Source organism: Lagopus muta, chromosome 6, assembly GCF_023343835.1.
Source record: "Lagopus muta isolate bLagMut1 chromosome 6, bLagMut1 primary, whole genome shotgun sequence".
Lineage (NCBI taxonomy): Eukaryota > Metazoa > Chordata > Aves > Galliformes > Phasianidae > Lagopus > Lagopus muta.
Window position 1 is genome coordinate 32,206,540 of NC_064438.1, and position 115,992 is coordinate 32,322,531.

A 115,992-nucleotide genomic window follows, 5' to 3' on the forward strand; every position below is an offset into this window, starting at 1 on the left:
CATATTTAATGTAACTTCCAAAAAGCAACTAAGTACAGTCTTCCGCTTCGTACTTTTACTCAGTTTCAGCTAAAGCTGGGTCAGCTGTCCTGGCTGTGTCCCCTTCCATACTTCTTGTGAAGCCCGCTTGTTGAAAACACTGCTCAGCCATAGCTGAAACATGGGTTTTATCAGCACTGTTTTGGTCATACATCTAAAACAGCACCATATACAAGCTGCTCTAAAGAAAATTAACTTCATCCCGGTTCAGTTACACAGAAATCTGTATACTGATTTTTCTCACTGGCAAGTCTAAAGTTCTATTAGCAGTGAAGAAAAATGAATGACAATAAAATAAAAAAAATATGTGCTTGGACTCTGATCCAGTGCAGCTTGATGCTCTGAGAGAAGAGCAGTGAAAGGGAGAGCTCCTTGCAGGAATGTTTATTTTCAGCCAGATTGCCTTTGTCTTCCAGGAGGAGGAAGGGAGAGAACCAAAGCCAGGAGGACAGGGAACAAGATATGTTTTATCACTATTAAGATTGGGAAGGCACTAAAATCTCAGCACACCAGATGGTGCTTGGGGAAGCTGTTCTGCTGCCATTGTGATTTTGCTCTCTCTGCTGCTGCCTCAGGCAACTTTCTGTTTGGACTGGACCTACAGCTGCCTCTGCCTTAGCACATGTGTTCCTTACAGGTTTTATGCCAGGTTTAGAAATTTCACTTGGGAACTGTCTCATTGTTAATAATATTTTCAAGTTGTAAAAAAAAAAAAAATTGAAAAATCATTATTTTAAATCAAAATGCTTCTCTATTTATAGAAAATGTCACTAATGCAACATTTAATTCAGCCATTCATTAAACAGTAATAAAAGTATGATCAACTATATATAAGTCCATAAAGAAGTGCCTGCGTTAAAAGGTATTTGCTGATTCTCATGTTGAATTTAAGATGGGAAATCCTCTGCTCTGAAGTTTTCTTTATTAGTTTTTAACCAAAAGTGATTTAAAATCTACACTGAAAAGAAGAAATATAACATCTTTATTGAATAAAGAATATGTCAGTTGACATAGAATCATATAGAAAAAGATTAATTGAGGATGTGTCAACCATCTACAAATATTGCAAAACTTTTAGCAAAAAAACTCTACGTGTGCAAGAGAGCACAGGTATGAAAGAAATGAAAGAAATGAATATAATTTACTCATATATATCAAATAGAAATAGTATTACAGAATGATTCTTTCAAAAGAAAAAAGCATGCTGACTAACAAAGAAAGAGAGAAACTTCTGAAAACAGTGATTAATAGATTTTAGACCTAACTTTCAAGGAAAGCTAAGTATACCATACCAGTCATGGCTAATAATAGTTAAGTCTTGATAATTTATTTCTAGTGGAGCAACAGCTCAGAAAAAATCCTCACGGCACATAAATTATGACCACAATAACTGACTCAGTAACAGAGTTTCTGATCATAGGGTTTAATGCATTTGGAGAAACTGGGAAAGTACGTGTAGCAGAAATGTTAATCACAGCCTGAAACAGTGATTGAGCATGTGGTGGAAATGCTGGGCCAAACCAGGGATGCTCAGGAGCATTGCACGTGCCTGCGTAACCAGAAGGGGTGGATCCTGGCTCCAGCCTCATCTAATTGTTGGTAGTGGAGGTGAGGGTATATCTTGTTGAAGACCCCCGCCTGAGGCCTTCCACAGATAAGAAGCTCTTTTCCTTCATTTCTGATTTTGTGGAGCTGCAATTGGGCTTGTTCTCATTTGCTGCAGTTAAAGACTTTTCCACCCTGCTATTATCACGTTACTTTCCATCTCACTGTACTACATTACACTACTGCACCTCTGTCTACAATTTTCTTTCTGAAACACAGTGAAATGAGTACTTGGCAAAAGTCTTTACTTCCTTTACACAGAATCTTTTGCTTTTCCACTAATTTATTACACCTTCATCACCTTTCTCTAATGTGATTCTGCAGTCCATCAGATGTAGTGAAAATAGCAACAAAATCCTAATTACAGCTAACATCTTATTCTGCTGGCTCAGAAACTTGACATAAATAAGGTGAAACTTCAGGAAAAGGAAATTATGGAAGAAGCAGACCTACATGAGCAATCCACTGCATATGCAATTCTTTTATTTGCACTTATAATTCAATGAAACATACCCCATGCTCTTGGGAATGTTTTTCAGGTTCTTATACTCACAGCATTGGTATCCGACTTGAATGAACTTCTCAGATGATCTCCATAACTAAGTTACTGATGCACAAGAGGGCAGTATGTCACAGGAAAATCTAGCTTTGAATTTATGAAGTTACTGCTCCTAGCATTGAAATGCTTTGGGACTGGTGTGGTTACTTATTTATTTCAAACCTAATCATTTAACCAATTTAATGAGCCCAAAATATGAGCAAATTAAACCCCTTCTCTTTTTTTTTTTTTTTTGTCCAGCTTTTACATCTTCCAGATTATATAGGTTTTGTATATGTTATTTCATAGTGTAGGGAATTCTGCCAATGGTGACAGCATTTTTACATTGTTGCAAGTGTTTCAAGGAGTGCTTGAGAAGGGCAACAATCAACTCAGCAGCATAGGTTGGATTCAATACTTCACCTTTTAGCAGCAATAGAAAAAATTCCAAAGGTAGATTTTTGACTCCTGTGGAGTTTCAGGAAACATAAGAAAGGCTTGCAAAGAATGTTCTGACAGAATATTTCAACTTACCTGACCATTAAATAACTCTTCATTGTCCCTGGACAATAGGGGGAATGGATGTGTCGTTCAATATGACACATTAATTTATGCCTTACTAAGTCTTTAAGCATCCTAAGATACTATAGCATGTAATTATCACCATGTAGTCTATGCATCTTTCTGTTTAAGACATTGTGAACACCTCTGTGGTACAGTAATGTTTTCTTCATACACCCACTTTCTTAGTATAAAATCAGTTGGTTTTACAATGAATGTATCTTTGCTCATCTGGAGAGCATTACTCTAATGCTATTATGATTCTTTACTTTAAAGAAGCTTGGCAAACATTTTGCAACAGCATAATACAGCAAAATACATCAACATTTCTAGTGAAGTATGAAAGTATCTTCTACTGAAGCCAGGACATGTCAACATAGACTCAATAGAATCATCAAACATAGACAGGTTTGTGTTAGAAGAGACCGTAAAATCCATCCATTTCCAACCCCCTGTTGTGGTCAGGGCTGCTGCCTGCTAGATCAGGTTCCACAGAGCCCCGTCCAGCCCAGCTTTGAATGCCTCCAGGGATGGGGTATTTCTGGAGTAATCTCTGCCAATGCCTCATCACCCTCTGAGCTTCCTCACAATATCTAATCAAGTCTTCCCTCTTTTAGTTCATCCCTCTTTATCCTATTGGAGAGACACTCATACAATCCAAGGAAACTGGATAAAAATGCACACCTTTGTGCAGTCATAGTCTAGTACAGTTATTTTGTCTATGCACAAACACATAACTAGCACAAACACATACCTTATGAGTGGAATCTAGCACAGAGAATTACTATACTATAGTAATACTATAATTTAGTATAAATAACAGAAAAAATACCACGCAAATGGAAACTTAGGAAATAAATATAAATTTCATATATAATATGATTTCAGTTGGAAATGCATTGAATGAAGGAATAGAATCCTAGAATCACTCAGGTTGGAAAACACCCTAAAGATCACTGAGTCCAACAAGATCTCCAACTGACAGGATCAAATGGTTGTCAGAGGTGGCTGCGAGTGAGATGACCCCTAGAACAAATGATAAGTTATACCCTCTCAGCACTTCTGCAAAACTGAAGAAGAAGAACTCATGGACCAAAATGGTTGGTTCACTGCTTTCACTCCAGCAGACAGCATCAAACACTGATTTGCTCAACCTCAGTTGGAGAGAGTCATGCATTGCACTGGACAGTTAGAGGTATTTAATAGCAATGTTGATGCACCTTCAAATGCACCTCTGTCTTTTGCTTTTGAAGTTTTTAGATATAATACAAAAGAGTAATTTATCAAAACTTCTAGCAATAATAGTCACTTTCTGGATTTTTTTTTTTTTTTTTTTTTTTTTTTTTTTGTATTTCAATTTTCTACATTCTTATGCTTTATGAAATAAGAACAAAACAAGAAAATAAACCAGTAATAAATAGTATAATAATCATGTTAGGCACAAAGTTAGATATATGGAATTTTTTATTTCTGCACAGCTATTCAATGCTGTTGGTCTCTTACTTCTACAACATATCCATTCAGTAACACTTGCCAAGATCTTCATGTGTCAGGTTTGATTAAAGGTGACTATGAATTTTGAATCCTGCTTATGCTGTTTAGTGACACAGACCAAAACTGTTTAGAAGAGTGACAAGGCAGTCAACTTTAATTTCTGTCTCTTTCATTATCTTAATTCTTCTAATTTCTCCTTATTTTTAAGGCTATTCAGAATTGCTCTGCAGAGACGTGCCCTAATATCAAAAGATTTTTCTACTATGCCATGTACTGAAATGGCACTTAAAAGCAGTCCTCAAGTAAATGTCACTTACAAACTAATTTAATTTGTGATATAATGAGTACGTCTAGAGAACCAGTACAAGATAATTATTATGTGAAACACAGTTTGAGTCAGTCTTTTTAAGTGAACAGCTAATAGAATGGCAATCAGAAATCACAGAACCATTGATGATGTGGATGAAAAGGATGTTGAAGTCACTTGCCTTAGGAGAAGATAAATCATACCTCCAGCATTTCCAGTTTCAGAAATAGCACCATTTATTTTATAGTCTTCAACATTGACAGCAATGATAACTGATGTAAAAACAGCAGCATCTAGTAATTGCCACTTAAATGGGCTCAAGCCACTGTGATTAGGTTCATATCTAATAAGAAGAGCCAAAATAACCTCAGGACACAGTGAGCCAATATTCAGGTCTTGCTTTGAAATCGGGTATGCTCAGAAAAATGGGACTTTGTCAGACTGTCTTCTGCTCACAACTAGATCTCAGCGATCAGAGAACTGCATCTTAACCTTATGTTTCCTCTTGCTTGTTATGCTAGTACTTGATGCAAGTTGAAAACTGTTTCCATATTTATCTCTTCATCTAAACATTAAAAAGAACTTAGGATCTCAGAGTATTAGAAATATCACATTAGGAATGGATATAAGACCACTTCCAATGCCAAAATGGAAATTCTGAACACATCAGACCAGAAGTTTTGAAATTTTTAGAGGTCTGAGACAGTCACACCATTCCGTAAGCAGGAAAATAGGGACAATAGGGAGCTTAATGACAGATGGTTAAATTATTTCCTTTGTCCCTCTTTGCAGAACTTGAAGTATTTCAATAGAGTAAAAGAAAAGAAATGGTGCTAAATTTATCTTGGTCTAGTTTTGACAAGGGCAGATGATTTTTTTTTTTCTTTTCCTGTTCTCTTATTTTGACATTAGGTGGAGTGCTATCATCACCTGAGAACTTTCATATGAGAAGAAATCATCGAGAGCACTGCTTTGTGGGTTTTGGTTGGTTTTGGTTGTTTTTTTTTTTGTTTGTTTGTTTTGTTTTTTTTTTTCTGTTTTAAACAGGAAGCCTCAGGTGCCCAACAGCCATCGATTCATCTTACAAAGCATGAAATTTACACTGTGATGATTTTTAAAGAACAGTACAGACATTACTCTTCAATCTTTTTTCTTTCTTGATCCGAATCAGTTCAAACACACTTCTAAGATACTTTCAGGACAAAAGTAACCAAAAAACTTCCAATTATTTCTTACTTCTCTTTCTTAATGTCCACATTTTTAGTGTATGTAAGGCTGGATGACAAGTTGAAGATCCCCTATGTACATTCTCATATTCTTTTGTACGATACTCACAGACCACAGAGTTCAATAAATAATGCATTTGCCTTGAATGCTCTTTCTGCTACAATATTGATGTTCCATCTCTTATTTAAATTGTTTGGAATGTGTCATTAATATCCTTTGTTGTTGAGATTTTAGTAATCTGTTTAGCTTTAAAATTCAATCTTAATATCTAAGTTTTTGAACCCAAAATCTTTTTGAGACTTGCCATACTGAACTCTTTATCAATAGAAAATACCAACTCTATCTTCCTTTAATACTTTCAGTAAGCCAGGTGCCTTGTGTGCTAGGTGTGCAATACTGAAAGCAAGCTATTTATAACTTTGATATTCCTTGAATTGCATTCCTGTAGTATTTCCATCAACAGCATTTTTTCAAAAGAAGTTAAAAGTAATGTCTCAAATTCAGGTTGTTTGCTTTTTTTAATTGGCAGGAATGATTAACTGCCCTTTGTGAATCTTTGCTTAGTATTTATGTACAGCATATTACATACATGCCACAGTTACCTCAGAAAATACAGAAAATATCTAAATCATGGTTCAGGTTCTTATAGAACATATTTCACACGGCAACTTGGTTTGACTTTTCTGTATAAGGTCATTACTATTATTTCCTTAAACTGCATCCTGCACATGCTGATCAATCTGTTAGAATTCCTGCATGTGCCCTTCAGTGCTGAACAGGACTAGAATTAAACAGAAAGGAAGTAATCAATAGTAGTTATGTACTGTAGCAAGGTGAGAAGTCACATTATATATGAAGGATGTTTAGGGAAAAATAGCAAAATACCTCCTTTATAACCTGGCTATAAATCTCACTTTAAAGGACAGTTAATACAATGGTGTACTTCAGAAATAAATAGAACAAGTTGAATTCTGATGGAGAATATGGGAGAAATTCTTTTTTCTTTTTTTTTTTTTTTAGTAAATAATACAGTAAATACAATATATGAAAAATTAGTTAAAGAGTGATAATTTAGTCTTAAAAAACAACACTCTAGAATTTCTAAGTTAAGTTAATCTTCATATCATGACATTAAGGAAAAAAAAAAGAAAAAAAAATTAACAGATGATTACACTGATAGCATAGCCCAAGGCTTTACAGTAGATTATCTAGCAAGAAAAAAACCCAAATTTCTCACTTCTTAGCAAAAGTTCTCTCTATTTTGTAACAGAGAAAAAAGTGAAGTGAGTCATAACTGTTATAAAATGTCATGAAGAAAATATTCCTTTTATATGGAGATGTCATTTTATAAGCTAAAGCAAAATACGTACTGAAACAGAAGTGATAAACTAAAGAAATGCATCTGAAACAGCATGACCATGAGATAAGAGTTGAAATTAAAAAAAGAAAAAAAGGAAATTTTGAAGACCTGTATTGTATCATTACTTTTTTTTTTTTTCTTTTTAACTACAGATGACTTTCCAGTAGTTTATACATTAAGTATTGGACTCTGAAAAGATACACCTTTTTCAAAAACAGATAAAAGACACTAGAATTGTCTAGTAAATCTTTGGCAATTTTCAAAATATCACTAATAAAGAGTACAGTGCAGCTGTTCATCAGTTTTAAATGCTTGAAGAGACAATTGTAATACTCTAATAAATCCACATACAAATTCACGCTTTTTTTCCCCCAAGTTCAACAAGGATACAGCAAAAATTTTTCATTTTGTTTTTCAGAAAGAACAGTCATGCTTGAATGCCTGACTGAAGTGTGCCATGATCCAGATATTATAACTACCTTGCAATAATACAAAGTAAGTTACAAAAAATCTTTGCTCTTCCTGGAGTCACCATTTTTCAAAGCAATTGTCAACTATGCAGTTACCAATATTTACTAAAATTGACTTCCAGAAATTCCTTTTCCTGATAACTTGAGGAAAACAAAACAAAACAAAAAACAACTGGATTAGTATAGTATAGTTGGAGAAGTATAGGAGGAAAAAAATTCTATTTGACCTCACCAATTAGTTCTGTGTAGGGGTAAAATGCATTTTCTAACCCTGGTTACTGCTGCATGGTTTTTGAGTCTTGCTTCAGGAAATAGTGGTATCAAAAGTAACAGTTTGACTCATACAAATTATGAAATTTTTATCACATTACTAGACATGTATGCTACTGTTTGTTTTCCAAACAAATATTCTCAGTTATAATATTCTAAGAAAATGTTCTCATTCTTTGACAGCTGGCTAGATCAAGTAACTTCATCTTTCATTTGCTGAGATAAAAATAAGAAACTAGGGTACAAAAATTCTCAGAAAAATGAATATTTTCATGTGAAAAATTAAATCAACTTTAGAACCATATTTCATTTTACAAATCTGTTGTACTGACAATATGTTTTATGTGCTTGTGTGCATAAGTGTAACAAAATCTGTACGTTTTCATTTTGTGCACCTGTGAATTGTTTTCCTTTCCATACAAAGACATGAACAGGTGATAGGTGGGTGTGAATGAGTCTTGTAGAAGTTCACAGTCAATTTTAAGCTCTGTGGACAGTATACGAGTGAGAGTTATTTATATATATTATATATAAGTTGTTATTTTCATAGAAAACTGTGAATATACAACTACGGAGATTGGAATAAAAAGCTGTCTAAAACAGATCAAAACAAATCCCGCACACAGAGGCTCCCTCATGCTGGTGTCATTCCAGCATTGTTTTGTTTGTAAATTCATTGAGATGTTAAGTTAACCCAAATTTGTCTGAAACTGACTGCAGTGATTAATTATAACTACAAATTGATCCACTAAGACACACTAATTATCGTGCCTTGACTGTCATTTAAAAAAATTATTTGTTGCTCATCATAACTTTAATTACCCATACAATTCCATGGTCTACCCATCAGCAGGATTTAAGAAAAGACTATGTTTATCTTGCCTTTTGTGTTTTTGTGTAGTTGAATGTGGATGTTCAGTGTAGCTCCAATGTTAGAAGGAGGATTTTCAGTGTTCTGTCTGAATTTCACTTTTTCTATGAGTCTAAGGATAATGAGAATGAAACAGTAGAAGCAATTAAGTTGTAGATTTGGCAGGAACCTGTAACTCTACACAGCATCTTTTGACAAAGCATAAAAATTGTCTAGGGACTCTAAGATTATGCAAACAAGGCTACATCTGAGCTGATACAAAGCAACCTTTACATATTATCCCTGCCTAGAACATTCTGCTCAGCGCTCTTTGGAGATTCCAACCAATCATTCTCTTCATTCCTTTCAATTTGAAAAAATAAAACACTTTATTACTACCATTCCCCAAACTTCTCCATCATTGTTTTACATTGACTCGCTTGGAATGAAAAATCCTGAAGCAACTTTGACAGTTATTCCCCAAGTCAAATCGCAAGTGCAATTATTTGCATCAGGGATATCTAGAAATCTGTCTTGCATAATATCAGTCTGCTTCTTTACAGTCTTTAGAATAGAAAAAGACACAGATTTAAATTCTATATAACAATAAATATTAATTCCTGTCTTGTTTAACATAGTGTCTGATAGAAACTTGCTAACACTACTCTAGATTGGTAAGTCATTTCAGGCATATAGTTAGTAGTATGAGTCGCGAATCTTACAATGTTAACATACAGAAACTGCAGTTAAAGAAATAATAAGAATAATAAATAATAAAATAGAAAATAAGAGACTCATCTCATTCAAGTAGTAAAAGTTTTACAAAACTCAGAATCAAAGAATTCCAGATTTGGTGAAAGGAATAGCTGAAACGTAATCCCCCTGCAGGGCAAGGAAACTTGGCAGAGTGAAATACTAAAATACTAACATTGCAAAGACGTGTTTTGTATGGAAAAGATGGCCAAAGAATAGTGTTTTGTGTTTTTAATGGGTGAGAACATGAGTAACCCAAATGAAAGGAAAAATAAACCCTCTGAAACTAGATTAGCATTTGATTAAGAAGGAAAAAGTTGCTTGCAGTTTAGTATATGCAACCTGAAAATGGTCCAGTTCTTGTAATTATGAGTGCATCAGAGAATAGAGTTCAACGCTGTTTGTTAGAGAATGATGAATTATTCAGTGTTATACAATGAGCTTTCTCCACTTCCATATTTGTAAATTTTCTGCATTATCTTAGGAAATCTAACATTACATAACTGCCTTATTCCTCTCTTGGCAGTCATGAATCACACTGTTTTCAGGCTGTCACATCATCCCTCAAATAGGGTTTTGCAGTCCTTTGAGGGCCATATTTTACAGTAAATCCTCATTTCTTCAAAATAACTACATCACTGTCTGTGATATGAATTGTTCAGCTAATCCCATTACAGTACTTCAGAATATGAATATTTTTAAATTTTTATTATCTTTTCTTGAATTATATCTTCCATGCTTATAGAAGGGAGGGTTCATGTGCCTTTGAAGGGCATTTTTAAATGAAAGTTGACAATAACAATGCATTCTGTGTTGGTCTGACACACAGATGCTTTTGTTCTTTACACTAACCTAGCATCTGTAAGAGTTGCTTGAACACAAGAGAGCCAGTTTTTCCTCACAGCTGCTGAGGCCTGTGAACAACAAAAAGAGATGTACAGAGCACTCCTCTATAAGACTTTAAACTGGGTTCCTTCACTGCAGTCATACAAATGCTTTTAGCCTGAGAGCTGAGAGCTTCTTCCAGTGCTGGTAAAACTCAAGCAGAGAAGTGATGCTTTCTCAGCCCAGCTTTTCTCTAGTGTTTCTTCCTCTTGGACTCTCGCTCTACAGAAAGATGTTGCCACAAGTTGCATTTCACAGACAGTGTATACTGTGCACTATCAAAGAGATGATATTGCTGGAGCAGGATGAAAAAAAAGCGTGCTTGCAAGAAGTCTACTTTTTTTTCTGATTCTTTCACCACAAAGATAAATACAATGTTTTCAATTACAGCATATTGAACTAGGAATAAGGAGATGTGGGTTTTACAGTACCAGATCTCTAATTTATAGTAAAACAATGGACAGGAATAGAACACTTACCTCCATAATGTTAATGTGTATGTGAAATAAGTTGATGTTTCTCTTTGAATTCTTGATACAGAAGGGTGGAAAAATGCTATGAAGGCTGCTCTGAAAGTATCATCTCCTGTTAATGGTGGTGACAACGTTAAAAAACAATGTTTTGTAGCTGAGAATTCACTTTACCAAAAAGTGCTCTCGTGATCTTTGTATCTGTTGTAGTTTCCATGGAAATAAATAGGAGGCATTACTTTCTGAGCAACCTACATACATTCAAGATAGATGATTCTTCCTTAAATTTGTTAAAGGCTTTTTTTTCAAAGTGAAGCTGTAATAACAAGGTTATTTATTGCTGGGTAGCCCAGCACTATGATCTTCTGACTTTTAATAAATCTTGTCCTCCCAAATCCTTTCAGACCTTCTGAAACACTTTAACTTTGGCCTCGTTGAGTGTTTTCATTTTATGTGCAGTACATATCTACACCTTATTCATCTACAGACAGTAACAGGCTACATCCAACAATGGAACATGAGGTTTTAAACACCAAAAGGATAAGGGAGTGCAAAAGATCTTACTATGCGATGGTCTTAAAGGATGAGAGGTAACTGTGGAGCTACCTCTCTGGATGAGGGAGTTGCAAGCGAGATAACAGGACAGAAAATTGTTATTGAGTATGGGAAGACTGTACAAAAGCAGGAAAAAGGAAAGACAGCCAGAGTTGTAGAGGAAACCACAAATAACCTCGTACATTTACTGTGTCACACAAAAACTGAGGGGAGGATCCTATGAAGCATCACCAGTCAGGGAATGTGAAAACATATCCTTCCTCTTTCCACCTCCTTTTCCTCTATCAGTGCCATTGCTATATAAAATACTGTTAGATTAAAATCACTTCTACTGAGCTCTCTAATATGAGTTAATCAGCAACAACTAACAGTTAACAATGCTTTCCCTATGAGTGCATGCTAAGACGAATGAAACCTTGTGTGGCAGATAAATGTTATACAACTGTTTAACTATCTCAACCATTTGTCTTACAATCCTGTATGTACAGCTATTATTTCAGTTATGGCAGCTCTGCAGTTTTTTATAGTCTCAGTGAAGAATAGTACCTGACAAGCTGTTTGAGTGCTCTGCTTTTTAGCAGACCTGTTTCCAGCTTGACTGAAATGAAAAAAAAAAAAGAAAAAAAAGTGAAAAACAGCACATGGGAAAGCAACAAAAATGAACAGATATCCAGATAACCTAGGGTACTCATTTCCCCGTACATACTTTTAAAAACTACTCAGAAACACTCTGAAGAAATCTTGCAACAAAAAGCTGGTTAAATCACGCATGGTACTCCAGTGACTTGTGCAAAAACACTAATCACAAGATCTCTACCACTGCTGTTCTCTTCCCTGGGCACTGTTTGGCTCACTTGAGCTTAGTGAGATACCTTAGTGAATACCGAATAGTTTTCACTCATCCACTCACCAGTATAAGTGATTTTTATGAAAAATACTAAGATTCAGAAAAGAGTCAGTGTGGTAAAACTGATTTTAAAAATGTTCAAACAATGAACCAAATACATTGAATACATTTACAATAATGAGCTGCATTACACTAGCTGAATTACAATAGGAATTATTAAAAAAATGCTCTTCTGATTAATATCTGTTCTGATCCACCAGAGAACTATTTCTTTTACTGCAACTTTCGTTCAGCTTGGGTATCATGCATGTATATGATATTGAATAGCAGATAGACGACAAGCATTCTAGCAATATTTTTTTCCTAAAAATGTACTTCAATCATTTGATTATATTTGTCTACAATGCATTTCGAGATTAGGATCTTAGCGCCCCTAAGGTATTAAAAAAAAGTGATAGTGGCAGTCAGTTCATACTTGATATAATTCTACAAGCAGTCCTCATTTTAATATATGGAATTGCTTCTATGTTTATAGAACATCACCCTCATAATTTTGTATTCCCATAGCTCAAGGTGAATTTCTTTTGTAGACTGATGAAAGAAAGAATAACAATTTGTGAGTAAGCATTTTACAGCAAACAGACAAAATTAACAATTATTTTTATCCTATATCTTTTAGGTAGAATAATTACCTGAGTTAAGCAGGGTCTGGAATGTCCTTCTACCTAGCTCCCATTACTTTTTAAAAAAAATTTATTACAGTATTCTTTATAAAAACAGATTTCATCATTCCAGTGAACACTAAAAGAACTATATTTCCAGCAGAACTGAACAAAAAGTGAGAGTAAGATGAAAGAAAGCATTATTTACAAATCATTTGTTTTTCAAGTAGACAACAAAAATAATCCAAGGACAGTTTTGTTTTGACCACATTTGAAGTATTTAATGACAAAAAATAAAAATAAAAAATAGGATTTCCAGTAATTACACAAGAGAGCAGGTCCCACTTTTTGTTTTCCCAGAATGGCACAAAATTTCTACATCTCTGAGAACTTTTGAGGAATTGGTTACATAGATACCAGCAACTATTACAATTTTGGTAAATCATAGCAAAACCTACCAACAATTTAGGAGCACTTTTTTGTTAATATTTCACATAATGCACAACTACTCTTGACTCAAAAATAGCCTTTTAAGACAGAATTTGCAGCACAGTAGTTTCAAGTCTAACAATGCATTAATTTTTTCCTTGCAGAACTTTAAAAAGATAAACTATTGATGTTGTTACAATTTACAAATACATTCTTTCATGTGAAACACTAACCTGAATTATAGTATACGTTATGTACATCACTATCTAATAATACTATGTTGTATATGCTACAAACTGATTTCCAGGAGGAAATTGCAATGCTATAAGATTTATCTCTGTATGGACATTTATACACCTCTTTTTTTTTTTTTTCTTTTTTTTCTTTTTCTTTTTCTACAAACTACCAAATCTAGTAGTTAAATGAACAGCAAGAAGAAGGTGAATACATAAATAACCCCCTTTTCCTTCATTTAGTAACACTAAGTTACTCAGAATTTTGATAGTAAATGGCTTTTTATGGCTGAATAAAAGTCCTGAGTTATGATACATAACACAATACTATTAACTGGAGAATATACAAAAAAATCCTGAAGAACTGCCATTGGGATTAAAGCAGTGTTTTAGAGCAGTTGAACTCACAAAAGATCTGGAACTTAGCAGTGCAACTGTGACCTTCACCTCTTCAGCAGAAATTCATGTAAAAGTCTGAAAATCTATTATATTTCTATCTGAATTTAGAAAATTCTTATCAATTTAATGATGCTAAATCTGTATAAATGATTGTATGGTACTACATAGATGACAAAAAATACACCTTCTGTCAGTTTTCAGTGTTGGGTTAAATAATAAGCATCATTAAAACAGCTTAATTATTTAAAAAATAGATGCACATTTTGAATGTAGCCATAAGAATGTAATGTCTTAAAGTTTTTCTAAAGACAAACGTCTTTTTACAACATGAGTATTTCCAAGCCAGAACTTCAGTTACATCAGCTTGTGGAAATTGAAGTATCTTAATTGTGACAGAAGATTTTATCTTTTGTCTAGCACTGCTTGGAGGGCTTCAGATTGTTTAAAGTGTCATTAACAATGGAAATATCTTATTCTACATTGAAAGTGAAAACCAAAGTGCATTCATTTAATGCCAGTTCTCTGGCTCTCCAGTAAGATGAGGACAAATGTTTCTGAAGTGCATTGCTTTTAAAGTGCATGCATCTCCAGAAGATGAAGACTGAAGCTTCTGCTAAAAAATAATATGAGATGTTACTTTACACCAGATTGCTAGACACTAGTTTATTTCTGAGGCACAGCTACATATATAGATTTATCATTCTCTTTTTCCTCAGTTTTGAAACATCACACATACATTCACTGTATGTTTCTTTCATTTTTCTCTTCAAACAATCCATCTGGAAGTTAAAATAGAAATATTCAAAATGCAGCACTGGAAACAGATTCCCCTGTGAAATTCAGATATGCCCTTCAGAATGCTGGTGTTGGCACATGCAAAACTTTCTACGCTGGGTAGGCTAAACAAGTTTTCTGTTTCCCAAGGCAGTATCCTCCACCACAGTTAAATCCTCATGTGTTTAATTCCAACACTCATATTCTGCTGATGCTACATAAATTCAAGAAACATGTATCCCTTCCTTGGATTTTATTTCTGCATGCATGTCTGCACTTAATTAAAATACTCTTCTATGCAATACCAGGGAGGAGTACTGGCAAAGAATATTACTATTTTAATTTGGATCAACTTTGTCATTTGGTCCAGCTCCCTTGTTCACTTTAGCTCCTGTAATAAACAGAAATAGAGGTACAAAGTACTGCAAGATTGTGTTGCAGTATTACAAAAGAGGAACAAAATGTAAGTCAAAAAGGTAGAAAAGCAACATCTTTTCCTGCACGGAAGCTGAAAGAATGCATCTCCACTGAACTGGAATGAAAAAAAACACACACAAGTCTTCATCTCCTGTAAAAACTGCTCAACCTAGGCTTTTCAGTTTCTTTCGAGAATATTTCAGCTTCGGGCAGTATCTCAGCATTTGTGCTTCATTGCAAGCTGAAAAGAAAAAAAAAGAAAAATGAAATAAAGGATCTATTTGATTTCAGAGCTGTGTTTCCCAGTGTTCTATTCTTTTGCTATATATTATGATGGCTGTATGTATTAGCAAGAGCCCAGAAATAGAGGCACACATGTAATAAAAGTAATACTAAATTATTTAAGTCCAATGTGTAATTCTATACAGGTAATTTTAAGAGTTGTCCAGCAGCTCTGCCATTACATGATGAAAAAAGATTTTCTTTCTGCCTCTGCAATTACTGAATATTTCAATTCCAAGTAATAAAAAATGGACTGAAAGCTGGTAAAAGAGGAATAAAGCAAAGCTAACACGAGATGAAAGCCATATAAAAACTGCAGAAAAACTGATTTTGCCAAAGCAAGTAAAGAACTTTGCTTTAAATTTCATATAATATAAAAATGATATCTGTACATAACAGCATGGTACAGAAAGATGAGATGATTGAACCCTCTACCAAGTTATTTCGAAAGCAAAATCAGTAAGTGCAGTTAAAATTTCCTAATTTCCTGACAGTGATCAATAAATGACTCAAACTGAAGTGATAGAAAACTTTTATACTCAAGCACTATTTTTAAAAACTCTGATTTGTAGAGACATACTGGATAAAAATTTCAACATATAAAAAGTCCTACCAATGTGTTCTTCTCAACACTCTAAAATCAGAGATTTTTCAGGAAAATTGTACTTTAGTAAGCAAATCTGACAGCAAATATTTTTATACACAATCTCACCTTCTATGCATTCACCATCATGGGCAATTTTTCAGAGAGAAAGAAAGTTAAAAAACACCATCATGAGGAGAACTTGATAGTTACCCTGAACTAAGTTCAAGACTTTACGTAAGTAAGCCCACTCTGTATGGTATACTGTTTCTAGTGCAAACTAATTTTTTTTTTCTGCCATCAGATGACTAAGATATATTTTAAACAAGCTAGAAAGATCATTCCCATGCCTTGAATCTTCTACCATGTGCATGAGGTTGCATATATATTAAAACAGCCTGAGACATAACCAAAATAACATCCAGACATGCACAAATTAAGCGGTAAGAGAAATTCTTATTCAGTCATAATACTATAGTAATGAAATTAATTATGGGCTGACAATTTTAATTCTTATTCTTCACTGAAGGCAACCTTTAGCTATTATAAGGCAATCAAAACAAAAACTCTGATTTGCTTAAAAGTGTTCACCATTTCTGGTAAAAATCAAGTCTTCCTAATAAAATACACTGCTGGGTAGCTGTCTTATGCATTTTTGTGAGATAACAGATGCAGAATTGCAGAACTACTGCATACTGCAATATGCAATTCAAGGTTTAGGGAAACAATACAGAAAATATTTTAAGAAAAAATATTACAAAAAACCATATTACATTTAATGAGACTTATCCTTGCATTCAAAAAAGATGACAACTATTTTTTTGATGGAGTTGTTCTGTGTTCATGAGTGTATAAGAGAGAGATCTGTATAGATCTGAAAGGGAAAAATCCAAGATTTCTAGCACTAATATACTAGAAATGTAATACTAATTACTAGAAATGTAATAAAGAATTATACAATTACTGAAGCTAGAAAAGACCACTAAGATAATCTAGTCTGTCAACCCATCACCACTATTGTCCACTGTTCCTCACTGCCACATCCACTTTCCTTCAAAACCTCCAGGGATGGTTGCTTACTCCACCACTTTGCTGAGCAGCCTATTCCAGTGGACTACCACTCTTTGTGAGCAGAAACACTTCCTAATATCCAACTTGTACATCCCTTGGTGCAACTCATCCTAAAGGATTGTTTGGCACATATACAATAAAGCCAAAAGCCTTTTATCCACCAAGATGTAGGCCAGTTTCTTTCTTTTACCATGAAAACCAGACTCATGCAACAAGTAGATAGGTTTTGGAAGCCCAAGGAAGATGTGCTAAAAGCCAAAAATTGTATATTCTTAGTACTAACTAGAATTACACAAGTGCTTTAAAGTGGAGTTAGTGAAATTAATCTGACCAAAAATTCCATGTCTTAATTTAGCATTAGCTATCTGTATGTCAAACAGGTTACTTTTTTCTAAGTTATAAGTACCTTTTTTTTTTAATTAGTGGGATGGAAATAATTGGATAATACAGCTGTAACTCTTTATATTAAGGTTCGATCTCTTTTCTAAGGAGTTTGGCTACAGATCTATGCACAGAAGTAGTTACAAAGCAGAAATCACTCAAGGAACAATTACAAAGAATCCCAGAATCCTTAGAGTTGGAAGGAACCTCATGTGGTTCACCTGGGCCTACTGCTCAAGCATCTAGATCCCCCTGGATGGCATCCTGTCCTTCTTGTGTGTTGACTGCACCCCACAGCCTGGTATCATCTTGAGAACATGGCGAGGGTGCACTCAACCCTACATGCAATGTCACTGATGAAGATATTGCAGAGTATTCCTCCCAGCACTGACCCTTGAGGGACAGAATTTATCTCCAGTGAGTGAGTCAGTGAGAAAGCAAAGATATCATAAACAATGACTGTCTGCAATTCTTTCAAGACATTCCTCCCTTCTCAATAAAGGAATGTATGACTTTAACTACTGAGAACCTTATTCTACCAAAATCTTACCTTGTGTGCAGTTTCTGCAAACTGCTGAGCACTGTTTTTCAGTTCCTCCGTCTTTTCTTCTGCTCGACCTAGCCTTTCACCACGCTCATTCAAAGCCTGACTTGCCTTCTGTACTGCACTTGTCACACTGTCCGCAGCTGAATGGAGTATGCTGTTTCCTGCAATATCAAAATAAACAGAACACACACACATATATATATACACATATGTTTTGCATTAAATTCAAATACTTTCATTTATAATGTCGTAGAATGAATGCATCACTTGCCACTTCATCATCTAGTCACATTTTGGATAGTGAGATTAGTTACGGTATTCAATGAAACCATATTACTTGTAAGCTATAAAAAAATACCATAATACCATACTACAGTGTACTTGGAGAGTAAAAGGAAGCAGTGGACACAGGTTAACTATGAGTTGTTGGTTTTTTTAGCCTCATACTAAATATTATTTGGTATATACTACATATATTTTAAATAATATACTACATATTATTTCAGAAACTTACTCTAATAAATCCGTTACAGACTACAAAGGTACAGCTTCTTTCAAACAGTCTCATCTTAACATAGAGTAACTTTTTTTGAAACAGTCACACTGTTCCACAGAATAATAAAATGGTTTGGGTTGGAAGGGACCTTTAAGATCACCTAGTTCTGCTATTGTCAGGGATATCTCCCTCTAGACCAGCTTGCTCAAAGCCCTGTCCAGCCTGGTCTTGAACGGGAGGGAGCATCCACAACCTCATTGGGCAACATGTTTCAGTGTTTCATCACCTTCATAGTAAATAATTTCTTCCTAATATATAGTCTGAATCTACCCATTTCTAGTTTAAAACCTTTTCTCCTCGTCCTGTTGCTACCTGCCCTTGCAGAAAGATTTTCCACAGCTTTTCTGTAGGCCCCCTTCAGGAATTAGAAGGCTACTATAAGGTCTCCTCAGATCCTTCTCTTCTCCAGGTTGAAAAGCCCCAGCTCTCTCACAGCCTGTCCTTCCAAGGAGGTGCTCCAGCCCTCTGTCCACCTTCAAAGCCCTCCTTTGGACCCGTTCTAACAGCTCCATGTCCGTCTTGTGTTGGAGGCTCCAGAATTGGACACAATACTCCAGATGGGGTCTCACGAGAGCAAAGGGGCAGAATCACCTTCCTTGCCATGCTGGTCACACTTCTTATGATGCAAGCCAGGATACTGTTCTCCTTCTGGGCTGCAAGCACACATTGCTAGCTCATATTGAATAACTGATAAATTAACACTCCCAAATCCTTCTCTTCAGGGCTGTTCTCAAGCCATTCTCCATCCAACACATATCTATGCTTGAGATCTATTTACCACTGAATGATGCTTCTTATAAATTCAACCACTTTCTTCAAGATTAACTAATCATCCTAATCAACTTCCATGTACAAGTCCATCCTAACACTATTGCTACAGTCATTTAATGTCACACTAATCTAACTTCATACTTTGTCCATGTGAAATACTAGTCATGATTTCGTGAGACAACATACTGAATTTAACTGATCATATTTAAAGTTACAGCAAGCCCTTAAGATTTAATTATTAAATAATTAATTATTATTAATTAAAGCCTTTAGCTGTTAATTAATTTATCTTTTTCTTCTCTAGAATACTGTGTAGCTGTTTCTTCAAGTTTCTGACAGAAAAACTCCTGTGAATTTCTCCTCTTTGTTTACCATTTCTAAAAATTCACTCCAGTTGCTGTGTTTTATATACTGCTTCTAAACAGAAGAGCTTATTCTTTTTTGTGGAGGAATTGCTGAAGAATGTTTATGATATGTACTACATTACAAACTGAAAACTGCTCACACAGTGTTGTACCTTTTAAGTATGAACTAGTATGTATTAAAATACACATGACAAAAATGTGCATTCTATTCTTTTACTTTTTCAGCAAAAGAACTAGTAAAATATCAGCCTTCCCCAAATTGTTGGTATGAAAATCCTGTAATGTCTTCCAATAGAACTGCAAAAGCTTTAAAATTTAATCTACGTTACAATAATTACTCATCTAGACATCTACAAAGTCACTGTGAGAGACAGAAAATCAATACAGGTAGTGTAGGTAGAGTATTAACAACTGGGCACATCTGAACTGCCTCTGAATATTGTATTCACACAGTTTCTTCACAGCATTAAACATAAATATATAACATTTAAATTCTTTATGCTGGTAAAGGTATAAAATTAGTTCAACAGCAATTTGAACATTCAAATCGAAAATTGAGCAGCATAGTAAATTTTTGTTATAACAGAGTTTGCTGTTCTTAGACATACAAAGACAACTTTAAATCAACACAAACCAACTGCCTTTACTATTAAACTGAGGGATATGACTACTTAAGAATAATAACAGAATAACAAATAAAACCCAAACACTACATTGAATGATTATTTTGCTACTAGTTTCACTAGGAAAATCAAGAACAAAAGATTCATTGAGTCTAACCATGAAGATAATACCTTTTTCCTTAGAAACAGCAAACAAACACTCAGTAGCGAAACCAGAGTTTGTTTCAGATAGCCTATGAAACAACAGTGCAAACTACACACATATAAACTCTTGAGAAAAATAGCAACCTTGCAATCTTAATTAACTAAACCAGAACTATTATCACAAAATGAAGATATGGAAGAGACCCAACAATCTACCATATGCTGACTTGTGGAAGATGAATCATAATAGAAATACCAATCTGAGACCTCCTGATAACACGTCTATCAATATTGCTAATGCTACACACTTTAGTAATTAAAAATTAAATATGTATAAGATAGAGAACATCGGCAGAATTCTTCGTTTTTGCACAGAACAAAGGAGCAGCATTTATAAAAGAAAATTGGTACTATAACTAAAGACATGAATATCTAAGAATATTGTGAGCTGCCATTTGTTAAGACATAAGTGGAACTTCATCTTTTCCAGCAGTCTCTGTTTAGCCTCTGAGAAGTCTGGTTATAAAATCAATCAAATCACTTTGTATGTTTTCTTACTTCAGTGTTTCTCAGTCAGTTGTTACTTTGTTCATAGCTTGCTTGTTTAAAGCCAGTTCCACTAATTTTTCTTGGAAGCTTATTTTGGCTTTTGTTCAGGTCATATTTCCTGTAAACAGGCATACTAGGCAATACTGCATTGGAAATAATTTCCTTTTTTTTTTTTTTTTTTTTGGTGGTGGTGGTGGAGTGATTTAAGGCCTCTTGTACCTCTTGTACAAATCAGTGCTGGTTTTCTGGGATAAGACTTTTTAAAAGCTCTCAACTCTGCCTGTTTGTGCAGACAGAAAACTTCTGCTGAATTCAAGTGAAGCAAACTATATGGAGAATTTCATAAAACTCATAATCATCTAAAGCCTTAAAACTTGTTGGAGAATAGAAGTTAACAGATTGCTGACCTGAAATGTAGGCAAACAAAGGAACAAACAATCCTATACTGTATATGAGCAACACAGAAACTCATATCTCAGTAGTCTACTGAATTCCATCAGTTTATTTCTAGAGCATGTGTAGGTGGTTCCTGATATGATTGACTATGCTTTGTTCTTACATTAGTATCTCTAAATAGTAACATTTGTACTACATTGACCAGACAAGCATTCCTATGAACTGAATTCCTATCACATAAAATTCTTCCTATAAGCTGCAAAACTTTCAAGCTGCTGTACAGGAATTAATTACCAACATTCCAAATTTTTGGACAAGTTAGTTCTGTGACTGAACACCAAAACTCCTGAACTGCACCTACTAAGAAGAAAATAATTAAGTTCATTTCAACCAACTGATGTGCACAGAACCACTTAATAAATAAATAAATAAATAAATAAATAAATAAATAAAAAAGTAGACATGCAAAAATTGTCATTAACTTTTTTGCCCTTCCTCGTTATAAAGATTTCAGGACTTCTGATGATCTTCAGGTCAGATGCAGAATCTGCTCAAAATAAAGCTTTCAACAACTTCTCACATAAAGTCTTTTTGGGAAAGATTTTCTAACACTTGCAAGAGGAGAAAAACATCACCAAAAAACTGGTATGGATGAACTGATGTTCTCAACTAAACATAAACATAGAGCAGAAAAATTTCCATATTTTACAATTTTGTGAAACTGCACTTTTATTAAGTGCAAACACACAGCTTTTTATTTTTATTTTTTTTAACCTAGTAGTATTTGCTGACTTACAAAGTGGAGCAAATAAATACTGCCAGATAACATAGGAAAAATATGCATTCAGATTGAGTCTGATTTAAAGTAGCAGGTTAATGTTACTTTCTAATATTAGCAAAATGTGTACACTTATGTCAATTTCCATATGAAACTATCAAGAAGGATACTGGGTTTAATTCAGTATTTTTCAACAGAAAATTTACTATTATATACACAGAAACATACTACAAATTTATTTTTAGTTGCTCAAATGATTGGCTTAAAGTGGTATTTATTAATACAGCTTTTTCTATAACATTTTGTCTTATCTGAAATTGTCTTCTCATCTGAAAAGGAATTGAACATTCAGATTTTCAAATCAATTAATAGCTACGCAGTTCAGTAATCCTTTTTTAAAATTTTACTTCATTTTATTTTATTAAGCAAATCAGACATTTTGTTTTGATTTTTTGCTGCAGAACTTAAACTTCTAGAATTAAACTCCTCTTTTTCCTTAGAAAATTCAGTTAGTGACTTGTGTAATTATATATAATGTGTCAGATCCAAAGGTGCAGAAGCAGTGGAAGGGCAGCAGCCTTTGTATTGAGTGCATTAGACCAGTTATCCTGGAGGATTTACTTCCTAATGAAGAGACAATGAAGAAACAACATCTTCCAGGAAGGACTAAAGCTCCTGCCAACTTCATATTTAGGTTTTGGTCATTATGATCACAAACTATTTCAGAGAATGCATTAAAAAGTTCATTCTTAATCCAGTACTGTGTTCTTAATACACAGTACCTGAAAGATATACAGAGTCTATCATCAATCACCATGGAAATCGATCAATTTGAAGAACTAATTTTTGTCCTGAGATACCATTAGTGTTTCCATGACCTGTTTTAACATACATTCATAAAAATTTCATCACATTCTCTATTAACCATGCAAAAAATATTTCATTTCAACCCAGATTTTTATATGTACATCAGTGGTAAGACTTTACAGTCATTGATTTGTAAACACAGGCATTCAATTTTTAATTGTGCTTGTATTTAGCCATTATCTTCTGTTCTGAGAAGGAAATAACTGTGAATACTTATAGCAATTAAGAAGGTCTTTCTATTACATCAAAACAACTTATTTCTTTTTAAGAAAATAAGCTATATATGCTTCCTATTGATCTGCAATAAAACTGGACTTGCATTACTAAATAAAGTAAGGTTAAAAGAGTAACAGCAATTAGTTTAAATTCACGAACAAGACCAACTGTAACAGGACATATCTACTCTTTCTGCCCATGCATACTATTTTCACTACTATATATTGAAGTCACTAAAAGTTCAACATAAATTTGGAAACAGCAATTATAATTGAAAAGAATGACTTTATCTTCACTACTTCATGTTTTGTTAACTGTCTGTGAACTCATCATCCAGGGACAAAGGCCATTGCACCATTAAAATATCCAATAAAAAATGAAGGTCTTGAGAGAGATAAATATGCTGTAAAATTAAAATTTCAGTTAAGAAATAATTCCCCTTTCCCAAAGAAGCTGTATCTAAATTCTTCACTGTGGCTTGCAAAATCTTAGGCATAAAAACACTGGACTGTCTTATACTACTCTTGACGATTTTCTTGGTAGAAGGCTCTTAATTTCCATGAAAACTGTTTCCAAGATTAGCTGCACCTTTGCAGGTTCCCTATACTACAACTGGACTTTTCCATTGTCTTCCTTGAATCTGCAGTAGTAAGTTCTAAGTTCACTGCCAGAAAATTCATATTAAACAAAAGGCCAAAGCCTGAACAGAAAACAATTTTCAGGCAGATCAGTATCTAAGCAAACACACGGATGTTCAGCTGCAGGTGGCAGTGCCAGCACAAAGGTGTCAGATTTCACATCTTTTATCTTGCACCAATCATACAACATCAAAAGCTCTGTGCTCTCAAGTCACATATTGATGTTTTCACCATTGTAAAAATCCGACTCTGCATGGGAAAGTAGCGTAAGTATCAGAATAAGAGTTAATCTCAAATTAAGAATTATTACATTAGTTTCCACAGTTTTGATGTGGGGTAGGTAACTTCTTTTACTTACTTTTTAAAAAAATCTTTTACTACTCTTTAATGCCAGCGATGGTTCAAAGTAGCTTTGAATAGAAAAACACAGATAAATATTGCGTGCTATTTTGAAGTGCAGAGATTTTTAGATACAACCAATCGCATTTCATACATGCATCTAATTCAGTATTATGTCCAAAGTATATAATTTAAAAAAAAATAAAATAAAATGAGTTGAAGTTCACAGTGTATTAAGAGGAATCTGTATGATTCCTGCAGGGTGGCACGGGAAATCTGAAGGGTATTATTGATACCCTTCGAGTCAGAATGGCAATGACTTCCCTAAGTGCAAATTTAAGTCAACACTTGAGAGGACTCCAAATTCCTGTTGAAATCCATAGTTAGCTATAAAGCATTATTTTAACATTAGTTCTTTAGAGGGAGGGAAGGGGAGGAGATGGAGATAAAAGACACTGTTTATATAGGTGCACGCACATGTTTAAACTGAGGCCTTCCCAAAAATCAAAGAAGTCTTTTGATGTTACATCTTGTCAGTGGTCTGGCAGTGGAGAGGATATGGAAAATGCTGTGTAAATTCATCAATTACATATCTTTTCAATGAAGAAACATTTCAAAAGGAATACAGAGATTAGACCAATGACTGTACTAGATTAGTTCATAGTCTGATAGCAGTACAAGATTTACCAGGATTAATAGTTATAAATGGTCTTACAGTATTTTGGACCAACTGCTAATTCACACCTTCAAAAATAGGAAAGCTAAGTATTTTTAGGAATTGTTATTTCAGATTTCATCAGTCTCTGCCCCTGGAAATCAAAGCAGTGATGCCTCCCTATCAAACCTCCTCTCTCTCAAGATGTCAGGTTCCATCAGCTGCACAGAAGAAATACAATGCATTAAGTCTACACTGAGTGAGGGTTATGCAAAGGCAATCTGTTTTGAATTTTATGAGTTTATATACTTTGAAGACAAAGATGTAAAATCAACAAATTGTATCCTAGGAGAATTACCGTCATAGCAAACTGAGCACTCTGAAATGGCCATCAAATTAATTTCTCTTCAGCAATTTTCCTTAGGCATATACAGCAAATATCAACTCCCAGGAATACTGCAATAATGTTACAAAGTTCTTATCAATAACACCATTAGTTCGTCAGTCTGTGCAGTTATACTTCATTTGAAATATAGCAACATTTTACAGCTGGAGTATACGATATCTCGTGTTCACTGAATTGCAGCAGTGGAACCACACAAGATTATCGTTGTAGATTTCTATTGTGATTGACATTCAGAAACTGATTTCTCTGTCAATTCTACTTTTATAAGCTGCTCATTTTCTTCCACAGAAGTATTTTTCAGGTGGAACTTTAATTAAAAAAACAAACAAACAAACTCCAACCAACAGTATAGAAACTTGCAAGCAACAACAGAAAATAATTTAAATTTAAATGCAGTTTCTTAGGAAAAAAACACAAAAGCAAAACAAAAGCAGAGACATAGACACGCAAAATACAAATAAGCATAGGGCTCAGAAGTGATGGAATGCACTACTAGCGCTATATAGCAGTTCAGTAGGCCAACTGTATTTTATTTACCAAGGAAAGAAAAAGTGCAAGTAAGAAAACAGAACTGTCACAGTGGATCAGGCTAGTGCTTTGACTACTGCTTTATCTACCAGTATGCATTACTGCCTTCTCAAGGAGCCTTACTACAACAGTAGGTAAACTGGAATGAATACACATAATGAAGCCTTCTCCTAAGGTTCAATACTTATTACTTTTCTTGACCAGCAGAACAAGTGCTTTCAGACGTTGTACATTATTACTTACAGATGAAATTAATCATTATTTTATTAATCCTTTCAGTATTTTTACATGAGCACCACATTAAATGATTTGCCAAAGCTATTTTTTCTTTTCTAACCTCAGTCTCTGTCTTAATCTTACTTATTAAAAATAAATGTTAAATTTAAAAGGATCAGATACTGTTTATAATTTTTCAACAGTTACATTCAGAAACTTTGTTATCTTCTAAGGTTCAATATCATCATATAGTTCAGATGCCCCACCTTTCTCTGCTGAAATGAAAAGTTTAGCAAAAGTTGCAGAAATTAGAAAAATACAGAAATCAGAAATCATCAGTTAAAAACTAGAAAATACATTGCATAAATATGAAAAGTAAAATTGACAAATCATTGATGCATTTCTTAAAAAAATTACCTTCTATGTTTCCAGTGTACTTCTGTTGATGTTTTTAAACACTGGCATCGATGCTGGGACAGGATGTTACCACATTGAGGATCAGATACAAAGAAAGGAATTCTTAACTTGAATCAATTCCTTATTACTCTTTTTCTTACTCTTTTCCAAACTGAGAAATTTAAACTTAGTTTTATACTCGAATATATTTATATAAATCAGGACAAATCCAAGTTAGTATTTTCAATCTAAACTAATACAAATAAAAGTCTACTGACCAGAAAATTTACTATTATTAATTAGATGAAAAACACAGAATTACATTCTGGCTCAGTTATTTCAAAATAACAAAATACTATCAAAAACAAGTGATAGATTTTTTTTAATACATACAATTTTATCACAGTAGTTTCACTTTAATTCAGAGTAATAGAATTAATTTACATGTGCAAGTCTGTAAGGGTCACATGCTCAAGAACACAGCTTTTAAGTGACTATCAGTTAAGAAATGAAAGCAGTAACTATCAGATATTTGAAAGAAAAGTGGCCTTCCCATGCTAATTCTTAATTTCATGTGTCTTCTAAAGTCATTCATTCAGCTTGAACAGTAAGAAAGAAACCAATACACATTTACTCGGTTTCAAATGACTTATTCCACCGTATACCACTCATGAGCATCTCTTCTAATGCATAAAGGTATCCAGATAACACCAACAAAGTATTTTGCATTAAAGCTGACAGTTACTAACAAACTGCAAAACTTCTGTGAAATCTACATTCTGAAACTTCCAGTCTCCAACTGGCTTTCTAAAATAGGACAGAAAAACTGAATTCAAATTGTCTTTTTTCATGTAGAAATTTCATCCTCATAATTAAACCCAAAGAATTAATGAAAACGTCATGAAGTCCTATTCCTTGATATCTGAAGCTGAGTCAATAGCTTACAAAAAAAGAAACTCATTACCATTTCACACTGGCAATATATTCTTAGAGAAGAGTGATCCACTAATAATTCTTGTCAGTTGTCCTAGAGAAAAGGTTACACAGGCAAAGATATAATTTATTTGGGTTCTAAGGATATTTTAATTAATTTGACAGAATAACTACAGATTATAGGACAAAGCTTTAAAAAAGCGAACAAAAAAAAAAAAAAATTGCAAGATCATCACCTTACTTCCACTTGTCTTCCTTCCTTCTGCAGTTCTAGTATGTGCCTGAAGGTGGCAGCAATTGTTTATCATTACAGGCTCAGAATTCAGGTTTGTTTCTGTTTAGTTTTGTTACTTACTAACAATTTGTGTAACACAACAATACCTCAGATTAGATGCATTCCCGTGTCACTACCAGCACATTAGAAACATACAGAATTGAAAAGCATTTCCTACTATAAGAAGTAATAATAATAAAAAAAGACAACTCTCTCCTCCTGCCTTTCTTTTCTTCTACAAAGCATTATCTAGAAACCTCATGTAAGGCACAGATAGGTCTCTTCCCTCAAGAGAGGAACTTGAAATATTTAATACAAGATAACACTGGGAGGAATCTTATACTTACAGTCTTTCCAAATTTGAATATGCTCTTTGTTCTAGGAATTAGCACCCAAAACTTTCACTTGATCACATTATCACTATACTTAATATCACAGTCATTGGTTTATTTTTACTCAGTGCGGGAAGAATGTTTCCACTAGATACATACATTTTGAAGTTTTAAATATAATGTAAACCAAAAGCTTTTGAAAATGATGGGAAGATTAGTGAAATAGGAAGAAAGAAAGGAAGCTTTTTTTTTTTTTTTTTTTAACCTGATGTCCCCTCTAGGATACAAATGAATTGTGAAATGTAACAAAAACCTTCACGGATTTCTGCCAAAATCAAATTAAAGGAGTTGACCTCAGTGATGCTTATGGGTCCTTTCCAACTCAGGATATTCTATGAAATTTCAAAATCCATATAGGAAATTTAGTAATAAACACTTTTGGGCACACTTGTATAAATTTATATTGTAGAGAAGTCCTCTGCTGCTGTGGGTAGAAAGAAGGTACTCTCAGAAGATGAGTAGTGAATACTACCTCTTAAACTAAATATTTGAGAAACAAAGACACTGGAAGAATTTGAAGAGATGTTTGATGGTGAAACCTACAATTTCATTACTGTTAGATTAGCATATTCAGACTCATGATATCAAAGTATAAATAAGCACATTTAAGCACAGAATAAGTCACATGCAAACCATTGTTTCATGTCCACATGCTCAGAATACTCCAGTTGCAATTGACTTACCTCCAATAATTTTAGACTGGCAGTTGATAAATTCTGGCTTCTTGTCTGTAAGATATCGCTGACATGTGTGATGAAGAATCTGAAAGAATGTGCATTTTTCTGAAGCAGTGCTTGCTACCCATTGGTCAAAAGCATTTTCAAATACTAAATCAAATTCTGGCGAATCCTAGAAGAAAGAATACGCAACTGTTATTCCAGTTTCATGAATGATTTGAAAAAAAGATTTCCAAAATGATTTTGGAAAAAAAAATTAAAAAGCAATTATGTTGGAAAAAACAAACAAACAAACAAAAAAACCCCATGAAGATCATGTAACTTCATATCATCCCAGCATTATTTTTTCACCTGTATATTTCTGATAAAAACACATGTGGGAATTATTTTCTTTTGTATTTTTAATGAGGAATATTCAGCTAAGAAAAGAAATACCTGAAGATAAGAATATTTTAGATCAAATTATTAGAAGTTGGAATCTGTTAAGAAATTCTTCTTAACTACAGGTACGCAGCTACTTTTACCTTCTATATTAACACAAGGATTTTTGTTTAAATATGTTTGGCCGTTCAGTCTAAAATACATCCTCATGCTGCATTACAGTAAATATGGTTCTGGTCTCTATATTTACCCAAAGAAAGAAACAGAAAGCACTAGTCATTGTATTTTATTTATTATCATAGTGTTGTATAGATCTCAGGATAACAAGAACAAAAAATCACTTTCAGAACCAAGTAACCTCCAGCTCTGTACCTTGCAACAGCTGCCAAAATAGATGGATTCTATGAAAGCTGTGATGCTATACGCTTAGCAATATTTGCTAAAAATCATTTTGTAAACTAATCCAGTAAATATTATTTTGAATCAATGACACTGAACTATAGAAAAATAAGTCTGAAAGGAATGTCTAAGCTGAAGAACTTGATAGGACTTTGACATTGAATGTATCTCCAGATGCTATTTACAGAGTTCTTTTGCAGATTATGTGAAATATCTATATCTATATCCGTATCTATGTCGTTATTCTCATTTTCACCATCCCTCTTATCCAAATAAAATTCTGCTTCCTGCTTTTCACTTAGCAGTGGCCCAAGAACCTAATATTTGTTAGCAGGACTGTACTAAATTTGGTGCACCACTAAGATGCTTATTTGTTTGATCAGAGCACAACCCTGAAGAAACCAAGTGCGGTTAACCATGAACATTCTGCTGTACAATGAACGCAGTAAATAATTTTGTTATCACACAATATTAGTCACATTGCTACCTTCTAATTTTGCTGTTTGACTATTGAAGGTTTGCATTTATAAACACGTTAGTACAATTTTTCCCCAAGAATTCAAGTCAGACTGCACATTCCACATTAAAAAAACATGTAGGCAAAAATTCTGGAAACAATTCCAAAACTACTGAGTGGGTTTTTTGTTTGTTTGATTGATTTTTGTTTTAAATCAGTGGTCATGTGACACTGGCAGCAAAGGTACACTACAGCCCTTTGTGGATAATCAGGGTGTAGGAATCTGAGGAGTGGACTGTCCTGGGAAAAGGTTCACAGTATTTCCAGAAACTTGAACCTCAGTAACCCCTCCTTTCTTTGTTTCTACTTACCGCCCTTACAACACAGCTGCATGCCAAAATGGAACCCAAGAGGCTTATAGTTGAAGACAAGACAAACACAGCTCTTATTTTTCTCTTTAAAAGAAAGGACAGAGCAGGGAAAAGGGTACGGGAGACAAGAGGGAAAAAAGAAGATATCTGCTTACAAGCTTTGGCCTCCTCTTGTCTTTCCCATTAAAATCTATTTTATGTACTCCACCAAATAATTTCTTGTTTGAGAATTTGCACTTAAACCTGTCTCTTATCTTTCCATTTGCCTTTTGAATAATGAAAGACGCTTGTTCCAAAAATCAGTTGTAAGACCTCAGTTTCCATTTTCTAGAACTGTTCAAACTTACCTGATTAGGATCAATACCGTTGACCTGGCGAAGCTGCTCAAGCATCCACTGTGTTCTCCTAACAAACGATGTAGACCCTTCAAATTGCTTGACCTTTGTAATAGTTGCTTGAGCTGGTTTTTTGTTTGTCACTAAACACATAAAAGAAAAAACATGCAACAGTAATGGGCTGAATTTTTCAGAAACGTTCTGTTTAGTTCAATGTATCAGTTAGGTTAATGGTTCTGTAATAACATATATATATATATATATATATATATATATATATATATATATATATATATATAAAAATTCTATAAGGTCCCCCAAAATTAAAAACATATTGCTAATTCTGACAGTAGAAAGCATTCTCTTTCACAGATAACTTAGTGAAAAGTATATTCCTTATGAGAGATGACACAATGCCAAACAGCTGTTATATAACTCAAAATTAGGTACATTTCAGCTCATGACAGGTTAAGTTGCCAACAGCTTATGAAAACCAGAATGAAAAGTAAGCTCTTTCCGTCTGAATTTTTACAGACAATTTAGCATTTTCATTTTCCCATCCTAAGTAGCCATGGTTTCTCAAATACAGCTTGTTATTCATTTATCTCATCATTCACTTTTTTCTTTTAGATAAGAGAACTAACGCAGCAATGGCATGAAAGCATAATTTCATATATTACTTTAATTTTATTTAACTGTTACTTTGAACTGATTTCCATGCTGACAGTTGACTGAAAAAAAAACCTATACAGGTTTCTTTAGTCTTTTCAAAACATGCCAACACCTATGACATTCAGTTCCCAGTTTACATTCAACAGACTCAAAAGTATACGCGCTAAGTGCACCAAGAAAATAAAACCACAAAACCACAGAGGATCTGTGGAAAACATAAAATCAAGAAATTAAAATCATTCCATCTTTTCTCCTCAAATACTAGGTACCATAAATAAGAACAATCTTACATATTCCAAATAAAACATATGTTAAAAATCCCAATATCACAGAATATAGTTCTGCTTTTGGAAATAAAGAGAAAGTTACTATTAAATTGTAAAGATAGCACATCCTTAACTCATCATTAAGTATTCAAAAAGTTAACGCTAATTTCTCAACAGCAGGCAAAATATGTTCTTACAGTGGACTTTTTCTGTAAACAAATAGATTTTTGTAAATATAACTACACTTTTAAATTCTTACAAGAAATTCAATTTTAGGCACTTAATACAATAATATTCACTGTTATATTCATATTATTTATCTGTTGCTGTTTTATGTTATTTCCAAAACATATTTCTATTTCCAGTGAAAAGATGATTTCTAGAAGCACTGTACTGCACAATCTACTAAAATTGGTCTGTCACTCATTTTTTGAGAATAAAACATATTTCTGTTCATTTTATATGATCCTCCATAAAGAGTAGCATTGGGAATGGCCACTTTTCTCTTGGCTTTCAAATGTTGGCAGTTAACAAAGACTTTTTAAGTAATCAAGTCTTAAATAGTCAGATTAACTCTTTTTGTATACTCCTGTTACCCACATTCTCAGGAAAACTAACAAGACAAATCTGAAGGTATATACTGCATAAACTTTTGTACTCAGAGGACATATATACTGTAAATGTTGATGTAGTAATCAACATTCCACAGAATTAAAAAAGCTAACATTGTTTTTCAGGATGAAAATTTACTATTGCACAGGTCAGTGACTTGATGTTAAAGGTACTTTAGAATGGAATAGCAAATTCATATTAATATGAAAAAATCTTTTTAATATCTCAGAAGTATTCTTTTAAATTGAGACTGTGGATGTAAAAGCCCAAGAATCTTCATGAGAACTTGTTTTTAGAAAGAAATTCACTTTCATGAAAAATTCAGTAGGTTAAAAAATAATTAGATATTAACATTTCACATAACAGATAACTGTTTATATGGAATTACTTCAGACTAGAAAACACAGCTGGATTCAGTATATTGACTGGACTATTCATGAGAATATAATTAACATTTTTAATATATATATATTATATGTATATTTATATATATTATATATAGAACAGAAGTCTCTTAGTCAACAGCTGAAAACATTGTCAGATCTTAAAGGAGGAAATCAGTGTAGTATACCAGAAAGGTAGTAGCAAAATTAGATAAGAGCTATTGAAATGCAAAAACTAGAAGTGAGATAAGTATTAAATATCAGTTGATTTCTCAATGGTCTGTATGTTCAATTGGACCACTATGACTTAAAGAAAAAGTTACCATGAGGGGATCAGTGACTTCAGGCTGTACTGGAATATTTTTCTGGAAAAAAAACAGCTCAATTGAGCTGCAAAAAGCAAAGCCTAACAATTAAACAAAACAGATATGACAGGCACCATACCTGTACTTACACTGTACAGACAGATTCTGCTTTTACTGCAAGTTTTCAAGACCATGAAGTAGAAAACAAACAGTATTACATGAACACAACACAAACTGTGGTCACTAGCTTTCTAAATTAATCCTTTTTGATATTTACTCACACCTTTTTGTCAACACCTGTGTTAATTTTGGCAAATTGAATTCACTGGGCTCAGTTCCACTTATCTTCTACACAAGGCTGACAGAAGAAAGCTATCTAAGAGTGGCCTTAATTTTAGCATCCCTGCGGTATTATCTTTCTAAAGAGATCAGGCAATATTCTACTGCTGAATTACCCACTTGTTAAAAGAAAAAACTGTGCATACAATATGTAAGGCACATATAGGATTAATGCTAGCAGTACTGCAAAACAAAGCATTCAAAAATTGGAAGAACTAGACAAAACAATTACTTATGTGTGATGAAATGGTATTTTTTTTCCTTCAGAATCTCATGGATAATTGATTATGAGGCTTACTTTGAGCCTAAACTTGATTTCAACCAACTGCTCTGAAGGATTCTACATGATATACTTTCTAGTGCTTTTGAAAATGGAGGTCATTTACTATATCAAGTAGAAATATCAGATTTTACAGACTTGATGGTGAGACGCAGGATGTAAAAACTCCATAGATTGCTCAGTTAATACATATTTACTATTTGAATAATCTAATTATTTACATTTCTCTACATAGCCCTTTTAACAATGAACAGATTTTCCTTCAACTTTTCAGTGAAAGCCTATTCTTCAGCTACTCTCAACAATTCCTCTTAGAAATAAACAGTTTAAAAAAAAAAACAAAAAAAAAAACAACCCTTGATTAGATGACTGGTTCTATATCATCCATACAGTCACCCTTGAAGAGGCTTTGTCGTACGGAAGAATTTACAGCACTCTTGAGCATCTCAGTCATTGCTTTAAATAGAAACACAGCCTGAAGTCAGGAGCTGTGACACTCCTGGAATACTGGCAGTTCTCCCTTTAGGTTTCTCACTTGTAGTTACTGTGTGCAATGAAACAGACCTAGTTGCATTATACCTTCTTTATCTAGGTATTTAAGGAAAAGAATGGAATTTCTAGAACATTCTAAAAGCAGGTACCCAAAAGAATACCAAATATGCTTTAAAAATCTTCATTTATCCCATAACAGGTTGACAGTAGTGTGGCAGTCATCAAAGACAGTCATTAAAGACGCTCCAGATTCTAAGACTCCCTGGCATCTGGAAGAGCAATGCTCACCAGCTGCCTTGCAGAGAAGCCACAGAGTATGCCTTAAATTGCAAATATAAGAAGGAAAAAATTGGAAGCAATTACATTCTTCCTGACAAGACATGCAGATATATTTACTGAATTTGTCACAATCTTTATCTACCTTAATAAAAGACTGTACTAAAATCATGTTTTGATTTTAGTGATTTTTCATTCTGTGCTTGATTTTTTTTCTAACAGAACATTAATCCTTCAAAATATCAAGTTGTAACGTGCACAAAGAACTCTTATTAGATATTATTAGATTCAGTAAAATAGATTTAGAATTAGATTAGTAAATTAAGAAAATGTCTGAGAAGTCAACTTACAGCAATTAATGATGGAACAAATTAAGGGCTATTTTACTTAAAACAAACAAACAAACAAAAAACACAACAAAACAAATAGAAAAAAACCCAAACATGCAGATGAAAACACAGCACTAGATTAACAAATAATCAAAAAGCAAAGAGCCAGAAAGAGCATTACTTCCGAAACTAAAGACACTACTATTTTGCATCACAAATAAAAATACATCACAGCGTTGTTTCAAAGACAGGTGAAATTTAAGAGGGATGCCTTTAAGTGAAATAATTTTTCAAAAGCAAATTAGAAAATAAGAGGCAGAAAGAATTAACTTTAAATCCCTCTGTGAGAAAGCCAAGAAAGTCACTGCTTTAAAGATTTGAAGAACTTTGAAACACTTATTTGAAATCCAGACATAAGTTAGAATTCTGCACAACATGTGGCTGGAATCTTAAGCAACTAATCAATATAGCTTTTCACACTGAAAGCTAAGGGAGATGAAACTAATGGTCTAAATTCATTTCATCTGCAGTCCAGAATTCTTTTTTTTTTTTTTTTTGGTCAACTTTCTAAAATATCTTTTCACGTCTATCCTGTATGGAAACAGCAAAATAACATGAAGTGATAAGTGTTTAAATATTCACGTTGAAATATTTGGCCTTGAGATAAAGTCTTAAGCAACATCTGTGCTTGAAGTCTTGATTCTGGATATCTGAGTTCAGCTTTGAATTGTCTTTAAATTTGGATTACTACGTATGCTAAATGACTTTTAAACTCTTTAAGTAATTAGTACTCATAGGACGAATGGTTTTTTTGCCTCACAAAATTTCCAATCATATTGTAGCATGTATCTAAAATCCTTAGTGACTAAAATAACTACTGAAGGGATCACAGAATCACAGAATTGTAGGGGTTGGAAGGGACCTCCAGAGATCATCGAGTCCAACCCCCCTGCCAAAGCAGGTTCCCTACACCAGGTCACACAGGTAGGCATCCAGGCGGGTCTTGAACATCTCCAGAGAAGGAGACTCCACCACCTCCCTGGGCAGCCTGTTCCAGTGCTCCGTCACCTCACTGTAAAGAAGTTCATGCGCATGTTTGTGCGGAACTTCCTATGCTGCAGTTTCTGGCTGTTTCCCCTTGTCCTGTCTCCACTCACCAGTGAAAAGAGTCCGTCCTCGCCACTCTGCCCCCCACACCTCAGATATTTATAGACCTGGATCAGGTCCTCTCTCAGTCTTCTTTTCTCAAGGCTGAACAGCCCCAGTTCACTCAGCCTTTCCTCATAGGGGAGATGCTCCAGGCCCTTCACCATCTTTGTGGCCCTCTGCTGGACTCTTTCCAAGATATCCCTGTCTTTTTTGTACTGGGGAGCCCAGAACTGGACACAGTACTCCAGATGAAGCCAGATAAATGGGGAATAAATGAGGATAAATTAATGTACAAAGTCTTGAAGCAGTTAGTGATTGTTGCAACTATTCACATTACAACAAGGTTATATTTATTTAATAGCTGGACACTACACAAGTGCACAATTGTTCTTAGAGATTTTTTAAGTAGTTCAACTTTTTATTGCTTCTGTGTCTCTTGGTCTTGAGAAAAAGAAAGCAGTGCAAATGAAGATCACTTTCATTTGTAAGACTGACAGACAGAGGAATCTACTGAAGTTACTGGCTATATGTGTAGTTCAATCCAAGACCACCCAGCAATATAATGTTCTGTCTCATCCTGTAGAGTTGCAGTATATAATAATATATAAACATAATAATATATATTTTATATATAATATTTATTTATATATGTATATATATATATATATATATATAATATTATAATAATATAATAACCAGTAATGAAATTTGTGTAAAAATAGCTGCCAATAATTAATGACAGGAAAAAAATAAGTCCTTTAAAATGCACTCGGGAGAGTCTAAGGTGACTCCAGATTTTATCAGGAAATAGATAAAATGAGTTGTTAATATTATTGGCACAATTAATTTTTTTTTTTTTTTACAAGCCCATTCCCAAAAATAGAAAGTAGGTTACAAATAGACCGTGAAAGAAATCATTATTCCTCCATACTTTGCAGTTCTCCAGAGTTACATATAAGTTGCCTTTTCCCTCCAGAGTTCCGTGTGTGCAATTCACTCTAATTCAGCAAATCCCACTCTCAGCCTCCCAGGAAGCAACCGCTTCATGAACTTGCAAAAGCTCCTTGACTAAAACTCTGACAGACAGAATTCTGGTAAACTATGTCTAGCAGTTAGTTTAATGATCTGGAGTTTCTGATCTTCAAAAGAACATTGACTTTTCTATGCCTCTAATTGCTTCCCCATCCCACAGTCTGAGTTTTCATATTCAGAGAATAAAGCAAGAGTAACTTCAGGGAAAGCCTCAAATGCTTAAGGAAACCCACAACATATCACTTTCTTCTAAATGTATAAAGTCTCAAAGAAAAGAACACATCCCAAATTTTCCAAAGTAGCTTTGCAACATTGAGACAGAAGCTGAGGACTAAGTAAGTTGGTGCATTCCAACATATTTATGTGTTAAATAATGAACCAGATATATGATATCACCTTATGACATGGATTTCAGGAAAGTTATTAATAGTTTGCTTCACATGCTAGTTGTGAGCTTTATTATCAATTTCAGCTTTGAGTTTGAATACAAAAATTTATAGTATTTTATATTTTCAAACAGTAATTTCAATAACATACTGATTTAATATGGAGATTAAATTCCTCCTCACAGGACTTTGAGCCTTACCACTGTGGTCGTACAACTTCCTGCAAACTTGAGACCTGCCATGGTTCTCATACCTCAGCTATCTAAGGCAAGGAGGTGCTCTGAGGAGACAGTGATACTAAATACACACACTGCTTCCTCCAGAATGAATTTCAGGTAAAAAAAAAAAAGATTTGCTCACAGCAGAAAATACCTAGTCTAAGATTTTTGTAGTATTGCATATAGTTTTGATAAGCTGATTTCTTCATTTTGATTCTTAAAAAATTGAGGCTTTTTTTTTTTTTTTCCTGGGGAAGAAGTTTTGGTCAAAAGAGAATGTGGGAAAGAGGAAGAGATTCCATATCAGTTATCTGAACAATACGGGATATTAAAAGAATAGAGGGAAACTCTCCCTCTCCTCCTACCTTGCCTATCTCTTCTAAAATAAACAGCTACTTAGCTGTTTATCTTTCACACTATAATTTAAGTAATATTTTTTCCTTCTACGTGCAAGTTCCCTCTATCTGCTGAATAAAAAAACATAAATTTGAAGAATAGCATTAAAAATGAGTTAATCTCAAAATAGACTATTATGTAAACGTATGTGATACTTCTCCAAGAAGAAAGACTAGACATAACAGTTTAGTTGTGTCTTCGAAGAAAAAAAAAAAAAACACAAAAAAATTGCTTTGGTTTTTAATATCTATATGATAACAAATATTTTATGTTGTGTAAGACAAGAAGACATATTCTAAGTGAATGCCTACACATTTTTCAAACTTACGAAAAAGGGCATTAATAACAAACTCCTCTAAGTAATGCCCCTTCTTTTAGTTTTATACCTGGTTATCCATTCTTTACTTTTCACAGAACAATGTAAATCCACGTCCTTATAAATTGTTTTTGTGCCTATTCAATCATTTTAACCCCCCTCCTCAGAACATCTCAAAAGTCAGCCTCTCATTTTTCATTCCTATCAAATTTTTCAAAGCTAGGGAAGTAGAAGCACGATAGTAATAAATTAATGGCTTTTTTAATGTATTCTTCATATATGACAGCAATATAGCTTAAGGTATTAACACCAAAGGAATTGCTCTCCATTTTGGCACAGTTCTGCAAACGGTTGCAGTTGACAGTGGGAAGAATGGCAGACTGCTTGTAGCCAGGAAGAACCCTTCTGTATTCTTCTGGAATTCCTACATTTCCAATATTCTCTCTCTTTTCCTTAAAATGAAGGTAGTGTCATAATCAACCATTGCTGAAGAAGATACTTTAAGCAGCTTGTAAGCACTCATGCTCACTTCAGAAATCAAGGCTGAAGTTACTCACTATGGTGTATATTTACATAGGAGGCTTGAGATATTTATCACATTCTAGTCATTTCAACAAAAAACTGTCACAGATAACTATTTGAAGATTGTATCACAAATGTATTTCTCTTAATAAATGGCATTTGGCACAATTCCTACACAATCTAATGCATCTAATGCAGATGTGCATCTGCATGCAGTGAGTACAGTAGAAATTACCTCACCATCCTGAAAACAATGTTTAAGTGTCCTGAGGGGCAAACTAAAGTTCTAGTTCATTCTCAGTATCTCATAAAGTGTACTGTATTAGGAAATAGTTTTCCAATTATGTTTGCTTAGATAACTTGACAACCTTCATGTTTTGGAATAAACTGTCCAGTGACTTTTGAGATCCTACATAGTTACTTCCATAAAAGAGACTGTGGCAACAGAAGTGTTTGTTCTTAGAGACTACCCAGCAGATACATCAGACACAGCAAGTGCAAGAAAGGATTCTATTTAAACTTTTCCATAAAAAAATCCTTATCTCTTGCTATATAACAGCTTAAGACAGAGCTGCAATGGAAAAATATTTTCATACTCACAATTTGAACTTTCTGATAGATCGTTCTATATACATTCACATTGGTATAATATTCAGTTCTTGATACAAGCAACTAAAAAAAGGTGTGCTAACCATTTTAGATTACAAAGAAATTAATTTTAACAAACAAACCCAGAAACCAACCCAAAATTCACAAACATCTGTGAAGGAGTAAAAGAGGTGACTGAAGGAGAGGTCAAACAGGAAGGAAAACAAGTGAGCCAAAAACTGCAATGCCAAGTTATCAAATATTATTTTAATTGAAGTCAGTTATTTAAATGAAGTCCATTAAATGACCCCAAAAAAACCCCAAACCCAAAAACAACAACAAAAAACAACAAAAACAAACAAACAAACAAACAAAAACAGAAATCTCACAGAATATGTATGTGTTTACTCCACTAAAACAAAATGTTAATCCTTTCTTAGATCTTATGCTTGGAAGTCTTAAAAGGACATTTAAACTGCAAGAGAAGAAGAGATCTTACTTGAAGATGTTATGAGCAGATAGCGTTGAGTTGCTCTGCGTAGTATTTTAAATTATTTGAGATATAAATATTGCATACACTTCTATTAACAGGATTTCACTGTAAGCGTGAGAGCAGAAACAAAAAAATTAAATATTTAGCATCCAAACTGTTACTCCAATTCTTGTTCAACAGACTCAAAGTCATCTGCAATATTAGTCTTTGAGTAATCTTTTGTAATCTGTGTGTATCGGTAATACACTGATAGTCAAATCAAAATCAGATGGAACGAAAATAAAATAGTATTCCTCAGATCATGATTTCATTAACATTCAAAGGTTAAAACTAAAGATATTTTGAAGCAGATTAAAGATTTCAAAAGAAAAAAGAAGAAAAATAACAGGTATGAAATATGAAGAATTCGGCATAGCTTTACTATTCTACAATCTGTACGGCAAAAATTATACAGCTAGGACATTCAGTAATTCCAATTTTTATCAGATATGCTCTTATAGCTCAGAGCCATGCTGTGACCATTGATCTGACAGATAGAGAACACTAGAATTACCTGCTGTCCTGGTAGGTGGTTTTGACAGGGGACACTAGTAATGCTGCAATTAAATTTAATAAGATTTATCTCTAGAAATAGTCATGCACTAGGAGAGAAAAAAATCTAGTTGTACAGTAACACAAAAAAAAACCCTAATCTATGGGAGTATCTGGTGATCTGGTGGATAAGCACCTCAACCCAGGAGAATTAAAGTGGAAAAAAAGGAGAAAGGGAGAGAAAAGTTAAGAAAAGTAAGAATCTGGGTATGCAGAAATACTGCCAAAAATAAGCAGCCTTTATTCCATTACATGACTAATCATGTGTTAGAACATAAAGAAAATAAGCAATAAGCACAGTTGGCATTGCAATACCTTGTTCCTACTATTGTTGCTATATAATCATTGCTCATTGCAATTAGAAAGATTTATTTTAAAATGGATGAACTGCTCATTATTGCCCCATACTTAATCCTTCTGACTAAATTATAGCTTCTCTGTGGTAAGAAATGAGGTGCTGGCCAGCACATACTCAGGAAAATTTGATAATGGGAATGATTGCTAAGAGGTGAAAAAAATGCAACAAATTCCCAAGGGTTTTCTAAAAGCATACATTTGAAATTATGATCTATAAATACAGTCACCCCTGAAGAAATGCACACCCTTCAAAGTTAAATCTGACAGTACAGCTTTCTTGTCTCATGACATTTGCTCATCTCATGGAGTTTTGTTTTTCCAGTCCATACTAGTGCTGTACATGTCTTACAGGAAACTTTCTGGAAGCATGCTTCAAATTGAAAATGGTTTTTGTTTCTTCCAAACATGCACTAGAAGAATCAGACAAGGCCAAATCAAAATAACATTCAAGTTACTTGAAAATTGGATTTCTGAAATGAAACTACTTATATTATGTATCCACAGAAAACTAGGATCAGTAGTACACTTGCTGCAGAAATCAAGTTCAGTTTCTTATGCCTGTTTCAACACTTAATCTAAAGAAAACTACCTTCAACTCACTCATTCTACACTGAGGTACAGAAACATGCAAGAGAAAACTATCTACAACTAATAGTTGCAGAATACATAGAAAAAAATTGTAACAAAATAAGTTTAAAGTATCAAATTTAATAAATCAGACTTTACTCTGGAATTTCCTTATATGGAAAATTAATTGATCTGGAAAGGTTAAAAGAAAGTCTAACTTCCCTAACAGCATGATGCTGTTAGAATCTTGCCACACTTATAACTAAGAAGATTTGAAAAAGATAATCAAGAAGCTTATGACCAAGCTTACTACATTGGGCAATATTTACAGAAACAAGGATAAAGAAATTTTAGTTTTATCTTGATAGAAACTTCCCTTTCTAACTGACTGTTTTGCAGGTGCCATCATCCCAGTTCTTCCATAATGCACTTAACACTAAAAGCAGAGTTGACTAAATAGATATCTCCAAATCTAATATTGAATAGAAGATATCTGTTGGCATCTGCAACAGTCTTATGCACTCTGGCCTGTCTTTGCTTAGCTTTATGATGTTGCTGTTGAACTAGAGGAAGCTGGTGAACAGTCGTATTCCCTCTGGAACTGTTCCCCTCCAGCATAGTATGACCTTCAAACCTAAGGGAAGCACAGAATATTTCATTGTTCCAGTCATAGAACAGAACGCTAACTAGGATCAGCTTCAATATCATCAGCTTCTGCATGCAGCCGCTTGCACCTGGCTTACTAAACTTTGAACTACTGAGAAGACAGAATCCCATTCGCCTTGCAGTCCCTGCCCCACTACCATTCTATGTAGCTATGATCCCATGTGGTTACTAAGATTTATATCAGATCTATAAATTCCATTACAAAAATCAATACTTCAATTTACTATTATAATGAGAAACAGTGAACAAGTCATCTGTCTTTTCATATGAGCTTTATATTATATTAAATTTTTACCCTAACCAATAGTCTATATTTTAACACTACGTAAGTATGGAAGACTCAGAGTCTAACACTTAAGAAATGACCAATTATACAATCTCATACAATGCATCATACACTGAACAGAGAATTTACAAATTTCAACTTAAGTAATGGCTATATAAGCTTATAGTAAAAACTCAAATTACCTCTAAATAAATATAATTTATGTACCTATACTTGGAAATGATGCAATTAAACTAACTGCCATCTTTCTGTCAGTCAGCATTTTCTTCTGATCAAATACATTATATATCTTAACATTTCAGTCACAATTACTTTTGGTGTACTGACTACTCTAAAAACTGCAAGCACTCTAAAGAGAGAGGATTAAATAAAGGAAAAGCAAAATCCACCCAAATCTCTACCAAACTACTCATTCTCCTATTTCTCTCCATTCACACTCAAATTCACTTGAATTAACTGAAAAATTTCCAAACACCAGGACTAACAACTGGAATTTCAGCATCTATCAAATCAAATTATTTTTAGCTGGTATGAACTTTATTATTACAAGTATTACTATACTTTTTTTTTGTTTGTTTTTTGTTTTTTGTTTTTTGTATTTATACTTACCTTTTTAAACATTTTAGTTTGGTTATTACCTTCTCATTTTTCGTTTTTGTTCCCAGCTTCTACATACTACAGATTCAGATTCCATTCCGAAGAGAAAGATCCTGTTCTCTATCTAAACTTATATTGTATGTGTAGTGCAGCATTTTCTTGATTTTTGTTCTCTCATACACAGTATTAATATATTCTATTATTCTAAACCTCTTTGTTTGTTAATGTGCTTCTCCCAGCTGCAGAGTTTCTAGGCAAAAATCAATGTGAGTTGTGTCTCATCTGCTATCCATTCTACGAAGGCTATCTTGTAATTATACTGTTATAGACATCCATAAATACTCAGGGAAAAAGCCAATTAAATGGTGCAGGAAGCAATAAAATATGTCTGCAGTCCTTAGTGCACATCACTTGCTTTAAATGTGTTACTGCTTTTCTCAATGCCTTAGAACTACTTTGAAATTTATTTTTTTTATTATATGAATTCAACAGAATGATCTTGAGCTTTAAGTAGTAATAGTACTAATAGCTTGATATCTTTTTTTGTTTGTTTGTTTGTTTCTTTTTTTCTGGAGGAAAACTCTAGGTCATCATTTTATACACTTGATCTAACAATATTTTTTTCTTAAATTGAGAAAGATTTCAAGCACACAGTGTCAAACCATGTTCTGCTTCAGTAAGAAGTAACTGCGCGATTTGTTCACACTCCTTCAGACCAAGATTTAAGAGAGAATAAAATAAATCTTCTCAAGATAGAAGCTTAAAAAATTTACCAGCATTAATTAGCTTAAAGTGCTGAAGTATGCCTTAATAGTAGGAAGAAGACAACACCTGAAAAGGAAGAAACAAAACATCAAAACCAACCCATTCTTCAGGTTTATCCTCTTCATGAGTAACATTTTGTTGTTTCACAGATATACATTTCTGCAACAGCTTCCATCTAGTAATTATTCCTAGCTTGTATCCGGTTGTAAACGTTACAGTTTCACTGAAGAAACTCAGAACAGCATTTTGCTGCTGAGTAAAACACTTTAATAACACCAAACTACTTTGTTTCCCCTTGAAAATAAGTAAATAAAAGGTGAAGAAATCAGAGAGGTAAACTGAGCGCATTCTTCTCTTTTATGTCTTCATATAAAAATTTCAAAAATAAAAGAGCAAATAATAAAAAAAAATAGTCCTGCACTGTTTTTTAATACTTTTTAAAGAGTTCTTTCTTTCCTGGCACATTTTCTGTCATTACATTTTTATAAAGCAACAACTTTCTCTTTAGAATTCAGACTTGGTACATAAAATGATAAATGAGACAACAGAATGTTTGGGACAATCTAGGTTAAAGTAGTTAGTATGGGCAATTTGACTTGTTTAACTACTGCAACAGTTGCTTACAATATTTGCTGACAAAGAGCTACTGTGACACAAGTGAACCCCACTGTCCTCCTCCCACGTCTGAGGATACTGAAATGTTTTGCTCTTATCTGAATAAGAAACTTATATCCCAAACTATCTACAAACCAAAAAGCATTTTAGTTTGCCACTTGAAAAGAACTACAAACATGTGGTACGTTACTGTATCAGTTGGTCAGTTATCACACAGTTACATCTGCATCCCAGCTACAAGGTTACTGCTTCTATCACAGCTGTAAAGATTATGCTATCTGAACCAAAAAGATACAGACATTATCCCAGAAAATTTATACTGTAAAAGGACAGGTAATCAAGTACTTAATTATTTGGCAGTGCTAGAAATTCAGGAATATGTGACTATTATAGCATCTCAGGACAGAAATGGATGGTAATGAGGCCTTCAAATGCTCTTTAGAAGTCAATTTAGCCTCATCAGAGATTTACTGAATGCAGCATAATTGCAAAGACTGCCAACACAAGAAATTTAATGTGATCCAGAGTAAACTGAATAGCTATAGAATCTACAAATAACATCAGGAAAAAAAGGCTAAGGCACTTGGATTGAAAAGATGCAAGGAATAAAATTACAGGAGAAAAGCATTGAGCAGCCCCACACACTTTGAAAGGGCTTTATCTTAAACTCTCAGTCTCCTTAATCAAACTCAACAGAATGAAACATACAAGCAGCTATGGTACTGATGAGCAGACTGGTTGAAGAAACATTCAAATAAATCACAAGTTCTCAAAGATTACTGTACAGTACCAACTCTTGTTTTAAGTTCTATCTTAAAGGTGTATTTCAAAGGTATTTCTCATAGCGTTGCATTTTGCAAAAAATTGGGATGGCTTATCCCCAGAATACTAGGTATAGTACATGGCTGACACGAGTAGAAGAAAAAACAACAGGGGTCAGATTACCTTCAAGAAAATATTTGAGCCACATCAATTTCTTCTGAACAAACATGAAACACAATCACCTCCCTACACTAGACATTTAAAAAGGCACCTGAAAGTCTGGACAGAAACTCTTTCACCCTTTCGTGTTTTCCAAACTGCCCACAGAGAAAAGCTATCAATTTAATTTTAAATAGCCTTCTGTCTTGCAGAAAGTCTCTGTACAGTAACAAAGATCTCCAAAATGCATGGGCTTTTTCTTAAGTAATGCCTCCTATTTTGCCAAGTTAGCCCTTAATATCAGTGGTGGATGTTTGTAGTAGGCAGTAGAGGTTGAACCTTCCCATAAATATTATGTTACATTTTCTTGCCATGCTACAGATAATACTAGAGGGGTAGTCTGACAAAATAGCATCTAACAAGGAAGTACACACTAAGATATGTAATTGAATTCCTTCATATAGAAAAAAAAAATAAAAATGGTGCCTATTGACATTTGCTGAACATGGAGACCAAACAGTGGAAGAAAGCACAGTGTGGCAGTGGGTGGTGTATTTGAGCAGTGACAGCGACATGAAAGATAAGCCATGTTCTGGACAGCCATGCAGATTTTTATGTGCACTGCATGCAGTCTCCTGTTAAGTGCTGGAGAAAACGCATTGCTAATGGTGACTATGCTGAAAAACACTGTTTAGTAACTGAGAATTTTCTCTATCAATTATCCTCTACAATGTGCTCATTGTATCCATTGTAGTTTCCATGGAAGTAAATAAGAGGCATTACTTTCAGTGTGAGCTATGTATATAGATTTCTTTAATAACCGCAGAGCACACACATTAGCATCGCACTCACGTATAAACACAAGATGAGAGACATTATTTTGAAGCAATGCTTTTGCTTAAGACAGAAGCAGTTCTGTACTTGCATGCTACCGCAAGATATTCACAAGGATTAGAATGTGACAGCAAAACTAATATTGCCATATGTTCTCCTCTAATTTGTTAATATTGCCAATTAGAACAACTTTTCTCCTGAGGAAGATGAAAATGGAGATATTACAGTCACTTTTGAAATAAATACTAAATTAAGTTAGTTATTACAATAAATATAAAAATGAAGACTTGAAATCATCTACAATCAATGTCAATAGATACTAAATCTTGTATCATTTGCGAATGAAGAACAACTGACTAAGGAAATAAATCATATTTCACACAAATCTGATAAGGTTAAATATCTGTATGACAGATATCATCTTCACAGTGTGACACACAATCATCTTTGAGAGGCTGAAGTGACCAGCATGGAATATTTATTTGGACTGTGATCTACACTTCTGAGGCTGAGAATGCTAAGCAGCTTCCCAACAATCTTTATTTAATGGGCAGCTGCATCCCCTAGCTTCCTCCAAAAACATATTAGTGTATATGACAAATTCCTTAGGGTGACTCAACACAAACTGCTTTCCTTTTCTTTTATAAAAACATATTTGAAGGAAATATTGAAATAATAGTAATGGCTACTGGTTGCTACTTGCAAAATATCTTGGTCACATAAATTTTGCTTTGTTCTTATTACGATTTACATACACTGTTTTTTCTTATTTTACTTTTAATTAATACATAACTTACTTATCAAGGACATCACTTGACCATACTGATCTCAAATATAGCTCTAAACAAATAATTGGAATCAGCTTGTTCATAATATGTAGCAACACCAAGTAAGAACTCCAGAGTGGAGACAGCAGAGTATGGTTAGAAGCTTGATAAGCATGGCTCATATCAGACTCTGCTATCAAGTGAGTTCTCACCTTGCCTCATAATGCACTATGTCGCATACTCTGGGTTTCATAGACAAAGTAAGAATCGGACTGAAATGAGTAAGCTGAAAATATGCAGGAAAATAGAAATATATTTCATCTGAATGAGTACACGACTGCACAAAATGCAGAACTATCAGAGAGGAAGAGATGTTTTTCCTAACATTCAACCTGTATCTCCCCATGTGGATCTTGAGGTCATGACTGCTGAGACTGGCCCTGAAGACTCTTCTCAGACCTAAGTTCCTTGCATTCAGACACATCCCCCATTACATTAATGGGCAAACTCCCTGTCTTACATGACCAAGACTGTTCCAAATCACCTCATCTGAATTAAATTGGATAATAGAAGACTAAAAACCAATTCAAATCCAAATTACTGCACAGTATTTAGTGATCTATGCAACAGAAGAGGAGTAAGTAGATTAAAAATCAGGCTTATTGATGCTGTCTTTTCTAAGTTCTAGTTTAAGCTACAACCGTCCTACTGATTTAATGTTTGATTGAATCTATTTCAGTAAGGAAAAGTAAAAGCAAGTATTTATAAATAAACAATTTATTTCTGCAAACAGTCAAGTTTAGAGCTATTATTTGGCATACTTTTTGTTTAGGAGGAGCATCTAATTTAACTTTTACTACTGAATTTGACAGAAGCTTCTTTCTATTGCAAAATTTTGACTATAGAGTATTAAAGTACCTTTAACAGACCAGTATTGGCAGTTAAGACTTGGAAATAACTGCAGTAAACAGTACCAAAATGAAATAGATAACTGAAATTTAATAAGCTTGAAAAAAATAAGCGCTACTGGATATATTATCAAATTCACCCAAACAGTTAACAATAGTATAAGTACTCATACCAGTATTGTGGCAAGTACTATGTGCCACTGTTAGGGATGAATAGCCTGAATAGTAGCTTTATGATGTTGATTAAAATACTGTGTTTGATATATGAAGAATAAGTATCCCCTAGATACAATGATTTTAAAATAGGAGCAGTAAAAAGGCAAGTAAAAAGTTCTAGTCTAGCAGAATAAATAAAAATTATAATCCAGCCTGATTTGTACTGTGTCCCCAAGTTCTACACCACACTAAGTACAATAGGGTTTTAAGAATTTCTACATAAATATTTGACATTTATTGCAGGTCAGTTCTTTAAAAGTTATCAAACAAGGCTATTACTGCAACATTATCAATTTCCAGAAAACTAAAAATAGAGCAGAACTAATCAACAGGTCTTCCCTATATTTTGATTTCCTCAGATATATTCTTCTCTCTTTCCACATGGAAGCTTTTCTTGAACATAAGCCAAAGGTCCTGAGAACATCTGCACAATGTGTGCACTGATTGTGAGCACATAGTCCATTTACTACACTTCAAGAATTAGAATGTTTACTGGTCTGTGAATCCCATGCAGAAATACAAGAATACTACTTGAAGTTTCTGAGATTCCAATTCACTACCACAAAATCCCTTTTAATACTCCTTCTCTGAAAAAGGTAAAGAACTGTATGAGTTGTACATAAATCTCTAAAATGAAGCAAATAAACACAGATTCAAAAGACCATATGTTTGGCATGACACCAGCTTGTTCAAGTACCTACAGTAGAAACAAACTGATCCTTGACTGATCATTATTTACATTTTTTCCAGTTCGTAGTTGTTAGTGCAAAGTCAAAAATCTTAATATATATTTAAAATTTCTAGAATTTCTTAGCCTTCCACATATGAAATTGAGAGCAATTTTCACATTGAACACTTGTTTGATATAGTTGTTTCTCATGTGATTAGAAAATGCTTGGTATTATAGATAGGGTTTTGCTTGTCACTGAACAACTCTTTTGTTCAGTAGATTTTCTGTGAACAAGTAATAAATCCTAACACCTAGTACTACTGTTTGTTTTGGTTTTCTTTTTTTACTGGTTGACAATTAAACCAGAATGCCACATTATAACTTTGTAATTTTATAAGTAATACAGCAAATTCACAGTGTATCTGTATTATATTAATCATTTTGAAATTTAATATTGGAGGTAACATACTATGCTACACAAATTGCAGTTGTTCAGCCCAGGTATATAGCCAAGTTCTTTTGCTATTTTTATTTAACCTATTACAATGAAAATATAATAACCAGGATTTAACAGTATAAGCAGCAGCTGCATCTTGAAAGTTTACACAAAAATCACAAGCAGAGATCTTTTAGAATACATAATACAGATAACAATAAAGCCCAAAATGCTTATCACATGGATGGCCCTACAGATTTAAAAAAATACAGCAATGAAAGAGCAGGAAATTATTTAATTTAATTACTGAAATATGACAGAGGTTTCTCTTTAGACTTCGGTTACAGATTGTGTGAGAGATCTTACATACAAACAGTTTAATATTACAAGACCTCGGATACCATGCAGTTATCACAGAGGGAGGCTCCAGATAACAGGATGTAGGCATGTCATTGTTGTTTGTGATTGGTTGTATGTTTGTTGGTTTTTTTTTTTGTTTGTTTGTTTGTTATTTGTTTTTAGTATTTATATACAATTTATAATTGAATGTAAATGTTTCTTAACTTACTGTGAAATAGAAACCAGAATAGCAGGACCCTACAAGATACTTAGTAAAAGCTTTCTAATCTTCAAAGAAAGAAATCCCAGGCAGTATGTCGGAGTACAGTGTATATCCCAAGAGCTGGATGAAGTAGTGGTTCAGTACTCTTCAGACTAGAAATTTCTGATGGGAAAAATAATAACTTCTGGTCTCTTGCACTGTATCAAAGTGGTTACATCAAGAAGAGGTTAAAGGTTCATAGCAAAATAAATATAAATGTCTTAACTTAAAACTAATAGCTTACTTTTCAGATATGGTGTGTTTTTAACCCTCTTACAGCTTGTGCGGAATGGCAATAACCAAGTTTGAACACAATGCAATGGAACACCAGACAACTATCCAGCTGTGTAATAAATTTAATGACATTCTGTGCCAATACAGATACTGCATATAGTAAATAAAATAAGACTTAGTGGAACTGGGTATAGTAGTATTCATCTAATTATGCACGTCGGCTTACTATCACCAGGATACAGCTGCTGTAGATATGAACCGTAGCTCTTTTCCCTTTCTCTACTCCTCTTTGCATGGGTTATGCTTTCTGGCACCTCACCAATTTCCACTGACACTGCATCTCAAACAATAAACATGCTGAAGATGGAAAAAAACTTATGAAATCTTTAGAAGTCGTTAATACTGTCATCAGCACTATGTCAAACACTATGAGCAGAAGACAAAAGATTAAGGGATAACAACCAAGTTGTTTTAGAAAAATCCCTTGCACTTTAGAGAAATGTAAGCGTTCTAAAGATGCTCTTCCTTCTGTAAAGGAAAAACATACATATATAACTTAATATTTGCCTTCAAAATGCACCAAATTTCTTAGAGATGTACATAAACATCTTTTGCTGTTCAAATATTATGACTCATTCCAGACTCTAGATGCTATTGAAGGGTGAGAAGGGCCCCGTAGTAAAAGAGTACAAGTGAGAAAAAGGCTTCACAGGGACTAAGGATAGGGGGGATAGTTAGACATAGTTTATAGAAGCAAGAATGTAGAAGCTGTTAGAAAAATAAGTGATGGCAGACACGGGGTCTGGAATAAAGAGGGGGATGAAGGCCATGAAGATAAGGGTTTGAGAAGCCTGAGGACATCTGGCAGTGAGATGATTAGATGTCCACAGTGCAAGCTGAAACTGGGTTGGGCGAGACTGCCCATCCCGTAGGGTCAAAAGTTAACAGGGAGAAAGACTACAAATCTTCACGACAAAGATGAGGATTCTTCATCCAACAGCCATCAGGAGGAGACCCTCACGACTCACTATGCAGATGTGGGGGGGGGGGGGGGGGGGGAGGGGGGGCACACGCTAATGGGTTCTCAGGAATGTGTTGAATATGTATCTGAATTCTTGGAAACTACTGATTATTTATTAGTTCAGCCTATATCTGTAGCATGCTTTTTCCTGACATGCAAGTTAGGAGGAGCTATCCCCCTTGCACCTGGCATATGTGCAGCACTGACTAAACATACCTGCTTCTATAACTACTTGGCTGTTACAGAGTCTGATTCCGTACATCACTACAACCAACACAGAGTTTGGAAGTTTTTATATCAGCTCTGTAAATCAATATCTTTTTGCCTGCTTTCATCTCGTTGTTCAATTCATTGTAGTCAACACCAAACGTAGTGCAAGATAAGTTATTACTTCTATCATCCATATCACATCCATACCCATACTACAGATGTGAAGAAAATTATACAGACCCTCAAAATGTTTGAAATATCCAGAAATAGTATCTTGATGATTTGCTTAATCTGATATTGCATATTCTGTAGCCACCACCACTCCCAGTGTCTTTTTCTCTGTTGTAAGTTAGGTTATGTCTGCTATTCCCTTAATACAGATTCTGTTTCAATAAAATCACTACGAGTATCATTAGCTAAAACATATTACACAGAGATACTACATACTGGTACTACACAAAGATATGCCAAAAAGTGGAAGTGAGAAGACCTGTGGCACAGGTCTATCCCCCTCAGGATTTATAAGCTCTAAGCTTTTCAGAAGGCATGAGTAGTCCGAAGACTTCTAATAAATACAGTGCTTTACAGTGCTAAAAAAAGATCAACCAACCATCACAGAACATTTGCATAGCAATACAATTATTACAACACTAAGAAGGCCTTTCTGTTTCAGAGTGGAAAGCAACTTCTTTGAGTAACAAGGAAATAGAGCTCCTTGTGCAAGGTAACCCTGCAGTGGGCCACATTACGATTCAAATGTATCTCTTCATACCTAGAATCCAAGAGGACAAAACTGTTCTTTGCACCAGTTGCTGCCACATTAGTGTCAAAAAACTGAACTTGAGAAGTGAAAAATTCTGTTTTAAACTAGAAACATTTCAAGTGGGTTGTCTAGCCCTTATCTGTATAGTAATACTTTCCCCATATGCAAATTTACAGTCACTTAGCAACTTAGTGGTAACTGTCTTTGTTTCAAGAATATTGTTAACTAGATCAAGAAGCTACTGGCTCAATAAAAATAGCATCCTAAAATAAAAGGCATCTCACTCAACTTATTCCTATTCTAGGAAATTCTGTGTACTCTGAGTCACTTTGCTTTGACAGATAAAGCGGTCAGAACATAGCTTGACAATGTTGCATGTGTATCTATTATGCTAAAAATCTAGAATTTATTGAATATCACCCAATTCTTCGGGTGAGCATATAATGCTCAAAATGAAAAAAAATCCCTTAAAGTTATTTTACCTAACTATGTAAACTATTTAATTTTAAATCAGCCCTCAAATTGATTTATTTCTGGTATAGTGTGGGAGGAATTATCTGATTTTGCAGCATTTTAAGGCTCAAATAATTTGCGTTTTTAAAAATTCAATTTTCTGTATAGACTGATTTTTGACAAACTGTGTTATCAAGATGTTACACCATCAAGGATAAAAATTTTATAGAACAAATAAAATCACCATAATATTCAATTTTTATCTGCAAGTTTTCAAAAGAATTGCTGTGAGATTACTTACAACAAATAGAGGAGCTAGGTCTGAAGTTAGTTTTAAAACACATTAACTTGAATACGTCAAGAGGGAAATGAATTTATATTCTTTCCTGTGTTGTTCACGGAAGCCTCAAAACATGGGTGATGTAATGTTCTATTTTTTCTAATGTGTACACGTCAGTATATGGAGAGCGCTGTGCGAAAAGCAAGAGAAGCAGTGAATTATTTGCACTAATATTCATATGAAAAAAAAAGAAAGCATGAACAACTGTAAAGCCAATAGAAGACCTATTTGCACTGCAAAAGTAACAAGTGAAAAGCAAGACAAAGCTGAACTAGCTACAGTAAAAGTTAATAGCTGAATCTCAAAGATTTAAGAGAATCTAACACATCTGTTTCCAATATTTCATTCACGCAAATGTGACCTAATGACAACTTGTTCAGAGTTATGCATATAAATCTAACATATTCCTAACTTTTTCCTTCTTGATTTTCCAGACTTCTTAAAAATCAATCTTTATGGTCAAAACATTTCAGGAAAAATTTCTCTGCCTTTCTACTATGTGATTCCCTGTACAGAACTCATGAGAAAATGCTTGGATTGAGATAATTGACTATTATACAAGTCAACTGAACAATCCTTTCTAGCCTTATATTAGAGGCTCATGATCACTGAATGGAGTTCAGAAAACCCAAGAAATGTTATCTAGGCTGAACACAGAGTGCAGAAAGAACAAAACTGGAATTCTAAACTCCATATGATTCCTTCTGAGCAGGGAATAATGTCAAATGTCAGGATATCAAATTTTCACGGAAGTGGTAAAAAACAAATCTGGGTTTGCAGCTGTAGCAGGATAAAGAAGGAAAGAGAAGCAAAATCAAAATATGCCCCAATGGAGCAGATAAAGTATTGAGAAATAATGAGCATGGTTGACTGTAAGAGAAGGAAGAATTTCTTTAAAAATAAAACAAAGCAAAAAAAAAAAAAAAAAAAAAAAAAGGCAAAAAGAGGTGGAATAATCACATGAAGTTAAAAGACAATCAGAGAATGGCTTGTGTTGAAAGAGACTTCAAGGATCATCAAGCTCCAACCCCCTGCTACAGATATGGCTGCCAACATCCACATTTAATACTAGGCCATGCTACCCAGGGCCACATCCAACTTGGCCTTGAACATCCTCAGGTACTGGGCACCTACAACCTCTCTGGGCAACTTGTTCCAGCACCTCATCACTCTCTTGGTAAAGAACTTCCCCCGATATCCAACCTAAACCTTTCCTCCTTCAATTTAAAACCATTTCCCCCTGTTCTGCCTTTATTTACCCTTTCAAAGAGCTGGCCTCCTGCTTTTAGGCTCCCTTTTGGAAGGATGCAATGAGGTCACCTCACAGCCTTCTCTTCTCCTGGCTGAACAAGCCCATATCATTCAGCATGTCTTCATAGGGCTGGTGCTCCAGCCCTCTAATAATCTTCATAGCCCTCCACTTGAGCCTCTCCAACAGCTCTCTGTCTTTCTCGTATTGGCCACTGGCCTAAATGCAGTACTCCAGATGGGGCCTCACGAAGGCAGAGTAGAGAGGGACAATCAACTCCCTGTCCCTGCTGGCCACCCAATCCTCTATATCTCTATATCTAGTCTGGGTTAGGAATTTAAAGAGGTTGATACAAGCATGATACTTTATATCTGTTTTGGTTTTTTTTTTTTGTTTTCTTTTTAAAGGCAGTTTCTTCTATAATGCTCAACATTTGAAAGTTAAACAGAAATAGAGGCAAGTTGACAATGGCTTGTTACTATTCAATAGCCACATTTAGATAGCAAGTACAGAAAATTAAAATGAGAATTAACTTGTAGAGAAGAAACTATGTTTAGTGACATAAATTTCTCAAAGATGTTGCAGTCTAAGATAATCAAAGACAAGCAGCTGACAGAACACAGTTAGAAAGAGGTAATACACATACTAGCAGAAAGAATCCAATTAACTAGCCATAAAAAAACTATTAAATAAAATGGAAGTAATAATCAACTTTATGCTTGCTAAAGTTATTCATGAATAAGAATACTAAAAGAAATTTCCCATAACAGTTTTTGTAGGAAATACAGAAACAAGATTTTCAAATACTTTCCAGCATTTGAAGTCATTTTAGATATGCAGAAAGGGGAAAGACAGCATGAAATCAAATTAATTCCCCTAATTCAGTGATCAGGGATGTCTAAAGTCACATAGGTTTTAAAAAGAAGGCAAATGGAGTGAAAAAAAAAGGTTTGAACAGGTACACAAGCAAAGAGGAAAAATGGTCTATGAAATTCATTAAGCATATGACAAAGACTGAGCTTAAACATTTGTTAGCTGGAAAGTTACGAGCAAACTATTTACAATAGGTAAAAAAAAGCTGTAGGCAGTCACAAAAAGAAACAACTCTTCCTTTTGAAGTATAACAACTTAGATTCACATCATATTTTAACACTACAGTTAAAGAGATTCAAATTTTACATATGTTATTTTCATGAAAATAGCCTTTATTGATCATCTGGCTTTTTGCCTGCTGAATTAGTAGTCCTCCAATTGACTTTTTGAATTAATGGGCTTATGCAATCATGATAAGAAATTAGACAGCTATTTTTATTCTCAGAAATGTCAGTGCCACTTTCATTTATCTTCAAATTTTTTCTGGAAAAAAACCTGTGTCTTCAGATATTTTTCTGCTCAAGAACAGTGCAATAGTTAAGCATATTAATGGAGAGAGCTGCTTTCATACATTCCAAACTAACACTAAGGAAACTAGAAATAAGACATACTTGGAAGGAGGGTGATTTTTTTGTTTTGTTCTCACTTTTTGTCTTCAGCTGATGTAATCTTGCCCCACTCTCTCTTTCTGAAGATAATAGCTATGCTTAATTACTAAATATTAGGGGAAAAAAATTAGGTTTTGTTTTCAAAGAATTGCTTTTGAAATTTACCATAATATTTGATTTATGCTATAACATTCAGAGTTCAGTGGGAATTTGAAGTAAGCTGTACAGTAAGCAGCTGAAGTCTACCTTGAAAGTGAGAGGATTTCAAAACAGCTTTTGAAACTTGGTTTTATGGAAAACAAAGGAGTTTTCTCTTTCTCTAGAAGAGAAGATGCAAAGTCCATTTCCTTGCTGTTATTCTTTTTTTTCCTGCAGCTTATCTCAGAAATAAACAAACCACTTTACTGAAGCGTGCTGATAGAATTTCATTGCAGAACTACGCATTTTCCTTTCTCTCCATCAAGTTGTCTTTTTTATCGCGATAAAAATCTTTCTGTAAAGTTGCAGTACACCTGTCTAACTTCTAAGGCTACTCCTTAAGCCTCTTATCTCCAAACTAGGAGATAAACTTCAGTTAGAGATCCAAAGGGCTGAAATTTAAACTCACAGAAATATTCCCTAGACTGATCTTTCTTTTAAAACATTCACAGATTCTTATCCTGAGTTCAGAAAAGTTTGTGGAAGAAGAATAAAAAAGATAATGTGGTCTGTTGAAATTCCTTTAAAATATTATCCTCCTACTTCACATAGTTCTCAAGGTTTATATAACCACATTTTTTTCCCGCTTTTCAAGAGAACTTACCTCCTGAGTTTTATAGCGTAGGCTATTGCTAATTGCTTGCACAACAAAGCTGACTGATAACAAAAATATATCCTTAAGTTACATTGCCTAACAACGGACAGACAAGATTGGAAAAGGGAAAATAGAAATTGAACTGAAGGATGCAAGAAGAAAACCTATGAAACCTGGCCACCTTGCAATCTTTCTTCCTTCCTGCTTTAAAACATATTTACACACTTCATGTCTTTTGAGAGGATGTCATTGCAAGATTTTTGTCAAAAACATGTATAATTCCTAAGGCAAACTTCAGTCTCTCGACTTGCTGATAGCTGTTAAAGTACTTACTTTCTAAAAGAAAATGTATTTAAGAGTAAGTTCATTGTAAATAAGATTGTTATTGTACAAACTACACGCCTGAATGCTAATATTTTGATTCAGTTCCTAAAGAATGGATTTCACAGTAATCTGTTGTGCTACAACTAATAACTTGATTATAAAAAATGTCCTTGGGGAACAGAAGTAATTTCCTTAGAAGAGTCCATTCTCTTGCAGACTGAGGCATTCTGTTAGGATTTCAAGTGGTAATGCATTTATAAAAAACTAGCGGAGTCATATGTGAATACACCTGTAACACAAACATGGTATTGACTATCTAAAGCATAACTAGAGAAGTATCTGAAGGACCATTCCTTATCCCCTCCTTTTCTCAGATTAAAGAGCAATGCTGTACCTATTGTTGGAAACATTTTGAGGAACATGTCTTGCTTGATGCATTACTGTTTCAATTTCTCATGAATCTTTTAGTCAAATGGGCATACAATAACCAGATCAGGTGCAAAATGACGGGGGAAATAAACCCTTGTCTTGAACTTGACATGGAATTCTCACTCAACATCATCAGTGAATATAGGAGCTCAAAGTCTGTATTTAGGAAAAAAAAAAGAAGGACAATTTTCATATTGTTCCTAAGAGTTCAATGTTCAGACAAGTTCTCACTGCCCATACTAACTCAGAAAAGCAAATAATCATCAAATTAAACTGTTTACAATACTTCCAGGATTCACTGCTTTTAAACATTGAATGGTCTTTATCTGGTAGACATCAGAAGTCATGCAAAAATTCAACAAAATAGAAGAATATCCAACACAGAGAACGTCTCTAGATTGGTACAGCTTTTGTTCAGCAACACACACGTTTCTCCAGCTGTCAGTCTCCAGCTGTGGAATTTCTGTAAAGATCTCTAATTACTAGATTTCCTCTATTCAGTTTTGAGTTCAAAGAGGTACTAAGAAATAACACAACTGATGACTCAAGATTTGGAGGCTGTATTATCTAAATGAATGGCAAATATAACTCTTGGCAAATAATTCTACTTGCTTACACGGCTGTTCTGAGTAATTTTAGCAGACAGACATAATTGCCCCACTACACATTAATTTTTTGAGATGCTATTTAATTAGCATAACATAAGTAGTGAAACATGACTAAAAAGGTAGTTTTTACTCCATTTAAAAGACAATAAGAGCATTAATGAAATCTGTGTTATTTCTCATGAACAAAACCACTACCACTGGATCTTAATGTTAAAATGCTTTAGTCTCACAGGATTGCAGTACAGGTTTAAACATCTGTCTTTCAAAATGGCATCATCATACTGTACACATCATTCACCTCCCAAGCCCTCCTCCTTGCTAAGAAAATAAGCTAGTTAATGTTAAAACAAAAAATACTTTAGAAAGCTACATCAGTGTCTAGCTAGAAAACCAAAAGCTCACCTCTGTAAAAAGCAATAAATACCAGTGTTTGAGAGTCTAACTGAACAAATTAATACTCAACAAATACATTGGTCTATAATTTTAGAGTCCTTCAAAAGCTGTAAGTAGGACATTTTCTTTTCCTCTCCAGTTTCACAGCATCTCTTCAAGCCTTTTCAAATTTTACATTCTCCATAGTTGAAGATCATTTCTCTTCTTTAGCTTCCAAACTAGTTTGCATTACATGGTGAATGGGTAAATAACCAAAATTCCCTCATGCATATGATGCAGCTAAAGAATCATTTGTGCATATTTGTATGCTACATTCACTTAAGAAATTAGAATTTCTTATTTAAAACTTAAGAAAATTTAAGAAAACTATTATTAAAAAGAGGTTGTAATATCTAAATACAAAAAAAAAAAAAGATAACTTTTTTGTAAGTTCTTTACCTAGCTCTTGTTTTCAAGTAGGTTTAAAAAAAAAAAAAAACAAATCTTAGGTGCCAAAATCAAACAAGGCCAGCAAAATTTATCAGACTTTATTTCAGACAATTTGAGATAGCCTAGTGCGAGAGCTATCAAGATTTCTTTAGTAATCTGCTATGATTACAGAGGAACAAACATAATAACTGGAGGTTATAAATATTTATTTAAAGTTTCATTTTTTCCTCTCATTTAGGAAAAGTATATATTGTATGTGTGCCTTGAAACCAAAGTTACTGCTAAGAGAATAGTGCTTTGATATAAAAATTCTGTTATCTTCCAAGTCAATGATCCAGGCACAGAAAATAGCTCTTACTACAGAGAGAAAAGAGGCAGAGATTTAAGAAAACTAACACAGCAGGGGCTAATATCATATTATCCATGAACAGCATTTAGTAGTTATTTCATCCAGCAAGAAGCTTATGTTGCAGCTTCCCTTCCAGCTGAGTGACTCCTCTGAAGACACATCTGAGGAGGCAATACAGACAAACAACCCGATTCTGCATTTAGAGCATAAAATTGCCTGAGGAATTTTACATACATGATGACTGTGTTTCAGATTAAAATTATAACTCAGATTAATCCCCTGAAAATGAATTTACCTTAAGTCTTATTAATGTCCTTCATTAGCTTAAACATCCCAACAGGAATGAGAAAATCCTGTGTCAAACAACTTTCAAGGAGACTAAATAATCAAGATTCAGACTTCCATTTAAAATTGCTCAAGTTGGTTTTTTGTTTTTTGTTTTTTTTGTTTGTTTGTTTGTTTTGTTTTGAGACGCTGCCCTCTGACATACTAAATGAAATATCTGTAAAGCATTAAAAAATGTTAATGGAGGTTTTATTATATTTACATATGCTGTAACTTAACAGTAGTCATCTCAAAAAAGCTGCTTGTAGAAAACGGATCTGTGTTTCAGAAGGATCATTCAAAGATAAGGTAAATATTAAAGCTTCTATTAAAAAGTCATAAGACTATGCGGAAAATCTCATCTCATAGGTGAAATAGGTGAGATTCCTCATAGGAAGAAAATGAGGTTTTTTTTCCTAACACCTAACACTGGGAAATTTGAGTTGCAGTACAGTTGTAACATGATCATTTCCCCGAGGCTACAAAAGGTTATTACATACCGCAGAGCTCTAAAAAAACACAGCAAAAGAGCCACTGAAAGGGTGGGGCAGGCTTTCTCTGTGAAGCAGTTCCAGCTAAACAGTTACTAGAGATTGTTTCAGCTTACACAAATGGGCAGTTCCTCCTGGGCACAAGGCCAAAAGACTTTGCATACTTCATATTCATTCAGCCTCCCCACCCTTCATATGTTGTTTTTTTCCTTCTTATTAGGACAAGCATAATCAGATTACAAAAAACAATTTCTGTAAAAATCTTAAAAGGTTTGGCTCCATACATACAGGACAATTATTTCAAATAGCATATATGCATAAATATATATATTGCCGGTTGGAAATTTTCAGATGTTACACCACTGGAGGAGAATTGGGAAGCATTAGCTCTAAATACCTCCCCTGCAGTGTGTCATAACTGGCCTGTTCCTTGAGTAGTATGTAAGCTTCTGTGGCAGCAGTTTGGATGACCTTGGGTCACAATCATACCACAACAGCACAACAGCAGATGAAGTTATAAATCCTGATCTGTTTTGTATTTAATTCACTTTAAAATGATTATTTGCAGATGAAACAAAAAAATGTTTGGAGATCAGGAACATGTTACTCATCTTTGACAAAGCAACAATAAAAGCCCACCTAATGACAGAGGAGCTTGATGTAATACTCTAATTGGCTTAGCAATTTCTTTTTAAAGTACTTATTATGGGCTGCTCTACACTGAAAATTGTTTGATGCTACTGACTTCAAATATAACTATGAAAAAACTTAGTGGATTTAATTCCTACAGCTTACAGTACAGTAACAGGATAAGATTTTAAGCTGATGTTTACCTATACTAGTTCATAACACTGCAATTTATAGTCTAGGAGAAAGAGATCTTCTAGCTGTTACAAGAGCAAAGCTACATAGTAATTGACAGAAACATTTTCTGAAATACAACTGGATAGAACTCCAGATGTTTCCTACCCCGTATGATACAAACTGTTCACTTTGTATCATGATGAGTCAGAGTGCAGTAATGCTAAACTCCAGTACCATGAAACCTCATAAAATTGTTCAAACTGAATCCTGCCTAAAAGCAAAACACAATTTGAATTACTATTGTAAAGTGAGAGTGATTTTTACAAAAACTAGCAATCAGAAGACACTCACAGAGGTCTTATTTCCATAGCTGCCATATTCCAAGTTGAAGGCAAAGTTATCATAAAACATTGCAGATTACATTCTTATTTTTAGCTCTGCTTTTCTATTTCTTTCTTTTTTCTTTTTTACTTTTTTTTTTTTTTTTTTTTTTTTTAAATCACATATAAGGTGACACTAACCTCTGCCAAAATAAAAATAAAAATAAAGTCATTTGGACAGAGAATGAACAAACTACTTCCAAAGACAGCATAACATTCAAACACTTTAACCTGCCAGTAAACTGGATGCTAGCATCTGTCATGTTCTGAGCAAAAAAAGTGCAGCAAAATATGCTGTGCTCACTGAGGGAAGCTACTTCCATCTCCTCAGGAATGTAAACCTACCCATCAGAAATAATTCCAATGAATGGATAAAGAAATACACTTGCCATCATCTTTTGCAATGGAGGAAAAGCATTCTGCAACCTAATTACTTTCTGTAAGACATTTAGTAATTTTGGGATACCTCCATGGAAAGGCTACAAATTCCAGCCAAGAATAACCTCATTAAGCTTCTTTTGTGAGTAAAAGGATAACATAACGCCTCCAACATACAGCTCTGTGAAGTTTTTGTTTTTGTTGCTTTTTTTTTTTTTTTTACACATAACTTTACTGCATCAATAAACATTTCCCATACGTGAGTGTTAAGTCTATCCCTATTTATTATTGCAAAGTTATGCCTGATTCCTTACTTATCTCATACAGATTTCTAGATTTTTATCCATGTTTTTTGTTTGTTTTGTTCCCTCTCCTCTGCAACATCACACTTCAGGGTTTTGAAAATTTTCCAAGAAGTGCATGTGTGCACAGAGTTGGAGGATAAAACAACACAAGAATCTTAACTCTCCATAAAATAAGAGGCAGTAACACAAGATTCCCAGTTGAACATTTCACCTTATAAAACTGAAATTGATACATGATAGTTAACTGGAAAAACAAACAACTGGCAAGATTATGAAACAGCAAGCAGTGATCAGAAGCACAACTGTATACCCGCATCTTAAATTAAAAAAAAAAAAAAAAAAAAAATTCCTGCATGTAAATTAGGTTAAGCACAGAAAGATAGATTGACAGGAGCTTATAAACATTCATCCTTCACTTTTAAGAGAAAAATAAATAAAGAAATAAATCACAAATCCTAGACCATGTACTTTCAAATAAGCAATTCTGTAGGTTTGTTAAAACAGGATTCCCACCTAAGCAAACATTATGTGCAAAGTTTTGGATACATTAAATTGAACAACTGGACACAATCAGAAATGTTCAGAGCATCAACATATGTTAAGGGTATTACTCTTAATACCATCAATAAATTAGTTCTTTTGTCAAAAAAACTCTTATTTTTCTATTTTTAAATAGATACAAAGATCAATAATGAAGAACAGAAAGATAACTCCAAAAGCAATCAATTGCCTATCTTACTGCTCAAAGATTTTCAAAGACTCTTAGAGGACGTTTTGGAAATTCCCTTATAAAATGGAACTTAGCATGAGCATTAAGAGAAAGTGGTATTTAGACTTCTAAAAACCCCTTTGAGTACCAAAGAGCTAAGATATCAAAAATATCCAGATAAAAAGTTCTGATTAAAAAAAAAAAAAAAAAAAGCTTAGTTAAGAACAGCATTGAGTATTACAACCTATCATAATTAGAAGTAGATGAAAACAATTATACTTCAACAATTTCATATGAGCAGTGACTGCACCTGCAATCTCAACACTGTGGCAAATTCATTAGGCTGCCATGGAACAGGAAACCTGTTCTGAGACTAACATTACCCTTGTCAGCAGTGTCAGTCTTCCATGACATGACACAGGCTATGTCTGAACACCACCAGCTCTAATCAGCCAGCATTACTGCAAACAATTTCTGCTAGTTTCAGCAAGCACTGAGGCTAGTAGCTGAGTATGAATTAGACTTCATACATGTATAGATATACATGTATGTATATGTACATATGTATATATAGATATACATTTATGTATATATAGACATGTATATATTCAATATATGCCTATACAGACACACACGTCCACAGCCTGAATCAAATCATGTCAAGTTTCAAATGTCAAATCATGTCAAGTTAAACACAAATATCAATACTTCCTTTGACCAACTTAATAGCCAGTATGAACAATGAATACCAGTCACTGAGCACAACACTGAAGACATGCATTTATCCTAAAGGTAACTGAATAACTGAACCTTTCTCTTAAAGCTATTATCAAGATAGGACAGTGATGCTTAGGAATTTCCCCTTGAAAGAACTGGGAGAAGAGAAATTTGCATGTGTTGTTTTGTTCATTTGCTTTTTCACATTTATTATCTTTCCCTCTCCCTGTTCTAGTTTATGAAGGATTTCCATTTGCAGGATTAAGCACATTACAAAACTGATGTTTAAGTACTGTTTAAAGAAGAAAAAAATAAAAAAAATCCACTCAGCTAATACTTAAACTCAAAGCAAAATAAGTGCAGTGGTTAAGGCTCATATTAAAGAAGTTCTGAGACATCTCTTGGATGTTTTATTTTTCTTACAAGAAAAATGTAGCTGTAATGGCCTTTGTTTACTCCATAGACAGATTAATGAAAACATTCAGCCTCTGCATAACTACATTTCTAGTTAAAGTTTTTAAAATATTTTAAAATACCTGAACAATCATCAGTACATTTTGATTTAGCTATTTTAAATAGAAAAGTAGAGGCATGAATCAATGTCAAAATCCATCCAAATTCCTGATGTGGTTAATTAAGGTTAAAAGAAACCCTGGTAAATAAAAGGTGAGAATGTTGGAGAGACATATTATCTTCTATAGCTTTCAGAAGGGATTCTACTTCCTTTCTGAAGCAACATTAATAAGGGTGAAATGGATCAGTGAAAAGCCATAATCATTCTTGTGTATCTGGCGATATAAGCATGTTTTCCAACTTATAATTTGTTATGCAGAAATGGCTTTAATATTAATTCCACAGGAGTTAGTAAGCTTTTCATTTTTCTTTGTATAGTATGTAACAAACTGTTGAAATTAACTCCATCAGTGAATTTAACTTTGCCTGGCAACAAATACACGCACCAGCCTATCATTGTGTTTTACAGGGGCATACATCAACAATTGCATCTAAGCATATCAAGCTGTACAGTTAGGAAAATAATAACCAGCAGCTTATGCATGAGAAAATAGTACAATTACTGATCTAGAAGTAAACCCAAATGATCTCTCAGAGCATCTTCTTCATCTTAAATGTAAAACTTGTCATATTTATGCAATTCTTGGCACAATTCTACAGCTTCTTGCTAAAGTCTCCAATGACAGATTATACAACGATTTTTCAAAGTTGCGTACGCTTATTTTCGCTGATCTTACCATTAAAAAACAGTTTTCCTCATAGTATCTTTATCATTGTGCTTCATTCATGAGAGTCTTAACTGTTTTATAACATCATAAGTCAACTGAAGTTATTCATGTTTCCCATGGCCAGAGAGCCATATTCATGTACTTGCACTAGCTCAGCTGTATGACTTCAGACAAAAAGCCTCTGTAAGCAGAGTGAGTCAACTCACTATATAGACACACAAACCTCAGTGCACAGAAGAATATATGCTAAGAACCTGCCATTGAATTGGAACTGAATTACACGTGTGCAGTGCAACTCCATTCACACTACTGAACTGCATCATTGACTTAGTCAATAACAATTGAACTTCGGAGAAGTTTTTTCATAGACCAACAGAAAGTTAACACATATTTTAAGATAAAATGGCAAAAAATTTAGGCAGAGAACTGGTAATGGTAGCCCCACTCTTCTTTACCTTATAGGTACTGTATGTAACTGGCAGTCCTTGCACTGAGTACAAACCCCGAAATGTCTTCCCTAATAAAACTCGCATATCAATAGAAGGCCTGATCTTCCACCTGTTGTACTAATCTAAGTCCACGAGGTTACAGCAACCACTACAACTGATCCGCAGTAGCCCTCAAATAGCTGTCCAGGTTGGACAGAACCTGCAGAAGACATGATTTATGTTCTACTTTGCATAAGTAATGAAACATACAGTGGAAAGCCTGACACCTAAGTAAGCCAGAGCCCCCTCCAGAGTGAGTGCCCTATGCTTGACCATCAACACTGCAGTATTATCCTCAGTCCTTAATACTATTTTTAAACAGAGAGAAAATAACCCTAGAAAAATAACCAATAACAACTCTTTACACCATATGACAAAGTACCTACAAAATTCTCCTGGAAAAGGAGTGGAAAAATGAAATTTACTTTCATTTCCTGAATCCTAACAAAAAGAAACCTTGAGAATTCTCTTCATTATAAGATCCTGAAAATGGGAAAAGGAAAAATTAAAGAAATAAATTAGGAAATGGTAACTTCAGCACAGGATCAAAACTGACATGACAAGTGAGAACACACAAGAAAGTGAGTTATTTTAATCAAAAATGCCTTATCACTACTTTTCAATTTTCACCTCAAGTACCACACTGAAAAATCAATTGCACAAAACCTGCCCTGGAATTTCCAATTAAATTATGGCCAATTTCTGGCAGCCACATTAACTTACCTTCAAAGGAAGGAGGGATATATGTCATTTTCAAGTAACTTTCCATTCCACAAGCAGTCAATTTGAAAGGAATAACAAGTTTATGTTTGAAAAACAACTTTATGGCACCACTGGCTGGAGACAAAAACAGAATATGAAGCTATTATTGAAAGTGAAACCAAGTGGTGTGGTTAGATTTTAGCTGAAGTGTGTTCTAAGAGCCCAATACAGAGGGCATTCATAGAACTAATTAAGATAACAAGGTATATCTCTGTCTCTCTGTATACTCTGAAGCAGGAGAAGGGAAAAATTCACCCCCGCACACTGTGGTAACTACAAATCTCTTTTAAAGCTTATTAACTTTTTGTTTGAGAAAAAACGTGATGTGGCCAATAAGGTTACATTTTAGTGAAAGTAGAGAAAATAAATATGCTCTTCCCCTGCATGTACACCTAATTTTTGTATACTCTTTTATATGCCTTTCCCTCTTCTCCCCCCATTTCCTTTCAGATTTTCTTTCATCATTCTCAGAAAATTGCAGTTTCACATAGAAGTCACTAAAAATAAATAAATCCTTGAACTGACAGCATGTTAATTTAATTTGGAGACAGTAAAGAGAGGAACAGTAACAACAACAACAAAGAAAGTTTCCACCCTAAGTTTTAAACAATATTATCTTTTAATATTTACACACAAATTCCAACATTTTAACAAGGAGGATCAGAAAGAGAATGGTGCAGATAAGAGTTATGGCACATAAGAATTCAGGTTCAGAAGGAACCATCTGATTCATTCAGTTGCTTGCAACTGCAACATACTTTCAGTTCTGGAAAGGTCGATGTCAATTCCATATGTACAAACTGGAAAATTTCCAATGCATTATAACAAATTAAAACCCCTTTTAATATTCAAAGTTACTAAGAAATCATAATGATATCACGTCAAAGGAAATAACACAGAACTAGTTTCAGAAATTATTGCCTACGTCCTATACCTCTGAAGTGACCTTTTAAGTACTTCATAATTCAGATAACATTCCAAATAAGTTTGAGAGCTCTTCTAAACAGATTTGTTTGAATTATGAGACAATGATTATAAAATGAAAACTTAAATCTGATCCAATAACTGTTAGTAGGTCTCCTAGTGTGGAGGAGGTGATAAATTCCCAATTTCAGCTCTGAATTTCTTGCCTTTTCTCTATATCAAATAATTTCCTACATTTAATAATAATAATGATAATTCCAGTTTTTATATTCTCTGTTCTGCCTACAACCACACCTCACCTTTGTTTTTCTTATTTGTCTACTCCTTGCTTGCAGTTCTTTAGCTGAATAACTCCATTAGGATCTCCCTGGGCTATGCTTGCCCATCTGTCTTTGTCAGCCATGTAAATACAAAGGGCATGAAGGTTGCAGGTACACCTCTTTGGAGTATTAATGAGTACTTCCTTCTAACCAATTCAAATTCAAACTCCAGTATATACAACAAATGTAATTTTGAAGGAAGAACCTCCCTTACTTGCCCACTTCGCTCTGTTAAGCATTTGATTATTTTAATGCTTCAGTACACCAGCTATGTTATCTTGGAATCCTAAAGGTGAGAGTGGTACACTGTCCCTGCTCAGGATCTCTGCCCTCATTTACAAAAAAGCAGGTAGACAACAATTAGGTTGTAATGCTTTTTCAATCCAACACATAAAACAAAACAACTAAATTATAAAAAACTGTGTAATTTTTCAGTTACAAACTCAGTAGAAAGTAAGAGCAGCTATTACAATGTCAGGTATCTAGATTTCTGCACTTAATCTTGAATTAAACTACAACTAGGCAAGACACATTTGTATTCCCAAACATTTATAAGTCTCTTAACAAGTTCGTTTTTAAGCAGATTCTTTCAACTGATGAATTCAGCCTTAAACTTTATCAAATTTCCCTTAGCAAAAGACAGATTGAATCGGTTTAAGGAAACTAAGAACACGAAGATATTTTAGTCAATATATTTACCTAATATACAGAAACCTGGGGGAAAAAAAATTGGACAAGAGTGAAAGGCTTACAGATTTGTTTCTAAAACTAGTGTTGCAACACTCAGCAACACTCATTTTAAGTGGAAACTTACATTCAGAGCTCTCCACCAATGCTTCTCGCACTTAATGCTAAATCACAGAAAAATGGATGGTAACAGAGTATATTAGTACATTCAGCAACCCCAAGATAAAATTCATGTTTGGCTGTGGATACAGCAGAACTGCCATTCATACAGTAACTTATAAATTAAAAAAATAAAATAAATCCATAAATATAACACAACTCCTTGCTGCAACTAAGATCATTATTAGTTCAATTTCCTTTAATAATAGTGTCAGAAAGAGTTACTACCTACCCTTTAATTTTGTGTCATCAATTACTCTTGACTAACTGTGCCTGTAATCCTATTGCATTTGATCATATTTTTGATCATGTTAGAATTATAAATCTGCCCTCAAACGTGAGTACAGCCTGGTAGACCCAGTCTCTTGTTGTCATCTACTGAAATTCCCAGTCATACAATATGTTTGACATCATAGACTACTATGACACTTAATAAAAATGTTTCATACTACTGCAGAACATTACTAACAGCATGGCACATACAACTCTCCTAATATAATAATGCAGATTTCCAGTACCCAACACACAGTAATTTTATTTAAACTGTAAATACTTCTCATTGTCATTAATGAGAAGCTATGTTGAAATCAAGACCTCTGCTATTTCTCTTACTCATGACACATTATCCTGTTGCAGAAAGACACTAGATGCATCCCAGATCATTTAACATCTTTAAGTCCATTTTGGCTGCTACACATGAACATGGGGATGGCTGAGCTGAGAAGTTCCTCAGAATGGTAAAAAGATAAAATAAATTAAAAAACCAACAATCAGATGAATAGAATTCACCTACATAATATTGTAAGCATAACTCATGCATCTAACCTATACTCATGAACACAGATGCGCTCTGTGCGTTACGTATGCACTCTGAATGTCCGCACTGTCCTAAAACAGAATTATTATTTTAAATAAGACCACTCAGGAAAAGTAAATTAAAATTCTAAAAACTGACCACCAAAAAGAAAATGAGTTGAGCCTTGATCCATAACAAGTCAGAAATTAGAACTCTTTTTTTCTTCATTTTGAGAGGAAATAGAAACCTCCAATCCATACATCCTAAGAGGATATCTCAACCACAGATCCAGGAAAAATCCTAGCTGAATGAAACCCTTTCTTTAAACTATTGTAAAGGGGGAAAATGGCAAGTAGAAAATATTAAATCTGTTTTGCCTAATTGTGATCAGTATGAGTGTACAGATGCTGTGCAGCTCACGTTTAATATATGCATATTTACATATTTACATACATATACAAATGTTATTTGGCAACTTATAAATTCTGCACCTATGCACCATGTTTCAAAACCCAGCATTTCCATGGTTGCTATAAATTCTACATTTTGAAAGTTTTAATTTAATTTGCAGTGAAAAAAGATTTGACAGAGTCTGTTAAACTCTATTTTCCGCTTACTTCAAACACAATGGTAATCTACTGATCTTTACAGAGCACTTATCCTTTGACTACTGATTTTACCTCTATTAAGGTGCACATCCTCTAAGGAAGCAACTGATGCTTAAAAACATGACTACAACACCTTAGGGTACCGTATATATTCACACAAACTCAGTTGGCAGACACCAAAACTACAGGGGACTTAATTCAATGTGTTTTATTCATATATACTAAAGTAAATGAACTGGACACTACTTTCATTAGAAAATATAAAAAGTATGTAGCAAAACATACAACTACTACCCAGCCTGTTCTACAAAACTGAAATTCAGACTCTCACTAGTACTGTTTTGACCTTGGAGAAACTCATGATTCATGTGAACAGCTTACTGACAAATAAGCCATTACTCCCTGTAACCTGTGATGTCTCAAAACAGGTCTTTACATCATTTTCTCCTTCAAAGCATCTATTTCCTTCTTCACTTTTTTAAAGTCAAGCGACTGAAGACCAACAGAGGTTCTGTATGTCAACAAGCTAAAAATATTCTGGATGAAAGTTTCATTTTTAAGGACCCAGTGACACAGATATAATTATGAAAATAAGAGGAAAATATATTTGCTTCAAATCAGAAATTTTGGGGCTTAAAAAGCAGGTACAACATAAATTTTATCCCTCCAAGAAATATTTTAAGCCTGATAGGAAAAGATTTTTTCCAAATGTTCTTTCTTCATAAACTGCAGTTATGCTGTAAGAGAACATTTTTTTAAACAAAGAAAACACCTAATCTATTTATTATGCAGCACAAATATTAATAGCCTGCGTTCCGAATGCTATTATTCTCTGCTTACATTACTAAGATTCAAGTCAGCCAGCACTGCACAGCTATGGGTAACATGTAATCAATTAATTGAAGATAAACTAAAACAGACAACTGGATGTCAAAATCTTTAATCTTACCTGACAGGCAGATGTATGTTAAATATTCACCCTGACCCCCAGTAGCAAGGAAAGGAATCTTTTTTTTCGTTCTTCTTTTAACTTGGACAGCTCCCAGCATCCTTTCATCATGTGGGGCAAAAATTTCTTTGTTGATTGCAGATTTGGCATTCATTGTAGATCAGATATAGCAGACTGACACTCTCTAAAACAAAATCAGAAATAAAAAACTATTAGGAATTACCCCTAAGCTATGTGAAATTCCCTTTGTCTTACACTGGTATTTGCAACTCCGACCCTTCAAATAATTCTTTAATGAATTAAAGAATTTACAACAGAATTTTGTGTACTTTGAGGTAGAATTTTCTAACTATCTGAGTTGTCCCAGAAGTACTTCTTGTTATGCACAGTTCTCAATCTAGCTAAGCCTATTTTGGACAAAAGCAGTGCATGCTAGCACTTCAGTGTGACCCAAAGTCTTCTCAGATGGACACGTTCTGACTTCATTCTGCATAAAAGCTACATTAATGTTCTCTCTGGTAACTGGTGGAAATCTCTTTTCTTGATCCTTGTACAACTTTGAAATACCTTGCCCTGTGGTTGTTGACTCTGGAAAGTTTCAAACGAACAAGGTTCTTTCTAACTTCTCAAGCCTCTGATTTTCCATTCTAAAAATTTTCTACTTCCTTTACATTAGTCTTAAAATAAGTGTCACTGATCCTCTGCAAGAATCATCTGTACTTCTTAGGACCAAGTTCCCACAGTACCGTCTTCAGCTTTTTCTTTACTTGGAGGGTGAAGATATATTTTTATTTTTTATTTCACCAGTGGCACCTCCAAGCATTTCAATCAAACTTCCTAGAGGACAGTCCAACATGAGGCTCTCATTTGCCTGAAGTGAGAACCTTCATATCTCAACTAGTGAAGTAATAAATTCTACTTGAAGGAAAACACTAACAGATGATACTTGCCACACATTTATCATTGGAAAACAGATGAATTCTGGTCAGATTAGATTATAAAGCCAAGAAAGTCATGGAATCATTATGTTAGTGTGCATAGTATTAGCAAATAATTGTCTCGCCCTATTCAGCCTCAACATTTTATTGGCATCTCTTCACGATAACCTCTTATGATTTTGCTCCAAAACACGTATTCTTGGAGGTGTAACAGTGCACAACTTAGTTAAAATCTAGTTAATAATCTATTTATTTGAGGACTTAATTTATACCCTTCACGTACAAAACACTATATAACAGTTAAGGCCCAGTTTCAGAATTACAGCTATGGAAATTTACATATTATAGAATCATAGAATGGCCTGGGTTGAAAAGAACCTCAGAGATCACCTGGTTTCAACCCCACTGTGGGCAGGGTCACCAACCACTAGACCAGGCTGCCCAAAGACACATCCAGCCATGTCTTGAATGACTCCAGGGATGGGGCATTCACAATCTCTCCGGGCATCCTGCTCCAGTGCATCACCACCCTCTGGGTGAAAATCTTCCTCCTAATATCTAACTTAAATCTCTCATGTCTTAGTTTAAAACCATTCCTCCTTGTCCTATCACTATCAACCCCTGTAAACAGTCATTTCCCCTCCTGCTTATATGCTCCCTCCAAGTACTGGAAGGCCACAGAGAGCTCTTCCAGGGCTTTCTCTTCTCCAAGCTAAACAAGGCCAGTTTCCTCAACCTTTCTTCAGAGATGCTCCAGCTCTCTGATTATCTTAGTGGCCCTCCTCTGGACAGGTTTCAAGAGCTCTGCATTTTTCTTGTGCTGGAGGCCCCAGGCCTGGATGCAATACTCCAGACAGGGCATCACAAGAGATGAGGAAAAATCACCTCCCTCTGGATGCTGGCCACCCAGTTTTTAATGCAGCCCAGGATATAGTTAGCCTCCCAGGCTGCCAGTGCACACTGCTGATTCATGTTCAGCTTCTCATCCACCAGGATCCTCAAGTCCTTCTTCACAAGGCTGCTCTTGAGATCTTCTCCCAGTCTATATAAATACCTGGGATTTTGCTGGTCCAAGTGTAACACTTTGCACTTGTTGAACCTCATTATGTTCACATGGGCCCACTTCTCCAGCCTAACCAGGTCCCTCTGGATGGCTTCCCTTCCATCCAGTATATCAACTGCACTGCTCAGCTTGGTATCATCTGTAAACTTGCTGAGAGTGTACTCAGTTCCATTGTCTATGTCATTGATGAAGATGTCCAAGAACACTGGTCCCAGGACCAAGCCTTGAGGGACATAACTTGTGACCAGCCTCCACTCTGACATAGAATCACTGATCACAACCCTTCGGCTGTGACCAGCCAACGTGTTCTTAATTCATCAAACAGTCCATCTTTCAAATCTGTTCTTCTGCAATTTAGAGAGAAGGATGTGGTGAGGGACCATGTCAAAAGCTTTGCAGAATTCCACATAGATGACATCTTTCCTTTCCACCAATGCTGTCACTCCATAATAGAAGGCCACTAAATTGGTCAGGCAAGATCTGTCCTTGGTGAAGCCATGCTGGCTGTTGTGGATCACCTTTTTACCTTTTATGTGCCTTAACAGGTAACCACAAGAATCTTTTCCATGATCTTTCCAGGCACTGAGGTGAGGCTCACCAGCCTGTAGTTCCCCAGATCATCCTTTACTCTCATTTTTAAGAAAGGAAGAATGTTTCCCTTTGCCCAGTCACTGGGGATTTCACCTGATAGCCATGATTTTTCAAATACGATGGCAAGCAGCTTGGCAACCACATCTGCCATCTCTCTTAGAACCCTGAGATGTATCTCATCTAGCCCCATGGACTTATGTATATTAAGTTTCATGAGGAGGTCTTGGATTTTTTCCACTGTAACACTAGGATGGAATACACTACTCTCACCCAGATCTAGAGGTTCAGGGTCCTGGCAGACATGAGGAGCCTGATCACCAGTGAAGACCGAGGCAAAGCACTTACTGAGCACCTCAGCATTTTCCATGTCTAATGAAGCCAGTCCTTCACTCTCATTTATCAGAGGTGGAACACCCTCCTTGGTCTGTCTCCTCCTGTCTATGTACCCATAGAACCCCTAGTTATTTTTCAGATCCTTTACCAAGTTCAGCTCCAGCTGTGCCTTGGCTTTTCTGATCTTATCTCTACATATGCAGACAACATCCCTGTATTCTTCCCAGGCTACACAACACTGCTTCCACTTCCCATACATTTCCTTCTTTTCCCTCAATTAAAGCTGAAGGTCCTGGTTGCCCACCTCCTCTGCACAATTTCTTCTGCTGGAGGATGGAGAGCTCTTGCACTCACAGAAGGATGTCCTTAAATAGCTGCTAGTTCTGTTTGTTCCCATGCCCTAAAGGCCAGCTTCCCAAGAGATCCTGTCCAGCGGTTTCTTGAGCAGCTGGAAGCTTGCCTCCTGAAGTTCAGGGTTCTGACTCTACTTTCCGTCAGGCCTGCACTCCTCCAGATCACAAATTCCACCAGGGCATGATCACTTACAGCCCAGGCTGCCTCCAGTCTTAACATCTCTAATATTCTCCTCTGCATTAGTAAGCACCAGGTCCAGTAAGGCCTTATCCCAGGTCAGTTCGTGTAGTACCTGGACCAGGAAGTTATCTTCAACAGACTCCAAGAAGCTCCTGGATTGTCTACCACCTGCCATGCCACTACCCCAGCAGATATTCGGGTGGCTGAAATCCCCCATAAGAACAAGAGCCTGTGAGCGCAGCACTTTCTGGAGTTGAAGCAAGAAGGCCTTGTCAAAGGCTCCCCTTGATCAGGTGGCCAGTAGTAGATTCCAGCCACTAGATGTCCTTTACTGGACCAATTCCTGATTTTAACCCATACACTCTCAACCTGGTCAAGGCTGTTACTCAGACACAGCTCTTCACAGTCTATCCACTTCCTAACATAAAGGACAACTCCCTCTCCCTTCCTACCCTGTCTGTCCCTCTGAAGGGCCTATAGAGTTTATAGAATGAAGTTACTTTACCCTTAGAAAAATCAATTTATTTTAAAGTGTCCGTTATCAAAAGAAACTTCCAGACCAATTTCAAAGAAAAAATTTTGAAAAATGAATGTTTGGCTTCTGAAGAGATGAGATTTTTTTAACTAATACCATAAAAGTTAGCTTTCATGTAACAACAAATATATCATCATGGAAAAGGAATAAAAATCTACTATCTAGATACTTACAAGAGGTCATGATATTTCTTCTGCTTATCATATCAAACTTTTTCTGCTCTTCTGTATTATGGAAGTGTATATTGTAGCAGCGTGCTGTTGGTACATTAGGACTATTTTTTTAATTTTAATTTTAATTTTTAAATTCAAGGCCACTATTTATGACTACAGCTTCAGTCACACAGTTTGTATCTACATGCTTTTATTAGCTTTGTGATGAAGCTATTTTGCATACATCCACCCTAAATTGCACACAAAGAACAGTAGTAGATATCCAACATTTCAATTGGAACCTCTGACAAAATATGCACTCCATGCCTAGAAGATTTCAATCCTTCTTTTCTCAATACCTTACTTACAACAGTCTCAGATGGCAGAATTATGAGCTTAATCTAATAAAGCTTACTTGACATGATTTCTGAATTTGTTGTGGGAACCAACGCTAGCAACAAAAGAATGTTTACTGTGGAAAAAAAAAGTCCAACAAAAAACAAATCAAACTACTAACTAATAGACTTCTAAGGCACATCTGTTGATAAAAAAAAGGAAAACAATTTAACAGAAACTAAGTCAGAAATCAACCGCTAAATGTAAATAAGCAGACTTACATATTTACTAGTGAATATACATGGAAATAACTTTAACCTTTAACCTTTGCTTTTAAATAAATAAAACTTTCTAGTACTTTTTTTTTTTTTTTTTTTTTGCATTGCAGATGCAATGCAGGTTTTTTTTTTGTTTGTTTTGGTACTAAACAGGGAATGCATAAATGAGTCTCCACTTCTCCAATCTTCCAACAAAAATACCTTTTCTTTCATAAAAAAGCAGTCTGTACATGCAAGACTTCATGTAGTACCTGCAGATTTCTTTATACAGTTATGTTCTTGGCATTAGCTCCATGAGGAATTCAAATTATTACCAGTTTTCCATGGGTGCACTTGGGTTGGCACACTTCAAAACTCAAGTATCTTCCCCCACACCATATGCTATTCTAATGAACGTTCAAGTTATTTTAGCCATCAGAAACCTACTGAACTTTAAAGAGAAGCAATAATTACAAGTGAAAATATAACTCTTTCATGAGGCATAGAAAGTATTTAGAACACCAGGAAAGCAATTCACCCTTAGTCTCTTGGTGTTTGACTTACTGTCAAGGTACTGCTGAAGACTTAAAAGGGAAAATTCAGCTTTTGAGGAGAAGAAAAAAAAAAAAAAAAGCAACGAACAAATCCCAAAAGCAATAACAAAACAAACCAATGAAAAGAAAGCACCAAACAAAATCCACACACTAAAGCACACAGCCTCCTGCAGCTTCTTCTCTTCATTTTTAGTCAAAATTTAGATATTTATATATGGATAAATAATTGAAATACTGCATATTGATTTTTTACTACAATTATCTTTTCCAGAGAGGTGGAAAAAGGAAGACACACAACTGCCTGGATCATTAACACATATATGCCTGTTATCAATGCGGGGCTATTTTTGCTTATTTTTCAGCTTTTTTTTTTTTTTTTTTTTTTTTTTTTTTTTTGCTTGGTGCACAGATTCAGAATACAGTTTAGGTTATTGAAGCCATCATTCCAACTTCCAAATTCTGACTCCCTGTAGATGTAGAGATTGAATCAAACATCCTGCATATGAACACACGAGTAAGAAATACATAAAAATAACAACCCTTTATGGATCAATTTAGAGAGGTGGTTTCTTTGATGCACTCATTTATATACAAGACTCAGAATCTAACTCTTAAATACGCAGCTCTGAAACATTAGGCAATTTATTCCAGGTCTACCTTTTCTTTCATGAAGTCCTCTCTGAATTTTATTCCATGGATCTCATCCAGAAGTTGTGGGAATCAGAATAACCCTGAGGGACTGACCCTCTACAGATTGCACCTTAAACATCCTACTTCTGGATGTAATGTGCCAAAAACCCAATTTTTCCCTCTGACCTCTTCCATTTTCTACATGACAGTCCTTGTATCAGCTGCTTTGTGCCTCAGCACAAAAGATGCTCCCTTTGCCCAAGTTATCTTGAATAAATTCACATTTCCTTCAAAAGGTAAATAGAAGAGTTCATTTCAATATTTATGAAGAAGAAAAAAACAACTGGAAACATGCTCTGAAAGTACGAAGTACTATTGCAGGCTCTCTGAGCACTCAGAAGACAATAAGTTCACACTCCCAGTGTTACCTCTGAAGAAAAAGGAAGTAGAACATTTCAGTAAACATAAGAATACTGAAAGGGAACCCAGGTTCCCTGTGTCACATGCTTTGTTTGTTCTACATACTCAGTTTCACTCAAGTTATTGTGATGCTACTGTCTGAACAAAGAAAAATCCATTTTTCTCTAGCCACTGCAATTTTATCGAATGGGATGCCTGAATATATACCTTATCCATGGTATTAGACAGAAAAGATGTTCTCATACATATTTGATCTGATGCCTGAAGCACACTGCTCATCTGCATCACCTCAAATCCTTCTCTGCTACAATTCATCTCCATGGCCTTTGTATTAGTGAAATCTCCTTCTAGGAGCAGCCAATCAGTCCACAGGCTTGGAAAGGGAGGAAGAGATAGGAATTAAAGGTAATTTCTAAAAATATTTTAAATAAATACAAGAGAATACCTTAAGAGATCCCATACACTTCAAAACAGTAAACAAGGACTGTTTTGGTTTGGTTTTTTTTTGGTCAGTCAAAAGTTTGGACTGCTTTCTGGCACATCTCCAACAAACAGCTGACTTATCTCTGCATCCAGATACTTCACAGGGCCATGCAAGCAAGCTTAAAGGAAAATAACAGTATCTGTTGATGTAATGGAAGGCAGGCAGAACTGAGGAAACTAATCCTCAACATGCTGAATTTCATGAGTAGTAAGTTCACAAAGAAGTGACATAAGAAACAAGAGAAGAAATGTTTTCCAAAAAAAAAAAAAAAAAAAAAAAAAAAAAAACCCTCAAAACTGACAAACCAACCAACCAACCAAAATAAGCAAATTCAACAAACCCATTCTCTGGAGTTTTTGTTTTCAATCATATTTCCAATTTGCTTTTTCAAATAAGCTCTCACTGATGAGTTGTTCATTCGAATAAATATTAATTCTAAAACATGAAAATTGAGACATTATGAATGTATTCGTGCAGCCAACTGCTTAAGTGGCAGATGAGACACATAAAGTGTTTATACTTAGACAGCAAGCTATCTACCCAATTAAGTTTAATCTGGTGAAATACAGAGTAGTAAAGATGGATAGAAATAATAGGTCATCGAAATATCAGTGTTTGACATGTTTCTTTACCCAAAGCAGGAAGGAACTGTTCAGGTCACAGGCAACTCTTATAAACTTTCATCCCAAAGTGAAATGATTTGAGTTCTGTGCAACTCAGATGGACCTGTAGTCTAAAAACATTCTAAAAACGTTCTATAAAGCATCTGGAGTTCTCAACAGAATATGTATTCATGAAGAAAAAAAAAAAAAAAAAAAAGGGAATGGAATAGAGTTTTTCAACTCAGAGTTTTCATTTCCTACTACGAGTTTACATTATCCAGGGCCTCTCATATGATGAATTTTTATACTTATTTTTTAAATAAATGGAATACTCCTAACTTTTGTTCCCCTCAAAAATACTCAAAATAACTGCTTACAAAGACAAATCATCAGCAACATCACTGAAATTCTACAAGTAGTCAAGGAGAACCTGTGCAGAAGACAGAGCAGCCATTTTCATTCCTGAGATCTTCCTCATTCTATTTCTGATACAGCAAGAGGCATACATGCAACATAATTGTAACCAACTATCCTTACTTCCTCAAGCTAGATGGTAGCAAAAGCAGAAAATGTAGCATTACCAGCTACATTCCATTACCAGCTCTTTGTGTCCCAAACTCCCCTGCAGAGGTATGCAAACCTATGAAAGAGCTGGTATAAGAAGACACATTGACAGTGTCATGGTTCTATGTTTTTTGTTTGTTTGTTTGTTTTTTGTTTTTGGGTTTCAGTATTCCACATCAAAACATCATGTAGTGTACGGGGCATTAAAGTGTCACTGCCCAATCCCAGCTACCTATCCCTGTACATTACAGCAGTCACGGGATCTGGCCCTTCCGGGTGGGGGGGGGCGCTCTCTTGCTGCCTGGCAGTGGGTGCTGGAGGGTGCTTTCCTAGCCGTTCCAAGCTTTTCAGGTTTGACTCGGTCCCGGGAACTCTCCCTCTCTCACCTTGTCTGATTTATTCATCTCAATTTCAATTAAATTGTATCTATTGTGTTATCTTGTATTCCGATATTATAGTAAAATAAGTTTTCCTCCATAGATTGTTGCCGCTGCTCTTTTCCTCCCTTCCTTCCTTCCCATTTTTGTGGGACTGGGGTGGGGGGGGAGGGCAGAGGCCTGTCGCCCCTGTCACGGACATAGATTGATCTGGTCAAATCCGTGACAGACAGATAGGTTACTGCATTTTCCAGATCAAATTTTTTGTTGTTGTGGTCTGAACAACAACAAGAAAAAAAAGGAATTTCAGATCCAGAAACAAATGCCCTAGAAAATAATATGGTGGGATCTGCATGCTTGTTCACAACAAAATTCTAATTTTTTGGTCACAAACCTATGGTACTACAAGCTAGAAAACAAATTAAATTAAAATGTAAGAGTTATAAGATTTCTGTACTGGAATCCTTTCTGTAAATGACTGCAGGGAAAAAAAAAATCTGCTCCTAATAGGCAGTTAGGAGTTAGGCCTATTATTATTATTATTATTCTCAAAACTATAAAAGATTCTCTAAGAATTTTCCTTACAGTTGAGAAGAACTCAAGATCTTAGAGCTACCTAAACATACTTTTCCCTGGGCCCAGTATGGACAGGTAGGGATGCTTCTAGGACAGCCCCAATGAGGGATGCACATCACACAAAGAGGTACAGGCTTCTATGAGCAGGTTAGAGAACACTAACAGAAGCTTGCATCAGAAGGGTCCCAGAACAGAAAGTCATAACTTTTTGAGGAAGTATGAACACCATTCTAAACAAGAACTTGTTTATTAAAGAGCAACCAATAACTGGTTGGGAACACTGATCTTGGAATAATTCCTGAATAATCCCCATCTTCCCTTCCCTACCCCCATCCCCCACCCCTTGAAAATGTTTTTTAACCTCACAAACAACTTCACAGAGGAGCTAGGAAATGCCAGATGTTATAACAGAGCCACATAGATATCACATTTGCATTTCTGGAAAGCTATGTTTATTACTTCAAGATGTCAGGAAATTCATAGCAGCAAGAACTAACACTTCTGCACAGCAATACTGAAAAATCATGGTCTTAAGTTGTCAGCTTAATTAAAAAATAAGTTAATGTGACTTTTAGATGTTTTTAGGTGTTAAGGCCAGTTATTGCATCTGCCCTTAGACTATTCTTTGCAGACTGAACTCAGTTTATTTGGTCATTCCTCATGGATCTTTTTTCTGGTTTCAGACACTTAGCCTCCCCAGACTGCCTCTCATGGGCATACATCTTTTTTGAACCACCATTCTCAAGTCTGGACTCACAGTTTCTTTAAGGTGAAGTCAATTGGAAGAGTTACTTCATAAATCTTACAGTTAACCTTTCTCTTTATAGTGAAACTGCCATATGTGAATATTTCCCAGATCAGCAAAAGATGTTGAACTGTCATAGGCTACGTTCTTCAAATCCTCTTCAGAAGAAATGCTACTACTCAATTAGTTTCTCATTTGATATGTAAGACACTCACTACTCCCACTTAACAAGGGATTTTTGTGTTTACTACTTTCAGGCTATTTCTCCAGTACTAAGTTCATATCCAGTTCTAAGCCTGCCTTTCCACATATACAGGTGTCTACACTGACAAAGCAATACAGTGGGATGAGACATAATGCCAAGACGAGTTCTCTACTTCACACATCCAAAGTGACTCCACTTTTTCAGGTAAGTAGAAAGCTTTTTTTTTTTTCCTATCATTCAAAATAGATGTGCAAATATGCACATCTATATATATATATATGTATATATATATATAATCCAATATCAAATTGGACAATATAATTGTCCAATATCAGAAGACTTATTCCACCACCCAGTTCTGTGATAATAAAATCTCTGTAAAGTATTATACCAGCATTTTACTTGAGAGGAAAGAAGAACCAGGCAGTAGTAGTAAAGAATCTGTTGGTAGTGTCTTGATAATTTCTAGCAGTTAACTATGATTTTCTGGCAGGTAACAAGCTGAAGACATTTCCAACAACACATCCTGTTAATCCTCCAATAGTAAGTATCATACATTCCAAAAATGTGTGAGCCCAATTAAGCTTGAAAGATTTCAAAAATCCTACAAATTAAAGAAACTACAAAAAATGCTTTTGTTAGCATCTCTGAAATTACTAGAAATTGTATTTATATTGCTGTCCCCTGCTCCAAATGTATTTGATTGCTCAACTCTGCACTTGTCAGAATTCACAGAAAAACTACTGCAAATAGCCCTTAAAGATTTCAACACGCTTTTTTTTCCCTTTTTTTTTTTTTTTTTTTTAATGAATGTCTCACTTAAATCAGAGAAAGCTAGAAACAAACTAATGGCTTATTCTATTCCCTTGATGCTTCATATTTCAACCACTGATCATTGCTCATAAATTTGTATTCTATTTTAAAAAGTTATTTGGTAAATTTCCATTAGACATGGAAGCAATGGAGAGAAATCTTCCTGTCATATGTTAAGTCCTTGTAAACCTGACTTAAAAAAAATACTATGTATGTATATAACCACACCACAGGATATTACAAGAGATTTTTCACACAGAGAATGGTGTCACACTGAAAAATGGTGTCACACTGAATCCCAAGGAGGTTGTGGATGCCCCATCCCTGGAGGCATTCAAGGCCAGGCTGGATGTGGCTCTGGGCAGCCTGGTCTGGTGGTTGGCAACCCTGCACATAGAAAGGGGGTTGAAACTAGATGATCATTATGGTTCTTTACAACCCAAGCCATTTTATGATTCCATGATTTGATGATGATTTCTTGAATACATGAAATTTTTCATCTGGCTTAAGAATATGCAAAAACTATCAACTTTTAATCAAAAATATCTTGAAGAGAAGTTGCATATTAATCAATATATAACCGTACAATGCATAGTAACATTTTTTAGTTTACAGTTAATTCTGATATAGCAAGTATTACAATACAGAGGGACATAACTTGGAACCTAAGTAGCCAAAAACTAAAACCGATCATTCTTTAGTTCCTTCTATCATATCCTTATGAAGAAAAAAATTGAAATACCATTGTCTTAATGCTTTCATTTTCAGGAATTATGTTTTACGTATACGAACAGTGACAGCACAGCATATCATGAGAAGGTGGAGAAACAGTGACAAACTTGACTAAGAAGTATCTTAGGGGGTAGAAGAAGTGTCATGAAACAAGACATGCAACACAAAATCCTACAACATTAATTTCAGAAGTTTAGGAATGATCTCCTCTTCTTCCATATAGAAATTATATTTATAACCTTCAGGCATCTAACCATTTATTGTGCAAAGTGGGAGGGCTGCTTTAAAATAAATTACACCATTCAGTAAACTGATCCCAGACTAATCAATGTATCAGATATCCTTCCAGTCTTAGTTTCACTAAAAATCAACCTGTAAATAATTAACATTCTCTCTAAGAAGTGTGCACAGCTATGCAGCCTTACATAATGTAATCTCACAATGTATCTTCATAGGTTTACACAAAGGTAATTGCAGCACCAAAGGACACTGAGTTCAGAAATGCACGTTTTCATCTGATCAAAGGACATCCCCATATCGAATTCATAAGTATAATTATTAACAAACTCCACAGCAACAAACCCTCTGCAATAATGCTGTGCCAAAGTCAACTTAAACACGCACCCAGCTCTGAGCTTCAAACACTGTTATTTTCTTTGTAATACCATCTCCAACCTTGAAACAGTTTACTGACTAAAGCCATCTAAAAAAACAAGAGATAAGCTTCTTGGCAACATCCTTAGATAAAACTACATCTAATTAAAAGAACAAGAACATATCCCATACATTTTTAGTATTTTTTATCCAACAAATGATTTCTGCCAGAACAATATGAAGAAAAAGTTGGCATCTTTAACCAAGGCTCCTGAACACAATGCAGGAGAAAACTGCCAGCCATGCATCCCATTGTATTGGTCAACCTAGAAAAGGAATCCAAGCAAGTACATGCATGCTTATCCCAAATACAATATTCTTCCTACAATATAAATGTCATTATGAAAATCCTCCAGGTGTGCAAATCCAAGCCTCCGCTATGCCATACAACTCCTCAAAGATGGACACATCCAATTACAGGTAAGAAAATCTGTTTCAAATTAATCGATTGACTTTCATCCTCAGCCAAAAGCTGCTTTCCAGCACCAGCTTATGCTAGTTTAACTGAGGGATGATGTCAAATAAAGTGGTCAGCTTCCTCAATCTCTCAGTGTTTTGCTGATTCATCAGAACACTAGTGCTCTGCTAAAATTTGCATCTGCACATCATTAGTGTTGGCCCAGTGGAATTGCTAAGAACATGCACCACTTCTTGCAATGTCCTCCAGCTCACTCTGCTAAACCAGTATTGAAACCACACCTTTAACTCTGCAGATTCCTTTCTTCAAAGTCATTTCAATTCAAAGGAAAGCACGTGGCATTACCCCAATGAGACAAGCAAAGTTGCCAAACCCATGACTCATTCTCATCTTCAGGACTGGTTTCATTTAGAAGTACTTCTTAATTTTTTGAAAGTGTTTTTCATTACACATTTGGATAATATCATTGGATTTGCATTAACTTAAGTAACTGTTACCCTCTGTAAACATTTATTTTTGTCCAACCCTAAAATGCACAGAATCCCAGAAACAACCAGTTCAGCAAAGATATATTTACTTATGATACATACTTGTTATCTCCTCTCCCACCCTCTGTCATCACTGTATCGTATTTTGCATATGGCTCATTATTTTCTAACATAACATTTCCTCTTTTTTTATCTGGTTTCTTTACAACATGAAGGTGCATCTATATTGCATTTCAGTGAAAAAAAGCTGGCACTTTAGAATATTAGCAGAAGCTAAATCCTCACATCTTAGTGAAATCTACAGGGCAAAAGGAGACATGCATTCATATAGCTGAAATATTAATTTCTAAAAACTCTTCAGCAACTAGACAACACATGCATAGCTGCACTGACAAGAGATATAGATGTCCAAATTAAGAAAAATAAGTCTGGTCAAAAAGATGGAATCTGAATTGGTGACTTAAAAAATTAATACTATTTAAAGCATTCCATAATTTCTTTGTAAAACATATGTTTACTTTGATATGAAAAATATAAATACAATACTATAATCACCACTTTCTTACTATAATTGTTTTTCTGTTTTCTTAACAAAGCAAGCAATGTGCAACTGTGGCACTCCAACCTACACTGTCAGCCACCTGAGAAACATACAAAAATACAGAACTTAACAGCTACAACTCAGTTATTTCATAGAAAGTTAGTAGCATCTCCATTAGTAGATCACTATGTAACATCCAGAAAAATGACAAAATAACTTCTTTAAAGCCAGGACACATTTCCTTTTTATCTTTCCTAATCAACTGCAAATGAATCTAGTTTCAGAGATGTAAAAAGCAGTACTAAAATTATGCCACTTTTAGTCTACCTTCTATCTTACAGAGAATCAGAAAGCATTTCTTCCCAAATTGAATATGTTGTTCACATACTCCAGAGAAAATACTTTCATAAAACTTTCTCTACACAGTGTCCATAATAACATTCATTTATTTATGTACTACCATCAGCAGAAAAACCAAGTCTTGTTATGGAACAGTAATTTAGGACGCTGGTATTAGTAAAATAAACCATAGTTATTTTTTTCAGTATATGTTGTCTTTTTTCAGTAAAAGGATTACAAATACATTCATAATATCTGTTTTTATGTATGCATACACACACACACACATGCACACAGCCCATCAATTCAGCCTTTGACATATATGATTGCCACTGGTGCTTCTGCAATCTTTTATTTTTTCTTCCCTCCCCCCATGTAAAAAATCCTCCTATTTAAATAGGCATTTTGAACAGTTATCTTAATTTAGCTGCCAAAATCTTGTATAGGTCCCTGAAAGGCCCTTTTGCCTCTGATCATACTACTTCAGGGCTCCTCCTGCCCTTCTTCAGCCCAGGTCTCCATATCAGACCCAGCAGAGCCTACAGCCTGCATCTGTGTGGCCATGAGAGGGCTGCTTGTGGACCCACAGCACTGTCAGACCATCCCAGGCTGTGTTTGTTCCTGGTTCCTCTCAATAATCTCATCCTGATGCTGCTGAACTGATGAAAGTCTCTAAACCATCAGTAACTATTTGCACAAGGATAAGGTACACTAGCAACATCTTGAGTAAATGTATTAACAAGCAAGAAAGATCCAAAGTCTATACTTAATCCTTTCATTGCAAACCTATTTACATTCTCACGGTGAAAAAGGGAAAATGAATGAAGGAATCAAGCCAACAGCATTTACTTTTTTTTTTTTTTTTTTTTTTTAAACTTGCTTTCAGGAAGTTTTAGATAACAATCTACAAGTCACACAAGAACGGAGGCTACAACTACAGGGCAGAAAACCAATGGCAGCAGAGAAACATGATCAAGGAAACTTACTTCATGTGCATCCCAACCATAGCTTGCACAGTAATATCATCTGTATATCAGCTGTCATGCACTGACAACTACAACATTGAACCAAAGACTTTGTGCTTACTTGAGTTTAAGAAAGGCAATAAGGACCTCAGATGAGAAGATACAGATCTTTACAGAGATGGTTGCTAGACTTCCACAAAATTAATTGACCTCATCTAATTGAAATTGAGAAAGACAGGTCTGGAAAGCATTTTAAAAGATGCAGTCCCTCCTGGGAAGGACTCATTTAGCACACATTTATAGCTAGTAATTGTCTAAAATGTTTTAGTGACACCACAATGTAGCCTCCTTCCCGAAGTATTTTTTCCCCAGGAGATGATGTCAAGAAGAATCTTTCCTAAATCTCTCTATACAAAAAACAAACAAACAAAATCTCATCACTTTATTATTATTAAAAAAAAAAAAAAAAAGTGGTGGGGAATGGAAAACAAGCTATGCATAGGCCTGTTTAATATCTTTTTATCCTGCTTACTTACTGATGTCATTTATATCACTTAAGACATCACTGCTACATAAGAGTTCAAACTCACAACCACCAAGCTGTGTATCTATGTGATATGCACAAGTCTCTTAAAATCATAATTAATAAGCTTGCCTTTTAAAAACAGAAAATAGTGTCCCTTTGATGATGTACAATTAGTTTGAATAGCATTAGAAAAAGATTAAAAATTTCTATTTAGTACTTGATAATCATATCAACTAACATTTGACAGATGAAAATGATGGACACCTATCAGCCCAGAAGATGACTATTTTTACTAGTTACAAGATATAACATCCATGTCTGAAGAATACATGTGTTATTTGCATCACACAATTACATTGCTCCATTAGTCATTCCTCTGTTACATACACATTCCAATACAAAGACCGGGTCAATGTCCACACTTATGACAAATAAGCATGAAGTAACTGGAGGTATTAAGCATAGGATAGAGGCATCCAACATTCATAGGTCATGTGCATCTAAGCTAGAATAGCTCAGCATTTTCAGAGCAGGAAGTAGATTGTGTGCTGTACAGACTATAAATGGTGATGTTGACAAGCACTGTAAAAAGACAGACTCTTGTCCAGATGCTAGAAATTCTACAAACCCATTAGAACTCCATGAGAGAAATTTAAACCAAAATAGTGTCTATTTGAAAATGGATTCAAAAACTCTCATTTACAGTAAAGTTGTGACTTTCATGTAATTACAAAACTCACAATGAGAGCTAAATGCATACAAGTCTGTGGGGGCATCAACATATTTTTAGCATCTCTATGATAATCTAGAAGAAAAAAAAAAACAACTGCTTTTCACCACAAGTAGCACATTAAGTAGCACATTCTTTTCAACATCTTTCTACTCCAAATTAATCAAGCTGTAATTACTGGCCTCTATTGGATATTTGGATATACACTGGGCTATTTGGATATACATTTGAGGGATGCCCTGAGAAAATTCATAGTCTTTAAAAGAAAAAAAAAGATTTTTGGAATTTCCTACACATTCGCAGATATTTTTCCCCCTACACATCCTGTTATATACAGTACTACTTGTATATTGTGCTTCAATACAATTCAAACTCCCCAGTTTCACTGCATGATCTGAATATATAGAAAAAAATAGATAATGACTTTAACTGACATATGACAATAGACTGTTAATCAAAACACCCAGTTTATAAATCTTCACTACGTAACAATTTCTTTTTCTTTGTAAACTATTCAGGTGGTATAGCAGAGAAGGAATTAGAAAGAAAGTATTTGATCTGAATATTATAACCCTGGAACATTACTCATTCTGATTCACGCAGCCTATTGACTTTTTGGGTGTACTCTGTAAATGAGAACAGTGAAGTGACCCCAGCTGCCACTTCTTATGGAACTTGAATTCCAGGAAAAATGCTTAACTCATCAGACATTTGAGCTTATTTCTTCCAATCAAAATATATTAGTAGATATAATGAGAATCAAAAATCTATTTCCTTAGAAGACAATTTTGATATGAACACCATCCAAGACATTTTTTAAAGACATAATAAAACATCCTTACTATTACTCAACAATGTGCATTCAATGAGCACATTACTTGCCTTATTTTGCTGAGTTTTAATTAAGGAGGTGGAGCAGGAAAAACCTACAGCACTGCAAGCACGTATGAGTGAAGCTGGCAGCACACATGACTGAAGCTGATCTAACTTCAAGATACAGATGCATAGGGGTGTAGATAAAAGACAAGTTGGATGAGGAATTTCACCATCCCTTCAAGAGCACCCCAGACCTGAGTTAAGAGTAGACTTCAGCCCTATTTTCTGGCCATATAAATCCTCAGTCAGCAGATCACATGATTTTTTTCATACAATGCTTTCAAACCCAAACATGATAGACTCTGTAGCTCTCACAGACAAGTTGCCCAGCTCTCTTTTTTCCTTTCCTGCAATGTAAAGAAGATGGCAGTTATATCTCATGGACAGACAGGAAGAAATAGGTTGTTCTAATTCAGCTAGGTTTTCTCTGTCCTCAGGTAGAATGACTTGCCCTCCTAAGAATCTTATCTTGGTAGTCAGAAAGCCAGGAATCTGCATCTGCCCCAGTTCTTTCAGCAGTTCAAACCTGAGTTCCTTATTTTGCAGAAAAAAAAACAACACCAAACCAAACCAAAAATTTAGATTACCTCTGCTCATGGACAGATATTATTTGAATGCTTTTATATAACAGAGTTCACACTGGGGATACTACTGCATTCTGACACACGCAAGCATGTCAATAAGTAAAAGACAAATGTTTGCTGGGCATTCAAATGTATGTTGTATTCCTAAGTTTTGTAAACGCATCAACTACCACAAAGTATTTGAGAACCAGTAAGTCCAAGACAAAAAAAAATGAAGGCATACGTATAAACTTAAGTTGTTACTGGCCTTAGAATTGCCATAAAGTTCCTGCTCTTCCATTCTACAGTAATGTAGCTTTGTTAAGCAAACTGTGTACATTAGATTGAAGAGCAAATTCAAATGCTTACTGTCCTTGAGTTGCCTTTGCCACTACACAATAATATTATTTACTGCTTTGGTGTCTTCTCACAAGTGCAGTAAGAACAATTGAAACCTAGGAGTACCATGTGCTCATCTCTGGAGTTGTATTTGTGCAAAACAATTCTGTTCTGTTATTTGCTGAAAGGGAAGAAAAAATGGCTCAGCACAGAGATTTCTTAGACCAATTACAATTCAGTGAGATGTATAAAGAACTGTGTGAATGCAAGTTGAAGTCAAAAGGAAAGCATTCTTAAAACAAGTTTCATAGCTGTAAGATTTGATTATGATTTATGATTATGTAAGATTTGATTATTATTTGATTAGCTCTAAGATTTGATTATGACAGGCTTTAGGAACAGATTAACTTTTCAGCTCACAGCAGTTTCATGGAAAAAAATAACAGAAAAAAAAAAAAACCCACAGGAATTTGAAGATAAGAACTCAAGCTTTGAAAAAGATCAAGTTTTTCACATGGAGTATCAATGTGCAATACAGATTAAGAATAGATATCTGAGGAGCAATGCTGAACCAAAATATAAACAGACTATATCCAGCAAAACAAATGCAGCAGATTCACAGAATTACAATGCATGGAAGCTTCAAAAGGAAAATCACTAAACATGATCCATAAATGGATCTGATGTGCACATATCTATGCACACTTTCCTCTTCATTCTCTGCTACAGTAGCCGAACAAGATTTTCCAGAAATTTAGATGTTTTAGTCAAGGTTCCAACAGCACTGAAAGCTTTAATAAGTGGAATACTATCAGCATTACAGTACTTAAAAACATGCTTTGTCCCTGCTTATGTGATGAAGAGGAGTCAACAGAATCTTTAAAATTGCTCTGGTAGAGGAAAGAAAAGATAAAGACCTTTTGGATTTTATTGTATTTTTTTCAATCTCCAAAAAGTACAAAAGCAAACAAACAAATAGCAACAACAAAAACTCCTACTATACATTTGCCTCAACAAAGATACAAGCGTCTCATACACCAAGGAAACATTTCTTATGGAACTAGAATCATAGAACCTTCTGTCTTGCAAAGAAAATTTCACTCAGGAAGCATTTAAAGAAAAGGCAACTCTGGTAAAACCAGCACCTGTTAACATGAGGCACGTTATAGATTTGGCATGATATAAATATTATTCTGACAATTTCTTAAAAGGCTTTCATTTCATTATTACATGGATATTAATTTATAAAAAAAAAAAATCTGTATGATAGTTGCTTCTTAATCCACATGAAAGAGATTTTGAGATTAATAATGACAGAGATAAGTGCATTCTCTGTTTTTAGCTACTATTCCAAGTGATGTTTCATTCTCTCTTGAAAAAGCTATCTTTTATATGGCCATCTGCATAGTAAGTGAGAAAGAAAGGGGGAGGTTTTCCAAGCAGGGATGTTATCAGAAAAGTGTGGGTATAGCCCTAATAGACAGATGTCTATTTCATTATTTTAAGTTGCTCAATCAGCTTGACAATTCTAGCACCATTTATGCACTTGAGAGAGACAATTTGCTTACTGTGGGAAAGAAAAACAGAAATCTCATGAGAACTGAAGTATTTCCATCTGGAATCAAGCAAGGATACAGTGTTAATAAAATGCTTTTTGTCTCAGCTTTTGTCTTTAGTTCAAGGACGAAAAAAAAACCAAAAACAAAAAAACCCAAACAACAATTCTTTTACCATGACTTATATTATCAATCCAAAACATAACAGTGTTAAGGCCACGTTAGTTGTAAGTTCTTCTGTGTACTGAAAAAAGTGGAGCCCTGCAAAAACACTTCCTTGCATTCAGCACCATACTCTACATAACAGCAGATTTTTACAGATATGTGAAGCAACTCATATTTGAAGTCTAGTTTTCAAACTAAAAATCAAATATAAAATGCACACACACAAAATCTCTTCACATCCATTACATGCTGATTTTTTTTCTAAAAAAGCAGAGATCTTAAAAATAGATAAATTTATCAAAATTCAATCATTAATTTATGAATGTTACTCCAAAAGTAATGACTCCTATTTATTTCTATGGAAATTACAACAAATACAAAAAGCATAGTAATACTATTTGACAGAGCAAATTCTTAGCTACAAAACATCTTTTTCAACAGTCGCCACCATTAGCTATACATTTTCACCAGCGATGAAAAAGAGCTCATCAAACTCCACACCAGAGGAGGTGACACACTCTTTTAGAGCTGCTATGATCATGCTGTTGCTAGGATAATCTTACCGATGCAGTCCATCTTTCATCAGCCCAAAAAGATATCAGTCAGAAAATGCCAAATCCAGACTATACAATAGGCGTGGTAGGACAATCCTGCCAAGATTGGCAATGTGCTCCACAGAATTCAAATTGGCACTGGACCTGTTGAAAGAGAAGGGCAGTCTTTGCTGACTTGACTCTGGAAGTTGTAGCCTTCAAATTAGTCTGAGCCATGATGTCCCAGTCAGCGTTGATGGTTTGTTTGGGTTCCAGGAAACCCTGAAGGATCACCTTCTCTATTCCAAAAGACAGTGCACATCATTTTGCACAGCAACAGCCACATCTTGAACTTTCTCCTCAATGGAGAATTCACATCTTGCCACTCCATGTACTACCATTTTGCCTCTAACACACAGTTACAGACACTGCATCTTGTCATCATTAATGATATGATACAGAAAATATTTACCTTCAGCCTCATATTGGTTCAATAGGTCCTGACAAGCTTGCATACTGTGTTTATCCTGCTGTGATCATTTATAGGGTGCACTTGGCACAAATTCCAATATTCCAATAATGCTACCATTGTTTCCAATGCATCAAAACCAATATTCAGCTTTATACACAGTTCCCTGGTCATGATCTGCTGATTCATGCACGTGAACTTATTGAGACGCTCTTCATTCTACAGTGTGATACCTGTGCATGGCCATCCAAAACATGACTCATGTTTCACATTCCTCTTTCCACTGCTAAAATGCACCACCTACCACCTTACCATTCTCACATGCACAGTTTTACTCCCATAAACATTCAGCAAGTGTTGATGAATGTCAGTGGGTGCCATTTCTTTCACATGGAGGAATGACACATCTTTGCTTCATATGTGCTTCCAGATCAGATGCCATTTGTTGGAGGGTCCCTCTGCTGCCATCTGTTACATGGTAACAAAATACAACAGAATATTGGCAAGAAGGTTCATCCTCAATCACCATATTACCAACATCCGCCTCTGATGTCATGGGCCAACATAACAAAGAGCATCCCTTGTATGTTAAAATAATTTGATAATAGTTACAAATAGATATTTTCTTAATGGACTATTTTTAATTATGATAAAGACGTTACCAGACGTTACGTCCAAAGCCTTTTATAATGCTCAGACCTCCTGGAACAAGTAAATAAGCAAACCAGAGGAGGAGACTGCCTTTCAATGTCCTGTATCTCGTGATACAAACAATCTTGGAATGAGATTAATTTCTACTTTCAATCAAAAATTAGAAGATAGCTAATGGATCTATTTCTCTTGCCTTTGAATCTGCATTGATTCAATTTTAAGCTTATAGAGTACTTTGCATTGTATTGAAATACATATTGCGTTACATATGCAAGCACCTGTCTTGGAGACAAACAACCACTCAATTACACAAATTTATCTTTTTCTTACTGTTAGTGAACTTTTATTCCTACATTCTCCTTCCCACACTGGAACACACTGGCCTTTTTTCTCCAGTATAGCAGAAGCAACCATTAGTTACCTATTTCACATTGAACTCCAGTGATATCCTTTTACCCTGCATTCCAAATGCAGTTTCTTATTCTGTGCATACTTTTTCCAGCTTTTCATTAAAGGACTTTCTGGAAAAAGCTATCCAGTTCTGCTAATTCAAATGTGTTTGTTTTTAACAGCCATTATTTACTCAGTGAGTGTAAAGTATTTCACATCTCCTTCCATAGTGCAGCATAGCTGGAAAGACACAGAATGTACCACAGTGTTATCTCCAGAACACTTTCATTTCGTCCCTTATCACTAACAACTTATTGTCTCATGTAAAGAATGTAACTCTCAGAAGAATCCAAAAAATTTTATGAAAGGGAACAGATGTGAAAAGCGCAGAGAAAGGAAGAACTAGAAAAGAAGTAACATTCCCCTCTCTGCAGAATATGCATTGCTTACAAGTTGGACTGAAAGATAAGAATGAAATTATAAGAAATGTTGAATGAACAGGTGATGTTATAAAAGCAGAAAATGTTGTGAGAGAAATTAGGCAGAATAACACACAGTCATGACCAGGTCATGGAAATAATCCTTTTTGAGGAGGACAGCTGAACCAGTGCTAATGGTTCCATAATGAGATAAACATCTCCATCAGCTTTCACACTTTAATTGTTGAAAAGACTACTCACATCCTGATTTGCTCATGTTCCAGAGGTACTGAATTCTCACCTCTTTTCATATTGACCATGTTTGTAAGGAAGACAACTGTACTTTCTCAAAGTTTTATAGTATCTCCTTGTCTCTTTCAAAACACTTCATTCAGAAGAACTTATAATACATTGCATCACAGTTCAGGTTCTGCTTTTCTGACCTCAGGGAAGCTCATACAATGAAATAAGAATTATTTCTCCCTCTCTCCCAGCAAAACACACATACATATATATAAATACATATATACACACATGTATGTGTGCATTCACACATATACACACATGCATGTATGTATATATACGTGTATATTTCGCTGGGAGAGTAAAAAACAAATTTACAAATGTGTACCATATATACTTTGTGTGTATATGTATACACACACACACACACATTCCTTTCAGTCTTTCAGAACAAGATTCTCTAGCAAAACCACAAGGGAAAGAAACTGTCACCTCTGTCTCATGCTGTCATCTTGGAAGAGATGGTGTTTTGAAGTTGAAACAAAAAGGCAAAAATGATGATAAGCTTTCTTATCAAAACTGAGCACATCTGGAATATCAGAAAAGCCTATGTTGCAAGAACATGCAATACATCCACATAGTGAAGTGAACATACAGAAAGATAGTTCTGGATTTATTGGTTTATAAACAGCAGGAAGTGAATAAATGTGTTTATTTAACTATGGGTGCCAAATCAGGATAAGGTCCATAAGAAATATCCTCATCTAAGCATTCACATGGGTGACTTTTATAACTGCACCTGTGAAATACGTTTCCTTCTTGTGCAGACAGGTTACCTACACAAAGTATGTCAAACTGCAGAGCAAGGCATAACAGATGTACTCAAAGGAAGGCAGGAAATATGATAGTCCCTAGACGTCATTGCCATTTTTACTGTAAAACCTAACTGACTTTTTTATAAAATGCAAAGGGGAAAAAGTTTATATTATCAACAGAGTAGAATTCTACATGGCGTAAATCTACAGCTTCAAATACACACGGAGATCAAGTCTTTCACTGAATTGCTTAAGATAAAACTAAAGTCCTATACACTGGCAATCTACAAATATGGAAATAGAAAATGGATTATGAACACAGGTTTACCACTGAAGTATAGCGTGACCTTAAATAACTCTCTTTATGTCATTTATTTCAGCAATAAATTGGGGTTAACCACACTCAGTACACAGATGTATTGAAAAATCTCAGCAGTTGAAAGTGCTTGTGCAACCAAGTGGCACACTTCTGAGTACTAGGACAGCATTACTGGCGTTGCACAGCTGCATTCCTCAGCCCCATTAATCCTCCAGAGGAAGTCTGTAGGGAAGCCCCACATAGCATTCCAAGTGCAACCCGGATTACTGGCAACATCTTCCTCCACTGTTCACAGTAAATAAATAGAAAACAAAGAACAAATTCCAAAATATATGAAGTTAGCTTTTGAATGAGTAACAACACTACTTCTGCACACAGAAAATAGCATTGAAATTTCTTCATGGTTTTGAGTATATAATTTGATAATTGCTTATCATTCACATCAGCTATTGTCGTTTGAAATAAGCAGTTAACCACTATATAACTCAGCATCTTTACAATGCACTGCCTCACAAGTTTCTATAGGGGATAAACTTCAAGTAAATGAATGTCTGATATTCCTGGAGAATTCCAATTTGTTACTTTTTAGTTTTACATTTGGTCAAGGAAGATGTAGTCAGAAGTCACCTTGGCAAACATAACACAAATCTGTGGCTCCTGAAGGGGCCACCAGTGTTGAGGGAGCTGGCAGAAATGATTGCCAAGGCATTCACTATCGTATTTCAAAAGTCACGGAAAATGGAAGAGGTATCTGAATGCTGGAGGAAAGAGTCTAGTCTTGTTCACATCTTTATCGGTGACCTGGATGAAGGGATAGAATGCACCCTCAGCAAGTTTGCTGATGATACAAAGCTGGAAGGAGAGGCTGACATTCAGTGGCTGAAGAAGAATGTGCTTCCATTTAGAGTGAACTGGACAGGATGGAAAGTTGGGCAGAGATGAACTTTACAGGCTTCAACAAGGACAAGTACAGATCCTACACCTGGGGAGGAATAATCACATGCGTTGACACAGGTTAGGAAGTGACCTGCTGAGAAAGAGATCAGCAGAGAAATTCCTACGTGTCCTGGTGGACAGCAGGTTGCCCATGAGCCAGCAGTGTGCTCTTGTGGCCAAGAAGGCCAGTGGCATCCTAGGGTGCATCAAAAACACGTCCAGCAGGTTGAGGGAGGTGATCTTCTCCCTTTACTCTGCACTGGTGAGGCCACAACTGGAGTTCTGTGTGTCCAATACTGGGCTTCTCAGTGTGAGAAAAACAAGGAACTTGCAGAGGGAGTCCAATGGAAGGCCACAGAGATGATTAAGGGCCTGGAGCTTCTCTCTTATGAGAAAAGGCTGAGAGACCTGGGACTGCTTAACCTGGAGAAGACTGATTGGAGAGACCTTACCAATGCACATATATATATCCACAGGGCAGGGGTCAAGTGGATGGGGCCACGCTCTTCTCAGTGGTGTCTAGGAATAGTACAAGAAGCAGCGGGCACAAACTAGACCACAGGAAGTTCCTTGCAAACACGAGGGAAAAAAAAAATACTTTGAGGGTGATAAAGTACTCAGACTGGAATTGTGGATTCCTCTTCTCTAGAGATATTCAAAACCCACATGGACACTTTCCTGTGAAACCTACTGTAGGGAACATGCTTTAGCAGGGGGGTTGGACTAGATGATCTCCAGATGTTCCTTCCAATCCCTACAGTTCTGTGATTTACCTGAATATGCTCAGAGTAGAGTAAGTTCCCAAAAAAGCTAATGGTGAGGAAGGGGAAGCAGAGCTGCAAGCCTTCTTGTCACCCACCTAATATCAGTGCAAGAGCACTGTAATTAGCCCTGAGTGACACCAGGATCAAGCTATACATAATTTCAGACCTATGCACTCTCATGCAGAAGTAGTCATTTTTGTAAAAAGAATGAATCAGTAGGTCAATACAAAAGTAACTAGGAGTAGGATTGGATATACCTGAAAATATCACAAAAGATTAACAAGGCCCATCATGTGCACCTATTCTCCCACCCCAAAGTATTACCACTTCTTTCAAAAATACCAATCACCAAAAAAATAAATCTATTTTGCTTAATGTGGCTAAAACTAATATGTATGTGTATGTATATTATATGAAGTATGTCTTTTTTCTTTTATGGAAAAAAGCAAATAGTAATGAAGACAGCAGCTCTCAGCTGTTATCTTTAAAGTTCTCTCTTTAGGAAGTTAAGATTAGTAGTTTATAAAGAAAAAAAGTTTAAAAAGCTTCTAGTTTGATATATTTTAACTACATACTTCTTTTTTTTCTTTTTTTTTTTTTTCTTCAAGTGCTGAAACACTGTTAAACAATGTAACAGAATCTGGAACTACCTGATTTTTACTTAATTTTTCTGAGAATCTAAGGGTGCCATGTACTTAGCTCACATTTACTAGATTCCTTAAAGTATAGGCTTTTAGTTTCTTATTCCTTTATAAGCTGATACATTATTCTTCTGTCAGATAAGTGGTTAGATTGAAAATACCATAAGAGACACGGGCTTTACTTTTATTTTGATGTATTAAATGTGAAATCCCATATAGGCTTTAAAAATAAATCACTGCTCCCAACATCATCCTGACAAACTTAATTGATCAATGAAGTCTCTTTCCTTCATAAAGCTTTCCCAGCACAAACATCAAGAGATATCACCAAGCAATTGATCTGCAGGCAGGACCAGGCCCAAGAACTTAGCACCAACTTTGTGCATAAAGGAAGACCACTGGCTGAGAAACAGTCAGCATCACCTAACACAGTGCAGTCACAAAACTGTACTTTTTATTTCCAAATCACATGAAAGTTATTTCTGTCCATGCCACTTACTGAAGTAATGCCATAACTACTCTGTGAAGCACTACAACGCTCTGATTGATGCCCTCAAGGCTCCTGACTATTTCCACTGACTAGACAGGAAGCACAGACACCACAGATCTTTATGCAATGCAGTGTAAGCTCACAACATAATGCAAGGAAAGACCTGACATATAAGGCTCAAGTTTTAAGCACAGACTGACGTAGAAATGAGCAACCTCCTAAGATCCAAGTTGTCATGGTAAGAAAAATCCTTTGTCTTAAATTTGGTTATTTCAAGAATAGACAATATACTATAACCTAGCATTTGATAAATTCATGTCACCTAGTCTTGTGTTAACATGTTGAAACATTGTCTGAAACCTATCTAAACTCACAGGAGATAGAAAACTAAAACAGCATCACCTGATGAGGCATATCCAGATGCTCTGATCATGACCCAGTGAAATCAACTACAGCTTTCTCCTGAATTTTCCTACAAGTTAAGCTAAATCTTCAAAAACTGAATTTCAGTAATGAATTTCTATATGCATAATTCAGGCCCCAGTAAACTGAAATTGTTCTGAACAAAGTAACCTTAGCCTGCTAGTAGAACATACCCAAATCAGTTTGTAGCACAGAAAAAAATAAAATAAAAATAAAAATGGGAACTATTTAAATGTTGAGTTTGTATTGTATTTTTCAAAATACTAACCCTACACACTACCAGTGATGATAGTGATACAGTGTTGAACTACTTTTTGCTTGTACCAACACTCACTTCTTAATGGGTGCAAGTTTGTATATCCAAAATTTAAAAGAACAATTGATGTGAAGGATTTCACTTTCCACAGTTCAGATTTTAGTATTTTTTCATATTTTTTGTATTTTTTCATATTTTATAACATTCTAGATTTTTTTTTTTCCAGTAAATGCAGTACTGCATGCAGCAGTCAGAAAAAGTGTATTAATGAATGTGCTTGCACATCTGGCTACAGTACAAGTTCAACCATTTTTCAAATCCTCAACATTGCCAGCAACTGCCAATCAAGGACTGAGAAAATTAAGTGTTTTCTTGAAGGACTTGATTTGTCTCTGTATACACATTAGCTAGAGTGTTACTGTTTGGCTAAAAACAGGCTAAATTAATTTGTAGTCAATCATCATCTTATCCAGATCCACTGTCTTCCAAAACTGCGAATAAAACACTTTTGCAGAACCCTGGCAATGCCAGTTTACCAGCTGTACACTGAAAAGGAACATTAAGATACAGAAGAAAAGAGAAGTGGAGAACAAATGCACTATTATTCAGACAGCTTATCTCCTCCAAAAAACAGACCTATGGTTACTCCTCTTTAGAATCAGTCTTTATTGAATTCCATTCATATTACAGAAATACAAGGCATCTATGTTCCATACAGTTTAAAAACTGCACATTTTTGAAAAAAGTATATATAAAATTTACACTCCAATCCATTAATAGTACAAGTACAAAAGCTATCTGCTGAGGAACTCTTCCTATTTAAGAAGTAAGCTTACACTATAAATAGCTTAAGTAATAAAAACAAATTTAGTTAGGAGGGAACAAAACTTCATACTGAGGATTTTACAGTTAGCTGATTTTCATATCATCCTTACTTTCTAAAAAGTCACAAATGTGCAAAAGAAAGTGAGATATCTGACTCCACACTTGTAGAAGTGTGGAAGAAAAAAAACATAAATATTTATCCTTGAGCCTTCTATAGCACGCACAACTGCATTCTTGTCACACTTCCCTAACTCAAGGTGTTCAGATCCAGTCTGCATATAGAGGGTACACTCAGAAATGTGAAGATAAATCAAATGGAGATGAAAATCAGTGGTGAGTTATAACAAACTGTTTCCAAAGCAAACACTCAGGGCTAAAAGATCTCCTACTTTGCATAGCACAGATCCTCAGAGAATTTTTTCACCCAGCAATTCCTTCAGCTGGGGAAGCAATTACAATAAAGAGACTTGGGCTAAACTCTTAAAACAGTGTTTTTACCCTGCTCAGAAAATGCCTTTGTTTTCCTTTATATTTGCTGCATCTTTAAAGGTAGCAGCCAACTTTTAAAGCTTATTTTTAATGTGAATCAGGAATGTGCAGAAGGGAAATCAACGTGGCATGGCTACACCTAACAACAACCTCCTGGTGAAAGGGCTCTAAAACACTGTGCTGAAAGAGGTCTTCTCTCTTGCAATTTACCAGGTCGATTATCACCAGTTCCAAGGGAGAATCATGTCCCCTAGGGGCAAGAAGCTGTAAAATTGCATTTCACAGGGGAGGTGGGGGGGTGGGAAAAAAAAAATGCACAAAAATGCTGATCATCAGAATTATTCACCCTCAAACTATCTCAGGTATTTATTTCTTGTTCATTCCTTCAGAACCCACTATACTTGGGAGTCCTTAAGGACTCCTTAAAACCAACAACTATGCTTACAGAAAAATTCAAGAGTTAATAGGTGTTTGGAAATCAGAGATATGGAAAAATAATAATAAAATATGACTTTTAAAGTAGCAGCAAAGTTCTGCTTCACTAATCTCTGTTTACCCCTCTTTTGAGATGGAAGCAGCAGGATGCCAAGATCCTTCCTTTAGTCAGATGCTGCAGCTTTGAGTAGCTGAGGCAATGGTAGGAGAACTAGGGTCCTGCATTACCATCTTCCAGTATTTCACAACAAAGAAGGACACAGTCCTTCTACAGTCCTGCCCTCACTAATGTCAAACACAGAGAGATGCCAGATGATTTCCACCACGAGTGAGAATTCTTCACTCTTAAAAGGAATGTTATGGGACTGTGGATGCCATTCAAGCAATGAGAAGATATTTCTGACTCATAAAAGAGAAATAGCCAAGCTGAAAATGTACTAAAAGCTTGTACTTACAGAAAGACAGAGAGCTTTTACAAGAGAAGGAATTCACCCAACATAAACTCCTCCAGTTGCCTGACAGAGGACAAATGTGATAGATAGCACGTTTCTCTAAATTACGGTAAATATTCCCTTGAACTTCAGGCTCCACCAGCATCGGTGCCACCCAACAGGAGAAAGAAGCCAGACAACCGAACTTTAACTTTCCATTAACAAAGCCGGCAGTAACAGAAAGCAGGATAGGCAGTGATGGCGGCTTCCCCGGACTATAAGGTTTATTCCCTAACACATTACGCTGAAGAAGATCAGAAGAAACACTTTACATTTTCTATCCGGCTTTCCGTCACTTTTCAGTACTCTGAAAGCCTCACCGAGAAGAGCGACGGGGATGCGCGCGGGTGAGGGTCGGTGCCGGCGAGAAACCCCCCGCCGGGCAGAGCAACACCGCCCCGCCCGTAGCAGCGCTGCCAGACCCGCACCCGCCCCCCGACCCACGTCGCCCGGCCTCCTCGCTCCGGCGAGGTGCGAGATGAGGTACCGGCGCGGAGTTAGTCGCTGACTCGCAGCCCACTTCCCTACAGCTCCTCTGGTGCACTTCCCAGCCCCAGCAGCTCGGCTGCGGCTCAGCCCCCGCACCGCACAAGGCGGGCAGCCAAGCCCCTCCACCCCTCCCTGCGGCCACCGTGGCCCGCGGACTACCGCCGCCTTCCGCTCACCTTCCTGCAGGCGGGATCTCTCTCCTCTACTCGTTGCAGCGGCGCGGGCGCCGTTGAGCGTCCAGCGGTGAGCTCCGTGAGCGCCGAGCCGTACCGCACGGAGCCCCAGCGGCGGCAGCCGCCGCGCTGCCAGCGCTAAGGCGTGAGGGCGGCCCCACGTGCGCCCGTTGCACCAATCGGCTCCGCCCGCCACCGTCCCGGGCCGCCCGCAAACCGGGCGCGGTGGCGGCCCCCGGCCGGGCGCTGGTTTGGGAAGTAGGGGAAAGCGAAACGCTGGGCTGGGAGTTTTGGATCTCCGGACGGGAGGGAACAAAGTAACCCTAGGCAGAGAGCGTCCCGAGGCGGCTTCAGGGCCCGAAACAAGGGCTGAGGGAGTTGAAACGGACAAGGCTCTGAAGTGGAGCGCATTTATAAAGCAGCCCTTCAGTTTGCCGAGAACTGAAATGTGTTCGCGGCTTGTCAAAGAATAGCAGCAGTGTAGGAGTGGCTCTAGCTTTTCTAAATGGTCCAAAAATAGAACAGCGCTACAGCAGCAAAGGGAACCCTTTGCCAGGAGAGCAAGAGCGGCTGGTGCAGCTTGGGACTTCTTGAAAGGCACAACCATAGCATTTTATAAAGCATCAGACCTCAGCTAAATTGTAACAGAGCACCACACACAAAGAGTGCAACTGGAAGCAAATGTTGCCCCTGTACTCTGCTCCTGATTTGAGGTGTCCAGTCTCCATGTCACACTTCCGGCAGCACTGCGCTCACTGTGGCCACACTTAACAACAACAATTTGAGATGAGAACATGCACTCTAAACATACCAAATATTTTTTGTACTGTCGTTTGTGATGTTTACAACTTTGCATTGTTGTATGATTGTTAACAGGAACTGTAATCAGTTTCTGTTATTTATTGACATTGCACTGTAGGTTGGTGAGTTGCTGTGTGTGCAGTTTGTTCCCATCATTCTGTCTTCTAGTTACTGGTGTGACATACTGATAGTTGTTCCCAGTGGCCTCAGTTTCTCAATCAGTTACTGTCTATCATACTGCTGCTCCTGCAGACTGCTCATGAAATGTGCTCTCAACTCCACCAAGTGACTCACCTTAATTCCAATGGATTTTTGCACAGCTGTCGTAGAAACAGGCTGATCAACTTTTGTTGTAGGCAGCAGCTTCCCACAAAAGCTTTAGTGCCTCCCATCCTTGTTGCAAAGATTATCAGCCTCCAGTGTCCTTCTCTTTTTCCTATCATTTGAGTATATTTTTCCAAAAAAGACAGCTTCCTTTCTAGTATGATCCTTGTTACCCATTGTATCTCCAGCACCCTTGGGCTTATGCCCAGGTGCCCAGCCATGAGAAGTAGGGAATACAGACCACAGCTCTGAGAGGCAATGCCACAAACAATGTCAGGTGGTAGCAAGGACAGTCAGACTGTTGTAGTGTTCAGTCCTTCAAAAAGCCCATGACTATCCTTTTTAGAAAGATAACCTGAGATTGGCCCTGATGTGTGTTTTTATCTACTATGTAAATATTGAGTCTTCTGAACTTTATGATGTCTCCACAGCCACACAGATCAGTAACATAGAAGACGAGGAAGTCATTAAATTACTGCTTCCAGAAACCAAGAAGAAGAAAGAAGAATGCACATTTGGGCACAATCAGAATGACACCTAGCAGCCCTTAGGTCTTTTTTTTTTTTTTTTTTTTTTTTCTTTATTTATTCTTCTTTTACTTCCACTACTGTTTTCTGGTGGTTATTCTCTTTTCCCTGTAGGTTCTCTGAAGGTAATGTGTTTCAAATTAGAAAGTTGAAGTCTAGGGTTTTGTTTTTTGTTTGTTTGTTTTTGTTTGTTTGTTTTTTGGCAGGTATTCCAAACTTTCAAATGTGCCTCATTTTTGCTACCATCATCTTTTAGTCTTATGGTATTTACTTTCAGTAAGTTAACTGCTACTAGTAATGCTAAATTATCTTGATAGACTTCAGGTTACGTTTAAGCATTTACAATGATATGTACTGTTCTTCTAAAATGGCTTCTTAAATGTCCTTGGGCCTTGTTGGATTGAAGCGTCATGCTTGTGCTCAGCCATTGTTCTGATCCTACATGAAGATAAATGTACTACTTAGATAACACAGCAAACAGATAACACAGTCCAACAGACTTCAACCTTCATGCCATACAGGTATAGGCAAGTAAATACTTTTTTCACACTTAAGTAACATTAAACAACCCCAAAAAAGATCTCTCAATAACCACACAAAATTGTTTGAGTGCCTTAGGGTTCTGTCAAGTGATATCTAGTAGATGTAACTGAATACTTTGGGAGCTTAATGCCCACAGCACTATGCCAGACTGTTTCAGAGTGCTTTCTGTCTTCATGGTCTTGCCTTTGTGCCTCTCCTACATGAATCCTACACAATTTGCGGCCTCTCCTACATGAAGTGTGCTACGTTGGTACAAATTAACCTCACTTCTATCCTAAACCACATTCTGGTGGTTATCTGGTTCTCCAGGACTCATTCAAGTATTCAAACATAAATCTTAGCCTTTGCTCCAGGAGCAAATGAAGCTGTCAAAATGGTTTGTGCCCAAGATAGGAAATATTCTTGAAATTAAATTTCAGATAATAAACTACTTCTCTGAAGCATGACCTCTAAATTTAGGACAATTCAATATCATGCAGGCCTGGAAGCAGGAAATCTACTAAAGCTGTACAGCTGAGCCACTGGAGTGCCTAGGACTGTCACTGATGAGTAGTTAGATAAAAGAGTGACGAGAAGATGTCAGAGGGTTGAAAGAGGACTGTACAGGACACCTTGTAGTACTACATGGGAAACTGAGCAGGCTGGAAATAACTCAAACATAACATTTAAAGATACGTAATCTGAATAAATACTGCTGCAAACAAGTGATGATGTTTAAGTTGTGCTTAACAAAAACAATTTTACTATAACTTGCTGCACAGAATTAATAGAAATTACTAATGTTTGCAAGAAAAGCAGTTTCTTCGCTGTTATCTTCTGATGTTTATTCATTTCCTGTTTAGATTAAAAATAACATTCTTACCTTCAAACTCAGGTCTTCCTTATTTCATCTCCAACTAAAAATTACAGTGTTTAATTAAGAATAAAACCAAAATAAATAGCTATTAATTCAAATCTAATTAAGGTACTAGTAAGTTATATAGAGAGAATAGTGTGTGTATGCATGTAAAAGCAGAGCCTCAAGGTATTAGTACAGATTAGGGCTATCCACTTCCTCAGATAAGGGCACTAGAATTTGTTATCACAGGGTGAATATGTACTGCTTTAAAAACAGCTTTGTGAAAATGAGATGAAGAACTGTCTTTCATGACCAGAGGCACCTCAGGAACCTTTCAGACTTATAGCAAGTCAGTAGGGAGCATGAGTGAACCTTGGAAAGAGGAGATCTTGGAATAGTCGTGACATTTTCTTAACATTCCCAACAAGATGCACTTTAATACTAATAAATAAATAAATAATGTGGGTTTGGCAGCTTTAAGAGTTATAAAAGTTCTTGCATAGTTCTGAGTGCTTGCTTGTAGGATGGAAGGCCTTAGCATTCTATTAGGTCTGATTGGCTTAGCCACTAATTGCAGCCTTCTTTGGAGCAGCAGATAAGATCTATGTGTAATGGTTATGATTACTAGGGGAGTGCACAGCACGTGTCCATGACGCCACATGCTGGCTGGCTTGACAACATGCATGACTTGACCACAGACATCCTGCAGTGATTTGTAATACAGTAAGGGTAATGCAACAGAAAATTATCTATAATTTACATGACATGCCTTTCTACTTATCATCTCAAAGTATTTAATATCATTGCTGTGTGGAGAACAGTGCTAAAGGTCATTGGGATGAGTATGAAATTTAAGGAGTTTAGAACATAAGAAATATTCTTTCCTAATATTTATTTAAAAATATGTACAGCTGTGGGGTTTTTTTTTTATGGTAAAGTGGATTAAAAACAGACCCAAATTGATAATTTACTGAAATAGTTGAACTTCAAAGCACTTGGGGACTATTTCATTGGCTGTGTACAAATACAATTACGTTATTTTCTTAGAAAGAGCTTTCTTATTCAATTCAATTCAATTTCTTGCTCTGAATGAAATAAATTCCAATTGTTTTTGTAAATTTTTCTTCTCCAAGTAGTTAGTAGCCAAGTAGTGTATTTTTCATCACTACATTGATGGTAGGCCTTGATATTTTTTAAAGCAGAAACTGTTACGTTGTTTCGTATTTAAAATATAAAATGCACATGAAACATTTTCTCCTTTTTAAAGATTATATTTGAAGCATCTTAATAATAATGCTGAGGAGGAGATGATATAAATACAGCTTAGACAGGCAGCCAATTTTTGAAAACTGTATACTTTCCAACTACATTATCTCTCTTTGACCCACATAGGTCACATCAGGAGAAACAGGGCTTGATCCTTACTTAAGAGGAAAACCATGCAGTTCAGTCAGCTCACAACTGGAAATGTCTCAGACTCTTAAATGTACCTGACTGTACCTTTCTATTTACAACCTGCATAGCTCAGGCAAAGAGTTAAGGTAAATGTCACCTATACGTACTTCAGCATCTAGATAAGCTGTGTAAAATCATTATTCGTTGACACCATCTTGTCTTAGCTAAAAAAGTTTTAGATACTTGCTGTATTAGCTTTTGCATCTAAAAGCAGCCCCACCATCCCACCTTAGGTAAAAGAAAACTGTCCCTCTTCTGCAACTCTTGTCTATTAAAGTTTGGTTCCCATCAAGAGGAGTAGGTGAAAGTAGTCAGGCAAAAACTCCTAAAATAGAAAGAATGGTTGAGGAAGAGAAAGTCATAAAATAATACGCTCTTGCTAATATCCAAATTCTAATTTTAAAAGTTAGTATTACGTAGTAAGTGTATCACTGCAGCTAGCTTCCATTTGTCTAGTTCATCATGTCAATGATAAATATTCTGCAAGGTATACTGGCCTTGTTCTGAATGGTGTACTTTCACTTCACTGGGTTCTTGTAGCTAGCCAGTTACGGTGAGATTACTTACCTTTGCATCTAACAGTCATCCTCAAACTTTCTATTAATTTTCCTTTAATGATGTTTTCTTTGTTTAGCAGTGAAAAATATTTCTAAGATTTGAAAAAATACATTTTTGTTGTTCGGCCAAATCTTTTTATAAATATATTACATTTCAAAAATATCACCCTTACAGTTTAGAGCCTGCAGCTCTAAACTCAAACATTTTTTCTTTTCAACTGGCATCTTTTATCTGGATGTCTTTAATATTCTTCTCTGCAACAGCGCAGATGCAAGTGTTCATGAGAGTAACCTTCCTCCCCAAGATAACAAAGAATACACTGCCATAGTGCATAATATTACATACAGATAACCTAATGGTGTCCTTTTTGAGGTTAAGACATCTCAAAATAAGTAAATTGAGAACTTTGTAGATTTCAGGGTGTTTTTTTTTTTCTTTTTTTTTTTCTTTTTTTTTTTTTTTTCAGAACACATTTGATTTTGAAACTCTAAGTGAGTCTGCATAGCACAGTGAAGACAGATTTTGTCAGCTGGCTCCTCATCCCTGCAGGAGAGTCTCAGATAAAGAGAATTTGCCCATTGTTATATGTTTTTCCAGACTTCCATATTACCCACCGTTCGTTTTGAATGTTAAATACCTCTCCATATGTCAGGTTCCACTATGCCCAACAACTTGGAGAAAACATGAAAAATACTACAGAAATAGAGCTCAGTTTGTCCCAAAGACTTAAAACATTTTGAGAAAAATGTAGATGAATTTCTCCTTGCTGTCAAATTTGTAGATTTGTGTTGGCCATTCTGGAAGTGGGAAGCAGAAAAGAGAGGTTTGGAGAAAAATATGAAATTGTATATGTCGTGTGGGATTGACATACCTGAAATGTGGTCTGCTTCAAGAAGGAGTGTGTTGTTCTTCTTATTCAGTTCTCCTATGTTGCTTTTTTGGTTCATACAAGGCTAAAAGGAAGTGGAAAGGGAGGGGAGGGCTCTGAGACCTCATGGTTAATTCTGCAGAAAACACACTGTTGTCGGATGGACACCACACTTACCACCTTAGCTTTCAAATACCACAGGAGGCTGAAGAAAGCACGTGAGCTAACCAGGAAGCAATGGTGAAACAGGTTGATGTGGACATCTGGGCTTTCAGCCCAGTACTGTAAGACAATAATTGATGACTAAAACAAATTTCATCTTAGAGCTACGAAAGAGCATAGCGTCCTTATCAAGAAAACTGAAGCTTAAAAAGAGTGTAATAGGGAGGTTTAGGTCTGAGATAACTAATATATTAAAAAGGATTATACTTAATATGCCATTGTATATAAAGAAATCCGATGTAATTTTCTTATTCTGATAATTAAGGTGCAGCCTCTCAAGGTGTCTAACAAGCCATTGCCTTTGCTTCAGCAGGGATAACCACTATTTCTCACATCAGTGTGCTTTGGTACTAATTATTTCACAGTATTTGATGACTAACATAAAGCCAAGCCTTCAGAGGCTGCTCGAGCAATATTTTAAGCATATTTTTGGAACATACATTTTTTGGTTGGAAACAAAACCAGTGTAACTCTGTTAGTTCTTACTACCTATTTGTAGTATACATTCTATGTCCAAATACAGTGCCTTTAGATTCCAGGTTTACAAAAGACATTTTACCACGGCCACATAGGCTGCATTTTCTATAATTAATAAGGACATTTTTCATTTCAATGGTGTATTAAACCTAAAAATTTAGAAGCATGCTGCTAATAAATTTCCAAGTAGGGACTCTGAAAGACTACATAATATTGATGTTTCTAAAGAGATTACAGTAAGAAAAAAATGCAAAATGAAAATAGAAATTAGAATTCTTTGAGTCAACCAGGAAAATCTCCTTTTCCTTCTGCATACTTTGAAGACAAAAAGGTATAAAGTGCTACCTTAAAAAACTGTTTTCTCAATCCAATTATTGGAAAAAAAAAAAAAGAAAAAAAAGAAAAAAAAAAAAAAAAAAAGCCCACACATAATAAAAGTCTGAGGAATTTGTATTTAATACAGCATAACAAGTCCCCAAGACTTTTCCACAGTTTCTAAACACATTAGTGTAATGCTTTTCAGTGTCAGAGGCAGGATCCATATTTTCACAGCTAGCATAATTTTTCCCCAGAGGATATCTAAGAATTCAATATTTCTCTGTGAATATGATGGGTTCAGAGCTTTTCCTGAACATGGTCTATAGGCATTTTGCCTGTAGAAGTTTGCATTCCACTGAGATCAAGATCATGAGTCTTGCATTCCTTGAAAGTACTTGCTCTTCTTTGACCCAGAAGCAGGTTTTCTATGGTCAGAAAAAAATCTGTGTCTGAATTTTGAAGCTTTTGAAGCTTTGCCAAGAGCCAATATCTGACTATAGAAATAGGTTTTTATGTATCAGTTTTCCTGGGTACTTTCACCAGTTATGAGCTCACAACTGTGGGAGACATTTTTGGGGGGGAAAAACACAGTTTTATCTTGATTCAGTCTCTAATATTTAGAGAAAAACACTGATGAGTAAACAATAATCACATATCTTTTTCATCTATTAAAACACAGTAGGAGAATAAAAAAACCAATTTTTTTTGTTTTAATATTTTATTAAAATAAATAAAGTTTATTTATTAATTATTGTTTAAAAAAAACAATAAAAAAAACAAAAGAAACAATTTTTACTTTTAAACCCTCAGCTCACCTATTCTGCCAGAATCAAAAAGGGGAAGTACCAGTTAAATGCCTTGGGTCTTATACTCTTTCCTTATGCATTTGCTACCAGCCATGGACAGGATTAAATAGACATTTGTCTTGGTCCCGTGTAACATTCTTTGTATTTCAGATTTCCCATGCAATTTTGGTAATCCAAATACAGAAGCATTTGACTCTTGCATGAAAACTCAAGTGAAACACACTAGAAGAAAACTCTTAAGAAGAAAATATAACACTCATACATTACGGACCAGTGTTATATAGAACAGAAAAATGGTAAAATTTTTGAAAAAGAATTCTAGTTCAATATTGTAATACAGAAGCGACAGGCTAACAGAAGTTTCCTGTCTTAATATCTTGAAATACTTCTGTAAACTTGCTTAGTTTCAATAGAAACATATTTAATTTTCTTTTAGTCAAACTGATTTGCTTTTCTGATATGCCAGATTTCATATGTGCACTGTATGTATGCTATATAGTCCAGCCTTATAAACAGTAAATATTACTATATAATATGTATATACACAAGCGTGTATGTTTATATTAAAGTACTCATAAATGCATTATGTATATTTACATATATATTCATAAATGCATTATATAAATTAATAGGGAAATTCCTATAAATTAACTAAAATGTAATCCAGACATATTTAGATTAATGAATCATCAGAGATTTCACTCCAGTTATTTCCAAATAGGATAGAAGGAAATGCATGAATGATGTAATCTGTCTTCTTATAATGATACACAAATGGCTCCTTACTTTTGTGAGATACCAAAATTTTTTTCAGAGTTCCACAACTGCTCCAAAAACTCCACAAACCCTCGTATGTGAATGGACACAAAATACTTGCTCATTCTTTGTAATAAATGCATGATCAACCAGTGAAAAATCAAAGAAAGCTGTAGGAAAAGAAGAAAGATGGAGTGAATAATTTGTTTATATCCCACTAATTGCTGACTGCAGGTGAATTTTTTTATGATCCTGGGTGGTAGACATACCTCTAAACTACAGAAGCAGAGTAACATCAACACTGATTTTTCTTTTTTTATTCTGAATTTACTGAAAGTCTTAACTTCATTTGGATAAAGACTCACCACCACACTAATAGTATGAGATATACCAGCAACCTGTTTTTCATCATCTTTACAATCAACCTTGATGCTTCCAAGGAAAGTATTTCTTCATTTTCATGCCCATTTGTGCCTTGAAAACCAGCTAAAACTCTGAAGAAAATTGTGCATTCTACAACCAACCAACCAAGAAAGACAGACAGAAAGACAGAAAGACAGACCTTCTCACCAGACCTCAGATTGTTCCTGTTTACAGAGCATGCCAAGGCACTGTTTTAAACCCTGACGTTTCAGAAGCCTTATTAGTGGATAATCTTCAACCAAAACATAGTAATAATGCCAGTATGGTCAAAATAATTACTTGTGTTCTGAAAGATAAGCACCTGAATATACTTATAGACAGTAACAGTTTTGCTAATCCCACAGGGATAGTTTTTTTTATTTCACATTTTGTATCAGATCTATCTCCACTTACTGTTGCCACCAGTACAGTTTATCTGTTTAGCTTGGGTTTGGAGATAAATAAGATGTATGTCTATATATTTTCACAGATATTTAAAAGAATTTCATTTTCACTTGTCATATATATTTCAATGTCATACATTCAAACTTTTTTATCACGATGTTTCCTTACCTTTTGCTTTTCAAATATAATTGAGAAGTACCAAAATGAAATGACTTGTAATATAACATTTGGCTTTTCAGCTTGAAATCTGGTTTCCTTTCTATTGCTTCCAATATCTGCAAACGACCATGGGCAAAAAGTATTATTTATACAAACTATATTTATATAAGTCTAATTAGTTTCAAGATAAGTAGCACAGTCAGATGTAAGGCAAGCCAGAAGATAAGTACTGACCTCAAGATGGAGGGCTATCTAGTTTTATACCTGTGCAGTTTTATCTACTACCCAAATCTGGAAAATCATGGCTTCATACTTGCAAGCTCAGGAAAAGACCTAGTGTCTTGGTTTCACCTGGAATAGAGTTAATCTTCCTTTTAGCTAGTGTCTTGATGTGTTTTGGATTTAGTATGACAATAATGCTGATAACACACCAATGCATGCTTACGAAAAGGGTGCTGGCTGAAAAAAAAAAAAGAAAAAAGCTGGCTGAATGTAAGGCAGAAGTGTGCCTAAGTGGCCAAGAAGGAAAATGGCATTCTGGTCTGCATAAAAAATAATGTTGCCAGCAGGAATAAGGAAGAGGTTGTCCCCTTGTACTCAGCACTGTTAAGACTGAGTCTTGAGTACTGCGCTCAGTTTTGGGCCCCTCAGTACAAGGAGGATATCAAGGCCCCAGAGCATATCCAGAGAAAGATAATGAAGGTGGTGAAGGGTCTGGAGCACAAGTCTCACAAGGAGTGGCTGAAGAAACTAGGACTCTTTTTTTTTTTTTTTTTTTTTTTTATGTCTATTGATGAGGAGGGTCCTGGGAGACCTTATAGCTCTCTACAACTCCTTGAAAGGAGGTCATAGTAAGGTGGAGATCAGCCTCTTTTCCCAGGTAACTAGCAATAACATAAGATTAATGGCCGTATGCTGTGCCAAGGGAGGTTCAGGTTGATTATCAGGAAAAAAAAAGAGCAGTGAGGTATTGGAACAGTCTGTCCAGGGAAGCAGTGGAGTCACTATCCCTAAAAGTGCTGAAGAAACGTATAGATGTGGCGCTAAGGGAATGGTTTGGCATAGTGGTGATGAGTTGTCAGTTGAACTAAATGTTCTTAGTGGTCTTTCCCAACTAATGATTTTATGATTCTGTGATTCTATAGTTGCAGATTATTTGGGTGTTCAAATTATTTTTTGTACGATTACATTCTCAAATATTATTGCACTCAGGATAGCTATAATATACAGCTCTGCTTTTTTCCAGTGCTCATTTTCTCAACACTTTAGACAGATTTTTGTCATTTTTTGAAAGTACGAATTTTTTTCTTTCCCACTCATTCTTTTCCACACCTGCCAGATTTACAAACTCCATCTGGGATCTGAAAAAAGCAAGCTGTACTTTCTCTCTGCCCCCCTTACTAATGAGGATTCTGGAGACAGAAGTAAGCTGACAATTTGGATGATGTAGGAAGAAAACTGCAGTTCAGCTCAGCTTCTTTGGAAAAAAAATGCAACTGGCATTAAAGTAAGTATATTTGACTTCACAGTATTCAGGGTATAGATACAGAGTAATAGAATGTTACTCTTTATAGTGTTATTTTTTCTGACTGTAACCTCTGCAGGCTGATTAGAGGATCTCATCAGATTTTCAAATTGCTTTCATGCATTTCACTAGCATCTATTTCTTTATCTCAGAGAATCAAAGAGAAAATGTATCTGTATTTAACAATGCAAGACTGCTTTGGGAAACCTGAATACCTTTCTTCCACTAAAAACACATTGTTCTTCCTTTACCTATATAACACTGCTGAAAAATTTATCTGACTATTGAGCTCTAGTGCAAGTAGAATTGCTGCATTCAGTATTTAACTGTGGAAAAAAAAATCTGATTTATGAAATCACAAAATAAATAGGAAAGAAAAGATGTCTGTCATTCTAAATGACAAGCTCATAGCAACTAGATTCTCTTGGGAAACTGCCAAACATCATTTACCTCCCACATATGTGACTGCAGCTCTAGCATTAAAACAGACATCAAAGTCATGTAAATATAACTAACTTTCTGAGATACAACAAGTATTAACAGTTTCACATTCTTTCATTTAAAAGCATATTGGAAAAAATAAATTCAATCTGCACTGACATCTGTTATTTTACATCTTTTCACTTACTGCATTACAACTAGAAATTGAATCACTTTCTGAAAACTATTCCATACTGTAAATATTCTTTCATTTAGCAAAGCAATAGCAAATTATTTTACAGAGGTGAGATGAGGTGATACAAGCAGATATCCTCTTTAATGAGTTTGATATATATGGACAAAATGAATATAACACAATACCACATATGCCTGACCAGGACAAAAATAAATAAATAAATAAATAAATAAATATTCAAGTTGAAATTCTTCTGCCTATATTTTTTTTTAATGTGGGCAGAGGTGATTTTACATATTCTAAGCATAAAGGGAAAAGGCTTGAGAGATAATGAGTTATAATAGGATAATACTTGATACACATCAGTAGATGAGAAGCAAAACACTGATACATAGTTTTGTTTTTCATTTCCTTTTTACATGCAATAGCAAAGAGGAAAGCAAATTTTGTTAGAAGCAGCACACCACACCAACGTTTGAAGTCAGCAGGGGGTACAGTGCCACCTTCTGAACCACTACGTTCATGTTCAAAAATCATCTCAGTCATACTGTGTGTTTAAAGAAAGTGGATATCTCACTCTTCTTCATGGTCTTTAGTATCTGACTAGCAAGATTCTCCTGCATTTAGCTGTAAAAAGAGAAGCTGTGAAAAAAGAAGTTTCTATAGATGAAAATTCCTATTAAAAATTATACAGGAAAAAAGGTTTTCCAGCACTGGGAGATTTTTACCTGTTTTTATTTGTTTTTCTGGGAAAACATGTTTATTAGTGGGCAAGTTCATATCCTACATACATTATTTAATTTAAAAAAATCAATACTGAAATATTGACTGTTCACTTTCACATCTGATTCTCTTTTCTCAGTTTACTTACACAGAAGAGGAGAAGCCTTAAATAGAAATTTTGAAAGCTTTGACTACAGTACAAAACTGCTACTTTGTACTGAAATTTTGTCAAGCACATATAATATATGCATCACAAGTGTGTTAACTAGCAAGACTTGAAGTAAATTACATTTTATCCTCTAACATCAAACCAAATCCCTATACTGGTTAATGTAAACTTTTTGGTTATGCACAGTTTAATGGTATCGTCCATGAACAAAGATTAATACATTATTAACTAATTTCTGTTAGTCATTAAGGGTAATCAACTAGTACTTAATCACTTGTAAACTGATGAAAATAGCTCTTAAGATTCTGAAAATTTCTCCTGTAAGAAGAAAAATAACTCAGAAAAAGAAAAATTTGAGAAATTATTTTGCTATTAACTTCAGTGTAAGTCTATTCCTTAGGTCCCATGGCAATTAACATGTAGAAGGCAGCACATTAACAAACAAACCAGGTTCCAAAAATATCTCCTTTGATTTCATTGTATATCTAAGAAAGCAGGCTCCTTGTGGGATGAAACTTGATTTGTTCAGACAAAAAAATTGCTCTAATATTTCCCATAATTTAAAGTCTTTGCTTATTACTTGAATAGCTTTATCCTACTACAAATTACCCATTTTAAGGTAACTTGGATTACAAATTATAGTAACAAGAAAAAAGCAGAGGAAGCAACTATTTGCAAACTATCGTGTTAGATCTTTATTATAAATGAGTATTACTTATTAAATCATTTGTGTTCTATTATCCAAGGAAATAGTCTTACTTCAGAAATATTTAAATAAAAATTTAATTTCCCACAGAAATTAATAACATTAGCTCATAAATATTTATACTTTAATTCCAAAAGACATTATAAATTTAAATGTGATCTGTGCCATCTTAAAAATAGTTTTGTAACTAATCTTCCTTTCCTATACATAGAATTCTCTTCTTAGTTGTAACGGGAAGTTCAAGTATCAAAAGATCATAGGCCTGAATACTCTCCTTCCTATGCATCCAACCACATTTTCAGCTGATCAGGTTTCATCTGGGACAGACACCTGTGTTCAGAACTGACAAAAGCTGACAAGATATAGTCATGTCTCACCCTGGACTGGCTCTTGCGGGGTTGATCAGGGAACAGGGAGGATAGAATGTACCTACTCAAAACCTGCTGGTTTTGGAGAAACTGAAAGAAATGCATTTGTTCAGCCTGGAGAAGAGAAAGCCTCTGGGGAGTCCTTACTGCTGCCCACTCCCTGATGGGAAGATGCAGAGGAGGTGTTGTTTGGCTCTAGCAGCGGAGTGAGACACAACAGGCAGAATGAAACATGAAAAGCCCAGTAGATATAAACTTTTTTTAATATAAAGAACAGATTGTGCATCTTTAGCCTTCATGAAGTTCAGGACTTGATTGGGCTTGGCCTAGGGAAATTTGATGGGCTTGATCTGAGCAGGGGGATGAGGAATCCATGCCCTCCGGAGGTTCCTTTTCGACAAGATTATTCAGTGATTTGATGTCCAAAATGTCTAAATGCTACACCTAATTGTAGAGGAGCACAATCTTGCAAGCACAGCACCTTGGTAGTGACATGAGGCTGAGATTACTCGGGCAATGAATATATTTGCTTTGGAGGAAGAAGAGAGGAACATGGAGAAAATTAGGGCCAGAAAAAAACGGAAAAAAGTAAAATGAGCTACGTAGTCATGAACTGAGTAGTGATACCAGCCAGACAGGTCTTGCAGCTGCAGACTAGAGCAAGACAATAAACCAAAACTCTGTTCCAGCTATATTGCAAGGGTGGAGGCTCTTTCTGCAGCTAAGAGGACAGGGTGGAGGGATGCTTCCCTGCCTGGTAGGGAAACATCTGAATGAACAAATCAGGCATTCTGGTATCAGACTCACTGCCCACTCTAGCAGCCACCCATTGTTCAGAAAAAAGCATTTGCAATCTCTGGAAGATAATAAATGTATGAAACAGAAACAAATTAAAGAACTTGTCATTATTTCTTTCTTTAAAAATGCTATTAGTGAGAAATTATCAGTGCTTTAATTTTTCCCTAGATGAAGGACAATTTTTGTGATAGATTAGAAATTTGGTTTGTAAGTTCTAGATACTTATCTACATTATTTTTAAATGCAAGCACCAAATTGTCCTTATCCTACCTTGAAAATTATACCTGCTCTCTATTAACACTCCTACACCGCAGCACTGTTATTCTCTATTTAAGCTTTAAAACAGTAAAATCTATGTTACATCTGATACATTTGTCTCTATAAGCAGAGGATAGTTAATTTCTAGGATTCCTAGGGGGCTAAGCTGCTGCTGTCCCTGTATAATGTTAACAAAGAGCAGAAAAGGGCAAAAAACTGAATAATACGCAGACAGAATCTTTACAAAATAGGCTTGGAATATGAGAATGTTAAAAGATGATTCTCCACTGCCAGAAAGGGCAGATACTCTTCTCTCTTGTCTCTTAAACTATCAGGAAGCAAGCTGCACAGGGAGAAGCACATCATTTTTCTTAAAGGTCTAAACAGCATTTTTGATAATTTTTCCCTCTTATTGTACACATGGCCTTAAGCTCTCTGACTTGGCACCAATGCAGAAATTTTCATAAATAATTCTTGAATAAATAAATATTGATAATAATAAAAACTCAGATTGTCAATTATTTTAGAAAATATTGGAAATAGTAAACTCATACCACAGGATGAATTTTGCTCTTCTCAGACTGGAATTTCTCAGCAATCACTTTAGCAGCTGTAGGTAATCACTTACTCTTTACCTGTACGCTGTCTGCTCTCATGACTCAGTCGTGTCAGAAAGTTGCTCATGCAACAAAGCAGTGAATCAGATGCAGGATCTTATCAGACAGAATTATTCCTCCCTCTCTCTTCCTCTCTTCCAGTTATATCTGATCAGGTCTGTGACCCAATTTACCACATAAGCACGCAATGGTTTGTGCTGGTGTAAGAGATTAAGAGTTTTTTTTGTTTTTCTTTTTTGTTGTTCTTTTTGTTTTTTTTGTTTTTGTTTGTTTGTTTGTTATCACTGATGACCAAATATACTTTTCCAAATATCTGTGCCAGTTACGGCTCACTGTGTTAACTGAACAACAACGAACACCTAGGTGACTCTAATCAATTTAATCTAAAATTTATCTTTCTTTGGCCTTATGCTTACGTATGTTTGCATGGACATTTTGGTCTGAAGACTTACAAATTATAAAATCAAACAAGAACACGATCTATTATTGCTACCTTGTAGCTAAAGATACAGCATACATTTTAATATGAAATTGACATCAGAGAAAACACGTGAACCATAATTTGTTGTTTTGTTTTACATTAGCAGTCAATTTCTTTCTACTTCTATAGCTTTTCTTTCTTTCAAGCAAGTTTTCCTTTCAGCCTAGCGTAACCTTCCTCAGACAATAACTGTTTCAGAGATACATCTCTTATTTGTCTTTTCAAGCAGTTTCTGCTCAGTCAGCATCATTATTTCATTTAATGTTTTGAATGGCTATTCAAGTGCTCTTTTCTATGTAATAAATATCTTCATTCAAGCAAAGTCATTACCCGTCTTTCCTCCCACCACTCACCAAAGAAAAAAGGCAAAAAGGAAAACAAAACAACAGCTGCTACAGTGGAAGCTTAAATCCTGCATTGCCAAACAAAGGGTTGCAAAAGATACTTAATAGGCTTCCAAATTAGTTTGGGTTACAAATGGAGTTCTGTCTTTGTTCCTTTTAAATTCAGCTTTTCTGGGGTCAGAAGTTTGTTACTGAAATAATTAATAATAATAAAAGCACCCTGATTTTTATGCCATAAATACATAATTTCCAAGTTAACATAATACTAATGACTAGAGAACAAAAGCATATGAACCCTGCTAAATAATACAGATGCAAAGGTAAAATCACAAAAGTGTACTTTTACTAACAAATTGCCATAATTATACCCAGAAAAACACCAAATTGCTGCTAACCAACACAGTTAATAAAGACATTCAGGTCTGCATCTTGGTGG

General features: G+C 35.3%; 1 protein-coding gene and 1 long non-coding RNA gene across 5 annotated transcripts; one reads left to right on the top strand and one right to left on the bottom strand.

Moving 5' to 3' along the window:
* Nucleotides 1–12,933: 12,933 nt before the first annotated feature.
* STXBP6 (syntaxin binding protein 6) lies at nt 12,934–99,849 on the bottom strand. 4 transcript variants are annotated; one of them, XM_048949341.1, is made up of 9 exons: nt 99,496–99,849; nt 90,556–90,711; nt 89,805–89,939; nt 69,641–69,824; nt 65,159–65,272; nt 30,684–30,814; nt 28,735–28,900; nt 18,013–18,170; nt 12,934–15,386 (listed from the first exon to the last, which is right to left on the bottom strand). In XM_048949341.1, the coding sequence occupies exons 4-9, from the start codon at nt 69,792–69,794 to the stop codon at nt 15,363–15,365; spliced, it is 747 nt and encodes a 248-aa protein (XP_048805298.1). In that variant the 5' UTR covers nt 69,795–69,824; nt 89,805–89,939; nt 90,556–90,711; nt 99,496–99,849; the 3' UTR covers nt 12,934–15,362. The 4 variants fall into 4 exon arrangements, with proteins under 4 accessions (XP_048805298.1, XP_048805297.1, XP_048805296.1 ...); XM_048949340.1 differs by lacking the exon at nt 90,556–90,711; XM_048949339.1 differs by lacking the exons at nt 89,805–89,939; nt 90,556–90,711 and having other exon boundaries at nt 12,935–15,386; nt 99,496–99,846.
* Nucleotides 80,027–85,147, top strand: LOC125695186 (uncharacterized). Its single transcript, XR_007377854.1, has 3 exons — nt 80,027–80,079; nt 82,092–82,155; nt 84,408–85,147. It is a non-coding gene; the product is annotated as an uncharacterized LOC125695186 (long non-coding RNA).
* Nucleotides 99,850–115,992: the final 16,143 nt, after the last annotated feature.

What these genes read in the sequence shown, in the direction of transcription:
- STXBP6 (XM_048949340.1), bottom strand. Translation starts at nt 69,794, where the DNA reads ATGAATGCCAAATCTGCAATCAACAAAGAAATTTTTGCCCCACATGAT. An exon ending in ACGGTATTGATCCTAATCAG is followed by an intron (nt 28,901 to 30,683) that starts GTAAGTTTGAAC and finishes TCTTTCTTCTAG; the next exon opens with GATTCGCCAGAATTTGATTT. An exon ending in TTGCAGAAACTGCACACAAG is followed by an intron (nt 15,387 to 18,012) that starts GTAAGATTTTGG and finishes TTTTCTTTTCAG; the next exon opens with CTTGCAATGAAGCACAAATG.